Below are 144,179 nucleotides of genomic sequence, written 5' to 3'. Positions count from 1 at the left end.
ACTCGGGTGCAATTAAAATACTGTGCACAAAATGAGGGTGCAATGACTTTGTATAATTACGTGTTATTCACTCACAATATGTGATGGAAGATTTCACATCAAAGTTCCTTTTGTTTGCATACAATTTGTCTGATTTAGTTTAAGCGATTCACCATTTTTAATTAATTTTTATTTAATATTTTGAATTTTTCCGAGCGGAGGACAATATTCCTAACAGGAAGAGGATTAGATGGGCAATGCTCTGACCGTTTCAGCAGGAGAAACATGCCAGATGGAGACGTTCTTCTCTTCAGCCTCATTGTTGATGGATACATAGGACGGCTGGTAAACTTTGGTCGGCTCCAGAATCAGCACCTGTAAACACAAACACAAAAACATTTGATTTTGAACCCCTCAGCCATCATTTTTCAGCACGAATGCATGTATATGTTTACGTACTGGAAACCGCAGTCTGTTGGTGGTGCATTGCGTGGCCTCGACAATGATGTCCATCCAGAAGTTGAGTTTCTCTCTTTGAGGTGAATGTTCCAAATTTTGCTTTTTAAACCTCTGGATCAGCTGTAAGTTCTGCACTACTGAACGCAAATACCTGGAAGAAAATACAACCAATTATAATCATTAAAATAAAAAACATCACACTTACAATTCCTTGAAATTTTGTTTTCGTAAACTGTTTTTTTGTAGCATGTTTAGGCTTACTTAAATAAATGAGTTACATTATAAAAACAAATGTACTTTTGTAAGATGAATGTCCTGATACTTCACTACAACTATGAAAGCAGAATACATCTTTAAAAATTGAGACCTGGGGATCAGAATGTAACCAAAATTTAAAACTAATCTTTATTATGAAAATCATCTAATGACATTGCAACTTTTATATATTTACATGATCTTCTCTCTTACCAAACAGGTGGCTTCAGCTTGAAGAGCTTCTCTGCAGCCTGAGTAGCTTTAGGAATGTCACTCGCTAGCATGCTAACGGTGAAGAATTGGCCGACGTCCCAGTAGTTATTCATCTTTTCCAAGGAACCCTTGCGCCCCAGCAGGCTGTTTAACCTCACCCCTGATTATAAGACAAAGAGTGAACATTGTAATTGCAGTCTGGTTGAAACTGAAGTGGCATGATCTCAGCTGTTTATGAAATGACTTTTGTACCACAGAAATATCAAGGAAAGGAGCTACTGAATGCAAATTGAATGCTGAAAATACACAAATTAGGTGTTTCACATTGACTTGAGAGTCCGCTGAGAACAAATCAAAGGGGGAATCAGGTTACCTATTTTTCTGAGTTCCATGGAGCTCTCGAATTGCTGGCCAGCAACTATGAGGAGGACAGCTAGGTTAATACCCGAGTACAGAGTGGGCTGCAGCTCAAAGCCCTTTCTGTACCTGACAGGTGGAAGAGGAAATACGGATGAATACACACAAGGAAACAATAAGATGCGAATAAGATGCATTTATTTGTGTGTTCTCACCACTGAATAGCGTTGTCCCTGTTTTTAGTGTCTTTGCAGTCAGAGTCGAGAAAAATGTCCTTGTAGATTCGTCCACAGAGACAGAACATGTCTGGTGCAGGATGTTCGCAGGACTGCAGCACCTGCAGCATCACTCTGAGAGCCTGCTCCCTGTCTCCAGGAGCATTCCTCCTGCACGTACATGCAAAAATTCATGTGCAAAAGTGGTTCTTAATGACAGGGTGAATTTGATATCACAGGCACATGAAGGAAAACGTTTTCATGAGACTGAGAAGTACACCCTTATTACTTCCACAGGAATTAAAAGCGCAAGTACCAGCCAGGTGTTGCTAATTAAATGCACTTGATAACTGATCATCAGCCTAACTACCTCCTCAAAAGCAGTTTTGGCAGTTTACTGGCCTGGAGTATTCAGGTGTGTGTTAACACAGGAGTGGCTATTCTAGCAAATTCACCCTACGAGCAAACAAAAAAACAAGAGCTACAGACTTTAAACACCTCAGTTAGCATGTTAAATGTTAAAGTTAATCACAGTACAATGAGAGAAAGACTGAACAAGCTGCCTGGAGAAAGTATCTTGGCAGGACAGCTTAGGTTTGAACGTAAGAACACTATCCTTTGGACAGACAAGACCAAAGTGTAGATATGTGGTCATACTTGACATCACCACATTTGGTTAAAACCAGTCACAGCATATCAGCATAAAGACCTTATATCAACTGCCAGCATGGTTGTGGAGGGGTGATGATGTGGGCTTGCTTTGCAGCTTCAAGACCTGGACACCTTGCAGTCATTGATTTGACCATGAACTTCTCTATATACCAAATTACTCAAAAGTTAAATGTGAGGTATCTGTCCAACAGCTAAAGCTTGGCTCAAGGATTATGCAACAGAACAATAATCCCGAACACAGAAGAAAATTTACAACAGATTAGGTGAAAAAGAAAAGAATCGGGGTGTTGCAAAAGTCCAGACTCCAATCTGACTGAAATGCTGTGGTGCAACCTTTAGAGAGCTGTGCATAAAAAAGTGCCTTTAAACCTTAATAAACAGAAGCAACATTAAAGAAAATGTAAAAGAAGGCTGAGCCAAAATCCCTCTACAATGCTGTGAAAAGCTAAAAAAAGTCATACAGAAAATGATTACTTCAAGTTATTGCTGCTAAAGTTGTTAAATCGTACAGTACACTTAATTTTCCCTGAACTACAAAACTTTATTTTTCACAGAACGCTTGACTTGTGGTCTGTTGCATTTTTGTCGTGCAGTTGCTACATTTTTAGCTCCTGATATCACCACAATACATATTTTATGGTGTATTTTATATGATATGTTAGCATGAGTGTCCTCTGAAATAAAGGCACAAAAAACAAAAATGTCGGATCCTAAAAATAATTAAAGAAGATAAATCTGTTTTACCACAGGGTTTGGGCATTAAAATGTTAAGTTTCAATTCAGCTGCTGCGTACCTGTTGAGGGCAAAGGAGTAATGAAACTGGATCATGGGCTGGGTAGCCAGATCACATGTTGGCAGCATCTCCAGAGTCTGCACCAGTTTCACCATGGCATCATAATCCTGGTTAGCAGAGAAGCCAAAAAGGGGGCATTAAATTTTAACTTAATAATAATGCATTTAGAATATAAATGTCATTCTGAATTTCAGTCTGTAATAACCTTTCAGAGGTGCCCAGCTGATAAAATGAAATGAAGGCCATGTTTGATGTGTTTGTACCTGTATATCTCTGTAGGAAAACAGCAGGTTCATGACAATGTCCTGTGTTAGGACCTCTGTGTTATCAATTCGGAGTTTAATGCGTGAAAGCTCCTTAGCCAGCTCCTCTCCCTGGTACTTCTCCCTAGCCTTCCTGATATCGTTGAGCAGGGTGTCCTTAAAGGAAGCACTATATGCACACAGACAAGGAACAGAGGAAGAAAAGAAGGTTTGATTTTAATGTTGATCTAAAGCACAATTTTTGACCTGCAACTTTAGTGGACCACCCCTTATTTTGCAGCAAACAGACATTACTTAATAGTAATCTCATCAAAACAGTGAGGGCTAATGGTCAGTTGGTAGTACTAACAAAAAGCTATGAACAATGATCCTCACTATATGTTCCTACAGTCGGAATACTGCATTGTGCAAAACAAATGCATGGAACATCCCTAGAATAATTACCTACAACTCCTTAAGTAAGTAAAGTAAGTACAATTTTATGTCTTAAGCACCTAACATCACAAAATGCTTCACGACAAAAAAAAACAGAATCCTCAAATGGACTGAAGTTAATGGGGAGACAGCGCTGCTGAGTCAGCAAGGGTGTGACGTGAGTACTCGGAAGACATAGTGTAATGCGTCATAGCAGCCACAGGCGAACAATGAATCACAGTAATACAGAAGTGATGAAATAAATGCTTGATTTTCAGTGCTGAGTATGCCCCCCACGCACGACATTGGAGGTGGAATTTTTGACACAGAGATTTCTGTTATAACGTAATATTTCTTGTGAACAGGTTCTTTTTGTTCATCCTTTAAGATGATACATTTACCAGTGACAACTCATTTAACCAGTGTTGACACACCAAACGACTCATTTTAAAAGTAAATATTAAGTTCATTTGAGATTAATTTGATGTTCCAACACATTGCAATATATTCAACATTTGTCTTTCCAGAACACACCAAATAAAGCACTTTTATTGTACTGTAATAACATACTATACTTAAGTATGTTATTCAGATGGTGTTTTGTAAAGTCTGTCTTACATTATTACTTTACACTTCCATTTTACTACATTTCAGAGGTAAATATGGCACATTTGTTTCTGCACCACATTTAGCTGAAAGCTTAAATTAGTCCTTATATAGTGTTTGTTTGTTTGTTTTTTGGGGGGGAGGGGGGGTTCAAATACAGAATTTATTTACTATATGCAAATTATGACAAAAGTACACACAATATGATATTTTTTTAATAAGTCAAACTTCCCCAGAGTATCAAACAATTAGTGAATTGACAGAAAAATGTTTTCTGATTCTTTCTGTTATTTTTCAAATTTTATCTCTTTTTATAAATTTTGAGACTGTTGGTTGAACAACTACAGAAATTTGTCAGAAATGTAAAGTGACATCACCAAAGGTAAGTTGAAAGTCCAGAACTCAGATGAAAGTGTGAATGACCTTTACTGGTGATGCTAATTCATTACAGTATGGTATTCATACTTTTACTAATTCTGTATACTTTGTCCTTTGTTGTTCAGTTAAACGTGTTAATGGAAAAAGACCCCTCTAGTTAATTGTCCGTGTTTTTCTTTTCTTGTGAATGACTGTGAGTTGTGGTTTCTGCCAAGCTCCAGAAGGAAAGGTGGGGCAGACTGGTTCATGAAGCACTGTTAGGTGGTTGACTGACACAGTATTGACTAATCAACCTCTGCTTTCCTATGAAATGGGAACTTGAGGCGTCTCACACACACACACACACACACACACACACACACACACACACACACACACACACACACACACACACACACACACACACACACACACACACACAGAGGCTGTGTTTTGAACTGCTAAAGACAAGAAGGGTTTGGTTGTTGTCATTTTTAAGCACACATAGCTGTTACGTTGGTTGTGTGAGTGCAGAGAAAATAAACATAGCACTTTACAGTCTACATCTGCGTCTGTACTGGGAAACCATGATAGTGGGATTACAGCAGCCCCTTGTTTTCACTTTTATCTCACCAGGATGTTACATGGATGTCCTTCAGCAGGCTGGTGAAGCGGTCGGTCAGGGGAACACACAGTGGGCCCAGCAGGTTATCCCAGTTGGGCTGCATGTACTCGCTTGCCCTCCGTTGGGCATCACTTTCACAGCACATATACTCGTGGTTAGGAGTGACTATGTAGGGGATGAAGTAGTAGTTACCACTGGATGCCTAGAAAGAGAGGATAGAAGGTTTAATTACAAGTTGTTTACAGAACGAAAAGGACTTTGACAGCTTTGTGCAGATGCCAGGTGTAAAAGAAGTCCAGGTGGAGAGAGATAAGGAGGTGAGAGTAGGGATTAGAGTGATTAATGAGAGGATCAGTGCACCACTGAGACTGTTTGGTAGCATCGTACTACATCAGTGAAGGTTGAAGTAATAAGCCTCATGTACCAAGAACCACCTAACACTCTCTAACCTCTGCCTCTTCTTTCAGCTTTGCACATGAACAAATGTGATTACCTTTAAATCTGAAATTGAAATGATAAGCTTTGCAGGTACATGTACTCACATGTATTTGGCAAAGCATTTCAGGCCTGACAAATTTTACACGCACTGCTAACTGTCTTTTTGTTCTGTGCATTCTTAAAACATATTTCTACATCTTTTATTTAACTACTATATCACTAGAATTGTAGTTATATAGTATGGTCGTCACCACACGTCATTTTACAGCACTCAACATCATGACTTCATGCATCAAACAAGCAGCCGCAGACCGACAGCACTTTAGGCGACAACAACTAGCTGCTTCTGATTTACACATGTAACTTTCTCCTGTTAAGCTCCGTTCAAGTCTATTCAGTGAGGATTGTTTCACAAACACTTTTTAGGTAAATTCCGCAGAGTGGGATTAAATGCAATCCCATGATTCTTTCTGAGATGATGCAAATTTAATTTGGTGCAAAAACACAAATGCATCCAGCACTCTTAATGCATCATGCTATAGCTGATTATCCATTGTGTTGTTAGGGGCTTTAATCTGTTATCCACACAACATCCCAGGGAGAGGTCATTGTTTTCCAGCCTCACTTCCTTCTCTGTTAGTATTATCAGTCAACTAGGGAATATCCCAGCATGCCTTGATGCAGGCCTGATACCTACTTTATTTCGCAGTCCAGAGCCTCTGTATTCTGGAGGCAACTGAACCCAGGGAAAACCTAACGGTGGAGGACGAGCAGCCTACTCCACACACAAACACACATATACACAAAGAAGACAGCATACATACAGTGAAGGTCAGTTTCTAGGAAAACTAACAAGTAATATGACTCTAGTTCTCGAGCCGGCCATTCATGATTTAACACATGTGTACTTGTACACAATGTGTGTGAGAGTGTGTGTGTGTATATATGTATTCCTGTCTGCATTTCTGCATGGGGGTGAACGGTATCTGCCAGAAATATTCCTCTGGAAATAGCAACAGATGGTGTGCACACATAAATCTTTACAAAACATGCACACATAAGAAACTTACTGTGTTTTTCTGTGCCACCATGTCCTGTGCGGAGATAAAGAGCACGTGAGAATATGTTTCCAGATTTTCGGACAGTGACATAGTGTATTATTCCTGAATTGCTATTTTAAACAGCTGGTAGGACTGACTGTACGACACGTTAGTCTGTAAATAACACAGCAGATCATTTTGTCCCAAGGAGGCGTAAAAGAATGGTGTCCATGAACTCTAGTTACACTGATGGGAGCGCGTGCATGTGTACCTTCAGTGACTGGGCAGTGTCGGGGTCGGTGTCGTGGTACAGGATGACATTGTTGGCCATGTCAAAGCTCTCCCTCACGCCCAGGTGGTAAAACAAGGAGGGCTGCCGACACACATCGCTCATATCCACGACTGCAATGTCTGTAAGGAGGAAGTGATGGAGGCAACAACATAAGAGCATAGCTCTTTAACATTGATGCAATTTGCAGAGGTGACAAATGAGCTGAGTTTGAAATACATCTGCCTTTGAGCTTTGTGCTGCATCTGCCCCGTGATCTTCGGCCTCATTAAATGTGGGAAATGTTTTGAGTGGAGTTAAAAACAAAAGAAACAAAAAGCGACACAGTTGGGAGCTCCTCCATTGAAAGATATGAGCCTAAACAAGAACATACATGATGGAAGGCCTTGGTATTCAGAGAAAGCACCGGTGAATGTTATCCTTTCCTAGAGATCGTTGAGGGGTTTTTTTTCTAGGAAACAACACCCACCCTCCCACGAGAGTCTCCTGCATAGAAGAATCTGAGTATATGAGTCAGTTAAGGACAAGTACAGACAAGTATGCAGACTTGAAAATCCACATTTTTTTCTACTGAAGCTCAGAGGTAATAACAACATGCCCTCAATCTGCTGCTAAGTTTTATATCTTCTCAGATGCCTGGCTCTTCCTCAGCTGAGTTCTGGTGCTGCCTAGTATAAATAGCTTGCAATTAAAGAAGAGCTCAGGTTTCGTTCCCCCTAAAAATAGGAGCTTTCAAAGCTGTCATCTTTTCATGATGGAGACAAAATTATGAAATAAGTGACTGAAAATTATTTGGGGAACATCGACCGATTTATGGTGAGATTTTTTTATATTAAACCATTAACAACAACAGGTGTCAGTTGATTTAACAAATAAATAAACAAGAATTAATGTCAACTATAAAAGGCTCACTAGGATCACTATTAAACCCTATAATGCTGTATTGGATTCATATGAATGACTTTAAATGTTGTAATAGTCAGCATCCAAAGCTGGTAATATAAGAAAGTTCGAGTGCATATTTTCAGTCATTTGCTTGTTAATAGTGAGAGTGGCTCCATATTTCATTGGTTTACATATATGCCCAACAAGTATCTATACAATCTCTTTAAGATTGTGTCAGGATATCTGAGGTTTCAGAAATCTGCAAAATCAAACATGTAGCACTACTACTACAATTTGAGCTCCCCTGAATAAGAGAGCAGCTAAACTAGTTGTGCAGAATTATGTGTGTGAACATACAGAAAAGCTTTCACTATTGTACTGCAAACTGGGTATGATATCAGCCCATGACATACATTGTTTTAGTGATAACTCTTTCTATTAGTACATTTATGTGCTGGATAGATTAGAGCTTGAGTATGTGTATAGTATGTGCAGAGGATACAGGGTGCAAAAAGCAAGACGTACCTTTACAAAACTCTAAAAACACAAAGTTACTGCATTCAAAATATTATTGAAGTACAGAGGTAGAGTCAGGTATGTATTTGATTAAAAAATATATAAGCATATATACTCAACTGATGTAATTTAACTACTTTAGTAAAACTTTGACATCTATCATTTGTATGAACCTATTTCCAAAAGATAAGTCATGATGTAATACATGGCTACAAGTTTACAAGCAAATTACTGACTACTGAAAAAACCTACTAGTGCTGCGAAATCACAGTCCAGGGTAGTAATGCTGCTCAGGCATGCTGCACTATAACAGTGATCTCACTGCATAGCTTACAATAAACTCACAACTGTTGTAACACAACTAGTTCATTTGAATTAAGAGTCAAATTCTAAACAATGTAGGTCAGGAACCACTCACAACCTATGCACTTACATCTGATGCAAATACAATACTAAAACCCCTGATTTAATAATAACATATTATTAGTGCTAATGTATCAAAGCATATGGTATAAGAGGAATTAACATAGACTTACTTAGACTTACTTAGCTAAGAGTACTCTGATCATACCATAGTCCTGCAAGCATGAGTCTTATTTATCCTACCTGCTGGAGTATGTTGCAGTGTATGTTAAGGTTCGGCTCTTACTTTTAAAGTAATAGTAGTACTAGTTTATCTCCACCAATATGTGAACACACACTGTAGAATAAAGTATCTTGAATAATTTCATTTTTTATTTACCACTTGTGTACTTACTTCGAATATTTGTTTATATTCCATTTTATTTTTATCATTGTGTATTGGTACCTCTTCCACCATCAAGACTACATGCTACCCAAACACCAATACAGGTACATGTCTCATCATGTGACCACCACAACCAGAATTACTGTAAAAAAAAAAAAAAAAAAGCTTTCCCGACAGCAACAAGGAAAAGAAGAAAAGTCTGCATGATAGATAGATAGATAGATAGATAGATAGATAGATAGAGTTTTATATTAGCTGCTTAGTTAGTTTTAATAATAAAAAGTTTTCGCGCACTTGCAGTTAGAAGTCTGACTGGTGCAAACCCGCCCTCCCTCTTGTGTAACTTTCCTGTGAAGTACCTGCATCGTAGAAACTGTCCAGCACTGATGTTTCTCCAAAGTCCAATCTTCCGAAGGTGACGGTGGTGAGCAGGGCGCTCTCCGAGTCACAGGCTCTCTGCAAAGATTGCAGCGCTCCGGACTCCGGGCTGCTCGCCATCACCGACTTAAGCCCATCGTTCAGGACGTAGACGACCCGTAGAGAGCGCTGCTTAGTCGGTGGACTGGGGCTGGACACGTCGCCCCTCTCTCGGTCCCGGTCCCGCTCCACCACACACACCCCAGCTGTGTGGTCTCCCCCCATGTCCGACGCCGGTGCGCTCTGCCCGGTTTCCATATCGAGAACCTGGAAAGTGACTTCTTCTCCGCTTGATGTCTACCCAACCACCCTAACTTTATTCTCTCTGCGCCTTTCGTTTTCTCCTCCTCTCGCTCTCACTGGTGGCACACCTGTCCTGGCATGAGAGGAGCGCGTCTGAGTCTGTCTCCTTGCATCTCCGCCTCATTAACTCACATCATCTGACGATTATCTCGCACCAAGACGTCCGCTTCATCCAGACTGGATCTGACTGGATCCCCGAGAGAGAGAGAGAGAGGGAGAGAGAGAGGAGGAGGAAATGTGGAGAGAAAAATACAATCAGAAGTCAGAATATTCCCTTTTGGCTCAGCTGTACTCCGGTATGAAGTTTTCCACTGGCGAATAAACTCTGATAACGTTTCCTACACTGACAGGACCAGCGTGTTCCCGTTAGTCTAAATATATGACAGCGTGTCCTTTTGGTCACCTCCTCTGCCAACCGCGTAAAGAAGCCATGTTATCCTCAGTTATGATTTCAAACAGCATAGAATATCGTGTGATGTGACTGTTTTTTCAGCTTTATTTATTTTTCTGGCTCCTTCTAACTTCCCTCTCCAGAGAAGAAGTTTGTCTGATTTCCAAATATATGCCCACGATTGCCCAAGATTTAAGTATTGGACAATTAGAGAGGACTTTTTGCAGCTTGCACAGTGATCATGCAGAGGATTATAAGTGCACGGCCTCCTGGATAGTCTCCATTACGGACTAGTGCTACGTCTTGATGTTTAACCGCAGAGGCTGCCAGAGGCCATTCATCACATGACGGAGAGGACAGATGCAACATACACGTGTTCCCAAATTAGCATCATTAGATAACAACTGGCTATTGGGTATGAATGTTTCTTTAAGGATCCTAATTGCCGTAACATTAAGTGTAATGTTAGAGTTACTGTGTTTTATAAGTTTAGACAGAGATTAATCATTTTGATAATCTAAATATCAACAGACCTACTTACTTAAGGAGGGAAGTAGGGGTCCTGGTGTTCTGTCTCCTGTCCTCTCCCCGCTGGCCTCCTCTATGATGTTTGACTTATAATTAGATCTCTTTTCTTTCAAGTTTCTCTGGTTGACTTAATGAGCTGGAGGACATCTCTTGGTCGTTTGCGTTAATAGGATTTTTTCTTCTTTCGTTCTTTCTTTCTTGTTTCAAATGTGTCCGGTAGTTTTATTTTCACAATTTTATTTCTGCTAGGTTTAGTTAGGCAATGATGTTTGTTTAGGTCAGAGGGAGAACGCCACATCTTAATTTTTAATTCCTTGGGTGCAGTGGTCTTCTGTTTGGTGTAAGTATTGAGTTACAATTAATGCCTTTTTTTTCTTTTGTTTTTCTCTTTGAGATCAGTAAATATTAAGATTTGATCTCCCTGACTGTTGTAGCAACCTGAAGTTTAAAACAAGTAATAAATGAATCTACTGCACACTCCTATGTAGAGCAGAGCAGGCTTGGACTATAGATATATGCATCTGAGGTGAAACAAAAGAAAGAACTATACTTACGATAGATATGTAGTAATAAATGTATTCATTTCGATTAAGTTGGACTAAAAGCATACATGCTATCTCTGTTAAGTCTCTTTTTAAAGCTGCTGTAGATGATTTATTCACCACATGGGGTCAGCAGATTATGCTGCTTATACTGGAGCACTGACATTAATTCATATTTTCTATTTAGCTCTGTTTTGGTCTTTTTACAGTATGTTCATGATGGAAAAGTGCTCTATTTGCCTATCCAAGCTGCCACAGGAGGTAGGATGGTCATCAGTCTATCACTACTTGTGATAGATTGATGACTGTCAAGAGTGTACCCCACCTCTTGCCCAGTAGCAGATGCTCAAACTCCCCACGACCCTCAATTGGATAAGTGGAAGAAAATGGTTAGATGGATGGAGTACAGAAAGAGTTTCAGAACTGAGTGACCTGCAATAGACTGCCAACCTGTCTAGGGTGTACCCTGCCCCTGGATATATGGAAATGTTGAAACTAAATTTTGACAAATAGTTCCACTTCATCAAGTCTTGTCACATATCTGTCACACTTCATATTCTTGTTTAAAGGTACTCCTTTCGGATACATTTCCACCATTGTAAACAGAATTAAATTAGATTAACAGTGCGACTTAAGTGGGCCTGCTGCAGTTTTGTGCTTTGCTGGTTGGCAAGCCAGCTTTGCATGCAGATCATCCTGATTTAAGTTTAAGACAGTGAATTAAGCTCGAGCTGTAAGGTTTGGGTGTGTCTTTCTATGCTCACCTCACCACTGGTTATGGCAGATTACTGCTCCTCTCTGAGGCTGTCAGAGATTTTGTCCTGCTGGGTTTTCCTTCCTAACACTGCCTAACACACTAGTGATTGCTCATTGGGAATTGTCTGATTGTTGTGGTTGTCTCCCTAATTCTGTGATATACTGTACTGGTAAATGTCTTTACCTTGCAGTTTAAAGTGCACCGAGGTGACTGTTGTTGTGATTTATCACTTTAAACTTAAAAATTAAACATAACCGTGAAAAAAGAGGAACCACTGTTTTTACTTTTCCTCCCACACTACTGACTAAAATCAGAATATCATTTTCCACTGAACAGATTTTTACTCTTTTTTTTTCAAATCTGATTACAACATCCTCTTTTTCCACTTATGATGCATTTTTATAATGGTAAAAACTTCCTTATGCTTAGCTCTACATTTGAGCTCTACTGCCATTTTATCACATTTATTAGAGGATGCTTTAATATTTTCTAAAATTACGCAATAAAAAGGATCCTCAAGTAAAAAACTAAACATCCAAACACCATTACATTCTGCAATAGTCAAATATTTTTTGACATGCAGTTGCAGAAATCCTGCAGCAATTTCAGTGACCGTTAAGACACCATGACTTCTCCTTTTGTTCAGTCTAAACTTGGGCAACCTGAGAGCATGTCTGCTGTCTATTAGAGTAATTCATGCAGAAACACCAGCTACTTGAATAGGCAGTAAATGTGCAATGGGCAAAATGTGCCTTTGAAACAGAATGTACACTATACAAGCATGCACATTTTACAGACAGTCACATATAAACAGAGTGTGCACACACAGTACATAATAGCATCTTTATTACACTGAAATATAAAAGTATATATATTTATCACTATCCTGGAGAGAAAGGACCAAGTCAAGAAAACAACTTGTAGCCTCAGTTGTAGCAGTTTTCTCTTTGTCATACGAAAGACAGAAAGAAAAAAAAAGAAATAAAGATTTGGAATCAAAAACAGGAAGGCCACAGTGACGGGTTGCCATAGATTCTGTGCACATAAAAGGAAGGGAGGCAAACAGCCGTACATGCTATATCACACATACATACACATGCACACACATGTGAGGACCTTTCTTTGTCTACATTCCTCAAACTCTGTCTTTAAAGTTACTCTTAAACTGCTGCCAAAAGAGCACCACAAACACGAGAAGCACGTGGCTCTCAGTTTGGTTTTTAGGAGTGAGATGCCACCGGCACAATAGTTTTGTCAGCTTTCTGGAGATGTGAGTGAAACTGAACAAGAAAAAAAAAGATTAAATGGTAATGGGTCTATGTCGAGAAGGCATTGAGTTTAACTTGATAAATGTCATACAGATGTGTCTCTATGTGTCTTGATGCATGCTCAATCATCCTGGAAAGGAAATCACAAAAAGTGGATCTCTGTGTGTTTTCTCTTCAGATAAAAATGCAATTTGCAGCCAAACACTACAGTGCATGAATAATTTTCCATCTGGGGTTAATGTGCTTTTGTTGCATTTTGAATGAGTGCAAGATGGAAAGATTCATTCCACTGTCATGCCTGTACAGTAAAAATAAACCTGGAGGCAGAAGATAGTTAGCCTGTTAACATAAGAACTGGAAATGAAGAGGTAAAGCTGCCCTCTTTCCGAAGATAACAAATCCTGCATCAAAGCACCTCTTGAGGATGATAATTTATCATATAGTGTGACTTATTCGTAACAAAAACATAATTTGAAAAAGTTGCTTACTTGCTAGTTTTTGACCATAAGCAAAGTCAGCCCATTTCAGTTTTGTGACAAGCCAGAGATGTAAACAGGACATTAGCAAATTTGCTACACTCTGCCATCATCTTTTCCAATGTTCTTCAGTCTGGCACCAAAAGCATGCAAACAGCTGTCCACAGGAAGGATGACAGTATTTATAATAGTTGTGTAACAACAATTTCACGATTATATGAAAACACATATGGCATGAACTTCGAAATGAAAGTGATGTTTGATGGCATGGAAATTAAAGATAGTTGTGGATAAAATAAATGGTGCATAGCAAATAAGGCATGTCAAAAGTTAATTAGGCATACGTTGTTTAAGTATGTGCTAAAACAGGTGTAATGTCTGGAAGTTTTCGGTGTTTGTGATTTTACTGTGCTTCCATAACCTCTAAAAACCTTAGTATATCCACATTTGTTTCTGTTGTACAATGGCAAGCTAGCATTTTTTCTCTAATTTCTAGTGTTTATGCTTAGTTAAGCTAACCTGCTGCTGACATCTGCTTATATGTTTTCCCCCCAAAGTCCAGAAACTCCTTTAAATAGCACCTACAGTATCAGCACTTATCGTGCCAGCTACTTTGATTAAGCTTTTCAGTATCCTGATGTGCTTCCAGGTTCAACCACCCAGAGGTGTAATATCTGACTGCAGATTGAAAACACAGACGTAACATCTGTGGTTAAGGGAGAATGCTGCTACTGAGAATAGCAGAGGCATCAGATTTACTCACCTGGAGTCTACCTTAGATGCCCTGAGCATTAATTTTTATCGCAATTTATTCCTTAATCCAAATGATAACCTTTAAGGGCACACATGTGGTTTACTGTTATTTAGATATTGTTATGACGGTGTGTTTTATTCACCATTTACAATGCTACCAACCGTTTTAGAGAAAACAAACAAACAAAGAAAAAGGAAAACGGTCTCAGGCTCCCTAGCAGCTTCTGGAGGCTGACCAGTGATAGCGTGGGCTCACTGGAAAAGAGGCCCTGACTACAATCATGATTAAAACAGTTTAAGTAAATCCTGCAAAGATGTACAAGTAGATATATATCTTCTTTATATGATCCTTAAAGAAGTAAAGATCCTGTAAATGCAACAATCGCTGCATTTCCACCAAAAACACTACAAACGTTCAAGGGAACTAAAGTCTCATGGTTACCCAGCCCAGTTGAAACCTTGTAGATGACTAGCTGTAGGGACATCACTGTTGGCACCCCTGATTCAGGATTTGTTCTGTAGTTGCTGATGCTTTAAAGATGTGAAAGAAAAAAAACGTGTGTGGCCCATTTTAAAAACTGGTAGCTGCAAAATGCCCTATTTGACCTGATGCTCAAGGTGGTTTGCCACACCTGAATGTTGTCCTGGGAAATTGTGTCGCTGGCACGTAATAATTTTAATAAATGAAAAAAACTTTGTAAGTCATTAGATAATTCATCTGTTTCCAGTCAAGGGCTGTCTTGAACTAGTAACATCACTTCTCACAGAAAGAGCCCACTTTTCTTTTTGACTGACTCCCTGAATCTCCTGTTTTACCCACTAAAAACCTGGTAACTACATCTCAAGAAAGTTAATGCAGGGCAAATGCGGCTAATTTACATTTGCAAAAGTGTCCCCATTTTCAGTATGTACACCTACAGTCCTCACATGGAAGGAAAACAAGCGCACAAACATACACACACACACACACAGATAAGAGGCGAAGGCCGCAGAGTGGACGCAGAACAGCACAGGGGTCGTCTGAACCGACCGGGCTACAGAGGTCAAAGTTTCTTTCACACAGAAATACGAAGTACCAGTGAGGTTGCCACGGTAGCCCCGGCTCTGTGTCATTGTTCTGTAACCGTGGCAACACGCAACGACAGACTGCAGCGCAGTCAGTCAGTACCGGTGGTACAGCAAGCTCCGACAAAATAGCAGTAAACTGAACAGAGAAGCCTCTTTAGAAGAAAAATAAAGAAGTAAACACAGGATAAGGCGGCGTCGGGGAGAGAAGGTGGCTGACTCCATGGTGCTGAACTGTTGCTGATTGTGATGATCATTTGGCACAAACTTCTTTTGGCTGAAGTGTCTCAGGCCAGCAGTGAGAATGTCTTCAAAGGATGGCCTCCAATGTGGTGATAAGAGTGTGACAATAAGGATGCTTTAGTCTTCATTTCGAAAGGCTCTTCTTAATGTGTTCTACCTCCATCTGTGAAGCAAACACAACCGTGAGCTCAGCTAGTTTCATAGGAAGTAAGAATATTTATATTTACAACCAAAGATATGAATATCAAAATTTGTATCAGAAATTTGGTTATGAAAAGTGTAAATGATATAGTTAAGTACAAATTAATGCTGGTATGTCAAAACAGATGGTTAACTACTAACTATACACTGCCAATACTCTATCTATGATTAGAGATTCTTGGCACTTCTTGTACCCCTATTCTGAGTTTACATACCATGTTGCTCATTGATATAGATTGTATTTGTGGTATGCATCATACACACTGGATGAACTCATCTGTTGATGAGTTTGTAAACTTATAGCTGTAAGGTCCAAGCAATCCAAGGTATAAATACAGGAAGTAAATACAGGAAGAAAGGGCTATGTTTTGGACTATTGGAAAACATGGAAAATTTATGTTCATTTCACAGCTAGTTGCTAGCTCATACGGACCTCTGCATGTCTATAGTTCCTGGCTGCATCCCAGCATACAAAGCATACTTGGGTATGGGATTTTTATTTTTTTTTTTAGCTCAAACTTGCAACATACCCTTGGTGTTTGATTTGTGTCACTAAGACCATTTTCTCTAAAGATCTTGTTGGGGTTGTTTTGGTCAGCACAAACAAACTGCACCAAAAAAGTTAAGGTTAAGGTGGTTCAGGCATCTGATCCTGATGCATCCCAGGGCTTTCTAGGGAGGTGTTTTGGACATGTCTTACTGGGAGCGTGGAAAATGCTGCAAAGATTATATCTCTCAGCTTATTCTAGGAAATGTCTTGGCATTTCCCCAAGAGAGCTGGAGGAGGTGGTTGGGAAAAGGGAAGTCTGGGCATCTCCTCCCCCAATACACAGACCTAGATAAGCATCAAAAATGGGGGGATAGGTAATAAATTTACTTGTGCGACTGTTAATATACCTTGGCAGCCTGCCCAAGTAAAGCATATGTGAGGGAAGCACATTTAATTTTCCAAAACATAAAAAATAAAGTTTTAGATGAATTCATCATCATTTTTGACATTAATAACATATTTACTTGTTGCTGTTAATTTGTGGGCCTGTTTTAATATAATCAATATTATTTCTTAACTATTTCCTTTCCTTTCATTTCTCCACCACCTTTCACTCACCTGTAAATTAATACGAATCGTCCTCTCCTCATCTAGTGCGGTGGCCAGCTGCTTCATCTCCTGCCTGAAACAAACCATCACAAACAAATCATGATTGCACATATACAAGAAACAACCTACACTTGCTGGCTTAAGAGGCACACACTCACCTATGTTGGCTCTTCAGCAGGTCTATGGAGGCCCTCAGGTCTCTCAGCTGGTTCCTGAGTTCCTCCAGAGTTAGGGGTGTTTGTGGTGAGTGCCGGAGCTCGGGCGAGGGACTCAGACCCGAGGAGGAAGACGGAGAGGCGGATCGATGGCTGGAGTTTGGCGGGTTCAGGATAGAGGGCTTGGCAGGCAGTGGTACTTTACTGTCAGGAGCCTATCCCAAACACAGATCAACAAAAAGAATTGAAGAATTTAGCATTTATTATATTTTCTTCCTCTCACATACAAGATCTAACCTTGTACACAACGTCCTTAGGGATTAAAATATACAGAAAATGAAAAAAAATAAGAGACTGTGCAGGATTTTAGGTTAAAGAAAGAAATTTCTGTCTTGATTTTAAGCACTTTACAGAAAAAAGGTATGTGTGTGTCTGTATGATCAAAGCTGCAAGCAGGACGGACCTGGAATTTATTGTGAGATTGTTTCACTAACTTGATAATGTTCAACTTAAAAAAAAAAAAGAGTCAAACTTGACCTTTTTTGTGATATTTAACCTTAAAAGTGACTTCATGTACTTCATGTAAATAAATATAAGCATAATCATTTTTTTTTAATCTGCCAACACTAATTTTTGCCAGAAGCCTTGAGTAAAATTACGAAAACACAGTTTTACAAGTCAAAAAACATGAAAGTCTGTAGTGTAATGCCCCCTGATGGATTAAATGAGAAGCACAAGGAACTGCCATGGCCGTACAGAGATGGTGTGTACTCCTTTCCTCAGGGAAACATCTACCGATCTGGTGGAGACAGACTCATGATCGTCCTTCCCTCGCTCCTTGTCCTTCCTGACCTCCACTATCGGTGAGTCCAGGTCAGTGCTGGACAGAGAAGACTGCAAAAGAGAGAAATGTGCTTAAAAATAAATGCATTCACTGGTCTTCTTTATTCAGACTGAAGATTTATTCAGATAGCAAAATATCCACAACAAAAAGAATTAAAAAAACAACAACTTTTCCTTGTATACAAACTGAGAAAATAATAATTTTTAAAAAGCATCACAAGAAATTCATATTTTGCAAGGACAACCTAGTTTAGCAAGAAGACTGGAAATGGGGAAAAACATCTAGGTCTATTCTGAAGTTAAGCTTATTTGCCTGCCAGCAACACTGAAGGTTACAAATAAATCTGTGGTGAGGAGTGTTGGCTATCAAAAGCCTTGATTTGGGTGAAATTGAAGTAACAAAGTGTTGATGGAATGATGGAAACAGAAGTGATAAAAATGCAAGTAATTTGATTAAAACATTTGTGACTTCATGAAAACAAAGCCATGTTTCATTGAGTTCCCTGAATTACATTTATTACTAAAAACTGTAAAGGTTGGGAAAAGAAAAAGAATTTAATTTCAGTGCCTAAAGCTATCGGCAGAATGCGAAGAAACATCTGCTAAAACTTTCTGACCAAAATGTTTGTGTGTTATGTTGAAGACGTATCAACTGAAGTTAAAATAGGGCCAGGCCATATTTATGTGTAATACAAATTTATACCAAAAGATGGTGCAGTGAGTCAATGTAGCACTGTAGCAATGTTTAAGCTACTAAGTGCTGATTTAGACTTATTCAGGGGGTTTATGGTTACAAGGTACCTACAGTGTGGATTTAACAGCAGGTATAAATCCCCTGTAATGCGGAAGGACAGGTTCTCCAGTAAATTTAACAGTAAACGATGGCTGATGTTTCTGACTGCAAACCTTCCAAAAAAGAACCAACCATTTGGTTGGTTCTTTTTGGTTGGAAAGAAAAGAAATAAAAGAAATAAATAAATAAAACTAAAATAAAAACTTGAATCAATTAAGAGTAGCACCATCTTATGCTACTTAGAGCGATGTCAGAATTTCTAAGACATCAGTGTAAGCCTTGACTTTTTGGTAAAGCATGACCATACTGCAAGCGTAAAGGTTTTTTAATAACTGTTAAATAATTGTTATTTATTTCAATACTTTTTTTCTTTGATGCTGATTGACACTAAAGTAATGGTGTTAACAGAAAAGAGTGGTCAGCGTTTAAAGCTTAATCTACAGTCAGCCAGCAGGGGGCGACTGTATTTTGGTTTGAGGTCTGTAGAAATATGTTGTCTTTCCTTCTTTATATACAGTCATTTCTCACAGGCCGACTACAGACTGACTCACTGGTGTGATGATCTGTGAGCGGGGCCGGCGGTCCGTGACTCGTGGCCGCGATGCCGTTGGATGACTCAGCTTCTCCGTAGAAGAGACAATTGCGTCCAGATCCATATCTGTGTGGACACACACCAGAAATGCAGAAACATATTAGACTCCAGCAGAAAAAAACATCTGAGCCCGCTCTGACACTGCATCACTGCTCGATGCTTCTGTCAGTCCAACTCACCGGTGTCATGTGACCTGTCAGGGGCAGAATCTGGTGTCGAAGCCCCGCCCTCAGATTTGGGGCTATCACACCTGAGCAAGTAAACCATACGTAAATATTAGGCTCATTATGCTCAGGGAGTTTGTGTATCTGAGTGTGTTTGTGTGTGTACTGACGCTAGTGTGGGCGGTCTCTCGGGACGCCGCGGGGGTTGGGAGGAAGAGGAGGCGCTTGACTTTGGAAGGAGGGGTTTTTTGGGAAGGAGAGATGGGAGGGTGGGCTTAGAGATGTCTCCGAGTTTCACCTCTTCACCTACGCACAAAGCAAACATACGCACAAAAATCATACAACATAATGAGAACACACAAGCAGATCAGAGCTGGATATGCATGCAGAGGGACAAGCATGACTCAAACACGTGCATCATTAGACAAGGGGAAGGTAAACATGGCTGCCTCAGCAAAAATTAACAAATTTTGACCTTTGAAGAGGAATAATTCAGCTGTAAAGGTTAAAGGATGATGAGGGCCGCAGGAAATAAAAGGAATCACAGAAACAGAGGGCCACAGAGGACAGAAAGGATTAAAAAAGATCAGGCATCGAGGTGGTGGCAGCGGTATTTATCAAGTATTTAAGCTTCTACTAAAACATGAGCTAAGCAAGAACCATTTATTATGTTACAATTCAAGAAAATCCTACATCATTGTTGCATAAAATAACTGACGTGATTTAATCCAAGATTTAACCCGGTGTGCACAGTGAAACACCTGGATTGGCTATGCATCTGACCTTGACCTTTATTGTTAGCAGCCAAGGTCATAGCTAACCATGAAAAAAAAGAATTCAAGAAATCATATTGAGTAATACAGCATAAGAAAAGATGTGAAAAGAGCTGTAAATCATACTTTTTATTTTTTTAATAACAAGCTGACGTGAGCACAGTGTAATAAGATCATCACGAAACATCAAAGTTTTAGCTCTTGCCCTTTGGAGGCATTTGTGTTCTCTGAGTGCTCATGTTGGTAGTATGAATATGAGATTTTTATCAAGAATGTGTTTATTTCCCCCTACTCACCTTACAAAGGTGGCCACACCTACAACCAATCAGGATACTTACTATCCTTATTATGAGTCTAGATTAAAATTCTCCTTTTCTAGAGTTACCTGGCATTGACTGCAGGTCACTCTAGAAATGTATATTATATTTGATAAATTATAAACATTGTAACAACTGTTACACTACAAAGGACCAAGTACAATATCCAGAACGTATGCAGTAAAAGATTAAAAGTAAACAGGTACAACTTTCATCCTTTTCCCAATTCTTTAAAACTGATTTAAATAAACAGTAACCAGTTCTAACTATTTCATGTTCCACATAATACATACTTCATATACTGGTCTATAAACCAGAGTTGGACTCTAAATGTTGTCGAAGAAACTGTTGAATGCTTCAGCGGGATAGTTCATGTTTGTTGCTGTAGGTGGAAGTAAAGAACTTAACCTATAGCTGTTTTTGAAGTGTAAATTGCACTCAACACAAGTGTATGGAGGCAAGCTGAGAGTCTGTAACTATTAAAAAAAAAGCCCAGAAACAACAGTTACATCAGTCTTATTAATAGTGTGTCTATTACTAATGTGATAAAAGGATTTAATCTTTTAAATATCGACAACAAAGCAAAAACTGACTTTTAGCTGAGCATGGTAAAACCTTTCATGCTTTTGGAGACTTCTTAAAGGCACTTAGCCGCAATAGCACCCTCCTACTCAGCATATACTGCAGTGCAAAGAAGCCACACGGAAAAGTGTACCAGCACAACTGCTTTTGACTGATGTAACAACAAGCAACACCTTAAAAACTGTTCGCCACAAAATCATAGAACTTAGGAAATTAATTGTTTGGGGTTTTTTTTAGCAAAGGCAAACTCCAACCATAGAAACTTTGTACCACTGTCAAACTGACTTCCATAATTCTGTCATACATTTCAATAAAGTAGCAAAGTAACACACAAGGCTGATGACACTTTTTCTTTTAATCTCTGATTGTATGTTTTTAACTCCACTGCAATCGCTCAGGCAGAACACTTTTAGTTTAAGATTACATATACATATATATATATATATATATATGTATACATATGTAAAAGATTATATAGTCTTATATGTATAAGAAAGACATAATTTCGTGCTGCTCTGATACAATGACAATGAGCAGGCTGTGCAGACATCTGGAGACATCCGTCTCACACCAGCAGTACAGTCAGTGCCAGTCTTTCTTAAGCTTAAAACCGCATTAAAACCCATAGTTTCCTGTTGCACACAGACTGATACTGATGCACCTCTTCAATCAAAGCTCTGCTATTTTGCTCAAAAAATAGCGGGGCAATTCCCGTAAGTGGTATCTGCAGAAACTTGAACTAGAAAAGAATCTGCCTTTTATCCGCAGGGCGTTATATGATTATTATTAGTATGAAGGATGTTAGTAATCAGCCGAGCAAAAAAAAGTGAGTTACTGCAGCCGAGCAGGGTCAAAGCAGGTCAGATTTTACCTCGATCCTGGTCTCTCTGGGGAAGATGTTCAGGCCGCTCAGGAGGAGCCTTCCTGACCTCTGACTTTTTCTCTGCAGTCAGAGTTCAAAGGTTTTTTTGTCTTTCTTTATTTTTACTATTTCCCCCCCTTTATTATTATGTTTTTTTAAAGTTTCAGACCACAAAAACAAGCAGGAAGATGAGAGATGTTACCTGTGGTGTGTTTTGCCGACGGTGCACTTGGAGGGGGCGGTTTCTTTGGTCTCTGGAAACACATACAGATGCAGAAGCATCACAAAACCACATCTGCAGATTACAAACATCACTATAACCTGGAAAGTTTTGCGAGTCATGACAAAATCACCTCTTTCTCAACTTCTAGCAGCTTGACAAAGTTGTCTGGAAAGACACCTTGCCTTCCCCCGATCTCCCCCTTCCACCAGCCTGCATCGGCACAATCCTGGACAAAATCATTTTTAAGTATTTATTTGAATTTGCAGATGCCTGGAAGTGATGCGAACACCAAATCGCACAATGCATCACTTACCTTAGTGATGATGTTTATGATGTCCCCCTCTTTGATAGTGAGCTCGTCTTCATTTTGTGCTTCGTATGGAAAGAGGACTTTACACTGCTCCCGCCCTGACAGCCAATCAAAATGAGTCAAGTCAGTTTAATAGAACAAAACCACCAAAAAAAGTCAGAAACAAGAGGGTTTAGACAAAGAAACCAAACTGGATTTGACCTACATAAATAGAAGAATGTGTTTTCATTATGCAAGAACGTCATCAACACACTTTACATCGAGCAAAAAATGTAATTTATAATTGGAAATATAAAAAAGTTCCAAATAATCCCTTTATTTGTTTTGTCTTTTTTTTATTAATGATCTTTTAAAGTCTTTTATCCATACGTTTTACAATTACAATAAACAATAATAATCCCTATCAGTGATCTATTAATGGACAGACGCGTTCACTCTGAAAAAAATAGTTTGTTCTCTTGTATAAACGGATGTGCTTGGACAAAAGTCCAAACAAGGAAGCACTTTCAAAACAGTGCAACAACATTAGACACTATGATGATAAGAAACAACGCTTTATTAGAATGAAAGGAAACCTGCAAAAAGTGTAGGAAATGATAACGAACATGGTTTTTAGTTGACCGAATGGAACACATGAAGGGATGCACATGTATTTGAGATTTTATGACCCATTCTCAGCATCATTGTTTAATGTGCAGGAACCAGGAGAATGCTGAGAAAGTTGAGAGTCAGTTTATCATTGTGGAAGGGTTTCCTTAAACCCACACAATGATTTTTCTCTTTAAAGTAACCAACAGGTTTTAGTACCTAATCCTGACTGTCTAATTTAATATCTAAGCTTCATCAAACGCCAAGACGAAAGGGATCAAAAACGAAGGTAAATGCAAAAAAGTGGTCGCAAACAGACCTCGAACCCTTGTCTTAGGTATTGAGATTACATCACGTGTCATCTTACCTAACTAATGCACATAACGGACTGCTCATCATTTTGTTACCTGTTAAAAATTTGGCTGCTTGGTTGGGAAACCTTCTGTTTAGTATGCTTTGTTTTAGTCTTTTGTGATGCTTGCTGCTTCTAGCCTGCATGCAGTTAGTGTTTCAGCAAATATTCTTCTTTTAAATAAGATCTTCAAAACCTGTAAACCGCTAAACCACAATTTTTCACTTCCTGCCACATGAAATAAGGCCAGATGATTGCATTTCGAGTGTGCAGAAAAAGGGCAAATTTGGGGATTTTTTTTTTCTATCAGGTCATTGTAACTTAGGTAACACATGTAACAACTGTAACGTGAAGGTGAGTACACATGTACAGTAATCCACTACATTTCTGAGTCATGTGATTACTGTATTGTGCTACTTTGGAACATGTTACATGCAACGCTGCTCCTTTTGCAGGCTTCTGTTCTTCTTCATGGTTGAAATTGTTGTTAAAGGGGTTTCCCTTTGTTAAAATATGACGAGTAAGGATTCCTGACCAAACGCCAGGATGTGATGAGCTGAAAGTGAGTTGTGTGTCGATTTGTCATTAACACAGTGTTTTTGCTAGAATCGCCTACACAACAGTTAAGCTGCAACTTCTCACCTTTGGTTTTGCTGTCAGGCTCAGTCTTCATGCTTTCAACTGCAACGCTTGCTGCTTTCCCGTCGCTGACCTGAGTGGGGGAAGAGATGTTGGAACATCTTAAGTTTCAGACTCTTTCACATTCTCATCTATGTTTTAACGAACTTTTTTGTTTGGCACTTCCTGGTTTGAGTCATCATGTTTTCATCTTTTATTTATCAATTTGTACTGTGCAAAAGCCTCCTGCTAGCTCCCATTTCTTTAATAGGTGTAGCAATATTTACTGAAACATGGTAATATTAATGAAAATACAGGATTTAAGAAAAAAACATATTTTGTGCAATTCTAACGAGCTTGAAAGAAAATATTTAGTATGACCACCTTTGTACTTCAACACAGCCTAAACTGTCTTAGGCAAATGTTCTTTAATTTCTCTAAGTTGCCATCAGGAATAGTTCTCCAGGCTTCTTTAAGGACATTCAAAGCTCTTCTTTGGATGTTGGCTGCTTTTTGTTCTGTTCTCTGTGAAGGCGATCCCACACTGCTTCATTAATGTTGATGTCCTGGCTCTGGAAAGGCCAGTCCATGACTGATAGTGCTCCACTGTTTGTTTTTCTATCCAGGTATGTTTTTACTTCATTGGCAGTGTGTTTGTGATCATTGTCATGCTGAAAAATGAAACTACTGTCAATCAGATAATTTCCAGACAGCAATGCCTGGCAGATTAAAATCTAGTGGCTCTCTCTGTGTTCAACCTCAAACCATGCCAGAGCTTCCACTTTGTTTCCGAGATGACCGTTTTACCTTTTTCCTGACCTCCACTGTACATACCGATGACTATTTCATTTGGATTCATCACTCCATCTTACCTGTTGTCACTGATTGTCAGCCCAGTTCGTGTGTAATCTGGCATACCTCAGCCTTTTGTCCTTATTTCCCTTCCTTAAGAAAGCCTTCTTGACAGAAACCCTTCCACTGAGACCATTTCTGATGAGTATTTAGTGAACAGTAGATGAATCATTTGAAGGGCCGGATGTATTTCTCAAGTCCTGTGTAATGGCTTTACAAGATTTTTTTCTATTTCTTAAGGACATGACTTTTGAAAAACTGTTCATCTGCTGCAGATAGGCCTTAGTCATGCCAGATTTTGTCCACTTTCCAAAGTTTCTTTTAAGGACACACTTTTAAGGACACAGCTTGTGAGACATGCCACATTTCTTGCTAATAGCTCTTTGAGAATCACCTTGTGGGTGCAAAACCAGTCAAACTCTTATCTTTGGCATTCTTCACAGAGTCAACTAAAGAAATGGCAACAAATTGTGTTTTTGTACCAGGCTGCTAGTAACAAAAATAGCCCAAAAATACAGTTTAAAAAGTGGTTCTTTGCTAAGTTGTCTGTTATGTGTCGACACAACACTGGTGAGTTAAGTGCTTTGTTCATGCATGAATGATTCATAGATCAGTGTTAAGTGGCTTAATAAACTAAACAAAGATCGCTCTGAAAATGGCCTGGTATAAGTACTGAAAATGAGTTAAGAGGCAGCCAATGTCCAAAGAAAAAACACTTTAGAAGAGTTAGAAGAAAACTCTGGCTCCTTGGAAGCAAAACATAAAGAAATGATGGCTGTCTTGAGGCTTTTGCACAGTATTGTATGTTTTTGCCTTTATTTAAATGCAAACATAAATCTGTAAAGCAAACATTTTCAAGTTTCTTTATAAATAATTTGACTTGACATTTCTCAATCTTCTTCAGGGCCTCATAGTATTCAAGTAACACACTCAGATTTTCCTAATTGCACTTCAAAGTAGCATCTTTGCTTGTCATTGAACTGAATTCAATGATGAGGAAAAACCAACCGAAAATAGGCTCGAGAATGGAGAACAGTACACAGTGACAGCAGTGACAGTCAGCACTGGTGAAACATTTCACAGAATCTCAGTCAAATTGGTAGTAAATGAACCACACATAATAGGAAAATAGGAACACTAGCCAAACAAAATGATGGGGGGAAAAAAATCAACCATAAGGGTAAAAAGCAAGACTAACATAGCCGGTACATTTCCAGTCTAAGCAGATAATTAGAGAGGATGAGCTCAGATTCAGCACAAGAACCAACAGGCTGACTTGCTGATCATGTGGAACACGCACACACTACAGCTACAGTGTGCGGGTGCCGTTAAAGCAGCCGTTGTTTCCCGGCTGGAGTGGATCCCTCATTCATGTTTGTGGAACCAGTGGTTGCTCTTCCACAGGAAAAATGCACACACACACAGCACTCAGTCTGGGAGAAAACACACACACTGCTTTCTTCTGTTCGGCCGGGAGAAGCCAACACCGCCGTGCCACCTCCTCTCCTCTCCAAACCCTCCCCTTTTCTGTCTTCTACCCTCCCTAATGAGACCCATGTGGAGCCACAAGCAAAGAGAGACCGTTGAAACATGGCAGAGAGGTTTTGTGCGATACTACTCTTCGAACAAGCAGAACTGAAATCATTCATGCCACATATGGTTTCCCATTGCAAAAACATAACTGTGAACACACAAATGCACACTTGCATATCCAGTCCTATAGAAGTAGCAGCATGAGAATATTATCACGCCTCTGTCAGTGCGCCCCAGGGTGGCTGTGGCTACATGTAGCTTGCCATCACCAGTGTGTGAATGTGTGCGTGAATGGGTGGATGACTGGATGTGTAAAGCGCTTTGGGGTCCTTAGGGACTAGTGAAGCGCTATACAAATACAGGCCATTTACCATTTACCATATCATGACCTTCAACATATATCAAACTATAACAAACTCAAACATACAGTGTGAACACAATGAATACATGCTGATTGATCCTCACATAACCCTTGAAGCTGCATGTACGGTGCAGGGTGCTACTTTATCACCTCATCACAGTAAAGCAGATCTTCACCGGGTTGGTATGGTGTGAAATTCAGTCAATACGCTGCAGGGTGTCAAACTGAGACATTAAACGTACACTGGTGGGAGTGAGTGGTGAGATGGTGGTTCTGTCAGCACACCAAATTGAGCTGTAGTGTAAATGTAACAACTACAGAAAAGATTTTGAAGAGATCTTTGTGAGAGGTGTAAACAATGTAATGATTTGTTTTTAAAAAAAAAACATCAGGTGAAACGCTGTCTTTTCAGATCATTCAAAAGATGCCTATAGGAAAACAAGGTCTTCTTTACCTCTGCTTTAAAAGTGAAAGTGCACTCTTTCTCCTCCACACCTCTGCAAATTCAAACCCCGTCACTTTTTTTTCTGAGGCTGCAGAGCCTCACCACCACACTGCCCTAGCTGATGGAAACAGTACATTTTTTTACAGACAATGAGACGGATGCTGAGTGGCTGTCTGCTCACAGCCGCTGCGCAACCAAATCAGATGTTAAACCAAAGACACTATTTGCAATTCTCAAACAATGTCCAGGTGTTACATAGATGGCTACTAAACTTTCATATTTAAACTCAGGTTCATGACATTTTAGCCTTGCCAGGTTGTGTCTGAACAGGTTTCAGAGAAAATTGCTCCATGATCTTGATTTCAAGCATGCATTCACCTTGAAATAAGGCTGACGTGAAGGCTTTTAAAACAAATTTAAACAAAAAGAGAACTTAACTCCTGATGTTAATGTTTAAGATTTAACAACTGATCCTAAACATGCAGCTTTTATGTCACAGTGACCACTGAAATGAAGGTTTTCATCTCTTCATTGATTCATTTAGATAGTGGCTTCAAATTATGTATGTTTTTTTCCAATAAACTGCACAGAAGCAAGTTGCCAAGATGACTGGGTACAGTCAGTCCTCTAATCTCAGACACTAAGCAGGGTCGGGCCTGGTTAGTACTGGGAATACTAGCTGCTGTAATTTTTTTAATGGCTGTGGTACAGGAGGTAGAACAGGTCATTTACTTTAGGATGTAGGCTCTAGCCTGCATCCTAAAGTATCCTTGGGTGAGATACTGAGTTGTTCTTAATGCCTTTATCCGAGTGTGAATGAGACGTGCTGTATAAATTGCCTTAAGTGATCAAGTAAAGTAGAAGAGCGCTATATAAGCACCAGTCTATTTACACCTTACTTCTAAAAGTCCTTTCGTGTCACATGAGACAGGGTTTTGAAGTGACTCAAGAATGAAAACATAAAGTCAACATCACCAACAAGAAGAGGAAGTGGACCTTATAGCTGGGTTGTGGTTTTCATGTGTACAACATGTTTTAACAAACTTCTAGCCACTTAAGTTAACTTTTTATGGCAGTTTACATGCATGCCTGGCCAAAGCTGATGTTTGCACTCTGGATTTAAAATATCATCATGTCATCATTGTATCCATATCAGATTGAGAGTTCAGAGCCAGAAACTATTGATCTACCCAAAAGTAGATCTACCCATTTGATTTGGAGTGTTGCTACATCACAGCAAAAACTCCTTTATTTATCTGTCTCGCCATCTCACTAAGAAAGAAATGCTGTACACGGGAACTGTTGGGGGGGGGGTACACTTACAAGTACTGGGCTGGACCCCGTTTTGCCTTCAGAACCATTATTATTATTATTATTATTATTCATGTCATAGATTCAACAAGTGGCTGGAAACACTCCTCAGAGAATCACATACTTGCTCCAGATTTGTTGGCAGCACATTCCAAAGGTGCTCCATTGGACTGAGATCTGGTGGCTGTGGAGGCCATATGACCACAGTGAACTCATTGTCACTGTGGTCATAGAAGGATATGATTAGCAAAAGTACTTAAAGTGGGCTGAGGTGTTTTAAATGATGTTTAGCTGGTACTAAGAGGATCAAATTATGGTAAGGAAATATCCCCCCACACCATTACACCACCAACAATCTGAACCGTTGATACAAAGCAGGATGGATCCATCCTTTCATGTTGTTTAGGCCTAATTCTGACCCTACCAACCAAATGTTGCCGCAATAATCAAGACTGGTCACATCAGACAACAGTTTTCCAATTTTCTATTGTCCAATTTGGAGAATAAAAATTGGCTTCAATTTCTAGTTCTTGGCTGACAGGAGTGGCACCCGGTGTGGTCTTCTGCTCCCGTGGCCTACCTGCTTGAACATTCAATGTGCACTTCTGCCTTTCCATCAGTTTGAAGTAGTTTGGCCATTCTCCTCTGACATCAACAAGGCATTTTCACCCAGAGAACTGACCCTCACTGCATGTTTTCTCTTTTCCAAACCATTCTCCGTAAACTCTAGTTTGGAAAAAACCCAGGGGATTCCCAGTTATTTAACCATGTCACGTTCAAAGTCACTTAAATCACCTTTCTTCCTCATTCTCACGGTCAGTTTGAACTTCAGTAGTTTGTCTTGACCATACTGCATGCTTAAATGCACCAAGTCTCTGCTATCTCTCTTTTGCATCAGGTCCCCACTAGTTTCTATTTCACATCCAATGACTTTTTCTCAGGTGACAGTTGATGTCAAGCCTGAGTGACTTTGAGTCACTACAATGAAAAAAAAAAAGAAAAGAGGAACCGCTGAGCACACACTAAGAAAACTGTTTCCATTTGCTGCAATGGCAATAATCCAAATTATAAACACCTGCGTTAAACTAGCATGTGGTCACTCTGCATCTGTGCAGCAAGCCACACCACTCAGTCACAGACACACACACACACGCACACGTACAAACAACCGACCGTTCAGTTGAAAAGTTACATGGCCTCGTGTGACTCACCCAGATGGATACTCCTGCCGCTTCCTCTGGAGCCTCATTACTGAGTGAGGAGACGAGTCTCACCATAAAGCAGCATAATAGCCTCCCACTAACAGGGCAGGCTGACAAACATCCTTCACTTACACACACACACACACACACAGTCTGCTGCTAAATAGGAGGCTTTGATGACCAGTGTGCTGGTTTTAATGACCGTTTTACGCTCTTTAAACACACCTTCATCGACATAGGTAATGTTCTTTATTTCTACCTTTGTCCTAATGAATGTTTAAGCAGCATTTCACTTTCAGGCTGTTTGCGTCTGTAATTTTTAGCTGCTGACTTTTCGTGGCATACAAGTTAACATTTTTTGTTTTTCTTTAATAAACACTTTAAGTTTCTTGATTGCCAGCATTTTCTTACTAATACTGCCATTAAAGTTCCCTTTAATTACCATCCCTGTTCACCAAGATTGACTGTTTAGACATCTCACTTTTAAATGTACAGTACAGTAAATTGACAGACAAACCCAAGACAATATCTTTCAATGGAAACTACTAAGCCAAAAAAAGTTGGGTGAGGTTACCTTGGCTTTCAGTTCAAAAAGCTGTCTACAAACTGGACTATTTTATGCCCAGTTTTAAATATTTGTGGTTTAAAACAGAAGCCAAAATATAAAAAATCACATTTTTATTGCTTATATTTCCCCTGTTTTGGTGTCCCAAACACTTCTTCAGCATAAAACACACATAAAACCATCATCTTTTAGGCTGCTTTGTTGGTGAACTAGCCCTTTAAGTCTATATCCATAACTCTTCCATTGTCATCCCAACATGTCAAGTATCAATTTTGTAGTATTTAATACCCAAAAATGTCTTCCTGGTGGCCGTTATCTCTTTTTCTGTATTTCCCTGAGAAATATTTAGAAAACTCGCTGACAACAGTGTGAAAGGCAAAAACATACATTGCTTAAAATTCCTGCCTCACCCGGCCTTATGTTGTTACGCTGTTTAATTTCCAATGAAGAAGAGAAGAATATGCAGAAGATAAAAATAAAATGAATAAGGAGGGCACAGCCCTCTCCTTACCCTCCAAAAATAAGCCAACAAAACCCGTCCCTACCGTCTTTTTCTGTCTCCAGTTAAACTCGGACGAGGCTTTGCTACATCAGCTCACGCAGCAGGAGAATAGATGTGAATATGTAGACGTCAGTGAAAAGCTGTATCAACTCCCTTCCCCTCTCCTTCTCTCTCTGTCTGCCCTGCTGCGCTCTCACTTCTGCTTTGCTTGTCAATTCCCTACAGGATGTGTGTGTGCATGTGTGTGTGTGCATGTGTGTTAACATAAAACCACTTCCTGTGCTGTAAAACTGAAGCTGAGGAAGGGGCGGCCCAAAGGTTGTGACTTCCTTCCCTCGTTGCTTATGATGATAATTTTTTAAAAAGTCTATAAAATAGAGTGTATAAACGAGAATGTGTATACTTGTATTACTTTCATTGTGGGGACCTGTTTACTAAATTGCCTTATGGGGACAAAACAGACCCCATAGTGCTAGTCATTTAATTTTAGACTGATTATTTGGTTTATTGTTACTGTGTGTCTCCAGGAAGTGAACATAAGTGACACAAACACAGCTGGGTGTGTGTGACTCACCTTGTCCCCCTCCAAGTCCATGTCCATTGAGCGAGGCCTGAGCTTGATGGGCTGGTCTTTAAAGATATTACCAAACCCAAACCCTCTGAGCTGACCCTAGGGGGTTTAAAGAGGTATAATGAAAAACAGCATTATCTTTTAAAGGAGCAGTCCAACCAAAATCATAAATAGGAAACAAAAACAACAACAAAAGCTCCCTTTGTGCTCATGCATTGACCCTGTAAAGTTTCATTTCTCCATCTATGACTCAGAATGTACTCAGAGTTACCACCACCACCCCTGCATCATAATCCTCATCTGTTATGTCTGTCTGTATGCTTCCTCTGTTCCAGACATTTCTGTTGCCAAAATAAGGCCAGGTGCTAGGAACACTAGATCGGGTTGTGCTGCTGACTGATGTTATACCTTAATATGACCTTACATGAAGCTCATAGTAATTCAATTGCAGTGTCTCCATGTGGTATAAACCACAGAGAGTAAACAACATTTGGAATGCCTAGGATAGTTTCCAGCTTTTCATGGGATCATTTTCTTTTTTTGTGATGATTGTTCTGACTGTAACTTGAGTTGAGTAGTTTACCACTTTGCTTTGAACATGATATAATTTTTTAAATTACCAGAAAGTTGTTACATATTCCCATCTTTACCATTCTTTTATCTTTCCCTTGAGCCATAGTTAATATATTGAAATGAAAAACTGGGAAGAAGAAATTCATTCACTAAAAATTAGCTTGAGATATAATTTATGTTTAATTAAAATGGTCGCTATTAATTTTAACTCAACCTACAAATTTATGGACAAACTAGCTGTGGAGTGCTAATAATTAGCTATATGCACTAACCATCCAAATCACTATAACCACCATCATTATATTGTTTAGATGCCCCTTATGCCAGTCAGCAGTCTCTGAGCAGTCAGAGGATGGGCATAGGATTATGGGAAGTACAGATTTTCTCATTGCATGCAGTCTTTGTAAAGATTCAGAATCTGCACTTTGTATTCCCCTCACCCTCAAAGACAGCAGGCTTTGAAAGAAAAAAACGTGAAGAGGTCAAATTCCTGATAAATTCAGATAATGTTATGAGTCGTTCATCCTAAAGTAACACACAGATGACATTTTAAGAGAGGATCAGTGAGACTCACTTGTCCTGCCTACGTTTTTTACATTTTATGGCTGACTTTATAGTGGAGGTTACCCCCCCCCCCCCCAAGAAAGCTCGTAGTGTTGGGTATTATGACGAGGTAGCACTCAGTACACAAGTATTTGACTGATTACCTTCTTGGGAGGTATTTCTGACCCTGTTTCTGACCGACTGTCCCCACCGTCACTTTCACTGCTTGGGCTGTCCTTATCTACAGACACACAAATAATGCACAACACATCTTAGTTTGGTGCAGCAATGCAAAAAGGGCTGACTTAATTAAATAATTCAAAGCTTAGAAAATAAACAACAAATCTTGTAATCAGACACAGTGACTGATTATTTTAAATATAGATATGTATGTAGATGTGTCCCCACGCTCTGATTAGCTGTAACTCACTTGTGCGTCCACTGCGGTTCTCCTCCTGTGAGTCCAAAGAGGGCGTCTCTGAATCAGTGAGGATCTCTTTGGTGAAGTTGGAGGGAAACATGCCAGTCTTCCCATTAAGAACTCCCTCCCACCAGCCCTCCTCTACCTGAACATACACAGTTACACAACACGGACAACATGCATTAACACATGTTTATACACTCAGATATACATAGATTTACTCCTTTAAATATAATAATTAGTGAACAAAAACAATGTTCTTTACAAGCAATAAAGCCTAAAAAAAGCTTTTTCTGAAATATAGGGCAGCATTGTGGTGATCACCAAAGATGACTGAGAGAAAAAAATAAATAACTAATATATAAAGAAAACATGAGAATTTCAACATCTTAATTATTTAAAAGAATGTAAATATAAATGTACACATGTTTAAAATATTTCAATAATTTAAAAGTAAAACTTAAATTTTTTTAATATTTTTTAAAAATACATATTATTTAAACATTTTATTTTATCTATTTTTTTTCTTTTTGTACATTTGATGAAATAAAACTTCAGTTTCTTGTATTTTCTTCCTGCATTTCATTTTTTAATATGGCAATTTAAAAATTTGACTTCACTTGAGTAGATATATTTTGCTAAATTTACTTACTCTTTTTCAAAAGGGACGGGGGGAAAAAAAACACCATTTCTCTCTTTCAGTTTTTAAACCGTGAAGAAATGGCTACCAAGTACTTGTAAATGTCTAATTCAGGGTGAAAGCCTGGAGCTTTCCTTGGTGTCTTATGGCAAATGTTTGGCTATAGCATAAAAAGGTTGCCAGTCCGTTGCCGCACTCATTACCCATTATTATAACTGGGAAACTCATTATTCTGAGAAAGCCCGAAAGCTCCAGAACTGCTATGTGGACCTTAATGTGAGATTGTAATCTATAACCTAAAATTCTATTTTTATGCTATTTTGCATTTTCTTTCTGGTTTTACATTGTAGGCTCATAATGTAGTTCTCACCTCTGATATGATCTCAATCACATCTCCTATTTTCAGCTCCAGCTCATCTTCGTGTTGAGGAACGTAGCTAAACGCAGCCTTACATCTTCGTTTACGGATCTGCTCTCCTGCACAGCACACGTACACACAGCCACCACAACCACATAAACAGAAAGAGAATACACACACACACAGTTTATATGTAGATATGTTTAAGACTTGCATGTAACATAATGAGCTCACACACTTATCTGTAATCAGTGCTTTACAGAGACTAAGCAGGTGTTACAGACTGATTAAAAGCCATCATGGCTGAAGCCTTTCATGGCGACCTTTGACCTTTTAGCTAGAGGGCAGCCAAACCATTACTGACACCAAGCACTTCATATTGGCCTTGCAGTTGTTTGCCTTACACTCATTACCCTGCTCATTACTCTTGACTCATCCTACAGCAGCTGGGGCATTAAGACATGACCCTGCACCTTCTCTTTTGTCCACAAGGTGTCAGTCTTCTTCACCTTATATTTCAATGTGTAGCCTGTGCAGTATTTACAGAGGCTGGTTCAATAGATAGTGATTATAAAGAAGGGATGTGGAATTCAAGCAAAACAAGAGGAGCATATTAATCGAATGTGTACAACCATGTATTAAATTTAAACCACTGGTTCTTGGAGTAATGTCAATTGTTAACCTGATAAAAAAAAAATGTTTTAAAAGCTGCTATTTGTATCACACTCCTCCTTAATAGGACGAAAACACCCAGACTGAAATTGTGTGGTCGTGCTGTGTATGCGATTATGTTTATGCTTTACATCTTCTTCTTCTTCTCCTTACCTCATTGTCTTGTTGCAGTTGTTTGGCAACTTTTTAAGGTCTTTTATATCTCTTTGTCTCTACTTTGCCTCTTTGAAGTCATCTTCAAGCTGTTTTGACTCAGCATGAGTTTGAGATTATTTTTTTGCTCATACTGTTTTCTTGTGGTCATTTCTTACAATAGTGTCCTTTAGTTTTGGTTATCACCATTATCACTGTGGTTTTTGTGTGATGCTTACGCTTACTTTCCGTCTTATTTTAAAGAATTATGTCCTGTGTATCCCTGCTGTCTTACTTCCCCTCTTTGTTATTTTCTTACACTCAGTATATCCAGCTTCACTCTCATTAGCTTCACCTGTGTTCACTTAGTTTTCTGTATTTACAGCCCTCCTGATCGCCTTGTTGTTTGTTAGTTTGTTGAGTTTATCCACCACCTTCCTTGTCTGTCTGTGTGTCTTCTGTCAGCTTTCTCGTGCCTGGACTAATTGCCTGAATTTGGATTTTTTTTCTCTGACACCTGGCCTTGTTTGGAATTCTGTTTGGATAATCCTGCTTGTGCACACCAGTGCCTTTTGTTTGTTCGTTCATGTAATTCTGTCAAAACGTTTACCTGCCTCCCTTTATCCTGCATCTTTTGGCTCCATCTTATGAATGGAACTCCAGAGTATAACAATTTCTTGATGCATGTTTTTATTTTCCTTTGCCATGAATTTGCTCCTTTAGTCTAATTTGCAAATCACTAAAAATTTAATTGACTGCCAAACAAAGTAATCCATGACACTAATAGGCTAATTACCTATACAGTGACTTCAATATAGATGCACAGATACTACCCTGGAGCATATAGTGACTGTCTAGTATGTGTATGCATGTTCAGCAGTGCTTGACCCAAATCCTTCCTCACATTAACAGGATCTATATTTAGGCCTGAAGCCTTAAAGCTACTGAATGACCACAGTGTATGAATGTAGGAGGCAGAGCCGAGTACCTTTCCTGCCTGGTCGTACGGTGGAGTCCAGCACGGGGCTAGCACTGCCGTTGGCGAGGTCAGGTCTGATTGTGCTTGCCTGTCCTCCATCCCTCTTCCCCTCCTTCTTTATCTCCTATAGAAAGAGGAGCACAGGTTAGAGAAATCTAGGTTACAGAGACATATACAGTAAAAATAAGACTAGCCAGGATTTAATAAATGACAGTATTAAAGCATCTTTGTCTAAATGCCAGCGTTTTTTAAAAACAGAATTACAGATTTTCACTGCCAAAAAAGAAAAAGTAATCCCATTTCTCAACAATAATTTTGCTTAATATGATGCAACCTTGTCTGGCTCAAGTAAAAATGCTTGTGATTCAGTGTAAATGTCAAATTTATTATAGATTTGTATTTTTACTTATTTCAGAGTGGCACTTCACTCAAACGGAAAGAAAAACAGCATAAACAGTGATGTCATGTGCAGTCATTCACATCTTTGGGCATTTGATAGTTTTATGGGATAAATTATGGGATGAATCATCATCACGAGACACGATTTACCACTGTGGTGCTCAACAGAGAAATGGGCTCGAATTATATTAGATCTTTGAACAAGTCTCAAAGTTTAGAAACAAAAAATACTGAAAAAACCCCCCCACACTTTTTCTTTTTTTTTACACACTTGTAGATGCTTCATGGTTTCTTGGTGCTAAGTTGTATTTATTGTTTATGGTTGATTTTCATTTGTTCACTGGTATTCTATGCTTTCACTGCCTCAGTCCTCCCCCCTCTTAAGTTCATTCACGTCTCTTCATTTCCTGGTTTTAGTTGTTATCTATTTCCTGGTTTACTTTAGTAGTTATTTGTCACTCGCCTCTTGCATTTAGTTTTACTTCCTCCTCTGTCCCGTTGCCCAAATTAGGTTCAGCTGCATACCATTACTCTCCTGCACTCAAACTCTTGTGTATAAAGTGCTCTCTTCCCTTCAGTCTTTCTCACAGTGGCTGTGAATCCTCCCTGTGTGTCTCCCCATGTTTCCTCAGTGCTCTTTGGGATTTAATAAGTTGCCTTTTGGATATCTGTCTCTTTGCTTATGGACTTATGGCGACTGCTTATGGACACCTTGCCTTCTGTTAAATCTATCCACCTTCAGTGTCTGCATTTTGGGTGCTACATCCTGCAATTTGTGGTACAAGGTTCACAACTCTTCACTTGCAAAGATTCCACTTTGAACATTGAATGATTAATGTAATGTACTGACAAATGCAGTGTCACAAGAAACTGGAATCTGCCTAAGTAAATAAAAGCCATTTAAATCTAATACTATGATGCTTTTTCACTTTTTCACTGTCACCATAGGCTGACACAGTGAACTATTACCAGTTTCATACTAAGGTGGAGGAGACATATTTCTTACTGTGGTAGCATCAAGAAGGGCAGTCAGGGTCTGCCAAATCGAACATGTGGTGTGACCTGCTGTGGAGACCCCTTTAGAATAAAGGAGGTACTAAAAGTCTATATATGTGTATATATATATATAGATATATGTATGTATGTCTGTGTGTGTGTGTTGCTGTGAGCATAAGTATTTTAGCTGTCAGGAACCAGGTGACCCTGACTGTTTACCTGCACTTGCACAGACACACAAACAGAACACGACGCCCCCCTTCTTCCCCTGTGACTTTCACTCTCATAACAAATCACAAGACAGCACGCGAAACTAATCAGATAAGCTGAAGAGAGGCGAGCAGACCAATACGCCGACTGACAAAAAAATCAACAAGCAGGCTGACGAGGAGACAGCAAACGGGGAGATGCAGTAACCACTGCGATCCTGGGAAACTAGACGCAATGGTTCACATCTCTCCACCACATTCATCATGACACTGTTTCATAAGCGCTGGCCTGTGGCGAACGCAGCTCAGCGAAGCAGACGGGCCCGGGTACACTGACTCAGTCCAACCTCTCAGACACAATCTGGGTGTGTGTTGCCTGGTTTGGCGTGAAAGCCTTAATGAGCCTCTGAGATCCAAAAATATCAACATGAGAAGATGTTTCCTCGACAACAGCTGAAGCTTATCTGAGGCAAAAAAAGAGACATTTTAGGAGTTAAATAGGATGGGGACGGAAAATGGTGGTGAAGATTTCTGTCTTGGTTTTCCAACTATAAAACACTATCTAGCACTCAGCAGAGAAAAGACTCTGGATCCCCATAGCTTAGAGGCCAATTAAAAAGTGGCATGCGGCTTGTGTGCTTCTCTTTAAACAGGAAATGGCTAATTAAAAAGTGAAGTACTGAACAAAAACTGTTCTCCAGACAGCAAAAGTTAAATATATATATGCATTTATAGTTATAGGAACTCAAGGTGTTTAAATAAAGATTTTTTTTCCATATCAAATATTCACAAATATCGACTTTTTTCATATCTTTAACTTTAATAACTTTGAGTTTTTAAACTGAAACTCTTCACTGTGTGTTAATGCTGTTGAACCTATTTTGAATTCTTGATTATCCAACTAATATCACGTCCTTCTGTGTCGTACAAACCATCCAAGAAGTTTGTGTTTCAGTGAGGCACCCCTACAGTTTCAGTACAGTTCAGCTGATAAGTTAGCACAGCCACCTTTCATCCACATAACTTTCAAGCTTCAAAATGTCAAGTCCAAAACTAGTGGGTAGCATCACGGTGGCTACATCCATCTTTTATACTGTCTATGATAAGTGCACTGTCAGCTCAACATATTCCTTGAACGTCCATCGACTTGTTTCATATTATCCTTTTATAAATAAGCAATTCAACTCAGGAGCAGCTCTTAAACCTCAGACTTCCTGCTCTGGTGTCTGTTTCTGATTCAACTGAACTACAGAGTGAGCATTTCACATCACAGCTTTATAATAATAAGAAGAAAGAAATGTTCAAAGACATCTTAAATATTTTCTTTCCCTGTGTTTCTTAAATCTTTCTTTCATTTTACTTTTTCACTTAACTTATCGTTTGTATTTTCTCTTTTCCTAAGCACTTGCAAATTTTCTTCATGGTACAATACACAACCAATGCGCATGCTAAAGCGTTAGAGTGGTTATTTTTCTCCCAGTTGTCATAGATCATAGACAATATAAAACACTAAAACACACAAGTGTCTTAAACCTGCATTCTGAAGACCACCAGGTGACGATGGCTGTGTCTACGGGAAAATGTCTTTCTGTTTTGACCTCTGTAAACACTTTCCTGCTAAATTTACAATCTCGATCACTCATTTTTGGCCATAAATGAATGTGGAATAATTATTGTTATTAAAAATTCTCCTTGGCTGAAAGCAAGTTTGTATGTGGTCTCACAGTCTCCCTCACTTTTTTGGGGGATGAAAACACTAATCAAAAAGGGGCTTCTAAAACCAATCACTGACATCACACTACCTCCATCTATCTTTTACTCTATATGTAATGTAATCATGTGACTATCAACAAGTGATGCAAGACATCTCCACTAAGTGCATTATTGTCTGGTGACAAGCAGGAGTGTTTTTTTTTTTTCCCGAGTGTCACCAAGTGCTTGCAAAGGGGGTTATTTGACTGTTGTGGGGTTTTCTCTGTATTATTGTAGGGTCTTTACCTTATAATATATAAATATTGAGGTGACTGCTGTTGTGATTTGGTACTATATAAGTAAAAGTGAACTGAATATAGTGCTTTCAACATTTAACCCTTTTGTTATACAATAAATAGGGTAAAATGTAGTCCTGAACTTATTTCAGCCCAGCCTCGTTTTTGGTGTCCATGTGAGGATATTGATTTTTCTGTTAAGTTCAACAGCAAACAAACGAGACAGCATTTCCAGATAAAAGACAGACAGATGGAATTATTGTAATGGCTTATAGTAAACAGTAAAAGATGAATGTAACACCAGTCCATATATATGGAGAAGACATAGTGTGGCTGTCTTCTAATGACAATTTAATGACCAAATTGCTTGTTAATCAATCATCGTAACAATGTGATCAATATTTCTTGGTCTCTTCGCCTGGACCTTTTCATCAACATCAATTTTTGCTGTCATACTCCAACCAAATTTGACCTTGGAGATAACACTGTGGTTTCCTGGGTAAATTTTTATCAGAGCTTAATTTGGATAATCTATGCAATATAAAAATAAGAAAAAGTTTCCTTATTGCACAAGAGCCATATAAACTGAATGAAATGCCACACTGTAGTTAGAATCATTTGACTTTACCACAATGGAGAAAGCACCGCGTTATTTATATGCAATGATATTCTATCGTAGTTGTAGTAGTAGTCAGTTGTTAACATTGCATAATTTGTCAAATCACTCAGCTTAGCCCTGCAAAAGGAGCTTTAATTTAATTTAATTAAAGACACTGGAATAAAAAAAGTGTTAGTCACTGCCAACACATTGCCATTTGTTAAGTAGGCTAATGCAGTGTTAATGTAGACCCACTTAAAAAGATATTGATTCCGCAGGCAGGCGCTGCAGCCTTCTCCTCTGATTTTAAAGATTATGTGTCCTGCAGGAAAAAAAAAAACCTCACACATATTCATTCAGAAACATGTGTACACAGACACAAGTGTCCATAGACTGACTGATGAAAATAAAACACTTAGGCTGGAGACACTGCATAAGCCAACCTACGCAAAAACCCACAGCAGGCATTCTTTAGCCTACAGCTTCTATTTGGTATATATGTGAAAGGAGGGAGAGGCAGCGCTACTAGCAGCTTCATGAAATGCTATAAAGGGATTAAACAAAAATAGAAAATGTCTTTTTTTTAATTCAGGGTCGTTGTTTAGATAATCATTATGTTTGGAGATGGAAATCCTGGAAAAAGCTAACTCTCCTGTTTGTCTTTTTTTATGACTCCATTCATGCGCGACTGCAATTTTGTCCTGGGGGGATATGGAGGTAACCCAGAGAAAAAGGAAATCCATCTGAAAAGAGGAAGAGAGCGTGATTCATCATATCTGAACAGGAAACACCTGCACAATGTACACTACTGTGTTTGCGTGTGTTAGTTGGTAATGTTTTAAAGCCTTACGGCAGCTATGTGTTTTACCCTGAAGTGCTTGAATGCTCAACACTGCTGTGTGTGTCCCTTATCACCAGACCTCTGACCTTTTCTCTTCACAGATAATACAAAACAATGCACTGAAGCACCCGCTGCTTAGTGGGTCTTCAGAACAGTCTGATGTACAGAGGAGGGAGGCGAGGAATGGGGAAACAGAGCTGGAGCTTGTAAAATTATTGTGAAATGAGAAGCAGAAGAGTGGTGCAAAATTCTATTTTCCCTTGCTTTATACACTCTGTCCTTATTTCACAACTGTGTCCACAGGTCAGAATGAAATAGTCACTTCAGAAATATCTGAAACCCCCTTAACCTTAAGAACACTTTATTGTGCTGAGGATATAAGTCAAGCGACTGCAATTAGTCCAAAAATGTGACAGCACGACTCTTAACCGGCACTAGAAGGCATGAGCACATCACCCCTATCCTCGCTAACTTACACTGGCTTCCTGTCAAATATCGCATTGATTTCAAAATTCTTCTGCTCACTTTTAAAATTGTAAATAACCTGGCCCCTAGCTACCTAACTGATCTCCTTGATCTGTACAACACAAAGAGAACACTAAAATCCTCCAGCCAACTGCTCCTAATGCAACCAAGGTCTCGTTTAAAAACCAGAGGTGACCGTGCTTTTGTCATTGCCGCCCCTAGACTCTGGAATAATCTCTCAGTTAATATCCGTACATCGGAATCAACTCAATTGTTCAAATCACGCTTAAAAACACACCTGTTCAACTCAGCTTTTGAAGCAAATTAGTTTGACTTTCATTCGGCCTGCACTACACCATGTAAGGTAATTTTAATTGTAACTGTACTATTTTTTCCTTGTTCTGCCGCATTGCGGTTTTATTGCGAAGCACTTTGATGTACGCTTTTAAATGTGCTATAGGAATAAAGTTTGACTTGACTTGAAGCATGCCACCTTAGCTGTTGGACAGATGGCCTCACATTTGACTCTAGAATACTTTGGTATACAGAGGAGTTCATGGTCGACTCAATGACTGTAGGGTTTGCATATCCTGTACCCGTCCACCACTGTGCTTGACAGCTGGTCAAACACACTGAGCATTGATCTGACCCCAAGGTCTGACCTTGGGGTGACACTTCTGGGATGTTCACCCCTGGTAGCATTGTGTGAACACACACTTGAGTTCTCCATAGGTGGTCACCTAGTTGATGATCAATTATTCAAATGCATTTGAACAGCAGCACATGGCTTTTAATTCCTATCGAAGCAATAAGGATGCTCTTAGTGTTTCACAGGACAGTATTTTCATGTTTTTTCTGACTGAGCAGTAGAGTAATCAATAATCGTGCCATGCATAGCCTAAACACATGCAATGTTCATTTTATTAATAAAAGTATGGGCGTAAATGTCTTGGATGTCAAAAGTAAATGCTGTAAAAACAAGCATTCACTTTCACTCCCAAAGCCTTTCATGTCATATCAGAGCATGTGATACTGATTTTCAATATGTGCCTGTCCAATGAACAGAGGTCACACGGCTACAGCATTTCCCATAAACAGGATGTCCTCCACCTCTGCTAAGAGTCTGTGAGGATGTTGATGATGAGGAAATCAGCTACTTGTTTTCTTGGAGGGAAAAGGCTGCTGCAAAAAGAAGATAAATCTAAAAAGAAAATGCTACTGTGTCATTATTATTAATATTATCTAATTAGCAAAGCGAAACTACTTCTTAGAGGCATTTTTTTAAAGTAAACTGAGCACCTTTGTGCTAACAGGTCAGTAAACTGTAAACTGAATGTGTAATCTAAGATATACAGTAGCTGCACAGCTTTTTGATTGAGCAGCTTATTAATGATGTAACCTGTGACAAAAACATCACACGCCTGCTAAATATGTCATGACATTTATAGAAAGGGTTGCCCTGCGAAAGTACTCAACTCCATTAACAAGTTTCAGAATATAGAGTTTGTTAGCCCGAGCCGACCCAGACAAAAACATCCACAGCTGAAAAACGCAAAAATCAGGATTACAGTGAGTTATCTTTCCCGGTTGTTGTCAGCCGCAATGACGCGTGCATACAATTACTTCCTGTCACCGCTCTTAAACCTGTGTGTCCACATCCTCCACTTCCTACACACAGATCTTCACACACACACACAAACATTCCTCCACACGGCAAAGCTTAGAGTCACTGATTCCCATAACTGCAGTCTTGTGACAGACCAGTTTGGTATTACTGGATTACTCACAGCCTCACTCTGTCACACTCTCAAACACATACACACACACACACACAACATCCACGCGAAGCCTCTGGAGGCCCATTGTCCGGCTCTCTGACAGTGAATGTGAGCGCTGACGTTCAGTCAGCACAAATGAAGCCTGGCTGCACAGAGAACAGCCTGACAATAGATGCACTTCTTTACTGAGTCCTGTTACCCTTGGTTTGTAGCACTTTTCTACTTCCTCTCGTGAGACTGTGAGCAAAGTACTTCCTTCTTATTGTCACCACACACTGACTATTTTACACACCAGAAACTTTTTGTGAGAATTTCCTCATTCCTGAATCTTATACCTACAACTGTGTGTGATCTATTTCGATCACCGAGCCAACAAACTCAAAGTAGAAGACCTCGGAGCAGAAGCTGGCTCACAGGCACATTTTCCACCGAAGAAAAAACAGATGACCTAAAAATTTTCTGACAAATATTTGTTTTTCCAGACAGTGAGAACTGTCCAAAGCAATATCTTCAGCTGCCTTGTTTCATCCGAGCAATGGTTGCAAAACAGAAAGATTTACCATCATAAATGAAAACCTGACATTCACATTTTTGAGATACTTGAATTTATTTGATTTGTTGCGCCAGGGGGAACTGTGTGATATCCAATAAACTGTCTCACTTCCAACCTGGTGAGGTCTGAAGACATTTGTAACAGTGAAACCTGACCTCTGTGGCCATGCTACACTGAATCATACGCACAGCTTGCCATTTTCAACTACCCTCTCAGACCCCATTGTGGTTGTTGGGTAGACCTGGAAGCTCTGCTGCTAGTGGCTGACCTGTGTCTAACATATCAGCTGCTTGTCATCAATCAGACAATAAGAGAGTAACTTTTTAGTAAGTAACTTCAGTAACTTTTTAAACTATTTTTAAATAACTTTTAAAATAAAAGTCTAATTCATTCGTTAACTAATGATTTTAATTCCCAATAAGAGTAAACGACTGAACAGTTTTACTGTTACTTTGTTTTAAATCCATTTCTCAGTACATCATTTTAATCTTTAATCCCAGCCCATTGTTCCTTCAGTGCGCTGGTTTCAGTCATTATGCAAATGTACTGTTTATAAGATTGGGGAAACTTGCAGTCAGCTGAGACTGAAGAAGTCACTTGGATGAGTGACGAAACGTTTCTCCCACAAAACGCTACGTCCAGATGAACAGATTCAACTTTTGGAGATCATTTTAATCTCTTAGACAACTCCAGTTAATTAGTTCTAATCAATGGGGGGAGATTAGTAATTGTTTGCCAAACACAAAGGAACTCTCTTTAAATTTACCATAACCACAAAACACTGCATGCACAACATTGTTATCACTGCCACCACACTACGACTGACTGAAGAAAACTGAAGCATGCTGGATGCTGGCATGATTGCCCATCAGAGCACATTCCCAGACCCAATCATTCTTGGTGAAAATGACTGGTCCTCCAACCTCACATTCCTGTTGTTTCAGCAGGACATGCCTACCCACACAGTACCAGATTAGCACAGTCATTCCCTGGCCAGAATTTAATCCTAATATGCCTCCTGCTGAATACGCCTGAGACATGCTGGTTCATCTGAGGCAGTAACAACCAATGACCACTGCACACCTGCAGGCTGGAGGGATTCAAGGAATGGAGAGAATTTCCTAACAACAGATCTGGACATTTGTGCAATCCAAGCGCAGAAGCCAGAGGAGGCCATATATCATCGTGAACATCTTGAGAGAAAGCCTACAAACCCAAGTGGACGATGACTTTGAGGCCATTCAAATTTCTCCAAACACTGAGTGAAGCCAACGCTTACTGAGGCCACTTGAGCTCAGAGGCAAATATCACAAGACTGAAATGTGTGCTTGTAAACACCTGAATGGAAGTGAATATATTAGATGAAGATGAATGAAGATGACGACTCTGTGAAATGATATAGATTCAAAGTGTCAGCTGTGAGAGATTTTGATGTACGTTACTTTATTACTTCCTCTGCTTTTCTGATTGCATTGTTTGTTGCAGATAACAACGCAATCTGTGAAGTAAGACTTTGGAATTACAGAACAGTTGCAAAAGTTTACTGGTTTAATCCAAATAGCAGACACTCCCTGCGTGCTATTTTTTGACATTCAGTCTGGGGATAAATTAAATTTATTTCACTGCTTCCGCTTCCGTGGTAAGAATGAGTGTTAGCTGAATGGTTTGATGGTGAGTATGAAAAATGATGTGACTCATACGCTGTGCAGATCTGCACTCCACCGCCATCCCGAAAAGCCTTTGTTGAGACATTTTCTGCTGGTTTTCCCATTCATCTGTCATCACTCGGTATTTTGTATGTGAAACCAATATTATTATTTTCTAAATATAAGGTAGAACCAAATTCTAACCACACACTCTATCTTATTTCTTAGCTTGATCTAAACTTACGTCTAATTTTAGATTACCTCACTTCAAAAACGGTATAATGTTGCAGAACCGTCAGATGTCAAGTGTGTATTCGTCTGCCCAAAAATAGCAACAGAAACAAACACCCAAAACCAGCCACAGCTACATGTCTGCTCTGCTGCTATTGGTGGAGGGTCTCATGTGGGTTTCCAAAGTTTTTAAGGATGAGGGAAGAAATTTAGGTGGCGGGGACTGTTTGCAGTTACTCACCCTGACAAAGTTATCGGGGAACAGCCCCCTGCGTCCACCCAGCTCGCCTTCCCACCATCCTCCTTCATCCCGCCGTATGTTCACGATGATGTCACCCGCCGTCAGGCTCAACTCATCGTCCTGCTGAGCCTCATAGTCAAACTCCACCACGGCTTCCACTGTGTGTAGAGGGCAAAAGAGAGAGCTGAAGATCAAATCACACTGCAGAGACACCGCACTGTTCTATAATTGATTTTGATGATTATCAAGGTTTTTTTTATTAATTGAAAGTGAAAGCAGAACACAAATTTTGAATTTGACTCCAAAAAAGGCACTCGCTAATTAAAGGTGTCCTGTAGCATTTACTTGTTAACAAACCAAAGTGTGTGTGTGTGTGTGTGCATCTGAAACACCGAATGCAAATCGAGCTGCTTTTGCATTTTAAAAACCTGCATTGTTTATCTCCTTTATCATCCTTTCCTTTGCCAGTCGCTGCTTTTCTGCCAACACAAACTGTTTGTGCGGGCCACCTGTCCTCGCCACAAATACCTCACAAACAAACACAATTTATTCAGGAAATGTCGAACACATCTGTCACTATCTACTCACTGTCAGAAACATAAAAGCCGGAATAAAAAATATAAAGCGCTCTCACTCGCACAATGCATGTAAGTGGCTTACCACATAGCGATGCCACAAACTGAAAACGCAGCAGTATTTCTCCGTAAACACATTTTCAAAGTGCAGAAAACGTTGCATATTCAGTTTTTACATATGCTGAAATAGCTTTTTGCAAAGACGCCACATTTGAGCATTTTAAAGGACACTTTTGGCTAATTTCAACCTATCTGCACGTTCTATGGGTCAGTGTAGCTTTCCACTCTCCTTCTTCGTTGGAGAGGTCTTGGGAAATCAGGAATTGGATAGAAAGAGTGATTTTACACATAGAAATTACTATAAGAGAGAGCTTGTGGCCTAAAGTAATGTTGAAAGAGTAAAAGTCAGTGGCACATTACGCTGTAAGCCACTATAACCAAAAATCATTGGTCTACACATGAAAAGCTAAGACGAATGGAAACCAAGATGCAAACATAAAAAAAACATCTTACAAGACAACAGTTTGGTGTTTTGCCTCGCAAGATCTTGTTAAATCATTTTAATGCTCGATGTCTTGTTTCCTGCGACTCCTTCAGCATGCATACACCAAAAGGAGAGCAATCTACAGCTTCACACTCACAAACAAACCCCCACACAGATGAATATGTAGGCTGATTAGGTCTAGTGCCCCAAAATAGATATCCCCATTGCAATCAGGACACTGGCTGTTCAAGGCAGCTAATATCTGTTTTTATGTCTATACTCACTAAATGTTTAAAATGAGTCATGTACAAATGGCCGAAAGCTGAGACTACTTATTTCCCAAAAGGAGTGGCGAGTAAAAAGTCAGCATGACCCATCCAGCCACAATAGCCACAAGTGAGGCAGAAAAAAGACACACACACACACTTTAAGTTAGTGTTCTTCACTTTTTTTAGACTTTCACTTTGGCTTGCAAGTTCTTCCTTGTGGGTATAAAAATGGTCAAAAAGTTCCCGCACACTTCTGCTCGGTGTCCCGTAAACACTTCAGATGAACCCTCCTGCAGAAGACTCAAAAGTAACTCAAAGAGAGTAATTATTCCCTTTGAGTCAGTGGGGGTGTTTTAATTTGAGCAAGAGGGAGGTGGAGAAAAAAATTCCTGCAACCTCACACAAAACTGTGTCCTACCAAACCTCTTGTGCTAATTGGACAAAATCTAAAATCTAAGTAAGTAAGTAAAACTTATCTATATGGCAACTCCCACAGGAAAAAATCAAACAGTGCTTCACAATAAAACAAAAAAGTTAAAATATAACATATCATAACAATGTAAAGCAACAGAATATAAGATAAATAAAATAAAACAAAAACGAAACCTAAGATCCGTAAGATTTTAAGATCGGAGCGATCTTCATCGGCTTCCTGTCAGCTTTAGAGTTACTTTTAAACCTATTGCTTTAACCTTTAACGCTTTGAATGGTAAGGACCTCAGTATATCTCAGAGCTTTTATTGGCCTACTCTTTCAGCTGATCCCTTCCGTCTTCGGAGCAGAGGTTACTGCTGGTGTATCGTACTCATTTTAAAACATACGCAGAGAACGGGCCTTTGGGGCCAAACTCTAATACAAATTATTCTCATCTCTTTGTTTCATTGAGTCAGATAAGTTATTAAAAACTGATTTTAAAAAATTATTTGTTTTATTGTTTGTTTGTTTTTTTCTCTTGGTGTCTATCAAAAGTGCTTTACAAGTAAGCTTTACTTTATTCACATTGACACAACACAGGAAGTTCTCCCACACAGAATTAAACATGACTGAATCGTATAACCTACATTACTTTGATGAGTCGTATACTTCAGTGCTATAATGTTACATCCTTGTAATGCATATCCACTGAAGGGTTTTGTTTGAGGTTTTTGAGGCTTTTTGTTCTCACCACCCCATTAAAAAAATCTTGAAAAAAAATGCCTGTGCTGTGCACTGACAGGAAGCACTCAGATGTCAATAAAGACAAAAATAAGTAAGTAGAAATGCATGTCGTACTGAAGACTGTAATATGGCGAAATATTTTTTACCCAATTCTCTGAGATCATTAACTTTGAAACAGTAACATAAAAAAAAAAAAAACACACACTGTTAGTTTCCTCAAACCACACTGCCTCACATTTTCACACACTCAGAAACATCTTGTGACTGCCTGTGCAGCTGTTAATACTTGTAAAAAATGCACTTATGTGTCATATCACATTTTGCTTATTAAGGCCAGCTCTCTACACACACTTACCCACACACACGCACCGGCTGCTGAGGGCTAAACCGTGTAGGCAGCAAACTAAGGGGATGCAATAGGGGAGTTTCAGGGGTTCGGTAACCATGGGAACAAGAGTATAAGGGGGTTGCTATGACTCAGAAGTGCTGCCCCTCCCCCCCCCACAACCTCTTTCACACATACATATATATATATATATGTATAGCATTAAATGCATAAAAGGTTTACACCAGGCCAAATAAGACACTTTTTTTGACAGCAGCTGTGCTGAGTGGAAGGTCAGGGTGTGACTGAGAGTTTCAATCGGGAGAGGAAGGAGGAAGGCATCCACGAGACACAACAGACGACTGTACTCCAAGTTGGTCTGCTGCTCAGATGGGGGGATATGATTCTGGCTTGAGGTAGCTCTACAGATTAGTCGCAGCTGAGACAGCGACGTGGCACGAGTACGAGTATTTTTACTGATCTCAGCTGTAATGTTTGTGGGGAAGTGGCAGGTTGTTCAGTAAGGAGAAGTGTGCTCTGTGAGTTGATAGCTCATGGCAGTTATCTTGCAAACTGCATTACAGTACAACTGAGTGGCAGAACAGGGCAAGGCACTGCAGTACACCCACCAAGCCCCGCTGAAGAGGACGACAGCTTGTGGCTCTGCACATCACCGAGTGCAAAGACGGGTGCAAGTTAAAAGTGACACAATGTTAATGCCAAATGGGCTCCGAGGATGAGCCGTCACATGTGAAGCTATGGAGGAAGAACGGAGTCCTCCAGTGGAGATATGAGCTTACAAAGCAAACAGCCTAGATTGATTATCTGTGGCACACAGAAAACTGCACGACAGCAGCTGAGGTGCAAAGGAGATCACTCAGTCCCGCGTACAGGGCTTAACTCAGTTAAGTCCAATTCATGCAGCTGTATACCTCCACACTGACATCCCTGCGTACACAGAGAGCTAGAGGAAGTTATCTGCTGGGATTTGATCGATCAATTTGAAGAGTCCCCACCGTGTTGAAACGAAAACAACTTTAACTTGATAAAATTAAATACGTACGCATATTATTGAAGGAAGGAAACACTCCATGATTGAGCAATCTAAGGGGCGCCATTTTGAATAACAAAGAAAATCTGAATGTACTACTGTGCAAAAAAGCCTTGATGTAGCAGCAAAAGAAGCAGATTCAAGTTCAAGATTTCTTTAATGATCTTTACGCAAAGATAGATTGTATCAGACATTTTTGATTTGCTACACACAGATGAAAATAAAGATAACTGAATTATTAATTAAGTTGTTAAAAAAAAAGATTATTTCCGTATTGAAGTGTGGGAGGTGAATTCAGCAGTCTCAAAGCACGGGGATAGAAACCGCTCCGAAGTCTGGTGTTTCGGCAGCGGATACTTGTGTTTCACTTGCCAGATGGCGGCAGGGTAAACAGGCTGTGGCTGTGGCGGGTTTTGTCTTCGGCTCCCTTTGTCTTGTTTATACAAAAGCTGAGTGCTTAACGATACATTAATTATCCCACTCCTCACTCCCTAAACATTATCCATTTATAATCCCCCCTCTTCTGTGTGTGTGTGTGTGTGTGTGTGTAGTTGTTTGTTGTTGGTGGTTTGCCTTCTTTCCTTCTTTTTTTACTACAGGTTGGTCTTTGTGTGGTTGTGTCTTGATTACGCTCCACTGTTACGGCCTACCTCGTGATCCCATGTTCGGCTCTTGTACTTTATTTTTTAAGCGCATAAAAAAGAAAGGGGGAAGAAGATATTTTTACTCTCACGTACACACACTTATACACACACACACAGAGATCACAATCAGAGAGAAGTGCCTTACCCAACATCCTTTTATTCCCTTTTTCTGTCTTTTATTTCATCAGTTTTTCATCTTTGGCTATGCCTTTCTGTGTTGTTCACACAATTTCACCATTTTGCTTGCATGCATATACGTATATACTTTGTTTTGTTGAGGAAGTTCAAGGTCTGAAATAGCTTAGGTCCTGATCACCAGTTAGGCCAGTCAGAACTTGTAGAGGTGATCCTGAACTAGGCCTGTTGACGGACTAGCACAGGAAAGAGTGAAAAAGGAAAGAGAGAGATGAGTTAAAAAGGCGTAATAGGGAAATTCACTAAATTAAATATATTGTTCCAGTTGTCACTCACAGTCTAATAATGTTTATTCCTTATTATTGTGCAAACTCTATTAAGAAACCCATCAAGAAACCACACTGTTGCTCTGGATCGCACGTTCCTTCAGTACCACAAACACATCCTTTACGCACCGCCCTCTGTGCTAAATCCGTGGCACTAAAAGGACCCAGCAAATCTACTGTTTATTCCCATTAGAGTAACACATCATTGGTTTGGGTATTTAGATATGTAAACACCAAAACACTAAAACCAAAAGAATACAGGCAGCTGCAGGGGGTGTTTTAGTTACAGAGCCCATTAGGAGTCACCTCGTTTGACCTCTAGAGTCTACCAGAACTGGATGACACGCTGAGATTTGAGGAGGATTGAGATAGCAAGGACATGTTTCAAATGTTGGCAATGACTTGTGAAGATAACATATTAAGATAAAAATTCCTTGGTAATACCACACGCACATAGATTACACCCAACTTTGTTAGATTCTTTTGCTTGTGTTGGTGCAGCTATACAATTTGGGAATTATAATGCACATGTATGTTTTTCTAAAGATGAATTTGATATGCCTCAAAAGCAGGAAGTCAGAATATGAACTTGAATCATTGTGTCAAAAATAGGGCTTTATCTAGATTTCCTTTGTCACTTTTCTAGAAACAATGCATGCTTTTTGCTTAACTGGGAAAAGAAAACTAACGAGCCAAGAGGGCAATAAAGGGAGCTCGTCTGATGGCTCATGAGAGCGATGATAAAAGATAACACTGCTGCTGTTTTTGCAGCAATGTGTTACATGGCATTAAGCGGCCCATGTTTATCAGTGACAACAACTGCAGTTCCCCTAATAGCCACTTGAGACCAGTTTGTAAATAGCCATAGACTTCCACATTAAGAGTGTTAAAAAGCACATTTAGAGAAATACTTTTGGACTGGATCGGCTATTTCCCACTGCAAGAACTACTGTTTTATGTCTCACCAATATTGAACCTTAAAGTTGTTGTTATTAGCTGCATGGTAGCTCTGCGTGACAGCTAGCTTTCTACCAGACAACTAGGCATCTGCTACAAGTCACTTCTCCTACTATGAATTGCAGTACTGGACCTCTCAGCGATGATGTCTGGATTCCAGTTTTTTTCAATAAGAGAAATACTAACGTGCGACTTATATAGAGAGTATATAGGTACACCTTACTAAATAATGCCAGCATTACCTAAACCTTAGGACTGCACTCTCAAATGCAAAAATGTGACACAGCAAGTGAAAAGCTAGCCAAAGATGTAGACCTCCACACAAAGCAGTCAAACAATGACTCACGAGAAACATTGCTTTTTCCAAAATTTCCGATGTCTGTCTCTGAAAACAGCGCTGAGCATGAACTGCAAATAAACAACACATGTTTTTCTTATCCAGATAACCTGTCAGCTATAAGGGGAAAACACACATGCAACCTGGGCCAGCGAGCATCACTTTAGCAGAGATAGTGGAGATAATGCAGTGTCGATTGCGATCGATCTAAGGTTCCTTGTAAACCGTGTGCAGTTTTTATCAGAGGTTTAATCATTTACAAACATCCAACAAGTGACTATTTATCTATCTGCATCTTAGTTAAACCACAATAATTCAACAAACAGACAATAGCGATCATATCGACAGTAGCGACCATATCGACAGCAGCAACCATATCGACAGTAGCGACAGAAGCGCTATCTTTTATATACAGTCTATCTTTAAGTCATAAATCACCATGTAAGTGCAGACCATGAGGCTTAGTTGGGTATCTGTCATTGTTTCACTGCCGCCATGAAATGCAATAAAACTCTTGATGAGAAACACTGAAAATTACAGTTAATTTAGGCGATTCTGGTTACAGGAAGTCTATTTTTGATAACTTAACAATTAACGCTCCTGCAGCTTTTAGACATCAGCTGCAGACATCAGCTTGCAACCCTATAGACAAAATCATAATTACATTTAAGTATTCTCTTCCTCTTCCTACCTGCAGGTTTTCGTTGCATGAGTGACAGAAACCGAAGTTTCAAACGATTTTCAGATGTTTTAAAGAAGAAATGATTAATCGGCTGTGGTAGTCCGTGTGTCCTATACTCATGCAGTTGGTAATACGTTGTCAGTACAGAGCAAAAGGAGACTGACAAAAAGCCTTGAGAAGACAAGAGTGAATATTTGAAAGCCTGCAGACAAAATAAAACTCCCACTCAAGCGGTCAAGAAATACACCCTCGCACAAGAACCGAGATGGGCCTGCAGCATACCCCGAAAAGCTGTAGACAGTTTAGATAAGAGGAAGCAACACATACAGACACAGTGAACTTTGCAAAGCTGTGTAGCCACTTCACTGGTTAATAGCGGACTTGTGTTTAGTTGTGGGTGAGTTTCACTGCTGCTGTGGCTGATGATGTCAAGAGCAGCTGTGTGTTGCTCTCTGTAAAACATTCACTCTGGACCGGAGCCCACTGGGAGTCAAAGCCACCCACTCCAACTGTGGATCAGATCACAGGCTTCAGCAAATTCCCCCACATTAAAGGAAAATTCCAGCCGCTTTTCCGCTCATCGTTCTGCTGTCGAGCGCATCTTGTGACAAAAATCCATTAATCTCCCCCCAGCTCGAGCTGCCCCTTTCTCAGCGCTCTCATTTCCCAGAACTCCCAGTGATAACCCCCAAGTGCATTCCTCTTGGGGTTTTAGTGTAGGTGAGCAATGCTGGCAACAAAAGCAGGAAGAGAGAGAAAGCTTTTCAGTTTCAGACAGCAAAAGTGAAACAGCTCTTGGCCAAACAGTATCATAATGCCAGTAGTGAAACTTGCATATATTAACACATTGTGTGTTTGTGTTTAATGGTTGAATGGACAAAATGTAAAGACTTAAAAAAAAGAAAGAAAGTTTTTTTATTATTACACTTTTGAGCATCTGAAGGTTAAAGAGAAGAATGTCTGACACTTTTTATTTTTTCTCTGATAACTGAAGCATTACATAAAGCTGCTATCCACTGTAAGCCTGATGTCTGGGCCTTCATCTTGTACAATCCATGCAGGAACACGCAAACAAGTAAGTATGCAAGCTTTCTCAAACTATAAGGCCACTGCAGAATGGGGGTGTAGATGCCCAGAGAAAAATATGAAGTGAAACTACGAATGTAAATAAACGCAGTTAAATATACAAATACTTGTTTACTGATGCTGAAACGTTATAAAAATTGTAGGTTTTTTTGTTTGGCTAACTAAGAGATGACATACTCTGAGTTTAAGATGCTCAGTCCAAGCGTGATTAGATGTTTGTCAAATTAAACATCACTAATGAGTTCATTATGAGTTCAAGTGCTTAAGTTGAAAATACTTATGTTTAGAGTCCCTTGGCACACAGTGTCACTTAGGAACTACACCCAGTGGCCTGAGCTACAAAATGTACAAGAGGCGAGCTATCTAAAGTTATCTCAACTCAGGATTTTCAGTTGACTGCACTATATATACATAAACTTGATATCCTTGGTTGCTCAGCTAACTATCTTTGTAACCAGAAAACATTTGCAAAATGCTGCATTTCAGGTGGTCACGGAGAGTTAAGTTTCAGTCTAATTGAATCATTCCAGCACTTCTTCAATAGAGGCTGTTATTGATATGTTAATCATCAAAATAGTTGGCACTCAGGTTGTACATTCAGAGGTGTTTCTCATATTTGACCACCCTAGTGTTTGTTCAAAGTAAATGGAAAACCTAGACACAACACACCAGGTGTAGTTCAGGACAATACCTTTAACTATGAGTTGAGTAATTAACCAATTAGCTTAATAATAATTCTTAACCTGTAAACGTCCAGCAAATCGATGCCGATCCATCTTCAGTTAAGGGCGAGGTAAGGTTCATACCCTTTTTTTTTTTTGTTAAAGCCTTGAAAAAAACACCTTCTAGTTTCTGAAAATATGCTTTTTTTTTCGTAACACATGGCTAAATCAAAAACCAACCATGGATGAAGTGCTAGAATACTGTATAGAAATTACTGACACAATGTCTTCTTCCAGAGAAAAGAAGCCCACCCCTAACCCACCTTAAATGCTACTTAATTGGCATGTATGTTTGAACAGTTAAAAGTGATTTAATGACAGCTATAAGGTCAAACATGTCCTGGCTGGTTCAAAATGATTTAATTTAAGTTCAGTGGATTATTGTTATATATTTAACCAATAAGGCTTACTGGGTTTAAAAAGCTCATTTGCACTGTAAAAGGTCATATCCGTGTGCTCTTTTACTCTCCTTTTCTCTTTTAAGCAGCAGTTTGTGTGAATGAGTCATTCTGTAACCTTAACATGAATGAACTAAGAGACTGTGCACTGTGTTAGTGGTGAATTCTTAACCTGTAAACATTTCCCCTAGTCATATTTATGATCTGTTTAAAAGCCGAACACCGTACTTCATGCATAGTGACGAACATTTCTTTTTTCACCTTAACATAGTGACTACAGGGATTTGTGGGCCTCTGGGGTAATTTACTGCTTTTCCCAGTTGGCATTCCAGCATTGAAAGTTGTTTATGAGCGTGCTTCCCCTGAGGTCAGCCTTGTATTGTTTGTTTACATGCCTGCAGAGAGAGACCTCCAATTAAAAAAAGTATTTAAAAGGAAAATAGGATGTGACTGGAAAATATCTGCAAAATATCTTCATTACTGTTTAGAATTGTAGAGAGTGCAGCTGATCTGTGAGTCAGCCGTTCAAATAAGAAATATAAGGAATTTTTTTTAGAGATTTTAAAAAAGAGGAAAAAAGTAGCATGGAAATAAAACTTGAACCTCTGGGTCTGCATGACGCCTGTGAGACAATCCGCTCATTTGTACTTGTAATTGATTACTCGTCCGCGGACTCTGTGGGTAATTAATAGTCATGAATTGCGTGCAACAGCGCAGTGCCGTGGGAAATGATGGCGATGATGAGCACGGTAAGGCCTGTTTCATCCACAGAGCTGGGTGGACTTGGTGGGACACAATGGGCAGACAGACAGAGAGCGAATGTAAACGTGTCAACATCTGCAACTCATCAATGCTACCCGGCGCTGCTTTCCTCAAATCGCTCCCGTGCGGACGCGCTGCAACTCCCACGCGCGGGCTTTCTAATGGTGAATAAAGCCTCGGAGATGTGCGAGAGTACAACGCCTGCGGTCGCCTTCGAAACAGCCCTGCTATGCATGGAGCGACGTCAGGGGAGGTGAGGTGGGGAGGAAGGAGAGAGGCTGAACCCTGCGCGCATCTGGACCGGAGGTTGATTCCTGCCCCCATCCAGATGCGCAGAGGCGCTGGAGGCTATTCTGGGAATTTCTACAAAGAAGAAGCTAATTTTTTTTTTTTAAAAAAAGGAGAGAGGAAAAAAGCGTCACCTCACCCATTTATGTGTCCCGGTGTGCTGGTAGTGCTCCTGCAGCCTGCTCGGTAACGGGGAAGGCGGTTGTTTCAGGTATAAAGGGGGTTTGCGCCGGACCGAGCCCCAGCCTCCTGCTCGTACTACAGATCCGCTACAGCAGCGCTGCTGAAACGGGAGGAGCGTCACACGAAACCATATTCCTTCCTCTTTTTTTCTTTTTTTCTCTCCGGTGACACGACAGAGGAGGCAGAGCGAGTGACCAGAGACGGAAAAAGAGCTGATGAACGAATCTCGAATCTCTCTCTCTTTCCCTCTCTCTCCCACGTTGCCTTCAAGTGCACCGTGTAAACTCTGACTTCCCCATTCGCATTTAGCCACAGCAGGAGGGTACGTTATGAACACGCTGTGACGCAATGTGTTGCACCACGCGTGATGTACTCGGAGCAGATGGCGCAGGGACAAATACTGTGTTATGGGACAGGAAATCCCAACACCCAAAAAACGCGCTGTGCAGTGCAATGGAAAGTGTAACATGGTTGTTTTTTTTTGGGTTTTTTTGGGTTTTTTTGCTTGGTTTTTTTTTTGTTTGTTTGTTTTAACATCACATGTGAAGTCAGGTAAGTTAAGAGAAGAACTGAGATCTATGGAAGGATTCCCACATTTGATCAAGTTTATGTTAGAAACCTTTTAAAGCAGTTTCATCTCATACAGCCAGTTTGAATTAAAATCCTGTTTAAATACTGCCAATTGACAGTCGCCTTACTGTAAAAAACAAACAAACAAAAACAAAAAACCCTACAACATTCGAAAGAAACCCAAAAATCAACCCCTATGGGCGTTTGGCTAAGAAAAACTCTCTTTTGTTTTGGTGTGGAATAGTCAAAAGGCTGGACTTACCTGGAGCCTCAATGACCTTAAACAGGTCACTAAACCGGCTTTATAATAAAAAGCAAGTCAGACAGAGATGATTATGACTGCAACAGAGATGAACAGAGAGAAGTGAGAAGCATTTTGTCTTCTCAGGTTGTTTGATGTAGGCGAGGAGAACAAAAGGGGTGAGACAGTTCTTGGTGCCAAGAGTGGCACAACCAGGTTTAGGAGAAAATTACTTTTTAACATGGGACCAGGTAGGTCAGGATAGCCGTTTCCCATTATATCAAAACTGAATCAACATTTACTCAGGTCATCTTTGTCTAATATTAAGATTAATTTGATCTGAAACAAAAATGCAAAAAAAAAGCTTTGAAAATGCTGTCAAGGCTTTTTCACAGCATTGTGTGCACAGTGTGTGCAGGTGGATTTCTGACTGCCTCCATGTGTATTATATAGCTGAACACTGACTACTTTTACTGATGGGTCTGTAAACTTTTGACATAAATTTCGGAATTTTGACTGTTTATTCAACCACATTAGATCTGAAATGAAACAATAAAAAACAGCAGGTTAGGCCTATTTGTTTACAGACTAGAATAGAATAGAATAGAATAGAATAGAATAGAATAGAATAGAATTCAACTTTATTGTCATTGCACATGCACAGGTACAGGACAACGAAATGCAGTTTGCATCCATCCAGAAGTGCTTTAGCCGTGATATAGATATATTACAATATATATTAGCAATAATATAGATATGTAAGTATATTACAGAAATGGGTCTATTATGGTATGTTATAATGTACACGGTATGAAGTATGTTATGAATATTCTATAACTATAAGTATGTACAGGCTGTAGTGAGTACAAGCTATGTACAGGCTATGAACAGGATATAAATATGAAATAAAAAAAAACTATACAGAAATATGAGATATACAGCTATACAGAAATGTGAACTATGCAAGTTATAAACAGTTGTAGGATTAAAAATTATTGTATGTACAGAATGATTATTTACACAGAATTATACAGTAGTGCAGTTAAGATAAGTGAGGTATGTGGATAATTTCTACAGAGGCTATATAAAGTGCTAGTGGTTGTGAGTGGTGGTTCAGTCCATGTTATTATTGTGTGTTTGAGGGTACGGTTGTCCATTGTGTGTGTGTGTAGGTGGTTGTGGGTGTGTGTATGTTCAGTCCATGAGTTTAACGTGGGTCAGATGTCAGGAGGCAGAGTTCAGGAGTCTGACAGCTGTGGGGAAGAAGCTGTTCCGGTACCTGGTGGTCTTAGTCCGGAGGCTCCTGTAGCACCTCCCAGAGGGCAGGAGGGTGAAGAGTCCATGTGATGGGTGACTGGGGTCTTTGATGATTTTCCCAGCCCTTTTCAGACACCGCTTCCTGTAGATGTCCTTTATGGCAGGAAGTGGTGCTCCGGCGATGTGCTGGGCAGTTTTCACGACCCTCTGCAACGCCTTCCGGTCCGAGGCAGAGCAGTTCCGTACCAGACTGTTATACAGTTGGTCAGGATGCTCTCGATGGTGCAGCGATAGAAGTTCACCAGGATGCCTGAGGACAGGTGGTTCTTCCTCAGAGTCCTCAAGAAGAAGAGGCGCTGGTGAGCCTTCTTGACCAGCTTGGAGTAGTTGGTCGTCCAGATGAGATCCTCGGAGATGTGGACTCCCAGGAACTTGAAGCTGCTCACACGCTCCACAGCCGTCCCCTTAATGTGGATGGGTGGATGTGGGTCAGCATTCCTCCTGTAGTCCACGATGAGCTCCTTGGTCTTCTCAGTGTTAAGCAGCAGGTTGTTTCTGTTGCACCACTCAGCCAGACGATCCACCTCCTCCCTGTAGGCGGCCTCATCATTGTCACTGATGAGGCCAATCACCGTGGTGTCATCTGCAAACTTAATGATGGTGTTGGAACCATCAGCAGGTCTGCAGTCATGGGTGAAGAGGGAGTAGAGGAAAGGGCTCATCACACAGCCTTGTGGTACACCGGTGTTCATTGTGATTGTTGATGAGCAGCGGTTATCCAGCCGGACATGTTGGGGGCGGTTGGTCAGGAAGTCCAGTAACCATTTGCAGATGAGGGAACTGATGCCCAGGTCTGTCAGTTTCCTGATGAGTTGTGAGGGGTGGTACAGATCTGCTCACTTGCCCTTCCTCTGTCATTCAGAGTTGGCAGCACCTGTTGGAGGGTTGTGGAGCTATGAAATCCTGTTATTTGGGATGTCAGTGGGTGTCCCACCATCCTCGGTATTGTGTGAGTTCTGGGATCCCAGAACTATCTATACCTCAGGTTTTCCACAGTCTGCTCACTTTCATGCCCAACTTTGATCATTTCTTTTCTACTGGAGCTGCTGACTGCAATTTTCTGCCACCTCTGATGTTATCTAGATGGTTTGCTTATACTTTAATCCCCGGGTCCTTATGTGGTTTTATTGTGGATGTTGCTGCAAAGCCCCTGCTTGCAAATTCCCCTGAGAAGATTTTCTCTTTCAAGCCTTGCTGCACTACTTCCAGGCAGTTTGCTACGGTATACCAGAACATCTTCCTCTCAAATGCACTGTCACAAGGGACTGTGGGTTTGACAAAGTAGGTCATTTGTGTGTAGCTCACAGCCGCAAGTCTGGCCTCAAGTAGGTGATGGGAATTTCTGGAGGAATTGTAATCTACTGGTCTATGACCACCAACATCTTACAGTCCCCTAGTCCATCCAGTGATCTTCTGCTTCCTCTGATTTACTGCTCCATCTTGGACAAATACTATCAACTGGTTTGTTCTGCTTGTTTGTTTGGCCATTGCATTGTTGCATTGATGCTTAAAAAGTGGTACAGAGCATAAGAAAGATAGGTTTCACCTACTCAATCTTTAGGATTTTGAGCTTAAGAAGTCTGGATGCAGAAAAAAAATATTTATGTAATACTATAGAGAGAAATACCATTATATTACATTAAATAACAGTTATATTTGCAATCATTTTACAAGAAAAAAAACTTTTTTGTAACCAATTCATCCAAATGTGCACATTCATCCCTCAATACTTGGAAAAATTGATCCATTTGGAAAATAGCATTTTCTGAAATGCCTTTTCTCTGAAAATAAGAACACTCCAGATCTGGGTAGTTTATGTGGGTTTCAGTAAACATGTCAATATTTCCAACAGTCTTTGAAGTTGGTGTGAGCTCAAAGCCTCACACCTGTGTAAGCTCAAATTTCTAGACAACCAACTGTAACTACAAAGAACCTTGGAAAACACATCCTGTGCCAATGCCAGTGCCAAAGACATATTTGGTATCTGCAAATAAACCTGAACGGGGTTTTTTCCCGTACCCATATTCAACTTGTCAAGCAATTTATATGAAATTCAGGTTGGCGTTTTTTATTTATTTTTTGCTTAACCCTGCTAAGAAATAAGCGTGTTCCCAGACCTCGACCTTGCCTTTGGCCTCTGCTGAGGAATAAGGCTGCTCCAAAATTAACGTGAAAGACATACAATATGCTGACCGTAATATAGTTTTCTGATTCTGAGAGACAGTATTCAGATTTTTATAGACCATCAAACACATAGTTACGCTCTCTCACACCATGCTGAATGCAGTGCTGTTGTCCTCTTTGGATCAAACCACGTGTAGGGGAGAATGTGCTGGCAGCAGCAGAAAGAGGGCGATGAAATGATGCAGCAGATATCGGACAGAAAGAGACCAGGATTTTTTCTCACAATCAGCTGCAACTTAGTTGGCGTACACTGCCAGAACAAGCTGCTGTACTGACAACAAAGGAGATCTGATATGATAAATCGTAGTACGGTGCAGAAATGGCGTTCACATGAATGTAGATAGACTATATTTGTCAATGCATCTCAGGTGTCCGTGACGCCAGGGATAGTTGTCTGACCTTGACTTGCATGTGTGAGGGATTTTGTGGATACAGTGCTGCAAGCTGCTATCTGCTGTAAACTAGAGTGGCCTGTAATATATTATTTAAGTATAAAAGAAAACAATACAACAGTCTGTTGTGTGTAAGGCACCAAATTAATCTTCAGATTCAGTATTTCTTGCCAAGAGTTGGATGAGAATGCTACAGATTTACTGCCATCACCATGACAACCATGAAGCACCAGCCAACATTAGATTAGCTTAGCTTAGCTTCAAAGATAGGGGAAAAAAAGACACTTAGGCTCTTTTCTCTTTCCTATTCCAGAATCCGGCAGAGTAGCTATGCGTGAACCTGAAACAAGTTCCTCTCTCTTTAAGCCCCACCTCTTTGTACAAGGCCACTTTAATGTGATTGGAAAACATCTGGAAGCCTGCGGGGGGCAGAACCAATGAGTTCTCCTTATGAGTATCCTGTATGTATTTGTTTGGTATGTTGTACCTATACCAAAATATCTTGCAAAAGAAATCTGCCACATTGTTAAAAAGGTAGCAGATTTAAAACCAAAGCACTTACAGTAATAAGAAAAAAAAGTTTTAAAATATTGATGCACATTCAAACAATTTACATAAAATAACACAGCAACAACCTATCCTCCAACCACAGAGATCAGCTTAAGAAGAACAGTGTGCCTTTAGCTTAGATTTAAGGACAGTCATAGTTGATGCTTGTCTGGGGTCACTTGGGAGATCATTCCAGTATAAATACATGAGCCCCTTTTAGAAACAAGCTTTAACCCCAGGATGGTCAGGAGTTTGGTTTGGAAGCAGATCAGACGGGAGTGTATGGATGCAGCATATCTACCACAGATGCATGTTCAAGACCAGTTAAGACTTTACATTCAGACAGTGCTAATTTAAACTGGATTCTGTAACAGAGCACCAGTGCAGGTCTGTCAACATTGGAGTAATGTGATCTATCTTGTTTATTCCCATCAGTAACCTGGCTGCGACATTTTAGACTAATTGCAGATGAGCGAGAGCTAATTGAGGAATTCCAGTACACAATGTGTCAGAGTAATCTATTAAGATGTAACAAAAGCATGCATAACATTTACTAGAGCTGTGTGGTTTAAAAAGGATTTTAGTCTAGAGGTTGTTTTGAGCTATAAGAAACTGTTCTTGACCTCTTTGTCAAATTTCAAAGTTGTACTGAAGATTATCTCATGATTTTAACCTGTGTTTTAATAAAAAGAGTTAAAGAGCCTCCTTTATCCTCTCCATTAATAGAGGAGGGCTAAACAACACACTAATATACTTCGGGACCTAAAACTCGGGAAACTGAAATTGTACTGTTAATGTTCAAACTGTGTTACTTCCTGACGTCCTAAAAGACAGCACTAACCTATCTAAATTCAAGGTGCTGATTTTCAATCATTGGTCAGAACCAGGTAAGCTCGAGCTGTTGTTGTTAAGCTAAGCTAATTATTTCCAGGCTTTTCTTTATCTTTATATCTAGCGAACAGATATTAGAGTTGTATCATGTTACTTTATCTGTTGGTAAAAACAAAAATCTAATTTCTGGAAAGGCAAGATATTCTTTTAAAAGTGCATTTATGTCTTTATTTTATCAGTTGAGGATTTATTTTTTGATTGATTTGATTAATTTTTATGTCTTCTTGTGTTATTAAATCATAATGTGGAAAGAATGTAGTACTTAAACAACATGTTATTAGCTGTTTCCCATATTGACTTGACCCTTGACTTGTTGTCAGCGTTACTGCAAATCTTTCAAGTCAAAAAATGTCATTCATATTTACAATTTTCAAAGCAACTAATCTTTATAATTATTCAAAATCTTTATAAATAAATCACACCTTTTGAAAAAAGTAAGGATTCTTAAATATTAAACGCTTAGTTTAAATGCAGTAAAAAGCATCAAATAAAAAAGCTCTTCTCAAATGCATTTGGTATGCTGACTAATGCCGTTGCCCTATGGTATGTGGGATTGTAGGACTGAAATGCATTCATATTTATACATCATTAATAATGATTCATTCACGAAGGGCATCTGGTTTAAAAAAATCTGCCAATTCAAATATGCAGAGCTAAGCCCTGCGGCAACCCCTTGTGAAAAAGGGAGCAGGAGAAAATAACATTTACATATATAAATATAGCATTGGCAGAGATTATTCTGCATACTAAGTAGTTTAATTTTCATAATTTAAGTAGCTTTTTAATGACATAACTCATACTCATACTTTACAGATATTTATGTTCATATCTGCATTTCATACTCTCGTAACTCGATGATAAGCTTCGACTTGCACACGGTAGTAAGGAGGAAAAGATGTTTCAGTCCTGAGTATGTTCTGTACATATTGCAGAACTGACAATGAAGTTGCCTATGATTTTGACTTTTGACCTTTTTATTACTTTTATGCTAAATGGCAATACTGAGTTTTTAACAAATTCAATATCGTTATCGAAAAGAAGAACCTTTATTTTCACAAACGACTTGATTAGGTCTTCAGTCTCCCACGTTTCTATTTTAAATCTATTGCACCACTTAAATAATTTGAATCAACCCACTCAGATTGACTTGTGTCGGTTACAGGTTTGTTTGTTTATTTGTTTTTAATGGTGTCATTTAATGAACCATAGTCACAGTGGGAGTTGAAATGTCACAAATTTAATACCATAACAGACAAACATATTTCCCATCAACAAAATGCAACACTGTTAGCTTCTACCTTCTCAGTGTCAACAGGATGTTTTCTCGCACACATTGATGCTGCTGCTTTAAGGATGAAGAATTGTTTTATCATCTGAGATGGTGGTTATTATCCTCCAGAGAAATTTATCACAAAGCACTAAGGTGACACCATCTGGCGGAGGGTTGGTATTACATGATGGACTCAGCCTTAGTTATAGTTTGCCCTCTACTGTAAATGTAGAAACACATATATAATGACAGTTCCTAGTACTGCAGGAAGGATTTCTAGCACTCTGGGGGGGGGTTGTACATCACATATACAAAATGATAAAAAGATGCATTTAAGAAAATCTTTTATCTGCAAGGATGGGACTAAAAGTGGGACCAGGGTTAGATCTTAGGAGTTCTACAAGAATGTTTGTACATCTCAGTAACCCATAACAAATTGCCCTAAGAGCTTGATCTTGGTTTCAAAACACTGAAGTGTGTCTGATGGTTGCAACTGAAAGCAAAGTCTGCTGAAAAGCAAGTCGCTCAGCAGCCATCTAAGAAATATCTCTTGGCACTTGAGTAGTTATCTTCAAGAATGCTCTAAATTAAGTTCATTTAAATAGATGCTAATAGATGCTACATGTATAAAATATACATTAAATCATATAAAAAAATACTTAAAATATGAAATAAAATGTAAAATGTTTTTTTTATTTTTATGCTTAATATAAAAAACCTCTAAAACGTCTCAGCAGACAAACCTTTATCATTGTGTTAAATAGAGATGTCAGCCTAAAGAAGCAGTTTACCAAGCTCCTGTCTCTTAAGCCCTCACCACGTGTAAACGGCCATTTTATTCTGATTGGAAAACTTCCAGAAGAATAAAGCAATAAAATAATATGTCACCCTCAACATTTCTTCCTGTTAAAAGGTAGTTTTTCCTCCCCGTTTTTGTTTTTTTACATTCATGAAACACCAGTCAAGCAACTGAAGCATTCAAGCAATAAGAAGGTTATGGGCTTTTCATTAACTCTGTTTTGGAGTTCTACAGGTTTTGAAGATTCTCTAGGTACAACATGACTGGAAAAGATCTTTTCAGTTTTTAGGAAATTTGTTTAAATCCTTGGTGAAGGTTTGAATACAAAATGCATTGTTTGTTTATTTGTTTGTTTTTTAAACTGTTAAATACAAATAAAAGTACTTTTTATTTTTTTAAAAAGAGAGGGTGCTGTGGAAGTCTTTGATGTTACAGATCTAATTAGATCTGTTTAAGTGAGAAGAAACAATTGTCATATGAGTCAATGACTGAAATGTCTTCTCAGGCCAGCATTAACCACATCACAGTATTCACATCGCGGGATGAGCTAAAGTTACTGTAAGTGTCCTCCACAGATGGGTGTGTACAGCAGCATGATTTCCCATTCATTTGTATTATACGGGGTGGTTGTTAGTAATGAGACATTATTATAAAGGTGTGCTTGTTCAGTATTTTGTTCCTCCTGTCCTGCTTGTTTTGGTAGAAGGAAGTAGACTACAAAAGCTATTTGATTAAGAAAAATAAATAAAAAAAATGAAGGAACAGAGCATGCCAACAATTCAGTCATTATTCTCAGAAGCATTGGTGTCAGGTGGTATGTGAAGCCTGGCCTCAACAATCCAGGTTCATTGTTTCAAACTCCACCCAGTTAACAAAGCATTTCTCAGCACTGCTAACAATGGCAAGATAAAGAATTTCCTCAATGCTTTTCAATAACATAAATGTACTTTTTATATGTTATTTAATTTGAAAAAAATTTTCATGGAAATTTTAAAGTGCTGATGTTTCATCAGAAGTTTGTTTTGTAATGTACGACTAGTGCTACACTGCATAAGATTAAAAGAAAAATAGCCACAACCTTTTAAAAGTAATGGACAAATAAAATTGTGGAAAGCTATTAAGTACAAATGTCTTCTAAGGGTCCAATTGTTACTTGTTAAATTACATAAATACACTGTAATTCTTTAATTATGGTAAATGGTACCAAAAGTTCATACTGGATTAATTACTCATGCTAAAAGCAACATATAGCTGTGTAGGTTATCAGTGATCCAGGTTGTCCCTGGACACCCTGGAGGGTTATATGACCCTGGACTGGACTCTTGCCAGTCTGTCGCAAGGCTAACACAAATATAATGTCAATAGACGTAAAAAGTAAAATAGTATAGATGTTGCTCCATAAATGGGCTGTAAAATAAAATAATAACAGTGGCTACAACATTATTTCTAATCGAGACACTGCAAAAAATAAACCTGGATTTATGTGAATTTAATTATTAAGCTATTTATTTAAATATTAAATTTTTGTGTATCTCATGTACTATTACCATGTCATGCAATTTAAAAAAATTAATGTTAAAAAAAATACATATACATTTATTAGTATCACAAAGTTATATTTTAAAGGTGTAATTTTTGGAGGCAGAAAAGCTCTATTTAATGTTTTCTTTATCCAAACGTATTAAACATACGTAAAAACCACAAACAAATAAAAAAAAAATCAGTAAATTTTCCTGAAATAACTTTAAGTTGTTCATTAAATTATACTTGTGCAGATTTATAATACATTTCCCCGCACCATCAAATCACAAGAGCACCTGGCTGCAGCCACTGGGAAGCGCCATATTGCGACCGCCACAGTAACCGGAAACACGTGACCTCCAGAGGACCCGGAAGTGACACAGCTTTATAAAGGAAGGAATCCTATCATTGAAGAGGTGGCCGTTGTGGAACGTCGAGAAGGTGAGACTCCTCACTTTGGTCTTATATTAATCAATCGTTCGTGAATGTATTTTAATTTATAAAAGAAAGCCTTTTCTTTAGCTGCAGTGCGTTTCATTCGGTTCCTGTGAAGAATGACCCAGAATATGTGCTAAATGAACGTTTTGCTAATTAGCTTAATAGTGTGCAATGTCACCTGGCTTTTCAATGCACTCTCTTGCCACCATGTTTCCCTGCTATAGTTAGCCATAAAATATATATGTAATGCTTTTATTTTTGCCCAAATTGGGCCTGCAAGTGTAAGTCCACTTGGAGCTGGTACGTGATGTAACCTTCAGGAACCACTCCCCAACGGCTTCTTGCTTAATAACTTTTTTTTTTTTTTTTTTAATGAACTTTATTGGACAAACAACGAGTATACAACATACAAACAGATGAAGTATACAAAAGAACAGAACATGAACATACCTTCATACGTGCTTGCTCTGGTAATGTTTTATAGAAGTATGTGAGCCCTATCCTTAATGGGGGGAGGATTTATTTGAAGATTATTGAATTATTGAAGATTATTGAATTAAACTACATTACTTGCTGGCGGTAAGATACACTGCAGCAGGAAGTATTATCTGCAGGCTGACAAAATGTCTTCAAAGGACGTGACACAAGGGGAAATCTGCCTTGAATCATCAGACTCAGTAGCAGGTTCCTCCTCCTTCCAGTAAACCACACATGCTTCAATAGAAAGATTAGTAAATACGGTAACTCATAAGGAAGCAGACATAATTTAGATAGCACAAATATTTTTAGCTTATTTTCAGTTAATATTTCCTGGTTGCGTTCTTGGTGTTTTTAAATGCCCAAAAAATGATGAAACGTTTTTGTTGATGGAAACAAAAGGTCACGTTCTGTGTCATCGGTCATTTAGTTTTTTGTATAGCAAAAAATATTTTTGTGCCTCAAAGATCACACCAGTTAGTAAATGTCATCTGAGACATCCTAAATTAAACAGTTATTGTAGAAAAAAATGTCTTTTAATTGTTTTTTTGGGGGGGGGGGGCATGCCTTTATGTGATAAACTTGATCACTGATATTAGTCGACCAACAATGACAGGTTTTTTTTTCTGTTTGCTGATATGATAATGTTCAATAGTTTGGATTTAAATGTTGAAAATATGTTGGAAATCATTTCAGTACAGTTTGTCCAGCAGAGAGACACGAACTATTACATCCTTAGTACCGGCTGCACATGTAGCAAAGTAATATCACTGCCCTGTAAGTTGACTAGAAAATTAAACATTGCTAGTATGAACTAGTCGTGCCAATCATTGGTTGCGCTGGTTAACTGCTGGATGTAAGATATTAAGAAGCAGGCTGCTCCTGTTTGTTACAGGCCCACATGTTGTAGATGAGAGGGCTAGATCGCAGAAAGAGATGCTGTAATTCTGCACTGCACAGATCTCATTCTTCCCTTATACAGAGTATATAGCTGAACAGATTCTCACTCTGTATGAACTTTGATCCATATAGTGTTGTTAAAACAAATTTCAACAACGAACAGCACAGCATTCATAAGGTGAAACAGTTTTGTAAATGCCAAGCAAAGCTGTAAACTGCATGGTACAATAAAGAATACTATTCTTTATCCTTTTTTAACTTGAAAACTGGCTCAATTACTTATTTTCTGTTAACTTGTTGTCTGTGCAGGACCACAGCATTCTTGCCCCCCCAAAACAACCAGAAAAGCCAAATCCTGTGTGATCCTATGCCCACAGCTCAGATAGAGAATACCGTATATAAAACAAGGTTTTACTGTATATAAAATAAGGTTTTTATGGCAGTTAGTGTAGTTCCTGCCTCACTGAGCCTGTTTATAGAGGAAACACTCCACCCTGCAGTACCATGAATAGCTGCTCTGTTACCTGACTTGCTGCACATCCCTTTTTTTTTTTTTTTTTTTTTTTTTCTTTTCTGCTCTTGCATCTGCTCTCTTGATTTGCTGCCCACTGCCTCATCGCCTCTTTGTCCTATATTCTGTTTTTAGAACAACAAAACCAGGAGCGATGGATCAGATGAGATCGGCGTTTAACGGCGTGGTACGTTCACAGCTTAAATTTTGCACATTTCCATGTCTTCATCATTGTTTGTATCTTGAGCAAACTGATAAAACGGAAGCAATCGCAAAGTGAAAAGCTTTGTTTTGCTTCCTTTTTTTTTTTTTCCATTATTAAAAACAGCTGTAGCATTGTTAATACTTTGCTGCTCTTGCTCTTATGCCGCTGCTGAATCTGGAGCATGTCGCTCTCATAGTTTTCACTCTGATCTTCTCCAGGTTAAAAGCGTGCGTTACAGCAGGTTCACCCTGCAGCCCACAGAGAATGGAGAAAGACATGTGGAGGTCAAACTATCTGAAGATGGCACTGAGGAGTTCACAGACGTGGAGGCCGAGGGCTCGCCAAGCTTCAGGCCGGCACCTCGAAATTATAGCCGGCGTTACATTGCCTGGCTGCTCCTGGGAACCTTGCTGATATTTATCACTGGTAGGTTATGCTCTGAAAACCTCTTATACTTATCCAAGTCTACAGAAAGGAAAATGACTCTGTTTATGTACTTTGTATGTACTACGTTTTAATCAATTTTGGTGTGTGCTGTGTCTTCCAGGCTATCTGGTTGGTTATGTCAGTCACAGTAAACCTAAAGTGGAGTCGGTGAACTGCAGCCCAGAGAAAAATCAGACAACAGGGAAGCAGTCTGTGGTTGCATCAGTGACACAAGCTCCAGTTGCATCAGTGACACAAGCTCCAGTTGCACAACCTGCAGAGGTTGAGATGGACTTCAAGAGCATCTCTCAACTTCTTGCGAGGAGAATGACCAGAGAGGCCTTTCAAAATACTCTAAAGTACACTGAATACGCACACACCTTCAAACCAAACACACATTTAATGTCAGTGTGGGCACACATCAAACAACTCTACTGCTGAACCAATAAAAAGTAAATGATTACAAAGAGAAACATTTCTCCCTAACACTAAATCGAATCAGGACATGTGACTTGAGGGAAAAATAATGGATAAATAAGTAAATGCGGTGAATTATAAATCCTTTTTTCCAGTGCAGAGGAAAAGGGTACATTAAAACGAGTTGATTGCAAGTGCCGTCAGTGATGGTTAAATGTTGATCTCAAGATTCATTCAAACATGAAAACTTTTAATTATTTGGTTGGAGAAAATGTTAACTTATAACTACTGCCATACCCCTGCTTCTTCATAATTCTGACAGAACTGTTGATGGCATCTCTTTAGCTGCCTGGAGGACCAATGTTTGTCATCTATTAAATTTTCACTGTAAATGAAAGTTGGGGATGGAGGGGGCAACTTTGACTTGCAGCAGTTTTTCATGTAGACTCAACTTCACCTTCGACTTGTCATTGTGAAACTACACTCTATTTTTAAAACGTTTCCTGTGTTTCATGGAAACACGATGCCTGGCGCTTAAAATGAGGCACACTGTGTTCTTGGTTAAGCCAGTGAGTCATTTGAGTGCCTTTTACGTGAAATGTTTGGACTCCATGTTAAAGAGATGTCAATCATTTCAAGACTAAACTGAGATGCTGACAGAAAAAGTAAATAAAATGTCCTTTCTGCAGGGACTTTGATCGGCCCGAGCGTTCAGCAGGAAGTGATGAAGACATGAGTTTGGCAAACCGCATCTTTGATGGATTCAAGGAACAGGAGATGGATCCCTGGACAGACATCCACTATGTTCAGCTGCCGATGCCAGACAGGTGCCTGCAACCTTACCAAAAAAAAAGTTAATTATTTATTTAAATGATTGTGGCATTAATTCAGAGGGAGGGTTTATACCTCTGTGATTTCCTGATTTGAGTTTTGCATGCCAAACTGTTTAGTGTAAAAAGAAGGAGTTAAAAAATAAAAACAAAAAAGAATTCTACAAATTACACCTGAATTTGTCCATTGACATTTTTTGTAATGCTCGATTATAAGTTGTATATTTGTTAAATAAAATAAACACTGGAACACAGACATGTTTGTGACGAAAAATGAACTGAAATGTCACAAACCTGTAAAATAAAGTGTGTCCAAGGAAAATAATTTTTAACAGGTTCTTGCCTTCTCCTCTGCAGCCAGAATCCAAACAAGGTTCAGTTTGGTTCAGAAGATTTCAGCCTTACTGGGTATCTGGCCTACAGCGCTACAGGCAGAGTTCAGGTGAGCCTAAAGCTTTGGCAAAGAACCACCTTAGTTTCACTCTCTGAAAACTATGAAACAAACCATGAATGTCAGAAGATTTGTAGTTAGGACTGTTGTTCAGAAACCTCTTCTGGAGATCTTTTATGGATATTGCGTGTCTTGTTAATTTAAGAAATGTTTTTGTCAGTTGGCGGCCTGTCTGACTGCTATTAATTGGTATTTACAGGGCAAACTTGTGTATGGCAACTATGGGCGTAAAGAGGACCTGGACATCGTGAATAAAAATAAGGTTGAGCTAAAAGGCTGCGTGCTGCTCGTCCGTGCTGGAAAGCTCAGTTTTGCAGAGCAGGTATGTGTGCATGATGAAGATGGTGTAGGATAGCAGAGTGAAGTTAGAAAAATGAATTCTACTTGTGAGTAACTCAAATTAACTGCAACTTTGAGGAAATGGGTTCAGTTCCTCACAGCTGGTTGTTTTTATTTAAATTGCTCTTGTTCAGCTTATACTTTTATCTTTTACATTGATCAGCCTTCCCTTGGAAGGCTTTGAGATGCATTTACATTAAGGAAGCTGATGAGCAGGTTTTGTTCCAGGAACAAAATTCTTCAGTTTTTTTTTTTTTTTTTTTTTTTTTCCTTCTTTCAGGTGGCCAATGCTGCAGATAGAGGGGCGTCTGCTGTTCTGATCTACCCCGATGAAGCTGATTACAATTATGTAGCTGACACTGTGCTCTATGGACATGTGAGTTTGTAAAATAAGTCAAGTAGGCAGTAAAGTGTTGTTTTGTTATGATAGTGGATTTTTTTTTTTTTTTTTTCTCCCCCTTTGCCTAAATCTGTTTTCATGTCCCCTTCAGGTCCATCTGGGCTCTGGTGATCCCTACACCCCTGGATTCCCCTCCTTTAACCACACCCAGTTTCCCCCAACTCAGTCATCTGGCCTCCCCAAGATCCCAGCCCAGACTCTCACCCGCAGTATTGCTGTAAAACTTCTTCAGTAAGGCCACACACAGATCAGTGCAGACATGAACAGTGTTCTACAGATTAAGAAACATTCATATGTTTACACATTGTGTGATGACCATGATGATCATGGCTTTACCATCAGCATCGGTTAAACAGGACAGCTGCCAGACACCTCTACAATTTCATGCTGCTGAGTTCAGCAATATATCTGCCACAGTTAAAACTTTTCTTTTGTGTTCTTTTAGGAAAATTGGTGGTCCTGAACCAGATGCAGCAAGTGGTTTTAAAGGTGGATTCAAGCAAGTGTCTTACAGTCTGGGAGGTGTTGAGAACATCACTGTTGAGGTCAACAACAAGCTGGTGAACAAGGAGATCCATAATGTGTTTGGGGTGATCAAAGGATTTGATGATCCTGGTAAGACAAAACTTTTATTTGGAGTGACTTAGCTTCTGCTTAGTCTTAGGCCAAGACGTGTGACGCTAAGATGGATTTGTTCATGAACCTGCAGATCGCTACATTGTACTGGGAGCTCAGAGGGATGCCTGGGGTAGCGGCTACGCCAGAGCCACTATTGGCACCTCAGTACTGGTACAGCTGGCCAAGGCTTTCCATGAGATGGTCGAGAATGGTAAGGAATAAAAACAAAATGCTATACAAACAACAGTTGGTGGGACTGAGTACACTGGACCGCAGTGCAAGTATCATGGTGTTATCATTTGGTATGCATGTCGTCTATAGATGGGTTCAGGCCCAGGAGAAGCCTGGTGTTTGCGAGCTGGAGTGCAGGAGAATATGGAAGTGTTGGCGCCACAGAGTGGCTTGAGGTGAGAACTGCATACCTTTTGAAAGGAAATGCCTGCTGTATTGATAGTGTTTTAACATGTCTCGTTTGTTTGTTTGTTTGTTTGTTTTCTTTTTAAGGGTTATATGGCCTCTATTGACAAAAAAGTGTTCACCTACATAAGCCTGGACGGGGTTGTCATGGGTATGTAGACAAATTTACACACATACAGAACATCTCAGGACTTAAATGGTGGCATTTGTCAGTTGACCTCTTTTGGTTTTGTTTTTATTTTGTTTTGTTGTCTTTTTTTCTTTACAAGGTAAGGGGGGCTTTATGGCCTCAGCAAGTCCACTGCTCTACAGCCTCCTTGAGACCACGATGAAAGAGGTATTACACTGATTTATAGTGATACACGTTTCGTACAAATGGATAGTTTGTGCTGACTGTAATCTGCCTTGTTCTTAAAGGTAAATAGTCCTGTTGGTGCTGGCACGGTGTACGAGATGGTAGGAAAAACGTTGGAGGCTAATGTGTAAGTAGGAAACCAGTGTGGTGAAATGAACCACAGTGCATAAAACTTTAGGCAAGTAATAGAGGAACACGCTTTCATATGAAGGGGACAAATGGATTTACTATAAACAGGCTCCTGGACAATATTTAACTGACTGATGATGATGGTGATTGCTTGTACTCTGACTGGCTCTGAGATTGCACACCTTTATTTATTCAACTATCTGGCTGATTCACACTGCTCTAAATGCCATAAAGAATGGAATATTACTTAGTATGGTCATCCCAGGCATTCTGGTTGTAAGCCCCATCCACCTGTTGTTCGAAAGTGGGGAACCAATTGGAAGTAAGGAAGAGGCTCGTTTCAGACAGGATGAGCTGAGTGACTACACAAAGGCTCTGTATAAGATTAAAAAAATATTAATAATTGTGAGTCCTGCAAAGCTGTTCTACTAGAGCCAAAAATAAGTATAATAGCCCCCTTTAAAATAACTGTCTAAACACTTATAAAAATGACTCTAAACCAGTTATTTCATAGCAGATAATCAGGGATTACTTTGATACGTCTCCCCCCCCCTAATGTTTCTTTCTGTTTTGCTCATCTACAATAACAATTTTTTTTCTTTTTTCTTCTTTCCCTGCATGCAGAATGAGACCGATGACAATAGATGACCCAGCCTATCCCTTCTTGGCTTTCTCTGGAATTCCCTCAGTCTCCTTTCACTTCATCAAACCAAATGTGAGGGGTGATTCATTTATATATTAAAAAAAAAAACAAAACCCAAAAACAAACGTCTGCTTGTCATTTTAAACATTAAGCAAACAGTGATGTGTATTGAACTGTCTGTATGTTTCTCCACTTAAGTCTGAGGTCTACACTTATTATGGCACTCAATTGGACACCATGGACCACCTTAACTATGAAACCAACCATCAGACCAACGAGGTCACGGCGATAGCAGCGCAGTTTGCTGGTCAGATGGCCCTGCACCTGGTTCATGACCACCTGCTGAGCTTGGATGTGAACCGGTACAGCAAAACCCTCACCAAGGCTGTGGCGGGAGTCTACAAACGCATCCGGCTGCTCCCACAGGTTGGCGTCTTCCTGACTCTTTTTGTTTCATTTTCATCCATTTTATGAATTTCACGTGATTAAGAATATTTGTTTTGTCTGGTGAAGGTGAAGGATTTGAGTCCCAGCTGGCTGAACCGTGCACGAGGCTCCTTCCAGCGTGCTGCCAGTAACCTCTACAATGACATTGCCAACACCAACTTGGATGACAAAGAAGCCTGTCGAATCCTCAACGACAGGATCATGAAGGTAATGCATGTATTACAAGACCTCTCCTGGGTTGTGTGTTGTAATTTAAAAAAACTATACATTTTGAAAATTGTGAGCTTAGTCAGTTTATAGATGTCACAGATGCTGACAAGCTTGGTGTCTATGTTGCAGTGCTGTGCTCGCATCAGAAAATGTTGGTTTAAGCAAGATTGTCATTTACCAAAAGCTCAGACATGTCATGTTGTTACTTAGAAGATCTTTAAGTAAAAAAAAAAAAAAAAAAACAAAACAACAAGATGCTGGATTTTGTATTTTTAATTACAAAAAAAACAGTGATGTGGTTTGACCCAACTCAAAATATTGTGCAAAAAATCTTGAGCACAATATTCTAAGGTTCTGCTCCTTGCTTTATATTTTGATAGAAAAAATGGTAAGTGGGTGCATCGATTTATTGCAACATGCATGGCATGGAAATGCATGTAATCTACACAAGTGGCTGACATTTTTGGCAGCATTTTATGGTACCTTATCTGTTAGTTACTGTGTAGTGACGTCCTGGTGTCTTATATCCCAGCTGATGGAAATGAATACAAAGCTGGGACTCTTTTTCTACACCTAGTCTAGCATTCTTTTCTGGAACAGCAAAGAAAAAATCAACAAGGGCTATTCTGTAGTTACTAATTATGTGAAATGTGTTTTTTGTTTGTTAACTAAAGGTTGAGCACAGCCTCCTCTCTCCATACGTCTCACCTGTTGAGGTTCCCTTCCGTCACCTACTGTTTGGCCGAGGCTCCCACACTCTGGCGTCCATTGCTGAGACTACTGACGTGGATGAACTCCGCACCCAGCTGGCCCTAGCCACCTGGAACTTGCAGGGATGTGCCAATGCCATGGTGGGAAACATCTGGGACCTTGATGAAGAAATTTAAATTGGTGGTACGCAGAGATGTGAGGGTGGGAGTTGTGTGTTTGCATGTGTATTTTTTGGAAAGTAAGTTTGAGGTAAATCATAGCGCTCCAATATCAGCACTTAAAAGCACAAGCCGTTAATCAGAAACCCCAACCTTTGTTCCAGGCTTATACTCAGATTTCAGGGGAATTCAAATAAATTCCACAAATAGTCTCAAAGAGAACAGTGTTAAAATGTAGAGCTGAAAACTGTGAACAAGGATTACTTGACGAAATGAAATGCTACTGACAAATCCACCTCCTCTCAAGTAGACTCGAAGCTCTTGCTGCGACCACTTGCCATCAAAGCACTAAAAGACCTTATATGTATTTGTTTTTTATTGTTTTGTTTTTTAAATTATTTATCAGTGGCAGTGTCCACTATAAAGCTGTTGTTTGTCTTTTTATACGACGTTATCGGAAGCAGTGTCTTCCATAATTATGACGGTTATACTGTCGAAACCTACGGCAGTATCTGCTAAAGAAATGACTCCAAATGTTGCTGGAAAAAAGACCCAGAAAAAGTTTAATCTTTCTACCCTCTTTTTCTTCCTTTAGCGTTGAGCTGCTGTAAAAGCAGGCTTTCACAAATAGACTGACATAACTGCATCTGTGGATTCCCTCTGTTAGAATGGAGAAATTAATGGTATAAAAAAAAAAAAAAAAAAAATTGTATCTTGGTAGATTTAAAAAGTCTGTATTTAATGAGATTTTCCAATGCCTGACTAAAGCTGGCAAGGAAACAAAAAAATTGTCTGCAGCTTGTGGAAAAGTGTTTATTTATCACAAGCAAAGAGATTTATTCTGCAATTGGTGGCAAAGTGAATGTCAAATAAGTTTAAAAAAAAAACAAACAAAAGCAATGCAGGCACAATACTAAATCTGAGCTCAAAGAGACATTTATGTTGCACTCTCTACTTTGGAGCATTTAATGAGTTTTAATAATTTTATCGGGAGCAGTGCCTTCCATAATTAAACCGCATTATCGGGAGCAGTGCCTTCCATAATTAAACCGCATTATCGGGAGCAGTGCCTTCCATAATTAAACCGCATTATCGGGAGCAGTGCCTTCCATAATTAAACCGCATTATCGGGAGCAGTGCCTTCCATAATGATAAACAGTGACGGTAGTTTTTGCCTACCATTGTGTGTTTTTTGTATACGTGTATTTATCGAGAGCAGTGTCTCTCATATTTCACTTGAAAGGTGGAACAACTTATCGGGAACAGTGTTTCCCAGAGTTTTTATACTTACTGTATTTGTTTTGGGCTTTTGTTTTGTGTGCATATAGGTATTGTCCTCCATAGAGTGTGTGCACTCTTCTGGTTCCTGCTGTTTTTGTTTGTGCATACATTTCCTCTTTAATACTATTACTAATCATAGTGAGCCTCATCTGGGCAGGATTGACAGTACAGGTCGAGGTAGAAAATGAGGACATTATTCCAAACGGTGCATGACCAAAGTCATCTAAATGGGGTGGTGGGAAAAGCAATTTGTCATTTGTATTGGTTATAAATCAGCTAGGAAAAACTCAACACTCACATTTCTAACTTTTCAATATGAATTGATAGTTCTGTGTCTATAGGGTTATTATAATCAGTAGGTGCTCACAGCCAATTCAGGTTAAATTGTGGCACCAATAAAAGTATACCAGTGTGTCGGTACCTGCATCAGATTCAAAATTTTGCTTTTTGAGTTTAATCAGTTTTCTTAATTTAATCAAATTGTAACTTGCTGATCCTCTTTAAAATTAAGCTCAAGGAGAAGTAATTGGGACAAGGAGAAAGGGGCTACACACCTAAATCTACCCTGCAGTAGCATATCGAAGCTTTTACAGGGTCTCACTCTTTTAATAGCTGTGATGTCTATAACCAGATTATTACTTTAACGTGACTTAACTTTGAAGGATAGGCAAGCCTATTTTAAAATTCAGACATTTCATTGACATAATAGGGAAACTGCTGCTTTCATTATCATTTTTTTTAAATTACCTACTGCCTTCCCAGTGAATCCAGTCCATATGAGGCTTTTACTACTTATACAATAATTCTAAGCACTGAAGGATGTTGAAATGAGTGCACTATAATCATTAAAGTTATAGCAACAAACCTGGTCTGTCAGCCTTGTGACCTCAAAACCTCTTTTCTTTGTTAGTGACTGAAAACACAAATGAATTCACTTGCATGGGTTTTCTCCTCACTGCATGTTACTAAACTGTAGCTCCAAGTGGAACCATATTACAGAGTTTCACTTGTCCAAATTAAATTTATTTGTGGTTGTTTGTTGATCAACCTGGAATTGTTATCCCTGAATTAGTAGAGTTATAACCGTCAAGTTAAAATGTCATAAATCAGTACAGGATATTAAAAGCTACTAATCGTATCAAAAGGATCTGTCACTGAAAAACTGTTTCATTATTTGAGCTGATTTAATTAGTTCAGCTACTCCTGTATTGTCTTGCATCCATTACAAGAATAAGTTTCTCCACATCCAGAACTAGAAATGTGATCATTAGAAAATTTGTTTTGGCTCACTGTGTTGCTGAAAAATACTGAGAATGATTTCTGTACTTCAGATGTTGTTGACATTCTTTATTGTGACATCCATGTTCAGTAGAAAATTGTAATAAACCCTTTGGCTTAGCATAAAGACTGTCTCGCTCCTTCATTGTGTTAATCCTACAGTTTATGTTATAGCTAAAGGCAGGTTCAGCTTTGAGGGTTGTTGTTGTTTTGTTTTTTTTCTCCCTCTTCAGATGTTCAGTAAATGGGAAAACATTCTAATTTCCTTATTATTAATTTAAAATTTCAATCATGACTGTAGCTTGTGTAAAATAAAAATTTAAAAAAGACATTTGTTTTTAAAGAAATTTGTGGTGTACCTCAAGAGTTTTGCATGCAACCATACATCGGACAACCGATATAAATCAGATACTTGCCTCCAATTTAATGAAGTAATGGTAAAGTGTGTAAAGAGGACGTAGAAATTAGCAGGAAATAAAATTAACTTCTGTAACGTGTGCTTTTATTTTGAAAGTTGAATTTCTAAACAAGATGTGCTGTTATTTTGGTGAGTTCCGTCTTGTGACGTGTCGTGACGCTCTGAAATCCCTGCACGCTCGCTGGGAAGCGTCCCGGAATTAACGGAGGAAAGAGACGGAGATAACGGTTCCGGTGAATTTCACAGATACCTGATAAACGCCGCGGCTGAGTACGGCGGGCGGAGTGAGGAGAGACCGGAGGAGAGGGACCGTCCCCTCCGCAAAGCCCGTCGTTTTAGGTCCGTACGATGGGGGTCATTTCTGTTGTTGCTCTTTCTTGGATATGTTTTGGTACATGTTGTACCAAAACAAACACGTTAAGTTCATAAGTAAAAAAAAATAAAAAATACTAGCTAACAATAGTGGAAAAAGTACAAAACAGTGTAAAAGAGGGGTGTAATATTATTAGCCTTGGCTCTTCATTGTATTGGGACGAGTGTGTGTCCACTTAGGGCTAATCAGCTTTAGGCTGACAGACTGTGAAGATGAATTAAAATCTTTTCTGCTCTCAGCATGAGAGAGATGCTATCTGCTTACACTCAATTGTTTATCTGACTGATTTAACTTTATGTTGAACTTTTTGCAAAAACATGAAGCAATCTTTGCTTTAGTCACGAATAAAGGGCTAGTCCACCATATGTACATGTGAGTTTATCAGTCAGCAGCTGCACTAAATAGTCTTGTAATGTCTGGTGTGGTTCTGCTTGAGCAGGGATGTTATTTTACACTGTGGGCCGCATGCAGCCCACTTTGATCAGAACAGATCTCTTTCTGTCAGTGTAAACTACACGTTCAATCTCTGAGATATCTCAATATAAGAAAAAAGAAGTGCAGTTTCAGCAGTAGGGCACAGTTTTTCTACACGATAATGAAATGCTGTAGTAAATGAAAGAAATTGTTACCACTAAACTTTTGGCTTAATTTGTAAGAAATAAGCAAAAGGGTAAAATTACAGAAAAAGTTCTGGGTACAGACTGTTCTGTGTTTACAAAATGTATTATTTGTTTTGAAATTTCCACAGTCTATAGTGAAAAAACAAGAACTTTTATGTGATTTAAGTCTTGATCTATTATTTAAAGTGCAAAACTTATGTATCCTTCACATTTTCCAAAATGTGAAGGATACATAAGTTTGAAAATTTCAACAAATTATTATTTCTAACAACTTCTAATCATATTTTGATGTTGATAAAACAGAATACCAAAAAAACCCCAACAATTAGCTGCACAGTGGACCTGATCTTTGCCGGACCGATTCTGGACCTGGGCCCTAGTTCTGACTCTCCTGTTTAAGAGGACGCATTAGAAACTACCACATAAGTAGAGAAAGATTACAAACACAACTACCAAACACATTCATTAGTCATTTTTGGACTAGAGAGCATTTGTCAGCCTACTTATTTTGCAGTTAGTCAATCAGCCAGTAAAGTAACAGCTGTGAAATGCAGAAAATCCTGTACACTATGAATTCAAACGCACCTCCTGCCATATGTTAATGAGATGTAATAGTGTGAAGACTGTCTGTGATCACTTGAATTAGTATTCAAACAGTTAACAATTTTAAACCCTAAAATAATCATTTGACACTTTAAAATCTTTTTTAAAAGAGTTAATTCTCAAACAATTTGACTTTTTACACTCTTCCTCAGCGATGAGGCAGCAGGTCTGTCTGAGCCTCCCCCGTGGTGACAATATGGGCACAGCCTGTTCCTGCGTGCTCGTTTTCACCTCCTGCACAATTTCTACCGGCTGTTGCTTCTGAGAGTTTTTCTGCTGCTCTCTTCACAGCAGCAGATGGAAATTTTTGTTGAAGTGTTTTATTTTTTTCCTTTCTTGTTAATAGTTTTGACGCTGACTTGCTCTCCGTCTCTCTTTAACTTTGTGTAGATGTGGAGTCCCTTCATCCATGGCTGCAGCCAGATGACCTCTAGTGACTCCACCAGAGGACCCCTGCAGGGTGTGACAGATAAGCCAAAACATTATGACCATTCACAACCAATTCCACTAAATGCCTCAAAGTAACTGAGGGTGGTCTCTGCTGCCTCAGGTTACCTTTAGTAAGTAAGTAAGTAAAATTTTATTTATATAGCACCTTTCAAGATAAAAATCACAAAGTGCTTTACAGAGGCAGAAAACAGACATTAAAATCCAAAACAAAACAAAATTAACCAAAAGCGAGTTTAAACAGAAAGGTTTTAACTGCTTTTAAAAGACATGACTGAGTCCACAGATCTCAAACTCAAAGGGAGCGAGTTCCAGAGTCTGGGAGCCACTGATACAAACGCTCTGTCACCTTTTGTTTTTAACCTTGTATGCGGGACAACCAGCAACCCCTGGTCACAAGACCTCAGGGACCTGCTGGGGTGATAAGAAAGAAGAAGATCACTTAAGTATGTTGGAGCTACACTGTGCAGGGCCCTATAAGTCATGATTAGGATCTTAAATTGGACCCTGAACTTGACAGGGAGCCAATGCAGCTGAATCAGGAGGGGAGTGGCATGGGAGTGTTTGTGATGCTTTGTCAGAAGCCTAGCAGCAGCGTTCTGAACAACCTGCAGCCGTTCCAGGGAGGCATTACTTAAGCAAGTAAACAAGGAATTACAATAGTCTAAGCGGGATGAAACAAAAGCATGAATAATCATTTCCAATTCGGACGTGACACAATAGGACTCAGCTTAGCGATATTTCTTAAATGGTAAAAACAAGAGCGAACCAAAGATTTAACATGTGTGTCCAGCGTCAGACCTGTATCAAATGTAACACCAAGGTTCCTAATGGATGATTTAATATAAGAAGCAAGAGGGCCTAGATTTTTAACCACATGGGGAACAAATTTCTCAGGAGCAAAGACAATGATTTCCGTTTTGTCAGCATTTAGTTGAAGGTAGTTACCAGCCAGCCAATCTCTAACGGAATCTAAGCAGGACTGCAAGATTTGGAGATTAGAAAATCAGGTGGCCTAAAAGAGATATATAGCTGAATATCATCTGCATAACAATGATATGAAATATCAGAGAAAGAGCTAAGAAGTTGCAGAAGAGGGAGTAAATACAACAAAAACAATAACGGTCCCAAGACAGAGCCCTGAGGCACCCCATAGGCAAGAGAGCTGACAGCGGATTTGAACTTAGAGGTAGCCACAGAGAAAGATCGATTAGACAAATAGGATTTAAACCATTCCAATGCGGTACCGATACACCCACCCAGTGGTTTAATCTATCTAACAAAATAAGATGATCAACGGTGTCAAAAGCAGAGGTCAGATCCAGCAACATCAAAACAGTGCACTCTCCAGCATCATAATTCATCAAAATATCATTAGACACTCTAAGAAGTGCAGTTTCGGTAGAGTGAGCCTTACAAAAGCCAGATTGAAATTTATCAAGAACGTTGTGTTCATCTAGAAAATTCGTGAGTTGCTTGGCCACAACCTTTTCTAAAATCTTGGCAATAAAAGGCAGTTTTGAGATGGGTCTGTAACTGGAAAGCAAAGAAGGATCAAGTTTAGGTTTTTTAAAAGTGGGTGAATGACAGCACTTTTACAGTAAACAGGGACTTGACCAGAGAGTAGAGATGCATTAAGAATTTTAAGAACACTAGGACCAATAGACTCAGAAACATTTTTAAGTAAAGACCCAGATAAAATATCAAGGGGGCAAGAGGATGATCTCATTGAAGAGACCAGTTTCAACAACTCAGGTAAAGACACTGGTGAAAATCTTTCAAATATGACAGGCTTAATTAAAATCGGAACAGGCAAATGGTACATGGAGGGAGAGATGTTACTCCTTACATTGCTAACCTTTTCAACAAAGAAGGAAAGAAAATTTTCACAGTCTTCATTCGAAGAAATAGGGACAGCAGCAGAAGCCGGAGCAACAATATCCCTAATTGTGTCAAATAGAACCTTAGGGTTACCTCTGCTCCTAGAGACTAGGTTTGAAAAATAAGCAGCCCTTGCATCACGAATTGAAGAGTTAAAAGAAACTAAAAGGTCTTTTAAATTAAAGAGATGAACCTGTAAATGAGTCTTTCTCCACAACGCTCAGCTTTACGACAAACACGCTTTAAGCAGCGAATGCTGTCGTTTATCCAGGGCGAGGGTTTTGTAACAGGTGCTAGTCTAGTTTTAATAGGACAAATATTATCGATAATAGAAAGACAGTAATTATTAAAAAGATTCGTTAATAAATCAACATCATTAGAAGCAGGCAGAACCAAATTAAAAACTTCAGAAAATTTAGCAGCAGTAGAAGAATCTAAGACGCGCGAGCTAAGAGCACGACGCTCAGGAGGAGGAGGCAAATAAAAAGACAAATTAAATATAATACAATGATGGTCCGAGATAAAAATATCCTCAGAACTAATACAGTCCATGGTTAAGCCAATAGTAAAAACAAGGTCCAGAGTGTGCCCTTTGGTGTGGGTGGGGCCAGATACATGCTGTGTGAAATGAAAAGAGTCCATGATGCTGAGAAAACCTCTGGCAAAGAGGTCAGAGTCATCATCAATGTGCATGTTAAAATCGCCAATTATTAGCAATCTGGACAACTTCAAGATGGAAGATAAAAAGTCACTGAATTCCTTTAAAAATTGACTTTTAGGTCCAGGTGGACGATAAACTACAGCACAGTAACACGGATCTTTAATTCCAATTTTAACCAGCTGTAGTTCAAACGTTGACATTTTTTCAACCATCAATGAGCGACAGTGAAACCAATTTCGATACACCACAGCCAGTCCTCCGCCACGACCAGAAGTCCGCGGCCGACTGACGAAGGAGTACCCGCCTGGGCAAAGTTCGATAAGAGAAGAATAGTCACCATCACGCTGCCAGGTTTCAGTTAAAAATAATAAGTCCAGTTTTTTGGAAAGAATAAGATCGTTCAATAAGAACGTTTTATTTGTCATAGATCGGGCATTGAGAAGCGCCATGCTCAACGAGGAATAAGTCAAACCATTATCAACACTGACCCGTTTTAGGGGCGTAGAAACTGGGGTTCGATCCGTAACGATCATAATACCGCTTCGCTGCTGGGGCAGCGGGCCAAATAATAGGAGAGTCTGGATGAACACTCCTAAGAAAACACGATCTCATAAGTCCAGGCTTTGCACAATCCAGCAGGGACGGGGGAAACAGATTCACCTCCGAACAGGTAGTCTGAGCACAGGTAACCAGAAATGCTTGACGTCGCTTACCCGCTAATCCTCGTCTGAAGAGGAGTCTAAATTTCACCTGGACACCTGCTCTTTTACCTCTCCTCCTCCGAGAAGTCTGGAACTGTGCAGATCTTTATGGTTTGGAGCTGTTTGGACTAGCAGTGTGTGTATTTGGAAGGTGGTTATAGGAATAAATATTAATGTACATTCTCAGTTCCTACTAATTACTAATGCCTCTTCTCTGAAAAAAGGGTTATATGTGATGAAATGACTAGCAAAAGATTTGTTGTATGTAGTCCTTATTTTGAGAAACACTGATTTAAATCCCACTAAGATGAAATTGGTACTTCCAGTTGTCTCTGGAAATGGATTAGGCTGAAGCTGATCAATGTACAGTACTGTGCAAAAGTTTTGAGCCACCCCTCAGTTTGAAGTTTGCTTTCAAGGAGCTGGTCTTTCCTTGTTTTTTAAAGTGTTTGTGGACAGTAGTTCTCCAGGATTTTTGACCGTTCATAGTTTTCCGTTTGACATTGGCTGCTTTTTCAGTTATTTTTAGCCCAGTCTTTGTATGGCGGTTCTGACTATTTTGCTTGTTAACCCATTTAACAGCTCAACCGATGGACAATTGTTGTGTTCACAGATAATAGAGAGAAAAACACATAATTTGTTTCCATTTTCTAGTTGAATTTAAGTGCGGTGTGTCCTTAAAGACTTTGAGAAAGTTCTGAAGAAGTGAAAGAAAGAGGAAGAAGTGGCAGACCTTAAAAAATATGTGCAGTTGATGAACTGTCTCTGAAAGTCATGTCCATAAGAAATTGGAAAAATCCAACAACAACCTGACACAAAAACCTGTGTGTCTGATGCTTCAGGAGATCAATCTTCCCGAAGCCTAATCAGAAATGTTCTCAGTGGAAGGGTGGCAGTCAAGAAGCCTTTCTTAAGGAAGGCAAACAGGGAGAAAAGGGTGAGGTATGCCAAAATACACATGAACTGCACAGAAAATCAGTGCTAACAATTTTTATGAAGTGACAAATCCAAGTTTGAAATGTTTGGTTCAAATCATCGTCGATATGTATGGAGGAGGTCCAGAGTGAGGTGCAACAGTGGGTGTCTCTTCTAAAAGAGGTGGAGGCTCTGTCATGGCTTGAGGCTCCATTTCAGCCAGTGGTGTTGATCTTGTGAAAACTGGTGGAAATATGAACACATAGAACCATCAGATTTCGATTCACTATGCAGTAACATCTAGAAAGAATCTGATTGGTAACAGCTTCATTTATTAGCATGGCAATGATTCCAAACACACTGCATACCTGGATTGGAAACGTACAGTTGAACATTATGAGTCATGGTTTGGCCTCCCCAGTAACATTATTGAAGCAGTGTGGGATCATCCTGACAAAGAAAAGAACAAAAGGTTTTAAATGTCCTTCAAGAAGTCAGAAGAAGTAGAAGAGAACTTACAAGAAAACTTGTAAGAGAGTTCAGGTTGTGTTAAAGATTATAGGTGCTTACCAAATATTGACTTTCAAGCTTGTTAGAATTGTAAAAATTGCTCTTGAAATGGTAATCAACTGATTTCTGGTAACTCTTCATGTGTCTTAATGGCAGCCTGCTATAGGTTTCACTGTGGCAAGACTGCACAAGGATCCCAAACTAGAGACTTTATAAAAGAGAGACACAAGACTCAACAAATCCTGAATATGAGAAGTTTGTAACTCTAATAATGGCCGTCAACCTCACCTGTCTCCCAACGGCCAATCATATTGTTGTACTGACATATATCCATTTGTTATCAAAGTAAAAAATCAGCTGAGTGTCCTTATTCCTCTCAGCTTCCTGTGTCTATGGGATGAGCCATGAGTCATTGATCATATCCTCACTTTGGACTGAGCTGTTAAAGAAGCTGTATTGTGTAACTTTCAGCATGCGTGGTAAAAGTACAAGCTAAAGCTAAGGCTAAAAAAACCAAACAAACTCATGCAATATATATATCCTGCTGACCCTTGAAAGTGAGCTTATGGTTCTCATTCATCCATTTAGTTGCCTAGAGATATGACCAAAATGTCTGTGGCAAGACTTGTTTCTATAAGGAGTTTGCTGTGACGGTTATATTTTACTCTTTTCAGTAGGGCAGGGCAATATGGCCAAAAATATTTATCACGATTTATATTTGAAAATTTGCGATAACGATATAACTGACGATATAATTGACGCAAGACAAAATACTTTACAACACCGCAACTTTATTAGTGCAAAAAAACCCAACAACCCATCAATGTATTTTTACTTAAACAAGTAGCTGTTTTTTTATGTGCATTAAAGCTATATAAAAATTTAACAGTGCAAATGCAAATTCCTTGCTGACAGTTTAACCAAAAGGCATTTCCAATGGAAATTGGCCAACATATCCTGAGCATAACCATGTATAATATCCACAAAACTTAAAAAGAGGTTATACACACACACAATACGGTAATATTATGTTGAAGCACAGTACGTATCACTCCACGATGCTCCTGCCTACGATAGCCGTAATACTCCGACAATCCATCAAGCGGTGCGGCTTCATAGCTTACCAAAGTTGTACTAAAACATTTTTTGACAGATTTTCAAGCGCCGTGTACCACATAAAATCGGTTTTAGGTCAGTAAACACAACCAGAATTCATACATAGGGCACACCGGATTATAAGAGGCACTGTCGATTTTTCAGAAAATCAAAGGATTTTAAGAGCGATTTAGTTTCCGAAAAACATGGTAATAACGACGGCCCGCTTGCATGCTCTACCAAAAGATGTGCTGTGGTGTATATCTGACGGATGAAAGCCAAACCAGTTCCACATCACTGAAGTTACAGCATTTTTACAAACCAATTCTGGTTCATCTGTTTCATTCAACGATCCGCTTTCGCCCTTCTCATTCTGCGTTGCCGCCTTGCTTTTTCTGCCATGTGCGTATGAAAACAAAGGCACTGCGCATGTGCGTTTTACCCATATTCTATCGCGATATTTCATTTTCTTATCATTGCCTAACATTATACCGGTGTTACCGTGAACGGTATGATATGGCCCAGCCCTATATTTCAGTTTACTAATTTTCATCTGTTTGCAGTAAGACCAGCAATATTTCACCTGCATTAAATCAAATCATGTTTACATTTCACTTCTTGACTGGAACATTTGGATCAGTTTTAAATCATATAACAAGCGATTAAATTACACAAGAGCATGAGAAAAATCATGACATCTCTGTCACAGAAAGAAACCAAAACCTCAAACTTTTTATATCATTAACTCTAGTGACCAAATATTTGGTGTAACATTTGAATCAGTTATGAAATTGCAGAAGAAAACTATTGTTTTCTTTCCAAAGCAAAGGCTGAATGAATCTCAAAGCTTTCTTTTCTTGCAGTGTTTTTTTCTTTTAAGGTGACTTATATCAGAAATATTGAAACACACAAACAAGTATGGCAGGAAATTCTACCAGGTGCTGTTGAATTCATATCATGCTCTGCCTAAACCAGGACGGGGCTGTGATGAAATATGCAGAATAAATCCTCATCTGTGCACGTTGACAGTCCCGATTGAATCTCAGATATCTGATGCTAAGATGAGAGAAAAATTAAGCAGCCACTTCCCGCCCATTGCCACTGAACGTAAGGTAAATTTAGCTCTCCTATTTTTGGACCATCACCCTCGATAAAACACATGATGCCGTGCGGAGATGAAAGCTCTGATTCTGTCCTCATTTAGGCCGCAGATGCGCCCACACACTCATACATGAGCATGAATGATCCAACCAGTGACTTCATGCACCAGTTAGCTCATCTTGCTGTCACATGTTGCTAATGATAACAGCCCAGTTTCTCACACTTGCCTTTCTTTCATTTTTGAATTAAAGCAGGATCTAAGGCACTGCACTTCAACACTGTTAACTGCTTTAACTGCCAAACAAGATGTACTTTGATATACTTAATCAGATCAAAAACTGTATATGGCATATGAGATCCTTTTATGTTAATAATATAAATTAACAAAGAAAAAGAGAGAAAATCAATCAAATCTTCTATGTTTTCCACAATAATTAGAGCTGCGTAGAAAATAAATCATCTCATGGAGTAATTGATATTCCGATTTTCCATCTGACAGTATACATATTATATCTGATCCAGCATCCATATGTTGTTGAAAATTGTGAAATGTTTTTTAAAATTTAGTTAAATAGCTAAAACATCTGCCTAAGCTGCTCAAATGAATTACAACTGACTAATAAACTATATTTTTACTATAAACAGTATGAATGTAAACAGTAAATACATAAGAGTAGAAAAAACGCTCAGGATAATTTATTTAATTTCACTTTCACTTTATTTATTTGCTAAAGGCTATGCAGTGTTTGCTGCTGATGTTAGGATAGCACCTAGACATGACAGGCAATGTAGCTTATATGCACAATTATATATTTATTGCAAGTGAACTCTTTAGGAATATATATAAAAGAGGGAATGAGCAATATTCCAGATAATTTGGGTACTGATTTAGAATTCACCCAAAGCACCATCTGTGAATGCATATTATATTGAACCTTGAAAAAATGGGCTATGGTAGCAGAAGACCACACTGGGTTTCACTGTTGTCAACTAAGAACAGGAACAACAGGAAACTGTGGCTACAATTCGCACAGGCTGAGCAAAATTAGACAACAGAAGACTTGAAAAACATTGCCTGTTCTGATGGGCCTCGATTTCTGCCGTGACATTCGGATGGCACGTACAGATACATGCTTGTATCAGCAGTTAAGGTTGGTGGTGGTGTAATGATGTGGTCTTGGCACACTTTGGGCTCCTTAGCCATTGTCCTTTCCATTCTTTGCCAATGTTTTTTGATCAATTAAACTCTAATTAAATAGTTCTGTGAGGCATTTATTCACTATCTTAATTGCTTGTTGTGAGTCAAGACAAATTATGGTTGTCTTGACTCACAGCAGGACTATAATTTAAGACTGCTGTAGTAAAAGGAGGATTGTGACTTCCATCTGCACTAATTTAAATTCAGTGGTATGGCTTTATTCTGGGACACATCTCTGAGAGCAGGAGCAAGACCCCCACCCCCACAAGGCTGGGGTGGAGATGGTTTGTAATGCCTTTTGCAGATATGCAGGAACTGTACACAATCTGAAGCAGCTTAAATAGCGCGCCCTATATGAGATTTGCTAATTGGATGTATGGAAGCTTATCAGCTGAAGCGTCAGCTGATGTGATCTGGGATTGAGATCAGCTGATCTGCCTGGATTGTGACTGAGATTGACCTTATGATCTGCCTGAAACAGTACTGTGCTTGGTTAATATAGAACAGAGAAAAGCAGGAAATCCTCTCGTCTGCCAAACTGCAATCAGTGCCTGTTTCACAGTTTTTACTTGATGAGAGATTTCAGCAACGTTTCTGACACTTCCTGAAATTGATGACCACATCACGTTTCCATCTTTTAGAAATGTTCTGCTTGTTTGGGTTGAGCTTAGCGCCTATGCCATCTGCATGTCAGAATCTATTAAATGCATGCTGGGAACTGTCTCCATCTCCTTTCTCTTCAGCCTGACCATCCATCTGTCCACCTATTTGTATCTGCAGTCTTTCCCCTCCTTCCTCTAAGATCTCCCTCTTCCACTCGCCCTCTCATTAGAGCTGCTGAATTATTTAACATCAGACAGTGGGCTTGGCTGCTGAGCCAGAAGGAGATGAAGAGGAGAGGAGGAAAAGCTGGAGAGAGACGGGGAAGCATGGAGGTGTCCGACGCTGCGGGAAGTCGTGAGTCAGCAGGGAGAGAAAGGAACAGTGGGAGGGAGGAGTGAAGGAGTTTATAGATAGCTTTAGGTGATACGACAGGAGAGAGTGGCGTCAAATGCCTCCCAGTGCGTTTGTGTCCGCGTTTGTGCATGCGCGCATCGATTGAGCGGAGAAGGTCATGGAGCTGAGAGGAGATTAGCAAACTGGACTCGGAGTAGGGGGAGTGCGGCAGCAGAGCTAACGCCTCCTCTGAATAGCGCAGAAACAGGAGGGCTCAATACAAAAAGGACAAGAGGAGCTGTTGCAGTATGGGGGAGAGCTATATGTACCAGCGACTCCCCTACACCAGAGGAGAGGGGGAGGGGGAGGACGAAGAGGCGAGAGACAGGAGTGTCGGAGGACAAATGGTAAAGTCTGAAGTTGTGGGTGGATGTGCAGCATCTCTTCTTCTCTGGCTGTAATTACACTATGTCTGTGTCTTATTGTTCAGTATTTTTCTATGAATATAAGTGTGGGTGTGGGGATGCAGGTGTATTGATATTGGGTCTAATCTTACAACAGACACCAGATTTCATTTGATATCTGTTTAAATTATTTAGTATCCTCATGGTTTAAAAAACAGTGTCTACTTGTGAACCCTGTAACTGCACCAGTTATAAGTTAAACCAAAATACTTCATTCTTAATTCAGTTTCAGGGTCTAAAATTACCCAACAGCAATTAATTATAAAGCAATAAATTAACAAACAAGCAAACAAATGTATTCCTGCCACTTAATTGTGGAAGCTTGTTTCTGCAAGTCTGCAGAGGTAATATCAAGTTAATTTGGGTTATTGTCTCAAAATTTCATGTCAAAATTTTGACTTACTGATTGAGTATCTCAAAATTTAAAGTTACTTTTGATTATGTAAGTCAACATTTTGAAATTTTAACTTACCTCTGCTTTGAAATTTTTATTTTGTTTGTTCTGTTTTTTAATTGTGAATGGCAGACAAAAGCCTGCACACGTAATCGTGTTGCTACCGTTAAATTTCAACCATTTTTTGTGTTGGGGTCCTGAATCCAGAGTGAACCTGCTCTTGCATAGTCATAGTTCCACAGTTGGGGCTGTTTCCACATGTGTTTGCCTATGGAGAGGGGATTTCAGCCAACTCAAACATGCTTCTGTGCAGTGCTCTCAGTTCCATGTTGGTCGACATGGGTGATGCTGTTCATTGGTTGAATGCTGATTGGTTGACAAGTGGGCCAGACCTGTGAAAAAAATATAACAAGTAAAAACAGTGGTTGTAGTAGTAGACAGCTGTTTATTCACTGAGTGTGGCATCCAGAGCCCGACTAATGTAGGATGTTTATATCTGTTAATCCAATATTTGGTGATTTGAAAACCTGACGTTCAACATACCAACCAAGAATCTTTTACATTGATACACACTATATATATGTAAAGTTATTTATTTTTAGTTTACGACCTGCAGGTTTGCTCTATTCAGTTGGTTGTTCACTTGTCTTCATAGCAAGTTATTAACCTCTGTTCAATTAAACTTCATGTAAATGAGTCAGAATTTGGCCAGAATTGAATGCCAGTTTATGTAATAAACATGTAATATATCATGTTTTCCTTTAAATGGGTAAAGTTTAGTTTTGCAAAGAGCTCTATGACAGCGCTGTATTAATACGTTTACATCTTTTAATAGTTTTGAATTATTTGGATGAAGCTATACAAAAAGCCAGAAGCTAGAGCTAGTGGTTGTTTACCTTAGCTTAACAAAGACTGTAGATTACAGTTACAGACAAATGCTGCAAAGGTAACGCTCACAAACACTCTGAAGATCTAATGAACATTTTGTATCTTTATTAATTATCCAAGAGAGTTGTCACTTCACTTATTCTGTCTCAACAAACATAGAATATTGCTAATTAGATGTGATTTACTTGGATTTTTCTCTTTCACATAGAGCCAGGCTAGCTTTTCTCCTCTGTTCTTGGCTAAATTAAACCACTGTTGGTTTTAGGCTTGACGTCAGTCAGTGAAGTTTGTATGTAAGAGTGCGATTAGATTAAGGCAAAGGAAATGTTGTAGTATATTGTCACAGTATACGGTATACAATTAAAGCAGTTAGTTAAGAGGAAATTATAGTTTGCTTATCATGAAATGGTGCAAAACTGGTTTTAGTCAATAATTTAAAGTCTGTGAAAAACTGTAAAGGTCTTTCAACATGTGAATCTGTGAATCTGCACATTTGCTGCACATGCAAAATGACTCCTGCTTCGAGATCAGGCAGAGACACAAATTCCAGCCTTAAGGGGTCTCAAGCCAGTGTACTCCTCATGTCTGCACAAAGCCTGGATAAGTGGGAGGGCTGCGTCAGGAAGAGCATCCAGCGTAAAATCAGTGCCAAATCAAATATGCAGATCTATCCGCTGTGGCTACCCCTTGGGAAATAAAGGAGCAGCAGAAAGTACCTTTTGCTGGGGAATCTGCAAAAAAAGATGAAACAGTAGCGACCTAAACAATTGTCAGAAAATGGGTTTGTCGAATCTTGAAAATCATTTTCAGGAGTAAAACTGCCCCCAAATTTTTTACTCCAGTTTCTTAAAATATGAGCACTTATTTTTTTCGGTTCTTGATGCTTTTCTAGATATCTAATCATTACGTTGGTGCTGCAGATGTCACATCCCATCAGTCATTTTGGCTTTTCATAGCTGAGTGTAGCTCCTGCACTTAGAGCACACATTACAGTGTGCCCATTAATGGGGTCCATTAACATCATGCTCAGTAATGGAACAATTCAATCACATAAGCAAAGCTATGGAAAAACTGCAGGCTGTTAACAGCACTGTATGCATCCTGATGCAGGTGAAATCTGTGTTTGTTGTGCAGATGCAGTGTGAGGAGGGCACAGAGTGGCTGCTGGAGCTACTGACAGATGTGCAGCTGCAGCAGTACTTCCTGCGGATCCGTGATGATCTCAACGTCACACGACTCTCACACTTTGACTACGTCAAGAATGAAGACCTGGAGAAGATCGGCATGGGACGCCCGGGTACGTCTTTAAGTGTTTTTTCACCCCAAGCGTATGTGATAATTAGGTAATCTAAACAAGTATCAGATGTGTCTATGTGTTATCTTTTAGAAAGGTACACTATAAAGATACACTAAAATCCAGGTTTATTTGTTTGTTTGTGGTTTTGCTGGTCCAGGTCAGAGGAGGCTCTGGGAGGCAGTCAAGAGGAGACGAGCCCTTTATAAGAGAAAATCCTGGATGAGTAAGGTGCAGTACCTCCTGTCCTGACAGTTGCTCAAGCAAGGCTGCAATCTCACAATATGTTCATATATATTCATGTATAAGCTGCATTTGTAAATATGTCTGCTTTCACCCTCAGGTATATTTAGGAAAAGGAATTTTAGTTTGTATTGATGTGGCTTTGATTCTAATTTTCTTTTTTTTAAAAAATGTTACGTCACACGGTTTATGTGTGTCTTTTATCAAAATAAATTATTTTAGATTCACAAGTCGATCAAATCAAGTGTGTTCGCGTGCATAAGAAGTTTCTGGCCCTGCAGGTGTTTCCAGTGAAACGGCCGGACGCTGACCCACAGCAGCCCCACGGGGCATCGTCTGCCGCAGTCCCGGCCAGTAGTGAGTCAGGGGCTGCGCTCACCTGCCTGATCAGAGAGTCGGAGCTTCAGCTGTTCGAGCGGCTTGGAGACGGGACATTCGGGGTGGTGCGGCGAGGAGAGTGGACTGCACCCAACGGCAGAGTGGTGAGATGAAGAGACACAGTATGAGGCAGCTGAGAATGTATGACATAGAGGCTCAGGGTGTGTTTGCCCACAGACAACCCACTTGGGTCCCATCTAGGCTAGGCAGTTTATCCCTTTTTGGCCTCTAGGAAATATTTCTGTGGGTAACTCATAGTCTGCTTGCATGAGAAAACCCACGTAGGAGGCCGAAAGGGCAAAACTGCCATGGGCTCTGTGGGCACACCAACTAGGGGCCCACGTAGGATAAATGTGGGTTTGCAGCCCCACAGTTCACCCACAGCTACCCACTGAGGGCCCACACTGGCATGTTGGCTGGTATATTATTTATAAAAAAGAAACAATATACAAGGAAATGTGACTATTCTGGAGAAGATGAAAACACAGAACATGTTTTAGTACACGGTCAGAAATATGAGGCTGAGAGAAGGTGACTGATTCAAACCATTTTAGTAAAATGGATCTTATTGATATACTGCAAAAGAAGTGAATGTTATCAGTCCAATCTTCCATTTTCTGAAATATCACATGTGTTCTGCAGCCCACTGTGGGTTGTGTGGATCTGCCTGCAGCGAGGCCACACATGTCCAAAAAGTGATTTACTTATTTATTTTTTACAGAGGTTTCTCTAATATCATCTCTCCTTTTCTTTGTAGTTGTCAGTGGCAGTAAAATGCCTGAAATCAAATGTACTGGACTCAGACGGTCTGGATGATTTCATCAGAGAGGTGAATGCCATGCATTCACTGAGCCACCAAAACCTCATCCGCCTGTATGGCATCGTCCTCACACAGCCTATGAAGATGGTAATCCATGAGACACACACACACTCATGAGAGGAAGTTTGTCCTCTTTTTGAGAACTTGATTTATTTCCAACAGTCGATATATTGTAGCTGCTGAGCTATCAGATGTTTTCAGTGTTTTTACGCTGAATGTTTCAGAGCTGTTAAGCTCAGTTTAGCCTGCAGGAGTTTCTGCTGCCTCAGGTCTGGCTACTTTAGAATAGCCCTGAATATAAGATCAGTGTTTCTCACACACGATCTCCTTGATTCTTTATTGTTGCAGTGATTCTTTATTGTTGCCACTTCCAGGGGTGACATAATTAATGAAAAGCACTGAAAAACAGTACAGACAGGATATATATTTCAAAAGCAATGCACAAAACATATAAACACGATGAGCTCTGAGCACATTTTGTTTGTTGGAGTGTAGGTGACTGAGCTGGCTCCTCTGGGCTCCCTGTTGGATCGGCTCAGAAAGCGGCAGGGTCACATCCTCATCTCCTCGCTGTGTAACTATGCCGTGCAGGTCAGTTAATACCGAAAGGAAAAAAACCCACAATGAAATTCAGTTTCATCACACTGTTCTCTCCATTAGATTTTCTTGAGTACAGCTTCCATAATATTTATTTGTTGGAGATACAGCTCTGATTTTGACATTTCCCATGTGTAAGAATGCAAAAATGCTCCCATCTGTCACTCCACATCTTCTCCACAGGTGGCATGTGGGATGGCCTACCTGGAGCAGAAGCGTTTCCTCCACAGGGATCTCGCAGCCCGTAATGTGCTGCTGTCCACCAATGAAACTGTGAAGATCGGAGACTTTGGCCTAATGAGGGCGCTGCCTAAACACACCGACCAATACGTCATGGAGGAAGGCCACAAAATCCCTTTCCCATGGTGAGAGTGACTTTTTTCTGTCTCTACATACTATCTGTGTTTCATATCTCAGCATCTCAGTTGTTTTCCACCGATCTCTCCAGGTGTGCTCCAGAGTCTCTGAAGTCTCGTACTTTCTCTCACGCATCTGACACCTGGATGTTTGGGGTCACCCTTTGGGAGATGTTCACCCACGGACAGGAGCCGTGGTTGGGTCTGAATGGGAGCCAGGTGCATCTTTGAACAACCCTCTGCCAAAAAATTAAAAATAAATAAATTATTCATTAGCTTCAGCTAATTACCCTATTATTTATGTGTCGGTTTGCAGATCCTTCACAAGGTGGACGTGGAGGCTGAGAGGCTGTGTAAACCAGACGATTGTCCTCAGGATATCTACAATGTCATGCTGCAGTGCTGGAGCCCCAAACCTGAAGACAGACCAACTTTCATTGCCCTCAGAGACTTCCTGCTCGAGGTAGCACAGTAGTTTAAGTAAAACCATTCTTTGTTGGCTGCAAGTATGTATTCCATGTCTAAAGGCTGTCTTTGACTCTGCTGGTGACACTGACGACACTGTGTGTGCTCTGCAGACCATGCCCACAGATATGAGAGCCCTGCAGGACTTTGAGGAGGAAGACAAGCTCCAGATTACAATGAATGATGTTATCACCATCATTGAAGGAAGGTCAGTGTGTGATGTTTTGTTAGCCAGAACATGCCTGTAAGGCATCCTTTTAGCCTGATTTTGAGAGAGAAAGCAGTTTCTTAATCAGGTTAGTGGGTTTGAGAGTCATGCTTATGTAAGTGCCTACTAGACAACGGATCTCCTGTTGAAACTGGATTCCTTACATTGTAGAAGATTACTGCAATTATAATCTTATGACTTCCTTATCACATTAATATGCGTGTGTGCATTGTATATATTGTATGTCTGTAACTACCTAAATTAAAACCCAGAAGTTGGCAATTAAGAAAGTGTACTCCTGCTACAAGAATGCACATTACTGTAGGACAGTCGTCACGTTGTTTTCATACCTGTTTGTGTCTTTTCAGGGCAGAGCACTACTGGTGGCGAGGTCAGAACAGGCGCACGCTGCGTGTCGGTCAGTTTCCCCGTCATGTAGTGACGTCAGTCGCCGGTCTTTCCGCCCAGGACATCAGCCGGCCACTTAAACACTCGTTTATACACACTGGACATGGAGACACAGACCCCCAGAGGAGCTGGGGACACGCAGACCGCATAGACAGGTTAATGATACAGTACCTACAGTAATGTAGTGTCATACAGTGTGCTTCGTCAGATGTGACTGTGCTCTCTGCGTCCATGGATGGCTGTAGGCTGCTGTGCTAATGTTAGAGTCCCACCACAAGTCCAAAACGCAGAAATAGAAAACTGGAATAATGAATCTATTACAGAATAGACTCTTCTTTAAAACAGGTTCGGAAGCAGGATTTATAGATTTGTGTTATTTAAATCAGGATTCCACAATGATAAGGCAGGAGAACAGATAACAGTTGTAAAAAAATCTGTTTGAAAGAAAAAAATCACATAAAGACAAAGCACTAAAATTGCGTTTTAACTGAAACCATGCATGTGCTCTTTTAAGACTGCTTATACTGCAGCTCCCCACTAGAGGGCAGCTGTGTATCATGCATAGTTTAACAGATGTTTCGCTGTTGAGCTTTAGAGGATTTTAGAAGACGCGTCCACATCACTGCACTGTTTGCAACCGTAGAGGAATAGAGAAATAATTTTACTGATGTTCCAGTAGCCTGTAACGGGATTATTAACAAGTTATTAACAAGTGTGTTTTATTAGCTTCAACCATCTTCAGTATGAGTTAAAGGAGGGGACTTGGACTTATTTTCAATATTCTTTAAACTTTTATTACATAAAAATGATTTTCTTTCCTTAGCCTGTACTTGGGGAACCCCATGGACCCTCCTGATGTCCTGGGAATGGATTCAGGCATCGCGAGACCGACCAAACTTCCCAACCGTGCCAAGAGTAAATTCATTTGTGCTATGAGACTGTATTTTTGCTGAATAGTGATCTAACTTTTCTGTTACACTGACACATGTCAAATTGAACCTTAATGCCTTTGTCTGTTTTTATCAGAGCTACCTCCCCCTCGTCCACCCCAACCTGCCGTTCTGCTCAAGAGTGAGTTTTTTTCTTTAATCCTTCAAACACATGCATGTCAGTAGACGCAAATTTCTAAATCTAGAGTTTCATGTGTGTCCAGAGCCGTTCTACGACTCTGTGATGGATGATTACGATGACGAGGAAGACGCCAGCGCGTCGTCTGGGTTGAAGAAGCTGGGAGCATCACTGGGTCTGAAGCTTCGGCCGTGGGAGGGGACAGGCGTGCGTTCAGCCAAGAGCGAGGTGTCGCTTATTGACTTCACTGATGACAGTTTCAGCTCTACCACACCTTCTCCGCTCACTGAGTCTCGGCAGCTGGATGAAGACACCCTAAAGGTAGCTCAGGCCTGAGTCAGACTGTAACAGTTGATGCTCTTACCCTGATTAGTAACAGATTTTTTTTTAACTTCACCTAATGTTACTTCTAGACTGCATTGACCAATAGGAGTCCCATTTTCCCTTTCATTATGGCCTAGAACTGTCTTTTAATGAACTGTTGAGGGTTGATTAAGCTGAGGTCGGCATGATTTTTTTCTTTCTTTGAATGTCACCCACTCCCCGAGTGGAAACATCCTGTAATCATAGCAGAGGGGTCTTATATTCCCAGCTCATCTGGAGAATTAGCCACCCACACATGAGGGACCTTACACGGCCACATGCACGGCAGTATCCTCAATCAAGTGTAGGTGGTGCAAACACAGCTTGAAATCTTTGCCACTACTCACAAACGATGGGCTGTCTTGTTCCCCAGAGTCAGTGGTCCAACCTTTGGCCTAGAAATGTCATAAATAACCCCTTCTGCTTGAATTCACCCAAGGCGAGTGCAATGTGATGGATGATCGGTACTTATTGATTGATAATGTACACGTTCACGCTTTAGTGGTCTTCAGCGGGGTTGCACAGTAATTCCACCTCATACCTTCAGTCTGCCTTCGATCATCCTGACCAAGCTGCAGCTTCATGATATTTATACTGAAGTCTCGTGATCAGTGTAAAACTTCATTTAAGACTAGTTTTTGAAGTAAAAGTAAAATTTATTTATATAGCACTTTTTAAGACAGGAAGCTATTACAAAGTGCTTCACAGGGGAATATAAAAGCATATCAAACAAATCAAATCACTTTTATTGTCACGTCACATTACTGGTACACTGATACAGCACATGTGAGCAAGCTTAACAAGCAACAGAAACATAAGAAACAAGCCAAATATAAGAGCAGGAATGTGAGAATTATAAGAATAAATATGTACAAAAAATGTACAATTTTAAGGATGTATGCACATTACTAATATGTATGCCATAGATATATATAAATGCACATAAATATATGTACAATATGGAGTGCATAGTGTTGAAGTTCAGGTAGGTGAGAGTGAGGTGCCTATGAAGCGTCAGCAGTCTGGTGGCCTGAGGGAAAAAGCTGTCCCTCAGTCTGCTGGTTCAGGACGGATACTGCAGTACCGCCTGCCTGATGGAAGTAGTTTGAACAGTTTATGGCTAGGATGACCGCAGTCTTTGATGATCCTCCCCACTTTCTTCAGGCACTGTTTCTTGTAGATGTCCTGGAGGAAGGGAAGTTCACCTCCAATTATCCTTTCAGCACACTGCACCACTCTCTGGAGAGCTTTGCGGTTGTAAGCGGTGCTGTTGCCATACCACGTGGTGATGCATCCAGTAAGGATGCTCTCAATGGCACAGCGGTAGAAGGTCCTGAGAATGTGGGGCCTCATGGCAAATCTCTTCAGTCTCCTGAGAAAGAAGAGGAGCTGCTGCGACTTCTTCACTGTTTTGTTTGTGTGTACTGACCATGTGAGAACGGAAGCTGCTCACTCTCTCCACAGCAGCGCCGTTGATGGTGATGGGGGTATGTGCTTCCCTACACCTCCGGAAGCCCACTATCAACTCTTTTGTCTCCGTGACTTTGAGGGTGAAATGGTTCTCTTGGCACCAGTGTGTCAGGGCGCTGACCTCCTCCCTGTAAGCCATCTCATCACCTTTGGTGACCACCACCACCAAACAAACAATATAACTATATTGAATAATAGAAACTTGTGACTAAAACAAAACTCTAACCCTAGAGCAGGTGGACCTTAATAGGCCAACCAAAAATGACCACTTCCAACTTCTGGGTTCTGTAATAGTTTTCTTAAACAGAGCTGTACTGTTGGCTAAACAAGGTTAACTTAATATCTTGGCTTGAACATTAAAAAAAGAAAGAAAGATAATATCCAGACCTTTGCAAAACAATTTTTCAGGATTTTCTGGCTGAAAGTCAGATTTTCTTGACCGACAGTGGGTAACTATGCATAAATAAATATAAATGTAATGATGATTTGGTACCACATTTGATGGAAATTGGTGCATTTTCTGGTTATTTCTGAAGAATTAATAAGCAAAAATGTGAGTAATTCAAACCCCACTGAACACAAAGACGTAATGTTACTGCAGCAGTGATGATTTCCTTTTGGCTCTGGCTCAAACTTCTTTTTTTGTTACGCAGTAAAAATCCTAATATTGTTGGATAACTTTTCCTTGTATCCATTTGTCTTCTCAGGACACTCCCTCCATTCTGGACTGGCCTCTCCCCCAGCCAGCGTACGATGAAGTTACTGCAGAGCCTGAGGATCAATCAGAGGACCAGGAAGTGCGGTCCATATACAAAGGATTGACTGAAGAAGCTTCTTCATCTGCTGGCTTGACAGGAAGGAGCGAATCCCAGTCAGCTGACCTCTTCCAGGAGCTACAGAGGGAGGTAGAGAAAGCTGTATTAATGCCATTCAGGATCGATTTTTACACTTAAATTATCACCCAAGCTAACACAAAGCTACTGTTTCTCTGTTGATGTAGGTGATGGTGAAGCTGCAGGTTCCAATGGCAACAGGCCGCTCCCTCCCCTCCTCCCCACTCCCCATGCCTCTGGCTCCTTTGGGCCCGCACCGGCAGATCCACCTTCCCCCTCCATCTCCCTCGTCTTCCTCCTCCTTTGCCTCCTGCTTTGAGGACAGGCCTGTGCTGCCTCCTCGCAGCCCCGTTCCTCCTCTGCGTCCCTCCAAACACAACCTCTCTGCCCGTGCTATAAACCCAGAAGCACGCACCAGCTCCATTTCACTGGGCAACGAAGATGACACACCTCCTCAGATCCCACCCAGAGACCACGCCTTTTCTCAGCCAGGCTCTCGCTCCTCGTCACCTGTAGCATTGCCACCTCCTCCTCTCGCCGTCTCGCCCCGTCGGGCATCGGGACTGCTGGGTCCACTCCTGTCCTCCAACTCTCCATCTTCTTCTTCCTCTTTGCCTCAAGCTTCATCCCATTCCTCACGCTTAGGAGTTCCTGGCTCGTCGTACTCCTCCACGTCCTTACTGGATCCACTCGCCTTTCGTGAGGGGCGTGGCCTTTCCTCACTGATTGACAGTTCGCAGAGCTCTGCCCCCGTCCCACTGCCGGAGAGACCAGCTTTCCTGGAGAGGTGAGTTTTTCATGGAGGCAGATTTCTATGGGTGGAGAGCAAAAAATGAATTTGTTCCCTTGATAATTTATATTTCTTCCAGAGCATATATGTATAAACAAAAAATAGTAGTCCCCAAATGTAATTTTTGGGTAACATTATATATTTGCCAGCTCAGTGTTAGAGATTTTTATGGCTGTGACATCAGCACTGCACCCTACAAAATAAAAAGGATTTGAGGACTTGATAACATGGGACCAATCAAGTGAAATGGTACACATGGACACTGGGGTGTTTTTGCATGTGAGGGATCATCCAAGTAACCCCAGCATTGCGTGACACTGACTAAGTGGCACGTGTGCTCCTTCTTCAATGCTTACTGACTTTACACTTTATATTTATTTCCGAATTTCCCACAGTGTAAATAACAAGTGAAATTTTTTTATTATTATTCACAATTATGTGACTAACACCTAGGTTGAAATGTGACATAATTTTTATTTATTATTATTTATTTTCATGAAGATCGGGAGCTAAAGTGAGTCATCAAATCACTTGGCATGAGGCATTGCTATTTTATTAGCATTTGTTGTAATAGAATATTTTTTCAGCTTGTTTGAATTTGTCCTCAAGCTGTTGAAACAACGCTCACATCTGTGTTCTGAGTTCAGGGGGGGCCCCAATACAGAAAACAAGCAAGCTTTTAAACCAGATACCAAAGAGGAAGACAGGACTGTGTGCGCTCACCAACCACTTGCCAGTTTGGACCTCATTTGTCCTTCATAGCATCCTTAAGTCTTCATACCATAGATTAACAAGGAGCTGGAAACATTCCTCAGATATTTGGGTCCATATCGACATAAAAGCGTCACACAGGTGCTGCACGTTCGTGATGCCAATCTCCTGTTTCACTGCATCTTGAAGGTGCTCTAATGGACTGAGACGTGGTGACTGTGGAGGCCACATTTTCTCATTTTCAGGTTCATTGTTGTGCTCAAGAAACCAGTTTGAGATGATTTGAGCTGTGCGATATCTCGGTGGTGTGTTATCCTGTTGGAAACAGCCATCGGAAGATGGGCACACTGTGATCAAAGGGATGGACATGGTTGCAAAATATAATCATGTATGCTGTGGTGTTTAAGTGGCACTCATTTGGTGCCAAGAAAATATAATCCACATCGTTACACAACCACCACCAGCCTGAACTGTTGATACAAGGCAGGATGGATCTATGATTTCTGACCCTACCATCTGAATGTTGCTGCGGAAATGTACTCATCAGACAAGGCACCACTCTTCCAATCTTCAGTAATTCAGTTTTAGTGAGCCTGTACAAACTGCAGTGTCAGTTTCCTGTTTTTAGCTGACAGGAGGTTTGACATGCAGTGACTTCAAAGATGCTCTTCTTCATACCTTGGTTGTGATTGGTTACTGTCGTCTTCTGATCAGCTCAAAGCAGTCCGACCTTTCTCCTCTTACCTCTGACATCAACAATCCAATTTCACCCAGAGAACTGCTGCTCACTGGGTTTTTTTTTTTTTTTAAATTCTCTGTAAACCTCAGAGATGTTTCTGCAAAAATCCCAGTAAAGAGCAGACAATAAGAGTGGGGCAGACAATCGCACCGGCGGGAAATTAACCAAAAGTAATGTACAACTGGAACAAGACACAGAGGAATCGTAATTAGAAACTAATGAGACATTTGACATTTTACACAGCATCCCAACTTTTTAAGTAACACAGTTATGAAAGCAAATAAAAGCTCATGCTAAATAAATGTTTTACAGTTGGAAAATGTCGTCAGAGACTTATTATTACGAGAATTTTTTCAGTTCAACAGTAAAATTTCAGATGTCATTCACAGAGAAACATCATCAGCTATTCAAAATAATTCATATACCATATTTCATGTTTCTTAACAGATACGGGACAGCCAACATGGCGGCAGTCAAACCCATGATGCAGCAGCAGCAGCAGCACCCTGGTGGAGCCAAACCGAACACCTCCTACAACAACAATAATGGCCGAACTGCAGCTCCCAGCATGCAGCGGGAACAGAGCATCACACAGGTGAGAGAGATCATAAGGAAATTTCACTTTTTATATTAAAACAAAAAAGTCATAACTTTTATTTGTTGAGAGTCACAGAAACGACAAATACTGAATGCTGTTGTTTTCCACAGGCAGACAAATTAGAGTCACTAATTTCTAGATAACACATGAAAAGCTAAATTGTCCCTTTTTATTGAATTCACATCCTTTTATCAACAAAGCTTTTAATTGCGAGAATGTAATGCTCAAAAAGCTGGAGATTTGAAACACATTCATAAGGTTTTAACATGGCCTGAGGAAGAATAATAATAATAAAGAAAATCATTAATTTTATTACTAATTTTATTAAGACTGCAAATAAAGGGAAAACTTCAAGGGGCTTGTGGCTAATTTAAAAACAGTTTGATTCATTGTACAAGTGACTGAGAGAGTTTAAAAAAGGACACCTCCTCGTTTTGTCACGTCTTCTCTTTTCACAAGCATATTAACAAACGTGCCCACACAGAGTTACTCTCTGAAATAAAAGTAGATTTCTTTTCATGTATATCCATATGACAGTTGCATTTCTTTAAAATGCAACCATGATGTTAAGTTTATTGTCTGATTGTCAGGTCCAAGGAGCTGTGCATGGTGTCACGATAGAGGAGTGTCAGGCTGCTCTGCAGAGCCACGAGTGGAGCATCCCTCAGGCCATAAACCATTTAAAGGTGCAACTATTCGTCTACACACCTTCCTAGTTTATTTGTTGCAGTTAACAAAGAATATATAAATGAATCAGAGTGCAAAAAAGTGATGTAGTAACAGTCATTAAGTTAACAGATTAGTATTTTCACAGAAAAGGAAGCATACTTTTAATGATGAAGGACATTTTTTACTAAATGTTTTATTTAATATTAAAGACAGAAGTATTAATAGTTCACTGTCAGTGCAGTAATATAGAAATACAAGGTGGCAAGGGCTCCTGCTGGTATTTTCCTCAAGTTTAAGCGAGTCGCTGGTGGGATTTTCTTTTAAATCCTATGATCCAAGATTCTGGTTAAAATACTTAAAACTCATACAGAACACATGCAGTGCAAACTCATGGATCTTCATGTGTAGCTTAGAGCAGATGGTTTAAGAAAAGAAATCATTCTGTTAAAAGGCAAAAGAATTAGCAATAAAAATCAATAATGAGTATGAAGCTTTCCTGAACACACAGGTCTGGACTGCAAGAGCAAATGATATGACAGGAATGAGGGATGACAATTTTCTGGTCAATTATACATGAGACGTAGGAAATAGATGCAGAGCCACAAAATATGAACATAGTGTGAGGGCAATGGTACCGTGTTAAATGTTAAAATTCCCAGCAGACCACTTGGAAAAACACTGAAGACGTATGGCTTGTTTGGAAGGGTTGCCTCGAGAAAGCCTCTTCTTTCCAAAAGGAGCATGGCAGCACAGCTTCAGTTCTCTTCCAGCTTAGACTTCTGGAACAAGTTCCTTTGAATCAAGTTGGAAATGGTTGGCAATATTGTGCAGCACCATGTTTGGAGAACAGTAAATACAGCCTGTCAGCACAAACACCTCATACCAGCTCTCAGCATGGTGTTGGAGGTGTGATGATTTGGGCTTTTTTTTTTTTTTTTGCAGCCACAAGACCTGAGTGTTACTGACCTTTTGCAGTTACTGATGGACCATGAACTGCTCTGTATACCATGCTCTGTAAACTGTGTGATTCAACACAGCAGAAAATTGAAAACAGAATTGCTGAAAAAGAAAAGAATCAATGTGTTGCAATAGCTGAAAGTCCAGACCTCAGTGGGAAGGTATGAGAGCTGTGCATAAATGAATGCACGAGCGGGCCAAAATTCAAGCTTGTGATGTCAGATACTGATAAAGCCCTACAAAAAGCGATTACTTCAGATTATTGCTGCTAAAGGTGTTTCTACAAGCTATTAAATCATGGGGTGTACTTAGCTTTCCACATGCTGATTCTACATTTTGGCTTAGTCTTGTCAAATAAATAATGACTAGACAATTTTCCATTTTGTCCTGACATGTTCAAACATAGAACTGAAAGAGGCTGTATACCAGGGATTGTAAACACACACATTGAGTTAGGGAGGTTAAAATAAAACTGATTGTTTTTGTCCTGTGCTTTTAAAGGTCTTATTATAATCAATGAAACTGGATTAAATTTTTTCTTTCAATTTTAACATTCAAGCCATTCAGTGGCTCTGCTTTTGAGAAGTACGTAGGTAGCTAAAGTTTATTGTTATCATAAAGATTAGGATGTGGGAGCTTTTCTGTTGCTAAAGAAAGCCAGTGTTTGTACTGCAAAAGAGCATCAGAACAGCAAGAAGAGAGTTAAATGTAGTAAAAACGATGACGGTAAATCACGTGTCTAAAATGCTTCTTTCACCATCTGCGCTGTAGGTGGAGCAGCTGTTTCGGCTGGGGCTGCGTTCAAGAGCCGAGTGCGAGGAGCTGCTGCAGCATCACCAGTGGGACCTGGAACGTGCCAGCACGGTCATGCTGGACACATACGGACCACATCGCAACAGGTAATCAAAAGTAAATGGACAGAAAAGAGCGGATTTCCACTTTGTTTTTTGTAGTACTGAGCCATGAGTTACTACTGTCTGTAGCGGCTGATGTCTCTCCCAGGCTGAAACCTGCTTTGAACTGGACTTGTTTTAATGTGCTGCTAAGTTTGTCAGCATGACATGACAGCACGAGCACAAATGTGCTAACGATCCATCTGCTTCCTCCATCCTCCTGTTAGACTGCTGCTCCAGTCGCTTTTAAGGAAAATTTTATACACTTGTTAATCTGTGGCTGTCAAATTTCTGACTTCTGGCTCGTTGACACAGTGAGTAAAATAACTTGAGCTAAAATAATCTCTCAAGTAATTTTCTTATTTTAGCTTTTCAGTTGGTCACATTGGAAAGAGTGCCTGTAATAAAATGAAACCTCGAATTTTCATTTTATTTTTATCAAACTATCCTGATTTTGCTTTCGTCATGCATTTGTTTGTTGTCTACAGTAAGCGTCATTATATCTCAGCTCAGACGCAGTTGACACACAGCGATCATTGTCTCATCAAAGTAATAAACTTTTGTCACCAACTGCAGAGTTCGTACGGGTGCTTGAAATCCTTGAAAATGCTTGAATTTTATTATTGTCTTGTCAAGGTTTGAAAAGTGCTTGAATTTCAGATGTGGTGCTTAAACGTGCTTGAAACTAAATTTCATTCCCCACAAATAACTATCTGAACAGTCGGGGATGAGTGCACTAACTTGAATTTGCTGTTTTAATGAGTGTTTGATGGAAAACGATACTGGCGGAATTTGCACTCTTGAGTCACATGACAGGTAAGTCCTAGTAATTAATTTTCGAGTATGTGTACATAACACACGCTAATTTTTAAAACTATTACTATTATTTTGTCCACAGATTCATGGTGACATAACTGCTCTTTTAACTGTTTGGTGTCTTCGCTTTGTTTGGTGGTTGTAGAAATGGTTTACACGAGCTTTTAGCTGAGATTCAGAGGTTTCTGTGGAGCCTACTCATGTCGGCACTTATATTTCTGACCTTGTGTTATAACTGATTAAACGTGATCTCCTCCCTTTTGCCCCCATTTTTGGTGGTGTGGGTACAAATGATCAGCCATGACATTCTCATAATAAATCAGATAAGATACTGCAAATAATTTTTTCTGCATTTCTGCGATTGAAATGAATTGAAAATGTGTATGCAATGACACCATTTTAAAGATTTGGCCTAAATAAATAGGTGTAAATATTACTGCAGATGTTACTGTGACTCAAACATAGAAAAATTTGATTTTTTATTTCCCTCACCTAATTTTCAAAAGTATTTTATAGCATATAACACCTTTGAAAATATGCTTTGGTTTACATTTAACTCCAGAAAATCATATATCAAAATATGGATATTACCCGTGACACTACTCATGTCAGCACTTATATTTCTGACCTCGTGTTATAACCGATTAAACTTGATCTCCTCCATTTTGCCCCCATTTTTCTGGGTGTGGGTGCCTAACTAGTAAAAAAAACCCATCTGTCTCCTATTTTTGTGTCACATAGGAAAGAAGCATCAATATCTGATGAGAAGACTTATTAATTTGGCCTTGCTGTGTATTATTGTGGTGGTTGGTGCAGTTTTCATTTTTACATGGTCTTACTGAGGTGATGCAAAGTGGAACATGCATTCTTTTTTTGTTTTTTGGTAATGTGCTGGAAAAGCTTGACAATGGACCTTGAAAGTGCTTAAAAGGTGCTTGAATTTGAACATGAATAATGCGTATGAACCCTGTAACTGGTATGTAACTGTTTAAGTATGTGGAACCGCTGGGCTGGGCTACTCCTGCTTATGCTGTTGTTTTGGGGGCAACATTTTAATAAATGAATCACCCAGTCAAGTTGTCATGCACATCGCTAGTTAGTAGATCCAATAAAAGAGGTAGATAGAAAAGTAAAGTAAAAAAATACATATTTACCTTTGTTTGTGAAGGCCTGTTTTGCATTTTCAGTGCATATATGGAAGCTTTTTGGAGCCAGAGGTAAATTATCCGCTAAGACTTGCGGGCTTGATTTGTAAAATACAGACACAGACTCCTGCTATTGAGTTTGCGGTAAAATAAAATATCCGTATTTCTGTTTGTACGGTTGACTACACTGCAAAAAATAACAAAAAAATAAAAAATAACAGCACAAACGTGGTCAAGAGGAGGTCGGCGAGTCATATTCTGCTGTGGTGACAGCTAACGGAAAACCAGCAGCCTCGTAAAAATCCATCTGTCATTCACGCATCCTCAATAAAAATGTGAGCAGGTGAGCTTAGTTAGAAATATAAGTAACTGTGAACAGCCCTGAGAGATGCTTGAACACTCAGCGTTCAGCAATTGTTTGCTGTTTTACAGAATCCTAAACAAAGAAGCTGATATTGTACATTGTTTTTCTGCTTCTTAGGAAGTGAGAGCAGGAGGACAAATTGAGCGGCAGTCATCTTCTGACAAGCTCCCGAGCTCATCTGGATCAGCGCGCTGACACCGAGTCGGCAGGATGACTCATTGCTCCAAAGACCAGAGACGCTTTTAATGACCATACAGCAGCATATGTGAATACCTGCTACTACCTGCGTCACTCACATGCATGCTCACTATAACCCAAAGGAGCAGCTGTTACATGATTCACAATATTTACTTGAACAGTTGTTATTTATCTTTTTTTTTTTTGTTATTTTTTTTATCATTGCATTAATCCAGAGTTTGTTTCAGCTGGTACCTGTTGCAGACTTTTTCTGGTTGTGAGGTTGTTGTAGAGGCCCGTGTGTGTGCGTGCGTGTGTGTGTGTGCATAAGCTTACTGTAATGTCAAATGGCTGTTTGCTGTCAAAAAGAATCAGGGAGGTATGAGCTGGCGTATAGTTGCACTTTTAGGAAAAATATACAGATAATGTTGTATAGAACATTTTACCGAGCATGTCAACAAAGATGCTCACTGCTGGTCAGAAGAACAATCTATCAGTGAAGTGAAAATGTTGATATGACTGAAAGCATATCAGATATTATTATTATTACTGTATTTTTGTGTCTTAAAGGTTCCACGTGGAGTTTTCATGTAAAAAGGCATTCAAAAGTCTTGAAACCTGCATTCTTCACATCCCAGCAAGCTGTCGTCTTTCCTGCTGTTGCTGGCAAATTGCAATGTGAATTGTAAAGAAACTGCTTCATAGTGCTTTGAGAGTTCAAGAACTCCACAGGTTGCCTTTAAGCAAAACATTTCTGGCTTTATAACAGCAGGAATTCTGAGAGTGATGTCTTTAGTTTTTATTATAAGAATATTCCTACCTTTTCCTTGTGGATACAGGGTATTAGTCAAATCTCTGCAAACTAGATATCTACTGCTACTTTAAACTCATGGTTAGTATTTCTTACTGTGATTCTGCTGTATGATAATCATCATGCTGAAGAACTTACCTGTCACGCACTTGATTTAGTGGGCTACTGCTACGTGCTGTCGATGCCAAATTTCATAATGCATGTGTGCAGATATTAATAATTTTAACAGCTACATGGAAAAGTTTCTTTTTTACAAAAAAACCCCAACAAAACTGGAAAGTTAAACTTCAGACAGGTGGTAGCAGCTTGGTGAATATGTTTTTAGCAGTCGTAACTCAGTATGTGTGAAGCATTCGGTTAAGCTCAACTATGAAATCTGTTTAATGTGACACTGACTATAATGTACTGTTTAATCTGAGTCGCTTACAAATGTAAAATGCAAATATGGCCTTCGTTGTTTTATAATAAACTGTAATCTCATTTCTGAAAGCTTTCCTGTGGTTATTTCACTAGTTGGATACAGCGGGAAAACTGGAAGACACAAAGCGCAGATGGAACTCTACATATGTAGTTGGCAAAGACATTAAGGATATGGAAGTCTGATTTTAATGGGATAAACTAATCTTTTGATTAAATAATGTCAAATTAACTGAAAAAAATCCCCCCAAAACTATTTTGTTTACACCAGAGCAAGTGGACCCTGAAGCACGATGTGACACTGGAATCAGGCTAAGAGAAGATGTAAGGGAATGGGAGCGTGGATCCTGAGGCTGCGTTCTCGGAGCGGTAAAAGTGAGTGGGCAGGTATAAAGGTATCTGATGTGTGGCCTCGACACAGGAAAGCCAAAATTAATCCCTGAGGTTGTTTTCTCAGGGAAACACAAAGACCTAGAGGTTTCTCTAGGGAGCCTGTGTCAGTGGTATCACTCAGTAGTAGTGAGTGGATGAGCCAGCATTTAATGGGCTTGAGACAACTAGTTTAAGCTGAGACATGTGGAATGAATTATGAACACAGTTTGTAGGTGACTTGAAATGGACTGCAGAAGGCCACACTGCCAACTTCAAAACATCCAATGAACCTGGGTGATAATATTTTTGGACTTGGTCTTTGATGGAATATCCTTTTATGCTGTAGGAAGTCAGAACAGTCTGTCAGGTCAAAGGAGTTTGCAAAGAAAAGCGTCTGGACTTCTTTAAGTTGCTTGAAGACGTTTCACCTCTCATCCGAGAAGCTTCTTCAGTTCTAAGGTCAAATGGCCGAGAGTCCCAGATTTAAACCCAGTGGGAGTATCCCCCCAAAGAGGGACAAAAGGACCCCCTGATGATCCTCTACCTAATCACCTGAGCCAAGGTGTGAAAGCGGGTGTGGGTCCCAATCAGCCAGGGTTTCGGGTGAGCTCATTGTGAAACCTGGCCCCACCTTGTCATGTGAATTCCTGAGGTCAGATGGCCCAGGATGTGAGTGGGTGTTAAGGCGTCTGGGAGGAACTCAAAACTGGATTATAGATGGCAGACAGTTGGTGTCGTAAACCACCGCCTCTGTTCAAAGATGGTCGCTCACAGTGGACATAGATGGCTTCTTTCACTCCTCTTTCAAACCATCTGTCCTCTCTGTCCAAAATGTGTACATTGGCATCCTTTCTTTTGGACTGGGACTCTCGGCCATTTGACCTTAGAACTGAAGAAGCTTCTTGGATGAGAGGTGAAACGTCTTCAAGCAACTTAAAGAAGTCCAGACGCTTTTCTTTGCAAGCTCCTTTGACTACGATGACCTGGATGACTGAGAACCTTCACAGACAAACAGTCTGTCAAGCATTTATTTGGTTGACTCTCAGGAGTAAGGCTTCCCTTGCAGTTCTCCAAATCCTGCATGGAGTTGGATGGAGGGTCCACCAAATTCTCCCTCCAATGCTGGGAATCAGGAACGCTGATAACCTAAAGAACACTCAAGTCACTGTGTTGTGTGCATATTTTCTCCATGATGAATGAAAGCTCCAGATGGGGTTGCTTTTAGTTCTTGGTTATGACCCAGTCGTGTGGCTTTTTTTTTTAAGGTGGAAACCTACAAGAAACTTATTCGGGTGTCAAGAATAGAGCCAAAACCCTTCCACACCTTGAAGGGCCTTAGCCCCATAAAGTGTCACTGGGTATATACACGCTGTAAAGTGATCTGGTCATTGTGAAGCCTTTTCTCACTGGCTGTCAAAGGCCCAATACCCCATACTCTAGGAGGGCACCCCGAAAGAAGTGATTGAATGCTTTCTCCAAGTGCAAAAAACACATGCATGCAAACCCTCAGATATCCTCAAGAGGATAAAGAGTTGTTGCCAGGACATACACCCCATTTTTCCTCTTCAATCCAAGGTTCGACTAGTGGACAGTCTACTCTCCAGTCACCTTTCAAAGGATTGTGAGTGTGAAGCTGGAGCACATCCTCCGAGTACGTATCTTAAAAGGTTTGCCAATCCAGAGACTGTCCCAGTTAGCCCTACAACATCCAAGGACTCAGGGCAAATTTCATTCAATGAGTTTATTCAAAGAGTTTATTAGCAACCTTTGTAACCTCAGCCCTAATGATGGGCGAGTTGGCCCTCTTGTTTCCATATTCCTGTACTTCCTCTACCAAAAATATCTCAGTTCAGTTCAGGAGACCATTGAAGTATTTTTTCATTTGCCTCACTGCATTCTCAGCTATAATATATAAGAAATCTACATATGGTTTTATTAGAAAATCACCTTTGGCACCTCTATTATACATGATTATAGTACAATGAGTATCCATCTTTATCCATGTTTACGGCATATCTTCAGACTTTAGTCACCAGGAAATATGGCAATCGCAGTTCTAGAGTTCAAGTAAACCTGTCCAAGTATTCCCTCTTAGTCACAAGCTCGCTTCCTGTCTCTAATGGAAGTCTACTCTTCTTCCTCTGGGACCATCTGGGACCATCTCCTCTGTCTTCCCCTCTCTCTCACGCACACTCTCTCCTTGAATTGATTGCAGCTGCAGTGCATTGTGGTCTGATTACCCAGTGTGATCCCTGGACAGCACCCGGATGCTCACACTGCACTTCTCAGCTACAGCAGTAAGCACTCTGTCACTTTCACCGATGATGAATGGGACACACACATACATACTGCACTCACGCACATACAAAAGAGGCGAATAGAAACTGGGCTGTGGTGATCAGGAGGGACCACATTCACAACCTGAGTCTGCCAGGGAGTCACTGGCAAATTTATAAACCCTACATCTCATATTATTTTGAGTTTCGGTTTCTATTTAGGATTCTTTACTGTTCTGTCATAGGTTTGAATTCTTGGTTTATTATTTATTATTTCTTGCTCCTTTAGGTCCTTTAGGTCTGTTTGTTTACTAGTTATCTTTAGGTTACTTCCTGTTTTAATTTGAAAATTTATTTTCTTCCATATCCTGTGATAGTTTTATTTCTCTGGCTTCCCTTGATTGCTCTCACCTGTGTGTAATTACTCTGACCTGGCTCTTGTTCTTCCCCTGTTTCCCTAATCATCCCTCGGTGTATAAATACCTTGTTTTACTCATTATATTAGTAACCTCTCCTTATACACTGTGCAGCACTGTTTTATTGATCATCCATTTGGGATTTTCTTTATTGTAAGCTTATCACCAGCTGTTAGAGTCTGCTTTTAGTTGTCTCCCTGTATATGGGTCTTGAAGTCTACAGTCCATAGCTATCAATCAAAACCATCTCCAGACAATTTTGGCAGAGGTTTTACATTAATCTGACACATCAGCAAATAATCAGACTAACGGTGCAATCTTGCCAACTAAGGTAGCTGCAGGCACTGGATTAGTTTAGAGATTATCTGTGGATATGAAAATAAATATTTTATTTCCCCACAACATCATAAAAGGCTTGTGCAAATATTGAGCATTCCAATGCTACCAGAGTCTTACTACAAAAACAATTGATCATATCCATACTACACAGTTTTGTGGAGGTTTCCATAAACTAGGAGCTCACCTGTGCACTGTACACACTTCTTTGCTAGAGGCTCATTCAAGCACAGTCATCTCACTTGTTTTTTGTAAGCAAAGCATCCAAAATGTTTTTCTTTTCTTGTCATAAATCGAAGATGACCTCATTATTTCCATGTCAAATCGAGTCAGAACTTCGACTGTTACATCAATTGCTGTTATTTTTTTCCAACTGTATACTGAACCTGAAAACTTGACAGCTGTAGCAACAGTAACTAAGCAAGGCATTGATTAGCTGAACTATATATTTACTTAACCAAACAAGATGATTTATTACCTCAGCTGGAAGAACTAAAAAAAAACTAATCAAAAAACTGTATTTCAGCTTTTTGATTTGTTGTCTTTTTTTCACTCTATGACAGCACTGTACATGAACCTGTGATTTACCTTTCAGACATATGATCAACTAAAGAACATGAAGTGTAAAATCTTTGTGTCGGGCTGTGCATTGATTTCCCTTGGGGCCTTTCAGACATTTGGCTCATCAGCAGACTCTTGCAGCCAATTGACAATCAGCTGGAGGCTGTACGTGAGACTGCTGGAGATTGATTGCTCAGAACTCACCTGCCTCTGCTCTACCTGACAGAGTGATCAAACAGATGGTGGATCAATACATCAGTTAATAGTATAGATTGACTAACTGGACAATTGACCTTCCAATAACTCTCTCTGTCCTTATACAAGCCTCCCAGACTGTGGAAGCTCTTCACAAACACTCCTGACAAAGCTGGAGAGCTCAGAGATGAGACTTTTTGGCATGTTCAGTAATGCCGAGGCTACTTCACAAATAGATTTTTCTTCTCTCCATGTTCACTCGTCCCGTACATGATTGCTTCATATTTGACCTTGAGTAATACAGGAGGACTTCATCTTCCTTTCAGCTGTTACTTTAAGTCTGTCAGTGGAGATGTACTCATTTCCTCAACCACTGAAAAGCTATTTGTCAAAATTACCTTTAAACTTCAATCACACGGTTCAATCATTTTAAAAGAACACATTCCACTCAGACTATTTGACTGCATGTGGGAGGAAGAAGAGAAAAATAGAGGGGAAAGATAAAATATCACTTTTTGTGTATGACAACTCATCTTTGCTCCCGCTGCACTGACATGACAGCTCCTCCTTATTTTCTTCAACCTGCCTATCAACTAAAGATAAATTTCAGTACTGACATGGGTGTAATTACCATGATAATGTAATTATCATGTTGGATTCTCCATATGCAAACTTTATGTACATATTTAAACATCTTTGCTCACTTGTGCCTGTGGCTATACATTGCAGCCAATAGTGGGGAGATTTCTAAGTGTAATAAGGACTACACTAGACAATTTCTGTTGCTGTATTTCATTAATATCAACATGTAATTCTGTTGTGCCTGCCACCCACTTAATTACAGTCAGTCAGCCATAGATAAATATAGCTTATCTAAAATAGTGTAATTTTAAAATGTTTCAGGCTGTCTCGCAATGCATTTCCATTGTAGCTCTTTTGACTTGTACAGAAGTGACTGTTCTTGCTTTTAAGAATGTCTTTAATCTTATTTCACAATAAGGTCTCCTAAACGCTGCTTCTACATGAATATAAATTCAGACGTATTCCAAGTTTTGTTGTCCAGGGTTTTATTCTTAGATTTGGAATCTGCAGATGGCAGGGAGAGGAAAGGCAAGGTTTCTGAAATATCTGGGGGAGGAGGGTCACAGATTTTTTGAAGGGAGCATTTTGCAAGACAGAGATGTTGCCTTGCCTTATGTTCAGTTTGTTTTGGAGCATACTCTAAGCCTAAATTAGTGAAACAGTCTCAAAAGAGTGAAGCTGCCAAACTGTAGTCCTTCCAGGTTCTAAACCTCCTGCCACAGTCTTGTCGACTACGGGGCCCACCAATGCTGGCAGGTTTGCAAAGCTCTACTACAACAAAGACCCTCTCTAGTGCTTCAGCTTCCAGTTCAAGCACTATTAGAGATGGATTTAATCAAACACACCTACAGAGTCTCATGAAGGTTCCAAGCAAAATCTTAGTTACTATTAGAGACCTCAGGAGACATCAGGAAAAACACATCTGGCATCTGCCCCTTAACAGTATTAAATGCTGAAAGCAAACAGTCCTGTTTGAAACAGCAACAAAGTCCCTTAAGGAGATTGGATGGGTGGCTGTGGTATCTCAAGATCATTAACTAAAAGAATGCAGTATTTCCCACTCTTAAAATAACATTAACATTAAACCTGCTTAAAATCAGCATCAGTATACTCTCTTATTCTGATTCTCATGGCTGCCCAGTCCATCAACATGTGATGCCAAACCTTCCTGAAGTGCTGGGCATGTGACTGATCAAACCATTGGCACAACATCATGGTGAACCAATGCCAAAAGGAAACCTTGTGGCACAATTGGCAGATGCCAAAATCTGATAAAAAAAACAGGATCAAAGGCATTTAAGTACGAAGAGGATTTGTGATCAGTCATTCCTGGGAGCCACAACCAACTGCATGGTCTTATATTCACCAATGGGAAACATAGTATTTGCATACTGACACATTCTGCATTTCTCATTCAGAGAGGAGGTGTAGAGGGCAGAATTTCTGTCCATGTAACAGAAAAAACAGATTTAAAATGTGTGTTCTAAGAAGATTATTCATTCTTTTATCTTTGAACATGCCTGGAGGAGGATTTTTAAATATAATTGAAATTCTACAAAACCCACTATTAGCACATTGCTGCTATGACCTTTAGGATGTGAGAACTGAGAATATCTGTCAACCTGCTGGTTATCTCACCACACTAAAGTCTAATGAAATAATATCTTTATATGTTTCCAGTTGACCTCTTCTAATGCTTTGGACACATCCAAAGACAAGATGAATTCTACAAAGACCAGATAAACCACACTTAAAGGCTGTTTCTACTGTAACAGCTTCCATAGATATGATGGCAAAAAGATACGTGAGTACATGTTGAGTAGTTTTGCAAGTATATGAATACTACAAGAATGAAGAATCCTACAAGAGTGCAATATATTATAATGCATATTTGTAAAACACCAAGCTCAGTTTTTCACTTTGTGTTAACTTTATATAAAATTAGTTATTGCTGTGTGGAGTAGGCATTACAGAGATTTAAGAGCTTGTGCTGAAAGCGTGAGACTTTCCTTCGCTTGTGTCAGTTTCTTTGCAATGTCAGACAAAGATGTGATAAAAATGTATAGATTACCAAGCTACCTAATGTTAAATTTGCTCAATAATCTCAGCGATGACCTGGAACCTCCAACTAAAAACAGGTGTCATGCAACAAGAAGTCTTCCAACACTTTCAAATCTTCTTCCAAAATACTGTGGTTTGGGTGGTAGAAATTTCACAGGATGAGCATGAGGATACTGAATTTGAAATTAATGTCCAAAAAATGTCCTAAAAATATTCAGATTTGGATGGACGTCGGAAAAGTGAAGTCTTAACAGCAATGTAATTTTGAATTGGTTTATAGTTTACTGTTTGTTTTTTGTTTTGATCAATATGTTTATGTCAATGAACTTTATTAAGGAAAAATGTGCTTTTAAAGTTTTATTACACTCAAATTAAGCAGTTATAATTTCAGGACCATGGACAGAGCACAAAGTTTTCACTTTGTGTAACATGATGCATGAACCCTGACATTAGGTGCTATATAGATCATAGTTTTCTATAGCAACCCTGGAGGTTGCCAGGAGCTCACCAACACGTTTCTAAGGCTGTGTGACTGAGTGCTTATCTCCACCTTTGCTGATAGGTGGTTATCTTTTAGGATCCATTTATGCTGTGGGATTAAAACTCATGACAAGGGCCTCTGAAACCTATGATTCAAGAATATCAGTGTTTTGGTGGTAGGCTCAGAGTAAACATCATCACGGATGCTGATGTTTTTATTTTTATTTTTTTTTCTAGGACATTAGGTGCTACTTTCTGCAACTTCCTTTCCATATTTGATTTGACAGACTTTATTGATCTATCTTTGACATAGATACACTTTTCTGATGGAACTCCAAAAGAATGTGTGCCTAGGATGATGGGGCCAACAAAGGGTTCTCTGTGGTCTTGTTCATTCAGTTTAAAGTACACAAAGCATAACTGAAGTAAAAATAAACACAGGAGGTTTGTTTAAAGGAAACTTTTGGTCCCTAACCTCAATTTACACCTTGCTACATATTTTTGTTTGCATCTGCCACCTTAAGACAGCATACGTTATTTCGGTTGGTTGAACTGGAACTTGAAAGGAACTTGTACTGCTTCTAATTAGTATTTATATAAAGTGTAACTCAACATTAGAGACATTTTAAGTGTTCATATGTTCTCATTTGAAGGGCTGCCATCTTTTATTTGTTTTTGAGTCCAATCCAGTCAATCACATGAACTGGAGCTTCAAGGAGGCACAAACTGATGCCATGTCTCATTAGACTGAAATCAGAAGCGTGGTGACGCGGATTTGGATCTAAACCCATGTCATCCTCTCATTGTCTTTGGGTTGGTTGTTGTTGTTTTTGAACTTTTGAACTTAGAGGGCAGACAACTTGGAGACAAAAAGTGCTGCCAGTGTTGTTTGTGCTCCTGCCAAACACAATCTGGCAACCATGCCTGACTGAGGCTCTAATGAGTGTACTTGAGAGGGTCAGAATCTTAGAAAAAATAAACGAGCCAGAGAGAAACCGCGCACATGCTCTGTTAGGAACAGAATAAGTAGAGATATTTTTTTGTTCCCGGATACTCCACAGAACACAAGCAACATGAAAAGATTCTCAAATAATGCTAAACATACTTAATAGATGCTTTTGAATGCCACAACAGATATATGCAAAGAAGCACATAACCTGTGGGCAAACAAGGTGGCAAAAATTAACCAGTCTTTTCAGCCACACTAATATCTTGTTATGAAACATTTTCATTATGGGAGGCCTGGAAGAGCTTTTGGTGATTTTCTAGAGCTCACAGACTTCCTTTCGGACCTGCCACTTTTAGAAACAAAGCAGAAGAAGACATTTGATCAAGCTTCCATTTTCCTACAGTTATCTTCCCAAAATATGTGACAATATAAATCATATCAAATGTGCATTTGCAAGAATGTAGTATGTCCATGCTTATTTTTGCTAAAGTCTGTGGAAAACACAAACAAAACTAAGGCTCTTTGATCAAACTTGTATGTAGAATATCATGCAAAAGTTTATTTATTTCCATAATTCAACTTAAAAGGTGAAACTAATACATGATATAGACTCATGACATGCAAAGCGAGATATTTCAAGCCTTTCTCCAAAAGTTGACTCTGTTCATCTGGACGTAGCGTTATCAGTGGGAGAAACGTTTCGTCACTCATCCGAGTGACTTCTTCAGAAGTCACTCGGATGAGTGACTTATGGAAGATCAGGATGCTTCAATAGCGGCCTTCGGTGTGGCCAGCTGCCAAGTCCTGCTGGAAAATGAAGGCAGCATCTCTATAAAGCTCGTCTGTGGAAGGAAGCATGAAGTGCTCCAAAATGTCCTGGTAGGCGGCTGCATTGACTCTGGACTTAATAAAGCACAGTGGATCAACACTAAAAGAGGACAGGGCTCTTTTCCTGACAATCCTCTCCAGTCTGCGGTCGTCCTGCTGCTTGTGCACCCTTTTCTTCCACACTTTCCCCTTCCACATAACTTTCTATTAATGTGCTTTGATACAGCACTTTGGGAACATCCAACTTCTTTTGCAATTACCTTTTGGGGCTTTCCCTCCTTATGGAGGTTGTCAGTGATGGTTTTCTGCACAACTGTCAGGTCAGCAGTGTTTCCCATGATTGTGATTCCTACTGAACCAGACTGAGAGACCATTTAAAGGCTCAGGAACTCTTTGCAGGTGTTTTGGATTAAATAGCTGATTAGGGTGTGACACTTTGAGCGCACAATATTGAACCTTTTTTACAACATTCTACTTTTCTGAGCTTTTGAATTTGGGGTTTTTCATAAGCTGTAAGCCATAATCATCCAAATGATAACAAATAAAGGCTTGAAATATCTCGCTTTGCATGTACTGAGTCTATATCATATATTAGTTCACCTTTTAAGTTGAATTACTGAAATAAATGAACTTTTGCACAATATTCTAATTTTTTGAGTTTCACCTGTAATGTAATCCAAGCACATGTGTTATTTTATACCTCCTGTTAACTCTGCAGGTTGAGTATCTGAATATCTGGGTGTTTTGATATGAGATTATGATTATGTCAGACAAACGCCAACAAGCTTATAACCTGCAGGGAGAATGCACACTGAAAGGTTTCAAAGAGGCACACAACAATTCTATAACTGTTCTTTCATCAATGTTTGCTTAAACTAGCTTTCAGTACACTAATTTAATACCCAAATGAAGTCACAATAACAATATTATTGTGATAAATTATAGAAACTGAGTTAACAATAATAACAACAAAATGCACGGTAAACAAGGTTAAACTGAGTTTGACTGATAGTCTCCGTTTGGCAACTGAATTACCCCAAATAACTGTGCAGAAAGGTCCAGAGACTCCATTTCATAAATATACAAAAAAGAATAGTTACCAATGCACTGTAACACAACTTTTTTCCACATTTTCAAACCAAATAAAAATATCTGTAGAAGCATATTTGGTTTTCTTTTAATTAAAACAAAGGATGCTGTTAACCTCTCTTAGTGTTGATTGAGCTGTTGTAAGATCAAAATAACCACTTGGGAGAAGTCTCTATAACTGCATCACTAGATAAAGCAAAAGCTTAAATAACAATACATCAGTAAAAACTGATTTTCCCAGAGAATTATCATATGAAATATGATGTAACAGAAATGTAGCACAGCAATGCTGCATCTGTTTTAATCACAGCCATTTAATGTCGTATCTTAATTCAGTTTGATTACCTGAAATTGTCTATAAGACGGCATCAAGTTGGATTACAGGAACAGATACTGTTCTGTCCTTACTGTGAAGAACACTAACATTTAACAAAAGGTAAGCTAATGCCATCATCATGATCTGGTGACATAGATCTCAATGTATTTTTTGTTTTTTGTTTTTTTTAGAAAAATTAATGTATTGATGCAAATTCAAACAGCAGAGATGAATTAACATTTGAGTTTCACCTTCCATGGTTGGAAGAAAACAGCAGCTGTGGTCATGCTAATGCTTGTACTAAAGCTAAATGATCAGGATGAAATATAGATCATATAAAGAAGAACAAAGATCCCGGGTCTTAAAAATAAAGTCAGTGTTATCCGGTCTTTAAGCGATGACGTGATGAACCCTGCTTCCGGGCCCAAACTACTCTGCGTTTAATAAGGCTGTTGTGTATTTAACATGTTTTAATGCTTTTTATCTTGTTCTATTTAATCTCAACAAGCCCCTAAAACAGTCAATGATCACTGTTGGCCTCTCTCAGTTTTTATTACCGCTAATCATTTTAAAACTCAGTTTTTAAACCCTTGCGATGTAACTACAAGCCAGCCCATGCAGAAGTATATTAATGACTAACCTCGTATTGTGGATGGATTATCTCAGTTGTTCTCCCGACTGAAGTTTGGTCTGTTTACAGCATCCTGCCATGCGATTGCATTTTTCCTTAACCTTCAGGAACCCTCACGTTAACTTTTATTGAGTGGAAAAAGGTTAGCGTTCAACCTCCAGCTTCACTGTTTATATTATGCTAACATAGCTGTGTCGCTAGCAATCACGTACCACATCATTATAAACCAGCTAGCCGAACTTCAGTAACCCTACAAATGTCACTGCTGTTTAGTTTCTTGTCTTCAGTTATGTCAGAAGTGATAGCAGAGCTCTAAGTCTTAATTTGTTTCGGAAATTCCTCAGTCAGAACATGGTATATTATATTTAGATGGAAACTAGCGAGCTAACTCCCTGCTAACTTCTAACTCTGTTAAATTTCATAAATTTGGTTTTCATGGATGCCTGCATGTTAAACTATATTGTTACACCTGGTAGAGCAGCAGTGCTGTTCATTTTATTACAGATGAAAGGATTTAGACAGTTTTTAACTCTCAGTGATGCCGAAGTGATCGTGTGACTTAAGGACCTGCAGCGGAGTTTGGGCCCAGGCACGGCCAGTGTTGCCAACTCCTCAGTAAGGAAAATCGCTATTGGCTGTCCTAAAAGTTGCTAGAAGTCGCTAAACGACGTCATTGCCTAATTTGCATAATTGGTCATGCTAATGTAATTGTAACCTACGCTGTTGAAGAGAGAAATAACAACATGGAACGAGACAAAGTGAGTAAAGCACATCCTAAATGCATTTAGAATTTATTTAGAACTACAAATTTAATTTCTTTTAGCAATTATTGTTTTTTAATGTCACAATTCCAACCCTGCTCCTTTATCCAGGCTTGGACCGGCAAAAGTGACCCGAAATAGGCACTCTGGTGGAGTTACTTTGTGTGTGTGTGTGTTTATAAGTAGTTTTAAACCTTGTGATCCACAAAACAGCAACAGTAAAAGAAGAATTGACTGCGTTACAGTTAGTGCGGGAGCGGCGGCTTTGCTCGTGCGCGATTCATTTGCAGTTTGGACGCATAGGTGTGAACTAGAGCTGGGCGATAGAACGATAACGATATGTATTGCGAAATAACTTTTTCTTGATAGAAAAATGAAACTATTGCGGTAGACCTCAGCTCTCTCTCTTCCTGTCTTAAAAAAAAAAAAGAAAGAACAGCCAATCCAAACTAAGTAGCGCAGAGCCGAACCAATCACAGCCACAGAGTCACATCACGTGACTTGTTAAGTACAGCACAAGTGCCAAGCCGCACATGTGTATTTGTTTGGGAAGCAGCCAGCTGCCGTGCCGGCCAGGCAATGGAGAAGATGAGTGTGCCCGCTAGAGAAAAATCAACCGAGAGCTTGGGTGACCAGGTTACCGAAGAGAACACAGATGACGGTTCCAATGCCGGAGAGATTGTCGAAAGGAAGGGCCAGAGAAGTTCCGTAGACTGAAAGCGCTAATTCGTCATCGAAAACAACCAGGAGAATCCCTGCGAAGCAGAAACAGCCAATTGAGTCGGCTTTCTCCAGCGTCTTACCATATGACAAAAAAGCTAAGAGACATAGCGACATAACGAATGCCATAGCCTACCGTCTTGCTAAAGACATGCTACCAATAAACAGGGTCGAAAATGAAGGATTCAAGCAGCTAATTGAGGTAATAGCTAATCTATACAACAAGGAGAGATTGAGAATTTCCTTTTAGTTCTCAGTTTATTTGATATTGACAAAAGTTAGTCAATTTTGTCTGTTCTTCTGTAAAACAAACTAAGATTTATTTTTAGAATTAATATTTTGTTTCTAAGTGGAATTGACAATTTAGTGGTCTGTTTTGTTTGTTCTATTTTGAAACTTAAATGCTTTAGCGGCTGCCTTTTGTGTAGTTTGCAATATTTGCCTATATTTATCTGAAACTGAAGTCTCATGTTCCTTAAGTACATCTACCCTGTTGAACTTATTATGGGAATTAAATATTTAAATCAAAACAAGCTGCTGATTATTTCACATTTTACTTGTGAGCAACGGCACATTTAAATCTTACAAATATAGTTATTTGGCTTATATCGTGATATATATCGTTATCGCTTGAAATGAAAAAAACATATCGTGATATGAAAAAATCTTATATCGCCCAGCTCTAGTGTGAACATCTCCTGCCCTGATAGCAGCTGGGGGAGGACTATCCTCCGCCTGTGAGCGCTTTGGCACGAGCGAGGTGCCCACGGCAGCACCCGCTGCTTGTTGAGAGTAAGAGCAACACGCGCTTTCACATCAAAAAGTCGTCATAAATAAGTCTCCAATAACACCAGAAAAAGTCACCAGATTTGTCGCTGGTCGCTTTTTAGAAAAAAAGTCGCTAAGGGGGTCTGAAAACTCGCTAAATATAGTGACAAAGTCGCTAAGTTGGCAACACTGGGCACGGCTAATGATGTCAGACTTAAAGACCGCATAGTGCCTTAAAACTGAATTATTTTTAATGGCCAGCAGGGGGCGAGACCTGTGGTTTCAAAAAGACATGATTATATACCTGTGACCTCAGTAAACAGAATCAGTGAGGAGGATTATTGAGGACACACAGTCAGATCTACTCCATTCATCACATCCAATTTTAAAACACGCTCAACTTGAGGCTCATGACTGCGTGCCCCTTGCACCATGAACTTGTTACCTTGCTGCCTTTGAAATGGTTGCTTCAAAGTCACAGACCAGGTCTGGGACCACTCGCAGTCAAGTGCTGTCTACTAAACGACTCTGGTCCAACAAGAAAAGGGAAAAACATCAAAAAGTTGGAGTTAATCTGCTAATAGTTTATGAATGGCAGTTTGGCAATTGCGTGGGACCTGTTTGTGATAATATGGTGATAAACTGTGATAAATCCCACACAGATAATCTCATTAACTACTTAGATTCAGAGTTCAACCAGAACTTCATAGATTTGAAACAAAAACACAGAAATTCCTCCCAAAATGTTGAAGTAGTTGCTGGAGGATGGTTATTTAACTGCAAAATGACACAAGTGGTTGACTTTTATATAGGAGCATGTCCAGAATACAAACAGCTGGCAATGATTTGCCAATCTGTCAGGAGTCAGGTTGCCTCCCACCAGGAAACCAGTGCAGCCACCTTGCAACCAAAAGTGGTCACCCAGAGGTTGTTGGTGTTGCACAGTAAACCTCTGAGAACTCAGTTCGTCACCACAACTCCTTGCAATTATTTGCCAAATGTGAAAAAATTCAGTCAAACTACCAGGCTGGTTGCCCTGTTTAAAGCTAGTGTGAGTGAGCCATTATAAACAGCTTATGGGACAGAGTGATGGTGTTCAAAGAGGTGTTGGAACTTCTGTTAACTGGGCTGAGGCCAGTCTGTCTGTTTTAATACTACTTTTTGAGTGACTTCACACTAGCAGAAAATAACCCTGCTAACCCTGCCCACTACTGCAGCTTCAAAATACAGAAGCTCCCCCCAGACAAACCATTATTAAGTGTACACAGGATAATGGCTTTCAGCCACACTGGGAAAAGGTCCACTTTTGTTTGCACCATAGCACATATGAAATATAGATTTTCTTGTAGAGAAAAACCCCTGCAATCTATGGGTAAAGGGTGTCATAAATCTCTCTGAGACAATTTTCTGACTCTGATATTTCTTAACAGAAAGTGTTGTTTAATTAGTCTTAGGAGAAGAACTTGTACAAGACAGGAAATAGTTTAAGTCTTTTCTCTCTTTTCTATCACCTGCTCCCCTTCAGTCAATCTTATTAGCAACATGATGTTAACAGCTTCCACCCTGTCATTTAAATTTGTCTCGTGGATGTCTCCTGTTCTTCCATGCCAAACTCTGACTGTGTGTAGGAAACAGGCACTAAGCTCTGAAACTGATTTAATTTGATCTGAGTGGATTGATTGGTGGAGAAAAGTAATTGAATAATTATATGAGTACATGGTGAGAAAGCAATAGGTAGACAAAGGCGGAGTGAGAGAGTAAAATTGAGACATCCTTGAACTGGGTTGAGATCGATTGTGTCAAACCGAGAGGAAAATGTGTTCTCCCCACGGAGAAGTAAAAGGACTAAAGGACAAAAAGGAGACCGGAGACCAGAGGCGCAAGAAGGTAAAAGGGTTCTCCCGATAAACAAAGCAAAAATCGGACAAGTACTCAGGAGAGCACTAATTCAAACACACAGGGGAATACACTCATCATGGTGTGATTGTGTGTCTGTGGGCACAACTTTGACATTTACAGTGCAAAAAACTGAGACATGACATTTAACTTTTAGAGAATAAAGGCTCAGGTTGATTCCTGTTTTTCTTTTTGGGGTTTCTAATTAGACCAATTCATCTTCTTTAAGCTTTTCAATAAATATTATTTTCCAAAGTCTTAAAGGTGGAGCACAAGCTGCCTGTTCACCACTTTGACTTTGAAGGAAGGCTTCAAGCTGGCCCACTTTGAATGCTACCAGTGTTTAAGTGCTTTCTCACACATTTATGAAACATTTCTTCACGCTTTCTGTTAGATTACAAGCATGGACACTTTCCTTGAGGGAAATATTACAACTTACAGCACTTAAGCTGTAAATCAAGAATAACTGAGACAGATTGGAACTGACCAAATGAAAATATAATGGAATATTAGGACCACATATATTAAGAAAAAATACTTTAAAAAGTCACATTTTTCTTCTAATTTAGAGTAGAGTGAAGAATTTGGGAATTTTATTGATAGTCTTCAATTGCAGTTTGCTTAAAATTTGTAGTTTTTTTTTTTCATTTTCAGTCTAAAAAAACCAATATTATGTCTGATTTATATGTTTATATTATTCTTATAACATTTATACTATACACACACACACACACACACACACACACACACACACACACACACACACACACTTGTATGGATAGTATATGCACTGAATGATGCACTGAACTAACTAACATATACTTTATATATAATATATTTATTTATTTATAATAGAATCCTACACAATTATAACCAACTTTAAAAGCTACACAACAAATTCAGTCACATAACAATTATCATAAAATCCTAAACGATCTACTTTAAACCCCATGATGAAATATACCCAAACTTTAAAAAGAGTTATAAAAGTGTATTTGTCTTTGGTCACATGGTGTACAAAGCAGGAAACTGAACTGTGAACTGTGACAGCCGCGGTCACTGACTGTAAGTTCAGAACATTCTCAGCACATTTCCATTTGTTTTGCAATTTCTGAGCGAGATCATGCTTTAAAAGTTACTTCACAAGCTGATGAATGGTCTCTTTCTAGTTCCAAAGAGACAAGAGGGGTACTTCCCAAAGTGAGACCCATCTGATCCAAATCAGTCATGTGGCTACAATTGCTGCTAAGCTACTATTAACCATATAATAACGTGTGACGTGTATGGTTAACCTTTTCATTACCAACATTTACTTACTGTTGTATATGATATATGATAGCATATCATTAAGATAAGATGAGATAAGATACCGCTTTATTTTAATACAGTCATACCCAAATTGCAAACTGTCCCACATCGGCACTAGGCACAACTAAACACAACAAAACACAACACGGTAACTTAAAGTGGATTTTTTTTTAAAGTGCAGGAAAAAAAATCCACCTTAGAATTAGAATGCAGCTGAGGGAGCACAGTGGCCCTTTTCACTGCGCCCGGGCCTAGAATATGTCTTTTATCATCCTGGAATTATCTTCATCCTCGTCATCTTTAATTATCTGTGCCTGCTTCTCATGTTTAGCCTGTTTTCTATGCGTATCTAAAATCTAATTTCTTCCCGAGTTTCACGGCTCCCCTGCAGATGCTGCTGCTGCTGCTTCTGAGTGCTTATGTAAGATAACTTCAGGTCCAACCCCAGGTTTTGTGGTGGTTTTTCTCAGGTGCACTGCAGTGGAAACCTTTGCCGAGTTATTAGATAAAGACCCAGAAAAGCGCCACCTGCTGATAAATGTTCCTCCAAAATGCTGTCACCATTCCGAAAGACTTGGTGGGAGGATCATGAAAGAGTCTCAAAGACTATTCAGAGACCATCAAAACTTTGTGACTTCCTCCAGTACTCAAGACAGTTAGCTAGCTTCTCAGCTGAGGAAAGAGCTAATCTTTGTAAGCTGATTAACCCAGTTGTTAGCATTATTTTAATAAGATTTAACCTCAGATTTTGGTAAGCCTACTTAGCAAATTTGAATTACGTATGCCTTTAGGTTTGCTCTTTATGTTCAGTTGTACACTGAACACTGCTCCATAGGACAAATAGGCAGTGCTCTGTTTAGCCATGCTTAATGCTGATTAACTGAATTAACTAATTTCCCACACAAGTAATCTGTGCCTGCCTAGTTGGGTACATTTTAAAAACATATCTGAGTCTTGATCATCAACATAATTTTAAGTGAATAAAAACAGTGATTTTGTCACACTGGTCTCAGGGTTATGTTGGCATTTAAAAAAGGAGAATGCATCTGCAAGCTTCTTACCTGCGCTCACACTTTTTTCAATATTTGCTTCTGTGTTTGAGTCCAGCTTGCTGAGCTGGTTTTAATAACATCTACAACTCTTTGTTTTCTGCTTGCTACCATTGTGACATAAAGATGTTTATTACAGCCATGACATGACTGAAAACATTCTGTTAAATTCATATGAAACCAGCCACATGAGACACAGCTGTTAATGGAAGAGCTTTAGGTCTTGCAGAACAAACCAATGACCTTTCACTTATAGATTTTGTCTCTTGACAAGCTTCCTGCTTCAATACACTGGAATGGTGGAGGGATAAAGAGAAATAACTCTGGGTCTTGTGTTATTGATTGGCAACTCGAGCATCTGGCTAATGCTCTTTGCCAGGTTTTGTTCTTTCCTTCAGGTGGAAAAGGGCAGTGAAACTGTGTGCTGGCTCAACATCCTCTGAGACGTCTCACACATTCTTTATCCTGTTAAGCCTTTATCTGATGCTCATCTCTCTTTGCATATCCACAAGAGGATCCCAGTGACCCAGTCAATGATGAACAAGACTGCCAATATTATTCACCCACCGCTCAAACACACTGACACAACTCAGAGACTTAGTTCGTCTTATATTATAATCATTTTTCAGTGACTAACACGCAAGATAGGTCAAGTGGGAAATCTCTAATTAAAGCACTAGCTGCTGTTTTTTGGCGACTGTACAAAGCAGTTCAAAGCGAACATCACAAGGCTGCCTGAAAATCATTCAATCTGCTTGTGACTTACTTTCAAAAGAAGTGACAAATATTAGTTTAAAGCTGCTGTAAATCATGAATGAATTAGATATACTTCGCTCCATGGTTTGTTGGAGACACAACCTTAGCAGTTTTGCTTCTACTGCAGTGCATTTGAAATCAGATAATCAAGATGTCAATGAAATGCTGTCTTTAAGTTAATTTATGCAGTATTACAAAAATGTTGCTTTTACTCTTTACAAATTACAGCCATTTCTATTTATAGTCTACCATTTGAAGAGGCTTAGAAATAACTGTACTAACTAATTAGAAATATATAGATTGGATTCAAATCCTTTGCAGTCAATGACTGCCTGAAGTCTCTCTCTCTTGAGAGGTTCTGCCAGGTCTTTACTGTAGACACCTTCAGTTGATGCTTATTTGTGGGTCTCTCTGCCATGAGTTTTATCCGTAGTAACTGAAAGACATGCTCTATTAGGCTGGGATCAGGTGGCTGACTTGGCCATTGAAGAATATCCAATTTCTATGTATTAAAAAAACTCTTTGGCTCATTATCCATTTGCAGTGTGAACCTATTTCTGGTCAGTTTTGCAGCATTTGTCTGAATCTGGGCTGAGAGTAAAGCCTTGTCCACTTCACAGTTCACCCTCTTGCTTCTGGCACCAACCACATCATCAATAAACATTAGCTCCACTGGTAGTTATACATGGCCATGCTATAACATTGGCTCCATCATGTTTAAGCACTTTTAGATGTTTTCTGGGAAATCTGATCTTCTTTTTCTTGAGTTATAACCTGTGGTTTGCACCTTGACACCTGCTTCTTAAAGAGCACTCTTGACTTGGTTAGATGTTATGAGGCTGTTTTTTTTTTAAACTGAAATAATTATCTGCATCATGCACTTGTATGCACTTGTGTATTCTGTGATCTTTTAGGACTTTTGGTGTTGGTGAGCAGGCCAGTTCATTCCTTTTTAAGAATGTGCCAGATTTTTGATTTGGTCACTAAGAAAGTTTTTGCTTTTGTTAGTAGGGATGGGAATTGAGAAGGTTACCAGTTCAGTTCCTTGGAATTGTTAGTCTCCTTGGGTATTGATCCCGCTTATCGGTTCCATTTGCACTTGCAGTACAATCAGCTGACTTTAGTTTGTGTGCTGTAGGAGGGAAAACAGTGGTGCAGTCTACAGCATGGATATGGAGATGTTGTTATTGCACAAAGAAGAAGAGCGGAATGGTAAAGTGCAAACTGCTTCCAGAATAGAAACAATATCATTATGCTGCCGTTACAACTTCGGCTCTTTGCAAGCATGCTCACCTATGCTAACGCTAAGCTAGTCGAGAACTGAGAGTAATGTTAAAGCTGAGCGAATGCTCTCCCAGCCCAGCAGCCAGACTCTGGACTTCAACAGGTAACAAACTGACGAGCAGTCAGGCTGCTGCCTCTGTTTCTACCTGTTCTTGTTTCTGAAGTAGAATCAGCGTGGCGATAGCTTTGAAGTGTCTATGTGCTGGTTTTCATCTGTGCTTTGTGTTGTCAGCTTTATGTTCTTACCTAAAAACTAAGAGAAAGATCACATGTGTGTCCTCATTAGGATAGGGATTTGTGTTGGTGTGTGGGACTGTAACCTACTGATTTATAGTGTTAAATGCTAATTATGAGACAATGTTTTTCATGTAATTTTGCAGAAAAATGCAAAAGGAATAATTAAGTAATGTACTGGAATACTTTTAAGAAAAGTGTTCTGTGTAAATTTTGTGTAGTAACTTTTTTTGAGTAATGACCCCAACACTGACCACAACAAAGAGGAAAAATACCTCCTACACACACAATCATTTGACCACACAGCATGCAATTAATGTGCAGAATGTAATGTCTTTGACATGTGATGGTGGTGACTCCCAGTGAACGCAATGAGAATCCAGTGAAAATCAATAATGAATCAAATCGATAAGTGATATCGATAATGAAATCGGAATCGCTAAATCCTTATCAGTTCCCATTCGTAGTTGTCGGGTTTTGTTATTAGCCCAATAATGGCCCCTCTCTCTGGAGCTAACATCTTTTTAGGCCCCTAATTGAAAATTACAGTAAAAAGCTATAAAACACAAATTCAACCATTCAACCATCAGCTTCACATATTAGGTGGTTTAATATCAAACTAATAAGAACAGGCCTCATCTGACGATAAAACTGATTGTCTGTCAATTTTCCATTTACTTTCAAGCCAAAATCGTGGGACTGTGTATAAAATTTGTTTATAATAGGGAGACGCAGGAGGCACCGGATAAAACTGTATTATCCGGATTATTGCATTATAATGGAGATATTTGTGCTCTGCAGGTTCCTTGCATCTTGTTGCCTGCTCAATTCTCTCCAGCTTGTGTCAGTTCCTCTACCTTTGCTTCACTGCCTGTAACCCCGAATCAATGAAAGTCACTGGCTAGCAAGTTAAAAAGTTGAAAGTGGAAAACACTGTTTTGTTAAAGAGCAATAGTCTCTTGCTGGTGATTAGAAAGAACGCAGAATGGTGACTTAGTCACCATTAGTCAGTAATCCTAGACTCCCGTGGTAAAATAAACATTTAAACACCATTGCTAAACATTTTTACAGCATTTTACAACACCAACCTCTCTTTTCTGTCCTCAAATATACAACTTATATTTGTAACTGATGCATTGTTGCTTAAAGGTGCAGAATTTATTATTAGCTCCAGCAGCTAGAAGCCTGCATCGCAAAATGAAGAGAAAAGGATCAAACTCAATATCAGGGGATTCTAACTGTTGAAAAATTGGCTTCGTTCCTAAAGGATAACTTTTGAAAGGTTGGATACACCAACAAGCTATCACTTGCATTATATTCTTATGTAGATATCTGCATGTTTCAGAGTGCATGTACCAGAATTGTTAAGTAACTTTTTACACAACTGAGTTCGGCGCATTTGTATTTGTTCTGGTGGCGAATGCTCATTTATTGTTTTGTGGCTGATCGACTTCCAAGGTGCAAAGACAGTTACCTTGAAGTGCAACACCTGAGTGTTTGTTATTTAGCGGAGGCATTTATAGTGTATGCAAGGAGCTGAGGACGTCAGACAACACTTTATCAACTGAAAAAATTGAGTGTCCTCAAGAATAAGGATTGGCCTAAATGTTCTGCATTTTATTACGGTCTACAAATGGTACATAGTATGCACTGGAGAATGACTCGGCATCGAAATGTAAAGGTTTGCAGCTGCTGTTCATCCACCATCTAAATGTGCTATTATTATGTAAATGCGTGCATCTTACCAGATCTGTAGAGTAGTCAAAGTGCAGCAGAGCAGAACCGAGTTTGAATGAGTTTGGAGTTTGGTATTCGTCCATGCTGGGAAATCACAAATGGAAAAAATGAACCTTGTGCCTTTTGACATTGTGCCATATCAAGCTCCTGATCATTCGAACTTCAAACTTGAGTCCAGCTTTGATTCCTGCTCCTTCCACAAGGTCGCCCTGAGTAGGAGGAAAATATTACAATGCAGCTTGCTTGATTAGCATAACTTTTGGACTAAAGCAGAGAAACACTTATACATTCCCCATTGGAAAAAAAAAACCTCTACCCTCTGCACAATTTTCTTGTTTATTACATTTTATTTTTACGATTTTACATGGGCTTTATAGTTTTGACACCTTTGTTAGCCATGCGATAGTAGCATTCTTTACATCTCTGAACTGTGTTTTGATCAATCAATACTTTTACCTGGTAATATACTCTGAATAAATCACTTTTTGTGGGCCACAGTAGATTAGAAGTGACACTCATTCATTAATGACAGATCTTCAAAGTACTGAGTGGGATAAAGAATAGAAGGGTAAAGTGTTTTGAAAGCTCATTATTAATTTCAAGGCCTGGAGCAAGTGCCAAGCCCTTTCAAATTAATAACCCTTATGTTAACCTCTACTAAACTTTAATTGAATGTGGGACGAAGAACTCAAAGTTCTGTGTAAAAAGTTCAAGTGCTTTTTAATTTTTTCAAATCCACTTCAGATCTGACAATATGGTTTTATTCAGATAAAAAAGTATAGAAAGAAAGCAGTGACTGAATGTGCCCTCCTTTATTTGAAAATTTGAAAAGAAACACAAACCATCAGTACAAGAAGGGCACTCATGTCCTATTCACTGTGTGACCGAAGCCCACACTACTTAATGCCGCTGGCTATTAATTAATATCTCTAAAGCCCATAAAGCCAAGGTTCTTCTTTGCATTATCAAGCCACGAGCTGCATTCAATCAGTTTTGCTAGTCACTCACATCATTACTAGTAGTAACGTTAGTAATCAAAATAAATTAAAGCATGCAGCTTAAAGCAGCCAGCAACAACTGAACTGCTCATTGGTGCCTATAAATATGAATACGGGTTTTTGCTTTATATATTTTGCAAAATATTGCAACCAGTCATGGTCATTGACTATATATAAAATATCGCTGTGGCTTCCAGATCTGAAAAGTAAAGTCAATTACTTTTCAGACAACTTCAGAGGCATGCAGAAGTTTTTTGAAGTTGCATTCTTTTTAATGGTCAGTAGGGGGCGACTCCTGTGGTTACAAACACAAAATTTGGTAGCACTGAAATCGTTTTCTCCTCTGATTTATGAAGTCGGTGATATGTTTTTAAGTTCTCAGGAACTAGTTTAAAGAACCAAAATTCCTCCGCAAGAATGTCAGAGACCAATGAAGTCATACTAAAAATTAAGCCTTGAGACCATCATCTAACAACAACCTGTGTTAAGGAAAAATATGACTTCCCTGACTAGTTTACAAGGTCGCAGGAGGTTGCTGGTAGTTGCTAGGTGAAAATGGCCACAAAGAGCTATATAGTGCTACACCAAAAACCTGCTGGGGATTGCTTCAGTCACTAACATGAGTCTTGTACAGCGAATTGCCGAGATTTTAAAATTGACCTCACACCTACAACAAGTTAAAGCTACAACAAAATAAAACAAAATGAACACAATTTTAATATTATTAATATTAATTATTATATATTATTATTATTATTATTAATAATAACAATAACAATAATAACAACATATCATGAATATATTACAACCTAAAAGAGGTTGTAGTCAACAGGAATTACAAAAAGTTTATAGATAAAATAAAGAAGTGACCTGTTTCGTATGACTACACTACTCTACTTACTGTGTATTCAACATTAACATCAATCCAGTCTTTTTTGCCCATTTTATATTTATTGCAATTCATACTGCCCTCTTGAAAAAAGACATTTTTAATCTCAGTTAGACTTTTTTTTTGCTTCTTGTTCCTTATCAACACTCAGCAGATCAGTCTGTCAGCAAACAATCACCATGCTTTTCTGAAGCTCAGTTTATACTTCAGCAGATCATCTTGACTGTGTCTACACACCTAAATGCATTGAGTTGTTGCAATGTGATTGGTTGATTCGATATTTTTGTTAACAAGCGGTTAAACAAGTTTACCTAATAAAGTGGTCAGTGAGTGTGTTTATTAGTACTAATGACTTCCTGTATAGTCATTTTTTGACAAAAGTAATCTTTCTCTTCTGCAATGTTACAACATGTTACCTTAACAACAACTGTTCGCCGTGTCTTTGCATCTCTCCTCTGCTGCTCTTCTGTAATCACATGGCAGCACTTCCCAGAGGTCAAAGTGTCATCTTGTGGACTGGAGATTGGAGACTGAGCTCTGTGTGTCTGTGGCAGCAGTGGTAGATGTGGGTAATGATGTGGATAAATGGATGCTGATGCTGTTCCCAACTCTGCTGCTCACAGCCAAACACGTCCCCTGGCAGAGAGAAGGAAATAACCCGAGGAGAATGGAAAGAGAGAAGAGGCGGTATAAGGAAACTACCTTTCATCTCCCTGTGTCAATTTCACCTGAGTTCTTCATGAGAATTAATCAAAGAAAAAGCGATCGAAGGATTTATAGCTGCTTGCATGCTCCAGCGCTCTTTTTCCTGTGCTGTTCAGTCATGAGTTTACTGCTCTCACAGCAGAAAATCATCCAAATGGAACACCAGAAGAATTTCTTGTTGATCTGGATGACAAATGTCTTTGGTCACTCTCTGACAACATTTTTACCCCAAAGAAGAAACTTAGTTCTCTTCGGTTTGGTAGCATGCTTCTTCTCTAAAATGGCATCTATTTAAAATAGTCAAAGTGATGTCTTGATGGTCTTTTGAGAGCATTTGATTAAGGCTTTTCGGTTCTTAGCATGATGGGTGAAATGAACCATGAATTGTGAGGACAAAAATTCTTCTCAATTTAGAAAGAAACAAAGATTTATCTTTACACGAGAAGCAGGTAATTGAGAGAGAGGGAGACATCTTTGCATACATTACAAGACCTTAACCATGTTAAAAGATCCATTTGAATCCTGCTGTTCTCTCACTTATATCGAGTTCAGTAAATGAGGTGAATGCACAAAGATGAGAATGTATTACCTGAATTAATACTAGGAAGCAAATCACCAAGTAAATTTCTTCAGACCACCAGGTGAGGTAACAGGTAAGTGGCTTGCTTACAGGAACTTCGTAGGGATTTCTGCCAAAGTAGAGAACATGTTAAAGTGGGCTAAGTCAGTATCATTATTGTAGCTTGAATTAGTTTGTAATCTTAACTGGTTAGCTTAATTGTTTGTCTTTCATTAACAGACTGCAGGTAAGAAGCGTGCAGGCACGTACAGGTGAGGTTAGTTTGGCCAACAGACTCCGGTAAGAGTAAATACTAGAAAACCTGATTTTCGCTGCAGAGGAGGGAACCATCTGGCAAAGTGTGAAGGTTTGAGCTGATCTTTTTATTGGGGGTTGGCCAACCAGCGTAAAGGTCATTACCACCACCTACTGGACTGGAGCACTTAACAGGGTTAGGAAAAGGAAGGGTTATGACAGGAAAAATAAGATTATTTCTATTATACCTGTTCTTGTCATAAAACTCATCATGTGGCCATAGATTTTGAGTCAGTCTTCAAGTGTTATATGCTTGATGAGTTGATGAGAAACAGGTGTGAAAGCCAGGGTTTCCAGAGGACACGAAAGTATGCTCGCGACCCGCCAGGACAGTGGCAGTTTAAAAGTAAAGCAACTTGGTTGACCTTTAAAGGAAAAAGCCATAAAAAAACTACAACAACCACAACTGTGTTTACAGGGAAATATGCACATAATCTGAGGACTGTACTGGAATGCAGAAATAATTTTTTATTTTATAATTTCATTATTGAAGAACTGTGACATTCACATGGTTTGCCAAACAGAATCTCAGCTTAGTACGTTAAACCACTAGCGCCACATTTTTGTGACTTTTCTCCACGGGAAGTACTAGTCAAAGGAAGTATGTCAAATCTAATTTTTTTTTAAGATAAAATGCCCTCAGTACTTCCATTATTTCCCTTAAAACCATTATTTTAAAGAAACTCTATAAAAACTACTAAAAAAAACCCCTCTGTGTTGTGCACTTCTAGTATACCATACTAGTAAAAAAAAGAACAGAAAAGAAACATTCAAACAAGCCAATTGCAAAGCAGCTGCAACAATGTAAGGATGCAAACAAAAGCAAAATGCACTGATTCACAAATCATTTAACTCTATGTTTAACTACAATAGGCCAAAGACAACAAAACACAATCTCAAATTACCATGTAATTCTTTCAGGTTTAAAAAAGAAAAGACTGTTATTAATCTTCTCTTCTCTCTTAATCACCTTCCAAAAAAAAAAAAAAGTCGATCAAAGCAACCTTTTCACCTCCAGGCAGGAAATACTGTTAATTCCACTTTCCTGCACAAGCACCTGTCACTCATCTCGTTGTGATTAAGGTGACATCTTTAGCCTGAGGCAGAGGCGATTAGACGCCATGAAGACTGGAAGAGGAGGAGTGGCTGGTTAAAGTTTGATCTGCAGTACAACTTTGAAAGCTGCCTTTAATGAGGTCTCATCAAATTTAATTTCTATTTTGGGGGTTTCTTCCTTTTATAGGCCATTAATGTTTGCCATGCAGATCATATACATCTCCTAAAGCAGAGAAACATCAAAGAAATATTACATTTGAAGTAATTTGCACCAATACAGCTGCCTAATATTGTGTAGGTGCAATATTGTGTAGGGTGGCAGTTTGGACTCTCCACAGATGGTCTGTTATCGCGCATCTCGGGGATGTTTTACTAGATTGGAGTTTGAAGGTTCGATCAATGCCTTGAGCTCTTTGTTATTTTCTTCAAGCTGTTCCTGGGGATTTTTTTTTCGCAGTGTTGTGTTCAGTCCTTGTCCTAAAAGGGTAGGTCCCTGCTGTCAGTGAATGCCTTGGTTGGTCTGAAACACTGTTTAAGTGAGAAGTCAAAGTGTCTGATTCATCTATTGCATCTGTGGTTTTAATGTTATGCCTTATCATACAATAAATATGACCTGAGTTTAACTATTACATGACTTTTGTCCTATTGACTTCTTTGTGTATCTTCTAAACGCACTCTCTTCCCAGGGCATCAAATTTGCTGCGCTTGTTGCCACAGAGAAACGTTCAAGGTTTCCTTTGGCATTGGTACCTTGATGCACTCTTCACAGGATGCTGCGTGCTAACAGCTTTGTCATAAAGTAGCAAATGATCATGATATGGACTCAAATGTGCTTTACAAAATTTAGCCGGTATGTTGAGAATACAAATATGTAACTATAAATAAATATGACAAGTATTTCGGAACAAGCATATGAGACCCATGTCAACATTTTCTGTGCGTCACAGCACCATAGCCAAAGAAAACCTTGTGCAAATATCTAAGATAGCCAGCAGCTTTGTCACAATGGCTGGATTTGAAACCTTGGGAATGAGAATAGGCTGCTCTTTCAAACATGTACACACACACCTTTTTTTAAACAGGTCATTTTCAGCCCTGTGCAGTAAAGCAGCTCTTCCATCCTGGACCACAACATATACCAGAGAGACAACAATGAAAACAAAGCCCGGCTCCCTCGTTCCTCTCTGTCTTTTGTATATGGAAACAGCTCCTCATCTCCCGTGCCCTTTTCCCTGGCTCTTCACCTTGTTCTCCTCAGTAGCTGTAGAAACAGATGGGCCACTTACACTATTGAATAGCCACTGCAACACTGTCATTGTGGTGCATGATGGTTTTTAGTTGTCTGCCCAATTAGCATATATGTAAAAGCTCTGATTGTTAACTTTTACATGAGGCAGTAATTAACACCAGTGAGCTTCATGTTCACATTTATTATGAAATCTGGACTTTGTGCCCTGAATCATTCCCAAAATTAATCAGAACATTACCTGACTGCATATATTAATGCCTCTTTAGATAGCTAAATAAAAAGTGTTATACTTATCAAAACCTTTCATAGTCTGGGCCAATCCACCGATCCATGTAAATGCAGAGTATTTGTCCAAAAGTTGCAAGGTTTTTGAATCAATCTCATAACCTTCAACTATCAAAACTAGTTTAATGTGTTACGCTGCATGTGTTAGGGTAATATCTGATAAGTGATTCAGAATATCAGATCTAATGAATTCACACCACCGTCGTGTTCCCTCATGACCTAGAAATGCCAGCAGCTGCAGTCATGGTTTATCCTTCATTTCCATCTGTTTGCATTTGCTTTTATGCACTTTGTGGCAATACTGTGTTACAAAACTGTACAGCTGACCAAATAATTTCATGTTTTTTACATTATGTAAAAAGTGTAAGATGAAATGATTTGCATGTTTTGTTTTTTTCTGCATTTCAGGCCACTAAGAGAGAATATTTAATCACTGGTTTCCTGTGTATCATTTCACAGAAAATTATAAATGGTGCAAAAGTTTAAGCAAATCTTCAGAAATTTTAATGCGTTAGGGAAATTAGCATTAGACAGTCTAACCCTTTGATAATTCAAGCTGTGCCATCCGATAAATGTCACAGGGAGTACAGTGCACGTGCTAAAAGAGAACTTCCAGGTAGTGTTCCAAAAATAACAACCAGATGCAAGATGTCTGACATGCTCGAGAATATGACCTTGAACAAAAAATCGACAAAACTGAATCTGGTAGTATTTTGTTTTTATTTGTTTGTTATGGACTTCCTGGAATACTGGAATTTTGTTCATACCTTGAAGGTGTTTTTGTTTTATATTCTACAATGATTCCGAGAAATCATCCATCCATCCTACTTGCAGGGAAAGAAACATCTTTCCTCTCCCCGGCCACCTCCTCCAGCTCTTCAGGGGGGAACACAATGGCTTTCGATCCATAGGTCTGGATCATGGAGGCAGCAGTTTCAGCAGAGATACCCAGACCTCCCTCTGGGGTTTCCTCCCAGTGGAACATGCTTGGAGCATCTTACCTAGGAGGCGCCCAGGATGTGTCCTGGTCAGATGCCCGAACCACGTCAACTGACTGCTGGCTTTACAATCCCCCTTCAGAGGAAGTTCATTTCTCTCTCTATCATGTTTTGTAATCACTGCTCAGGCTTTGTGACCACACATGAGGGTAGAAATGTAGATTGACCAGTATATATACAGCTTTGCTTTTACGTTGAGCTCTCTCTTCACAACAGATCAGTAGAAAGTCTACATTGTAGGTGACGTTGTACCCGTCTATTGGTCTATCTCCCTCTCCACTCTCCCTTATGAACAAGCTCTTGAGATACTTGGGGTAGCAACTTTCTTATCCAGGGTGGACACTCCACTTCACTGACAAGGAACCATGACCTCAGATTTTGAGGTGTTAATTCTGATCCGCAAACCACCTGAGTGTGAACTGGTCAGCATTTGACAAAGGCAGCAAAACCAGAAAGCTATCATCAGAAAGAAGAGATAAGATCCTGAAACACTGAACCACACACCCTCCATTCCTGAGCCCTGGCTACAGAGTCTGACGTATTGCTGGCAGTGCAGACCGAGCTTTCACAGTGCTTGTACAGGAACCATACAGCCCTCAACAATGGGGCAGATACGCCATACTCCCAAAGCAACCTCCATAGGACACTCCAACATATGTAGTCAAGTCCACAAAACACATGGAGACTGGATGGGTAAACTCCCACACACCTTCAAATATCCTTGAGAGGATAAAAAGCGGGTCTAATGTTACATGACCAGGATGAAAACTACATTTTTCTTTCAAATCCAAGGTTAGACAAAAGGATGGACTCTCTTCCCCAGTACCCTGGCACTGACCTTCCCAGGGAGGCCCATAGGTGTGAAGTTGGAATACACCGCCTGGTCACACTTCCTGAAAAAAGGAACAACTAGCTCAGTCTGCTTGTTTACTTTCTAACACACAAGTTAAGTGAACTCCAACACTGACAAAGCAATAAATCAAAAATATTGATCATGCAGTGACCTGTCACAAGTGATTTTAATATTCTAACGACAGGATCTGCTGTTTTAAATTCCAATTCACAGCGCACACAGAATTATGCCTGTTCGCATATTGTTGGAAGTTTTTTGTGCAAAAACACTGTTTTATGCAGGGCTGTTGCTGAATGCATCAACTCTGCATCTGCTTTTTGATACTCTGGTATTTAAATTGTTTTCTCATGGATTTTGTTTCTATGTATGCAATTTAATCTCTTCTCTTCCAAGAAACAGGGCAGGTGCCTCCAACCAGCAATCATTTAAAAATGTTAGTCTTTTCAAGACAACTGTAATAAAAGGCAGCGGCAGTGTGAAATATGCAGGCTTTCATAGTTGAGAGCCTCATTTGTATGTTGACTGCAAGAACCTAGACCACTCTGAGGGGGCAGACCTAGTTATTTGGTCACTGTGCTAACCTCAATAGGCTCCAAGCCTAACAGAAGCACTACACATATTCCCGTCCTCATAAAAGATTTGTAAACCCAGCCGTGGAGGATTTCCAAACTAGACTGTATTGTTTGTATAATGCTCATATTCCTACCCTTGCACAGAATGTTAACATAATACTGCAAGCTGTTAATAATGGAATAGTATGAAATCTCATCACCTCCATGAATTCAGTGTGTAAACAATGTGTCATATTGCTACCAGTGGCCAGAAACTACAAATTTCCAAACTAATCAAAGTTCTTTTGGGAGTTCTTGCACATTTCCAAGAGTTTTTCCAACATATAGACATGTCATGCATTCTGGGTTTGCTCAGCAACCGAATGTGGTTCCGGTTTTATGGCTATTTCTTATTGTATAAGTACTCGTCTGTACATACCAGGCAAATACTACCACATCAAATAATCATTGAAAGACAGCTTTTATTGTACACCTAGACCTTGTTCCTGTGTACAGGTATTTTGTGTATCTGATATAGGTAGCTTTTTTCTGTGTTTTGGCCTTTTGTGCACAAATAAACAGCGTTTTACATCCCTGAAGTGGAGCTTTTGAAAAATTATTTCTGTGTTCAGATGTGGAAAACAAAGATTATGTCTTGCAATGCCTCTATCTCATTTTTTGATGTCAGATTTTGTACCATGTTATTGCTTGCAGGCTATTGCTTGTTATACTAGAGCTTTTGCAATGGTTTTGACAGGACTTTTATGGTGGGATTTCATGTGGACTGAGATATTTTGTCAACATAAAAGCTGAAAATCCTCTTTTTTAAAAATACCTGTGTAGTTGCAGACGTAGCCCTAGTTTTTGGTTCATAAATACTTCAAAAGTTTGTCTTAAATCGCTTAAATTCTTGAATGTTGCCTGGATGTCATTGCTAAACTTTTCAGGGAGAGAAGAATGCAAAAATTGTTTGTTTTCTTTTTAACCATCAGTATAAAAAAAATGAATACTGATCTTGATTGAAAAATGAGTAAGAACATCACAAAAGGTATACAGAGGCTTGCAAAAGTATTCGGCCCCCTTGAACTTTTCCACATTTTGTCACATTACAGCCACAAACATGAATCAGTTTTATTGGAATTCCAGGTGAAAGACCAATACAAAGTGGTGCACACGTGAGAAGTGGAACGAAAATCATACATGATTCCAAACATTTTTTTACAAATAAATAACTGAAAAGTGGGCTGTGTGTAATTATTCAGCCCCCTGAGTCAATCAATCATATGTCACTGGATTCCAAAAAAACATTTTTTTTAAAAAATGTACCTTTGATGTCTTATTGTACTAATCTGATCAATATTTCTTCATCTGTTTGAATGGACTTTTAACATGGAGATAATGTAATGGTTTCAACCGTGTTTGCTGGGTATAACGTCCTCGCTGTTCCACCCTTGTTGTCAGTGTTGATTTTCCTGATAGACTTTGTGTTGCCTCTTCAGTCTGTTTGCCCTTCATTCCTGTTTAGTGTTTCTCTTTTCACCTTTTATTTCTGAAACTTTTGCTTTAACCAGTAAAGGCTCATCTTTTAATCTGAATTTTCATCTTGCCTACACGCCTTACATTTTGGTTCACCCTACACTAATCCATGACACATAACGCTGTCGTTTAGAGAATCTTGGATGAAAAGAGAAAGAACAAAAAGAACGTTTTTTTTCTATATTTTTGTTCAGATCACTCATCAATACCGAATAAGTTCATCTTGATTATTTACTACTTAAATGTACAATATTTACATCTCTACCTAAGCCATTGGTCTCTCTAATCACTGAAAGCCAACCACTCAATTAGCACCTAAGCATTTCTTTAATAAGTGTGTCAGTGAATCTGGGAATAATTTAATTCACTTAAAAAACTAAAAACCTGTTGAATTATGATCAAGACTTACTTGAGTATTGTGTTTTTTCTTTAGCTTGCAAGCATCTCCCCCCTTTTATTTCATCCCTTAAATATTTTCAGCTTTCTTCAGTGTCTTCGCTAACAAAGGCCATCATTCCTCCAGTTTAAAATAGAGTCACACCAGAGTGACAGAATGTGGGCGTTTAGTGGCTGCACTGGTTTGATTTCTGCTTCACCAAACCAGACACCGTCAGACAAAAACTGTCTTGTTTTCCTAAAATGTGCGTTTGACTGATATTCACTTCACTTGTGAATCGCCCTGGTTTAGCTTTGCGAAAACGTCAGGTTTAGAAGTGAAAAAGGTTTTGGTTGCCACACCAGGTTTCCTTTGATTCTGACTCGCAAGTTAAAGCTTTGATGATTTTCTTTGAATGTCAGCAAACCTCATGCTGGCAGATTTTCCTCATCTCTCACACACATATTCAAAGAAACAGGCTTTTGCACATAAATGAAATGCTTTCTAAAAAAAAAAATGTGTTTCACTTGAAGCAATTCATAAACGGTACAAATTTCCCCAAATCATTTGAAAATTCTTTAAAGGTTTAGAGCAGTTTGGTGGTAGTTTTTGATTCAAATTTAAACTTAAAGTGGGAAATATTTATAACAAGTTCAGGCATAAAGTAATATTTTTAATCATACATTAAAAAATTACATTATTATTAATTCAGACTTGAAAAGAAGTTCCTGACTATGTTCATAAAGTTTAAATAAAGTTATTTTTTAATTAGGGAGCCACCAAAAGTGCTGGGAACAGGTCCTGTATTTAAGTTTTGATAAATTTTATATGAAGCAAATTTCATTAAATTATCTAATTTTGTCTAATTAATAATTCATTTTCCTACTGAAGAGCACCTGTTGGCAAGGTTACTTTAGAAATCAAAGGAAGAGTGAAAGAGACAAAGACATGAGAGAGCGGGGGAGCAAAAACACCCGTTCCCTGCATAATAAGTAGAAGAGTCGTTTTTATGACAGTCCTCGGCAGGAAAAAACAACATTATTAGTATCTTGTGTAAATGCATGAAAGTCTTGATACTGATATAGTAGTATAGTACTGATGATACTAGTATCTGTACATGATGTCAGCTTTTGTGAAATGAGATGGAAACTGAGGCGTACCCTGTAACTATAAATAAACTTTGTCACTTAAGATAAAGTGTTTTTCAAATATAAGTATTGTTGTTCTTGATGCCCCAGTGTAGTCTCCCCTGTCTCTTTGTTTCTGTGCAGGTCCCTTCAGGTGGAGTGCATCAGTGCACCTTGGAGCACCTGTCCATTCTCCCTGCACCATCGTTGGCTGGCTTCTTGATTAGGTTTGGCCCAACTGATAAGACTGACTCACTCTGTGTGTTTTTTAGATAAAGATTTATACTTTACTTTCAAATCCATGCCTCTCCTGTCATTTTTTATGTCTAATGAGTCGGTCCATGACAAGAAGAAAGGTAGAGATGCATCATCTTTATACTAACTTGCCTTATAGTTAATTGGCAATGCTTTTGGAGAGATTCTGTGTGTGTGTGTGTGTGTGTGTGTGTGGGGGGGGGTGTGTGAGAGTGTGTGAGAGAGAGAGAGAGAGAGAGAGATCTCGTTGATTTTCACATAAATGCCTCTGCTTCAGTGGCTTAATTGAAGCCAGGTGTCTTTGAGTAGTGCGCCCCTATTCCGGTCTATTTATGCCACTCTCGTCATTCTGGGGTATGTGATGCCAATATACCAGTATCAGACATCCTTTTCTGGTATCTAATTACAGGTAGGGGTGGGCTCAGCCAAATGACCTGTCGTCTTGCCCACCCAGTCAAAAGTAAAAATTTGTTTTCCAAATGGAAAAAGCAGCACAGAAAGTACAAGCACCCTTTTCTAACCTCTGACTGGGTTGGTAGCATACAGCCAACTCCAATCTCTCCTCTGACTCACCTTATTAAAATCAGAGGTACAAACACGCAGAGGTCAAAAGAAACAGATTGCTGTGTCTCAGTATGCACAGGTGATCGACTATGAACCCAAAGCAACAATTAAACCACACACAGACACATGCACACAGACACAGACAGACAGAATTTTTTCAACAGAATACATGTGCAAATCTTGATTCCTTCATTGGCTGTCGTTCTGTCATCACAAAGCTGCTGGACATGGATTCATATCAGAGATCATGTACACAAATGACAAACTCAGGAACTCAGAGTCAGTTAAACAAAAAGGTGCATAAAAAAAAAAAGGTTTATTTTTGAGATGTGATGAGTTTCTAGAATAGTCGGTAGCTATTATCATGATATTTCCTAGCCTTAAAGGCAGCTCTTCTCTGAGCCCTTGGTACTTCTCCAGCTTCCCATATTCCTTTTCCATAGGAAAATCCTATTCCCACATCCTATTCATGTAACTCCTTCCGCTGGGGATACTTGCGTAGTAGCATTCCAACAGCGCCCTGTTCTCATCTCTTGCCCACTTGTGCCAGGAGCCCACTTCTCATAACTGTGTCCTGGTTCCTCAACACCTAACATGGGCCTTATTAATCCAGGCGACGTCTGAGTCTATAGGGCTTTAGTTTTTCTCTCTCCCCCTCATATCTGAGGTTAGTATGGGGGGTCTAGCCTTACTGTATACAGACCCCCTGGTCAGGAGTCGAACCCCTGACTTAAAGTCCCAAAGGAGTGTGGAGTTAGATTAGTTAGCTATTTTAAATTGGTGAGTGTGAACTGTTGTGTTAGTCTTGCGATAGTTTGGCGACCTGCTCAAGTCCACCCTGCTACCTTGAATTTGATAGGCGGGAGATAATTGACGGATAGTGTGTAGTGATTGCAATGAAGTATCCTGGGCAGCAAAACTTAAGATTCCAAGAAAAAAAATACAGAAAACTATTTTCTTGGAGAAATTCATCTTCTGAGACCCCTGAGTGCTTAAATTCAAAGAACTGAGTTTCACATCTTCAGATGATGTTCATACTCCCCTGGAGTGTTCACAAAGGTCAAAACAGCAGACATCTTTGTGTTACTGAAGAAACAGACACGTTTGTACAGTGTACAAATCTCTGAAAGTCACAGCAACATGTTGACTGGCCTCTGTCTGTGCATGGGTCTGTGCCAAATGCCAGGAAACTGTCCGTACTGGGAAAATGAAACAAGCTGTCCCATTGTGGCGGGTTGCAATTTTCAGACCCTATTGGCATGTCTACATTTCACTCACAACCTTTGAGGAGAAATGGGTCTGTGTTCTTATGGATTAATAAAAAGTCTTGGAAAACACAAACCTCAGAAGGGGGATTCGAATAAAACACAAGACCAAGAAATAAAGAGAAAGCCTAGGAGAAGAGAGAAAAACAAGGAGAAGAGGGGGATGATAAACGCACAGATAGTTGAACACAGATAAAACTAATGAGGATGAGGTAGACTGAGAAGCACAGAGAACGTAAAAAAAAATCTAGCTTGACAAGAAACTCAAAGACAAACAGGTGGTGCCACAGAGAAAAGTATGAGTCACAGGAAAATGGGCGGAAAAACCAAACCACAAAACCAAAATAAGTAAAAGCCAAAGGAAAAAACATAAATTAGACCAGAACAGTGAATTCAGCTTTCTTGGCACACTTTGAGCCCCCGAGTAACTCACTTACCACCTTTTAATGGCTACTTCCTGCAGGATGATGAATATCTCAAAAAAAGCAAAAGTTCC

The 144,179-nt window shown here is 39.5% G+C and overlaps 4 protein-coding genes and 1 long non-coding RNA gene across 11 annotated transcripts in view; 2 read left to right on the top strand and 3 right to left on the bottom strand.

The window, feature by feature from the left end:
- map3k15 (mitogen-activated protein kinase kinase kinase 15) overlaps window positions 1-12,758 on the bottom strand; it is a 30,922-nt gene extending 18,164 nt beyond the window's left edge. The window contains exons 1-11 of the mRNA XM_031745029.2: window positions 9,485-12,758; window positions 6,959-7,098; window positions 6,718-6,741; window positions 5,218-5,411; window positions 3,208-3,376; window positions 2,945-3,051; window positions 1,479-1,649; window positions 1,280-1,392; window positions 907-1,066; window positions 439-589; window positions 247-354 (exon numbers count right to left, since the gene is read on the bottom strand). Coding sequence (XP_031600889.2) covers window positions 247-354; window positions 439-589; window positions 907-1,066; window positions 1,280-1,392; window positions 1,479-1,649; window positions 2,945-3,051; window positions 3,208-3,376; window positions 5,218-5,411; window positions 6,718-6,741; window positions 6,959-7,098; window positions 9,485-9,800 — 1,653 coding nt within the window. The 5' untranslated portion in view covers window positions 9,801-12,758. The remainder of the gene's footprint in view (window positions 1-246; window positions 355-438; window positions 590-906; window positions 1,067-1,279; window positions 1,393-1,478; window positions 1,650-2,944; window positions 3,052-3,207; window positions 3,377-5,217; window positions 5,412-6,717; window positions 6,742-6,958; window positions 7,099-9,484) is intronic.
- Window positions 12,759-12,892: 134 nt separating this feature from the next.
- On the bottom strand, window positions 12,893-53,053 carry sh3kbp1 (SH3-domain kinase binding protein 1). 2 transcript variants are annotated; one of them, XM_039617791.1, is made up of 19 exons: window positions 52,898-53,050; window positions 45,946-46,103; window positions 36,010-36,124; window positions 34,230-34,336; window positions 33,229-33,364; window positions 32,963-33,039; window positions 31,686-31,781; window positions 24,365-24,434; window positions 22,786-22,880; window positions 22,603-22,698; window positions 22,452-22,503; window positions 22,259-22,330; window positions 19,886-20,021; window positions 19,731-19,801; window positions 19,511-19,617; window positions 18,080-18,217; window positions 17,327-17,538; window positions 17,178-17,241; window positions 12,893-16,031 (listed from the first exon to the last, which is right to left on the bottom strand). In XM_039617791.1, the coding sequence occupies exons 1-19, from the start codon at window positions 52,914-52,916 to the stop codon at window positions 15,993-15,995; spliced, it is 1,860 nt and encodes a 619-aa protein (XP_039473725.1). In that variant the 5' UTR covers window positions 52,917-53,050; the 3' UTR covers window positions 12,893-15,992. The 2 variants fall into 2 exon arrangements, with proteins under 2 accessions (XP_039473725.1, XP_039473726.1); XM_039617792.1 differs by lacking the exon at window positions 22,259-22,330 and having other exon boundaries at window positions 52,898-53,053.
- Window positions 53,054-66,418: 13,365 nt separating this feature from the next.
- tfr1b (transferrin receptor 1b) lies at window positions 66,419-77,829 on the top strand. Its single transcript, XM_031745017.2, has 19 exons — window positions 66,419-66,502; window positions 68,523-68,574; window positions 68,811-69,018; window positions 69,140-69,377; window positions 70,125-70,262; window positions 70,623-70,707; window positions 70,916-71,038; window positions 71,336-71,431; window positions 71,547-71,686; window positions 71,901-72,070; window positions 72,165-72,284; window positions 72,395-72,480; window positions 72,578-72,641; window positions 72,760-72,827; window positions 72,908-72,972; window positions 73,599-73,689; window positions 73,816-74,043; window positions 74,131-74,271; window positions 74,949-77,829. The coding sequence occupies exons 2-19, from the start codon at window positions 68,542-68,544 to the stop codon at window positions 75,159-75,161; spliced, it is 2,307 nt and encodes a 768-aa protein (XP_031600877.2). The 5' UTR covers window positions 66,419-66,502; window positions 68,523-68,541; the 3' UTR covers window positions 75,162-77,829.
- A 447-nt stretch (window positions 77,830-78,276) lies between these two features.
- tnk2a (tyrosine kinase, non-receptor, 2a) lies at window positions 78,277-108,569 on the top strand. 5 transcript variants are annotated; one of them, XM_031745043.2, is made up of 21 exons: window positions 78,277-78,459; window positions 80,107-80,176; window positions 92,042-92,204; window positions 92,362-92,432; window positions 92,726-92,926; window positions 93,580-93,729; window positions 94,138-94,233; window positions 94,423-94,604; window positions 94,688-94,814; window positions 94,912-95,058; window positions 95,174-95,268; window positions 95,637-95,831; window positions 96,500-96,591; window positions 96,703-96,747; window positions 96,830-97,065; window positions 99,285-99,482; window positions 99,578-100,197; window positions 102,098-102,245; window positions 102,839-102,934; window positions 104,646-104,773; window positions 107,210-108,569. In XM_031745043.2, exons 3-21 carry the CDS (start codon window positions 92,042-92,044, stop codon window positions 107,214-107,216), a joined length of 2,997 nt encoding a protein of 998 aa, XP_031600903.2. In that variant the 5' UTR covers window positions 78,277-78,459; window positions 80,107-80,176; the 3' UTR covers window positions 107,217-108,569. The 5 variants fall into 5 exon arrangements, with proteins under 5 accessions (XP_031600903.2, XP_039473370.1, XP_039473369.1 ...); XM_039617436.1 differs by having other exon boundaries at window positions 80,107-80,280; XM_039617435.1 differs by having other exon boundaries at window positions 80,107-80,284.
- Window positions 102,998-133,594, bottom strand: LOC120441917. 2 transcript variants are annotated; one of them, XR_005614378.1, is made up of 5 exons: window positions 133,524-133,594; window positions 133,284-133,383; window positions 132,406-132,625; window positions 130,111-130,311; window positions 102,998-103,709 (listed from the first exon to the last, which is right to left on the bottom strand). It is a non-coding gene; the product is annotated as an uncharacterized LOC120441917 (long non-coding RNA). The 2 variants fall into 2 exon arrangements; XR_005614379.1 differs by having other exon boundaries at window positions 130,111-130,186.
- Window positions 133,595-144,179: the final 10,585 nt, after the last annotated feature.

This window comes from Oreochromis aureus, linkage group 9 (genome assembly GCF_013358895.1).
Source record: "Oreochromis aureus strain Israel breed Guangdong linkage group 9, ZZ_aureus, whole genome shotgun sequence".
Taxonomy (NCBI): domain Eukaryota; kingdom Metazoa; phylum Chordata; class Actinopteri; order Cichliformes; family Cichlidae; genus Oreochromis; species Oreochromis aureus.
This window is presented reverse-complemented; position numbering and strand designations above follow the sequence as displayed.

Bases quoted from the DNA above. Each gene is read 5' to 3' on its own strand.
- tfr1b (XM_031745017.2), top strand. From the start codon at position 68,542: ATGGATCAGATGAGATCGGCGTTTAACGGCGTG. The intron at 72,481-72,577 runs GTGAGAACTGCA...TTTCTTTTTAAG, and splicing joins GCGCCACAGAGTGGCTTGAG to GGTTATATGGCCTCTATTGA. The intron at 74,044-74,130 runs GTTGGCGTCTTC...TGTCTGGTGAAG, and splicing joins GCATCCGGCTGCTCCCACAG to GTGAAGGATTTGAGTCCCAG.
- tnk2a (XM_039617432.1), top strand. From the start codon at position 91,940: ATGGAACAATTCAATCACATAAGCAAAGCTATGGAAAAACTGCAGGCT. The intron at 92,927-93,579 runs GTGAGATGAAGA...TTTTCTTTGTAG, and splicing joins CTGCACCCAACGGCAGAGTG to TTGTCAGTGGCAGTAAAATG. The intron at 95,059-95,173 runs GTAGCACAGTAG...TGTGCTCTGCAG, and splicing joins TCAGAGACTTCCTGCTCGAG to ACCATGCCCACAGATATGAG.
- sh3kbp1 (XM_039617791.1), bottom strand. The intron at 36,125-45,945 runs GTGAGTAACTGC...CTCTTTCTATAG, and splicing joins TCCCCGATAACTTTGTCAGG to GAGATAAAGAAGGAGGGGAA. The intron at 16,032-17,177 runs GTGAGTGAAAGG...TTTGCTTCACAG, and splicing joins CGATTCGTATTAATTTACAG to ATGGAGGTAGAACACATTAA.